Source organism: Rhamphochromis longiceps, linkage group LG19, assembly GCF_057381845.1.
Source record: "Rhamphochromis longiceps isolate RC_006_pf linkage group LG19, R_longiceps_female_GT1.1, whole genome shotgun sequence".
NCBI lineage: Eukaryota > Metazoa > Chordata > Actinopteri > Cichliformes > Cichlidae > Rhamphochromis > Rhamphochromis longiceps.
The window spans coordinates 33,108,667-33,248,405 of NC_140575.1; the positions used below are offsets into that span (position 1 = coordinate 33,108,667).

The 139,739-nt window shown below is 40.8% G+C and overlaps 12 protein-coding genes across 20 annotated transcripts; 4 read left to right on the forward strand and 8 right to left on the reverse strand.

Moving 5' to 3' along the window:
* Positions 1-4,954: 4,954 nt before the first annotated feature.
* On the reverse strand, positions 4,955-19,811 carry mthfd1b (methylenetetrahydrofolate dehydrogenase (NADP+ dependent) 1b). Its single transcript, XM_085390935.1, has 27 exons — positions 19,654-19,811; positions 17,747-17,831; positions 17,445-17,504; positions 17,281-17,334; positions 16,742-16,878; positions 15,559-15,659; positions 15,312-15,448; positions 14,821-14,932; positions 14,612-14,739; positions 14,403-14,500; positions 14,114-14,287; positions 11,852-11,988; positions 11,704-11,750; positions 11,508-11,615; positions 11,334-11,408; positions 11,144-11,246; positions 10,970-11,046; positions 10,673-10,813; positions 10,510-10,578; positions 10,214-10,325; positions 9,902-10,041; positions 9,236-9,277; positions 8,941-9,041; positions 8,644-8,821; positions 8,437-8,544; positions 8,146-8,298; positions 4,955-5,688 (listed from the first exon to the last, which is right to left on the reverse strand). The coding sequence occupies exons 1-27, from the start codon at positions 19,689-19,691 to the stop codon at positions 5,599-5,601; spliced, it is 2,805 nt and encodes a 934-aa protein (XP_085247061.1). The 5' UTR covers positions 19,692-19,811; the 3' UTR covers positions 4,955-5,598.
* Positions 19,812-20,516: 705 nt separating this feature from the next.
* On the forward strand, positions 20,517-24,067 carry dorip1 (dopamine receptor interacting protein 1). The gene is made up of 5 exons (XM_085390936.1): positions 20,517-20,829; positions 21,104-21,628; positions 21,883-21,972; positions 22,062-22,196; positions 22,592-24,067. The coding sequence occupies exons 1-5, from the start codon at positions 20,744-20,746 to the stop codon at positions 22,773-22,775; spliced, it is 1,020 nt and encodes a 339-aa protein (XP_085247062.1). The 5' UTR covers positions 20,517-20,743; the 3' UTR covers positions 22,776-24,067.
* An 81-nt stretch (positions 24,068-24,148) lies between these two features.
* klhl28 (kelch like family member 28) lies at positions 24,149-31,656 on the reverse strand. Its single transcript, XM_085391849.1, has 6 exons — positions 31,519-31,656; positions 30,387-30,647; positions 29,663-30,300; positions 29,104-29,547; positions 27,778-27,986; positions 24,149-27,667 (listed from the first exon to the last, which is right to left on the reverse strand). Exons 2-6 carry the CDS (start codon positions 30,645-30,647, stop codon positions 27,504-27,506), a joined length of 1,716 nt encoding a protein of 571 aa, XP_085247975.1. The 5' UTR covers positions 31,519-31,656; the 3' UTR covers positions 24,149-27,503.
* A 1,749-nt stretch (positions 31,657-33,405) lies between these two features.
* LOC146647222 (TOG array regulator of axonemal microtubules protein 1-like) lies at positions 33,406-51,009 on the forward strand. Its single transcript, XM_085390889.1, has 23 exons — positions 33,406-33,708; positions 34,247-35,429; positions 37,564-37,624; positions 40,149-40,277; positions 40,444-40,707; positions 40,825-41,102; positions 41,243-41,463; positions 42,078-42,178; positions 42,280-42,444; positions 42,552-42,620; positions 43,546-43,709; positions 44,161-44,323; positions 45,864-46,091; positions 46,488-46,611; positions 46,709-46,814; positions 47,094-47,329; positions 47,440-47,598; positions 48,003-48,129; positions 48,226-48,341; positions 48,455-48,638; positions 48,759-48,978; positions 49,066-49,152; positions 49,243-51,009. Exons 2-23 carry the CDS (start codon positions 34,395-34,397, stop codon positions 49,494-49,496), a joined length of 4,491 nt encoding a protein of 1,496 aa, XP_085247015.1. The 5' UTR covers positions 33,406-33,708; positions 34,247-34,394; the 3' UTR covers positions 49,497-51,009.
* ccdc28b (coiled-coil domain containing 28B) lies at positions 50,900-56,600 on the reverse strand. 3 transcript variants are annotated; one of them, XM_085390892.1, is made up of 6 exons: positions 56,309-56,600; positions 54,950-55,251; positions 54,473-54,642; positions 54,021-54,236; positions 52,378-52,400; positions 50,900-52,251 (listed from the first exon to the last, which is right to left on the reverse strand). In XM_085390892.1, the coding sequence occupies exons 2-4, from the start codon at positions 55,183-55,185 to the stop codon at positions 54,037-54,039; spliced, it is 606 nt and encodes a 201-aa protein (XP_085247018.1). In that variant the 5' UTR covers positions 55,186-55,251; positions 56,309-56,600; the 3' UTR covers positions 50,900-52,251; positions 52,378-52,400; positions 54,021-54,036. The 3 variants fall into 3 exon arrangements, with proteins under 3 accessions (XP_085247018.1, XP_085247017.1, XP_085247016.1); XM_085390891.1 differs by having other exon boundaries at positions 54,082-54,236; positions 56,325-56,594; XM_085390890.1 differs by having other exon boundaries at positions 54,082-54,236; positions 56,309-56,586.
* A 1,336-nt stretch (positions 56,601-57,936) lies between these two features.
* Positions 57,937-62,479, reverse strand: tmem39b (transmembrane protein 39B). 2 transcript variants are annotated; one of them, XM_085392151.1, is made up of 9 exons: positions 62,299-62,479; positions 61,522-61,719; positions 61,207-61,426; positions 60,982-61,065; positions 60,450-60,604; positions 58,901-59,234; positions 58,629-58,816; positions 58,412-58,532; positions 57,937-58,316 (listed from the first exon to the last, which is right to left on the reverse strand). In XM_085392151.1, the coding sequence occupies exons 2-9, from the start codon at positions 61,650-61,652 to the stop codon at positions 58,083-58,085; spliced, it is 1,467 nt and encodes a 488-aa protein (XP_085248277.1). In that variant the 5' UTR covers positions 61,653-61,719; positions 62,299-62,479; the 3' UTR covers positions 57,937-58,082. The 2 variants fall into 2 exon arrangements, with proteins under 2 accessions (XP_085248277.1, XP_085248276.1); XM_085392150.1 differs by having other exon boundaries at positions 61,207-61,429; positions 62,299-62,478.
* Positions 62,480-64,781: 2,302 nt separating this feature from the next.
* Positions 64,782-69,754, reverse strand: LOC146647225 (KH domain-containing, RNA-binding, signal transduction-associated protein 1-like). 3 transcript variants are annotated; one of them, XR_014908753.1, is made up of 11 exons: positions 69,439-69,754; positions 68,858-68,985; positions 68,567-68,683; positions 68,333-68,479; positions 68,095-68,219; positions 67,592-67,859; positions 67,428-67,504; positions 67,238-67,302; positions 66,952-67,128; positions 65,048-65,111; positions 64,782-64,968 (listed from the first exon to the last, which is right to left on the reverse strand). XR_014908753.1 is itself a non-coding variant. In XM_085391131.1 (9 exons), the coding sequence occupies exons 1-9, from the start codon at positions 69,602-69,604 to the stop codon at positions 67,019-67,021; spliced, it is 1,203 nt and encodes a 400-aa protein (XP_085247257.1). In that variant the 5' UTR covers positions 69,605-69,754; the 3' UTR covers positions 66,113-67,018. The 3 variants fall into 3 exon arrangements, 1 of the variants encoding a protein (XP_085247257.1); XR_014908754.1 differs by having other exon boundaries at positions 64,782-64,971; XM_085391131.1 differs by lacking the exons at positions 64,782-64,968; positions 65,048-65,111 and having other exon boundaries at positions 66,113-67,128.
* Positions 69,636-79,050, reverse strand: tslig1 (tRNA splicing ligase complex subunit 1). Its single transcript, XM_085391136.1, has 7 exons — positions 78,692-79,050; positions 74,452-74,476; positions 74,240-74,361; positions 74,036-74,118; positions 72,284-72,336; positions 72,050-72,086; positions 69,636-71,932 (listed from the first exon to the last, which is right to left on the reverse strand). The coding sequence occupies exons 1-7, from the start codon at positions 78,771-78,773 to the stop codon at positions 71,846-71,848; spliced, it is 489 nt and encodes a 162-aa protein (XP_085247262.1). The 5' UTR covers positions 78,774-79,050; the 3' UTR covers positions 69,636-71,845.
* Positions 79,051-79,195: 145 nt separating this feature from the next.
* LOC146647227 (histone-binding protein RBBP4) lies at positions 79,196-85,454 on the forward strand. The gene is made up of 11 exons (XM_085391130.1): positions 79,196-79,353; positions 79,770-79,917; positions 80,008-80,153; positions 82,361-82,534; positions 82,639-82,754; positions 82,884-83,044; positions 83,140-83,266; positions 83,346-83,423; positions 83,959-84,093; positions 84,637-84,747; positions 84,882-85,454. Exons 1-11 carry the CDS (start codon positions 79,338-79,340, stop codon positions 84,942-84,944), a joined length of 1,275 nt encoding a protein of 424 aa, XP_085247256.1. The 5' UTR covers positions 79,196-79,337; the 3' UTR covers positions 84,945-85,454.
* On the reverse strand, positions 85,444-88,758 carry LOC146647228 (syncoilin-like). Of its 3 annotated transcripts, XM_085391135.1 has the most exons (5): positions 87,709-87,863; positions 86,996-87,477; positions 86,221-86,631; positions 86,027-86,151; positions 85,444-85,946 (listed from the first exon to the last, which is right to left on the reverse strand). In XM_085391135.1, exons 2-5 carry the CDS (start codon positions 87,467-87,469, stop codon positions 85,907-85,909), a joined length of 1,050 nt encoding a protein of 349 aa, XP_085247261.1. In that variant the 5' UTR covers positions 87,470-87,477; positions 87,709-87,863; the 3' UTR covers positions 85,444-85,906. The 3 variants fall into 3 exon arrangements, with proteins under 3 accessions (XP_085247261.1, XP_085247259.1, XP_085247258.1); XM_085391133.1 differs by lacking the exon at positions 87,709-87,863 and adding an exon at positions 88,649-88,758 and having other exon boundaries at positions 85,444-86,151; XM_085391132.1 differs by having other exon boundaries at positions 85,444-86,151.
* A 77-nt stretch (positions 88,759-88,835) lies between these two features.
* LOC146647229 (uncharacterized) lies at positions 88,836-121,033 on the forward strand. 2 transcript variants are annotated; one of them, XM_085391128.1, is made up of 8 exons: positions 88,836-89,095; positions 99,778-100,093; positions 114,403-114,546; positions 114,655-114,698; positions 114,802-114,937; positions 115,062-115,172; positions 115,918-119,730; positions 120,281-121,033. In XM_085391128.1, exons 2-8 carry the CDS (start codon positions 99,799-99,801, stop codon positions 120,334-120,336), a joined length of 4,599 nt encoding a protein of 1,532 aa, XP_085247254.1. In that variant the 5' UTR covers positions 88,836-89,095; positions 99,778-99,798; the 3' UTR covers positions 120,337-121,033. The 2 variants fall into 2 exon arrangements, with proteins under 2 accessions (XP_085247254.1, XP_085247255.1); XM_085391129.1 differs by lacking the exon at positions 88,836-89,095 and adding an exon at positions 90,657-91,013.
* Positions 121,034-122,292: 1,259 nt separating this feature from the next.
* Positions 122,293-125,406, reverse strand: LOC146647230 (uncharacterized). The gene is made up of 8 exons (XM_085391517.1): positions 124,900-125,406; positions 124,708-124,820; positions 124,516-124,622; positions 124,246-124,420; positions 123,990-124,104; positions 123,836-123,915; positions 123,661-123,749; positions 122,293-123,075 (listed from the first exon to the last, which is right to left on the reverse strand). Exons 1-8 carry the CDS (start codon positions 125,386-125,388, stop codon positions 122,450-122,452), a joined length of 1,794 nt encoding a protein of 597 aa, XP_085247643.1. The 5' UTR covers positions 125,389-125,406; the 3' UTR covers positions 122,293-122,449.
* Between the last annotated feature and the right edge of the window lie 14,333 nt (positions 125,407-139,739).

Sequence of the window (139,739 nt, forward strand, 5' to 3'; positions counted from 1 at the left end):
CTATAAAAAGCAGAAATAGTATGATTAAGCATAAATACTACATTTAGTAGAAATACTATGTTTTAGCACAAATCCTATAAAAAGCAGAAATACTATAATTTAGCAGAAATACCATATTAAGCACAAATCATATAAAAAGCAGAAATACTATATTAAGCACAAATTCTATAAAAATCAGAAATACTATATTAAGCACAAATCCTATTAAAAGCAGAAATACTATATTAAGCATAAATCTTATGAAATAGCAGAAACAGTATGATTTAGCACAATAGTAATAAGTTAAACAGAAAAATTGGAAAAGCAAAATGGACAGCTGAAAAAATGCTGAACATGCTGAGGGTCCCTCAAATATACTTGTTAAATGAAAAAATCAGCATAAAAATGCACAGGGAGAGAGAAGTAAGTTTCTAGGTCAGCCTGGGAGCTGCTGAATTTGAATCCACCAATCAGAGAGCCTGTGTACTTTTTCCCGCCAAAACAGGTGCATCTTTTTACACACGCAGCAGAGAGAGGCACAGGATTATTGCAGCCTATTTCTCATAGTGAGGACTCCCCTCAAACAAATGACCATAATTTCTAAACCGTAGGGGCTAGAGCGGTCATTCTTACACCGTTTTGTTCAGAAGAGATAGGGGAATCTTCCAGTGTTTACAATTTATCATTAAAATATGAATTATTAAAGATATTTGACTTCTAATGCACCATAACTGAGTAGAGCGAAGCAAAAACTGCCTTGACTTGCCCTCAAACAACGCTTTGTAACTCGAAATCTATTTGGAGTATCGATATCATTCTTTCACCGTAAGAGACAGCAGGCTTTGGTGAACAGTCATGGAAATTTTCAGGTCTCTGTGGAAATCCAAAAAAAAGTTATGACGAGAGAAAAAAGTGGTTCATTTCCAGAGTTTTAAATCTGAAGAAATCTGAGCGAAGGACAAATTTCCTACCCTCAAACAAGTCCAACTCATTTCAGAACGGTAATAGGTGAGAAAGAAATTCTTGAATTGTGAGCGTCAGGGGTGTCTGAAGATATTCGGGGACAAGCCTCATGTCTTAAAGTCGCTTCGTTAAGGAGATATGACGATTCGAATATGCCTCTCATTACAGAAATCCAGCGATGATTTTGAACAAGCTCTCCATTGACTTTATATGGAGAGTTTTGAGACCTTGTGTTGGTCTGAGGAGATTTGCAAAAATTCTATAAATCCCACAACAATGATAGTGACATTTTCTGAAAGCCAGCAAAAATACCTACGTTTTGATGTATAATTTGTGGAAGTTGAGTGAAAATTGAGCAAGTAGTAAGAAGTTGTTCGGACATGAAGTGAAAATTGCAAAACCTTCAGTGGCACACTGGAAGCCAAGAGCATAGCAACCATAACAACGCATGTATTTTGTGAAAAATCACAATTTTGCAACTCAAAACTTTAAGAGGCATAAAAGTAAAACAGTAGAAGATTTGAAAAAGCTGAATCATACCTGAATAGCCCAATAATTTGTGAACATTTTAAAATTTGAATGGTTGTTCTAGGTGAAAATATGAGGAAGTAGTTAAGTTTCAAAAACAAGCAAAATTTAGCAGAATTGCAGAAGTTTCCCATTCATTTCAATGGGACAAATTAAAGGAAAAAAGCTTAATATTTTAAAAAGTATAATAGTTAAAAATAGCAAAAATCGTAGCAGGAATTAGCAAAAATAGCAGAATAGTTTAAAATTTGAACGGTGAAAATCGGCTGAAAATTGTGGAAGTAGTTTAACGGCGAAAAGTGTACGGAAGCAACTAGAATAATAATAATAAAGAATAAAGAGAAACAGGAACTCAATAGTGTGGATGCTTAAAGCATCCACACAATAAAGTATAAAGAATAAAGAGAAACAGGAACTCAATAGTGTGGATGCTTAAAGCATCCACACAATAATAATAAAGATTAGAAGAACAATACTGTGAATGCTTTTCAAGCATTCACACTAATAATAAAGATTAGAAGAACAATACTGTGAATGCTTTTCAAGCATTCACACTAATAATGGTGCTCTATAAGGTTATGTATGCCACTAGAGTACCACTTTAATTTGCATGGGTGTCTTCAGTGGTTCCTGATCTGATTTAAAAGTTTCATATTTTAGTCATTAACATGATCTAATAGTGAAATTTCATGTTTCCTGGCCAAGAAATATTTCAACAAACAACCAGTAATAAGGCATTTTGTTTTTCCACAACACAAACATCACAGGTACACACGTTTAACTGCTTTTCACATCGCAGCAACTATATGCATCGAGGCATTTAAACTTGCTCCAATGAAGTGCTTACGTTTAAGCTGAGGATCAAGATGTGATTTAAGTGATTTTGAATGTGACACAGAGTGTTACACAATGTGTGCCAGAGAATAGTCCAAATACAGAATAAATAAGGAGTGATCAAAAGTTGAAAATGACTTCTTCAAGCTTCAAGACAACAGCAAATCAGAAGACACTCGTTTCAACTGAAGCACTGTTTACAGAAGAGCCTCTCTGAATGCGCAACATGTCAAACCTACTGCAGCAGCCCATTTGGTTTTGGTTTTTAGGTCTTAGCATTGCTTTAAAGAATTATGGACAAAATGTGGCCCAAGTGCTAGAACTGATCATTTTAATCTGTCCCAAAGTGTCCTGAAAGTAAAATTTAAAAAAGAAAGAAAAACATCATAAGAGGCAATATTTTACTAAGCATTCTGGAAGTGAATGATTGCAACGGTTGTGTGCTGCTCTTTTACTCACAGTGTGGTTCCCTGATTACCTCCACAGTATTGCAAAACCTGTCAATCCTTGTGGAAAGTGCATCAAAGAGTTGCTGCAAGAAACATCACTGTGAATTGTTGACATTGAAATCAACATGGACAGCACAAAGCTGTGTTCGTCCATTTTTATCGTCTACCATTTGTGCTCAAAAACCTCCATTAGAGACATCTATGAATCAATTATCCAGAACAGCGACATCGTTAGCAACAATGTCTCCTGCGTGAAATAAAATTTTGCTTCCCATTCATGGCTGTGTTATTATCTGCAGCACTGCAATGAGTCACATGTTGAATGACGCAGTTCCCTCTACTATGCTTCATTGTTTGTGTATAATAGTTGACATTTTCTTACTCATTGTGCTATTCTTAGCATGGCAGTAGTTCTCCGGGGAATGAGATTATCTGACATCATCCAAATAAATTCTCTTAAGATCCTCGTTTTTTTATATCTAGGGTTGATTAATATCTTCACTTGTTTTTTTGCTCTTTATTCCTAATCTCTTAGCAGTCTCTTACCACACTTTCTTGGTGTTAGGTTTTGTATTGTTGATTGTCATTTATGCTTAGAAATATTTACTTATGTATGCTTAGAGTTTTATAATTAGTTGCAGATTGGTAGAGGTTTGATCCTTGATAGTCTGCAAGCTTTGTGTGCATTAGAGAGCACTCTGGGAGCACGAGAGAGGTCGTACCTTGTCTTATTGTCTTACGGTAGGATTAACGTAGCTACGTCTGTTCTAGTCTAAGTGCTCTTTGTTTAGATGAACTGCTGGACTTCCTCACCGTGTTATCTAGGGTGAACCATCTAGGGTGAGGGGGAGACTACCCTCTTCCTGACCAAGGATGTTTGCTTTTGTGCTTTCATGTTATATGACCCTTTGATCAGCAGGACCCCCCCCCCCCCCCACACACACACACACACAGTACTCTTTGTGTGTATGTAGACATCATATGTTAATGACCCTATGCATATTCATGTAGGCACAATAAAAGGAGTGTTATGGGGAACCTGGCTGAGAGTCTGACGGAGGTCAAGTGGTGGAACGACACTTGGCTCCAGGCAGGTCTCCCTCATGCATGAGTAACAAGAAGAACTTTGCCTACTTGGTGTTCAATGCTTTTGCTGTGTAATTATATTGTCTTCAACGTTCCAGCGACGATAGGTTTGTAGGTTCAAGCTACAAACCTATCACTTGGCATGGGTTTTGCTGTTATTAGCTACAACATGTTCCTCTGCAGTCTTACAAATTCCTCCAATATCCTCCTGGAATACTGACTTTACCTCCAATTCATTTACATGACTTTAAACTGGAATATTGAAGAAATACAAAGTTTTCACAGTGTTCTGTGCAGTCCTTTAAAATGTTAAGTGCACCCTTACTGCTTCCCTAGGAATAAAGAGGGGGAGTAGTAGCCAAGAGCTGCTAATTGAACTGATTAAGTGATTATCTGTAACTATGATAATACTCTATAAAGGCAGACGTTTTTGCAGTTTGCTGATCTAGAGAATGCAGGTGTGTGTTAGCTCAGTGCTACAATGTTCCCAGGAGTGGATCTACTAACAAATTCAGCCCAACGTCAGACTCAGGGAACCTAAGAGCGACATCTCAAATCTGCAGGCCTCATATGGCCATAACAGTACGTACTGGTTATTTGGAAGGGTAGCCTGGAGAATGTCTATTCTATTAAAAAAAATTAAAAATCATGGCAGCACTTTGCAAAGATGTACCTTAACAAGGCACAGGAGTGTTGCAATAATGTCCTTAAGAAAGACAAGAAAGTTTGGTCATAATGGAAAACTTGTTGTTGGCAGAAACCAAATACAGCATATCAGCACGGTGGTGGAGGGCTCATGATTTGGGTTGGTTCTGATAGCATTGCTGTTTTTGGTTTTACAAACTGTTCCCACAAAGTTGGGAGCATAAAATTCTGATGATGATAATGACTGCTTTGCTTTGTACTTGAATGCAGCCGCTTGGCCATGGAAACCCATTCCATGAAGCTCTCTACACACTGTTGCTGCGCTAATCTTTAGGCTACATGAAGTTTAGAGGTCTGTAACAATTGACTCTGCAGAAAGTTGGCAACTTCTGTACACTATGCTCCTCAGGATCTGCGTGTTTAAGGCAGAAAATAACTAAACTCTGGAAAAAAAAAAATGAACATGCAGCTTTGTTTTAAAAGCCTTTATTTCACAGATATGAGGAAATCACTGCTTTTACAATGACATGGCCAGTGAGCTTCACAGCAATGATGGCGACTTTTCAAAAAATGTTACCGAGTGTTAGTTAAAACAAAGACAGAGAAAGGAGACATTATAAATGCAATTAGATGGGATTAAACAAATTATAATTTTGTTTTAGGGCAGCATTTCTTGTTAAGACTTACTTATGTAATAAAACCTTTATCCGAAGGGCACAGCTTGTTAAAGACTGAACTGAAGGAAATGCCTCTGGTGTGGTGCTCACAAAATATACACAAGTAGTTAGTAAATACAGTCTGGGCAATCTGAGATGTGAAATGTGCATGTTCAGTCAGCAATATAACGGAACAACACGTGCCTGATAGCAGGGAGAAAGACTGTCCTGATCTATCATCAGCAGCTTTACAGACATCAGTGTTAATATGAGAAACAACAAAAACAGCAGTTGGTTCTTCTTCACATTTCTTTGGCGCTCAGAGGACTGATGGGTTAATGTCTACACATTAAGAATGAAACAGTTATGATCTGCTGATGATGCACTCTGCTGCATGGCTTTATGTCTTAACTATGTTTCGTACCATCAAAGGGTGAGAGGACCTGTTTTTTTTTCTCTCAGAAGAGTCCATTGACCTGTTCGGTCTCGGGGTCCAGGTCGATGTCATAGAAACAAGGCCGAGTGGGGAGGCCAGGGATGGTGGGCATCTAGGATCAACCAAAAGAGAAAGAATGGAGCTTTAGTTTTATTGATTTTTTTTTTTTTTTTTAAACCTGCCCTTCAACAACTTTTAATTGCCAACTCCAAATCTGAAAACAATGTTAGTGTAGCATGCCCCATTTTCTTTTTAGTTATGATGTTCCAAGTATCCAAGGATAACTAGATTGACTGGCTAGAAACGTCAGTGACATAAGTTTGAATACGATTGCAGATCTGAAGTCAGAGTAAGAAACTAGACTAAGAGCTTCTCTGAATGTCCCAGTAATAAACAAAACATTTTTTTGTCGAGCAGTGTGATCAATGATGACCTGGTTAAACGATTGAAGTCAGTTACCAAACAAAGGTGTTTATATTGTTCGCAGTTCACATTTTTTGTTGTGTTTTTTTATTAATCATATTGTTACTTCCTAATAAAAGCCTCTGGGTGAGAATATTTGGTGGAAAAAACAAGGGATGGACCAATCTGATATACGGTATCGGTATCAGTCCGATCCGGACTTAAGATTACTGGATCGGATATCGGGGGGAAATAGAAAATGTAACCCGATCCATTAATTATCACAAAAGCACCTTGCAAAACTTGCTACATGGCGCAACCCAGGTAGTGACCTTAACAAGTCGAAGCAGTATGCGTCACGTGATAGAGCGGCTGTTGCGTGCGAGACCTGTCGGCGGTCTGGAGTTACTTTACACTGAAAGCATCAGGAGCCTCGCTGCATGCTGCCAAACCAGCATTTCATCTCCGAGCAAGCTATCCCAGAGAAGTGAATTAAGTGTGTAAGTTCATCTCTGAATGTTTGTAAAGCATCCCTACATTAAGGTTAACAACCGGTATACGGAGCTCGGACGTCTATGCGCTTTCAATCTGACTGTACAATGGATAGACTCAAGTTTAACTTTGGAAAAAGAAAACTGTGTTGCACGCTAAACAGATCCGTGGTTCAAAAGAAATGAACTAAAAAACAAACAAAAAAACCACCTTTTTTTATACTTGTGTTAAGTGTTTTATATAAATTACACAGAATTCAGTCTCAGCTTAAATGTGATAAAAACAGCTTACACTGACATCCATCTTGACAAAAGATGAGTGTCATGAAGCCGTGTTTGCATTTATTTGCACTGCTTTCCACTCTGGATGTCTATTTATATAAAGCTTTAAGTATAAAAGGGTCCATTTTACAACTTTTTTAGTTATTGAATATAAACATTATTTTGTGCTGATATTGCACTTCTTTTTTTCAGAACCAAAGGGTTTTTGAAATCTGCATAAAATTGCATTTTCTTATTACTTTTTGAGAAGGGTTTCCTACTTCACAGTAGCTTCATAGGAAAAAAAAACTGTGAGAAACTATCTGTATAAATGAACTGTATGCAGCAGGAATACAGGTTGCACCGGTTTACTATAACACTGAATGCACGCATGTTGCAAACACACACAAACATTTTCTACTTGAAATGCAAGGGATGGTAGATCCCGCTTTTCAAAATAGGTATCTGAGTATCTCGGTTCAATCTGCTGAATTATGTCAAATTAATCCCAGTGGAGCTTTCAATGCTTTTTCTTCTTACCATTTCCACAAGGAGGCTAACAGCATTTTTGTTAGTTATTATTATTTTGTTAATTATTCCATGATGCAGCTAATAATAAAACATGTGGGTGTAGAAAAGGCTTCATCTAGATCCGGTTAGAGATGGGATGAAACTACAGAAGGAAGTCTTGATGCATGCTCAATCGTCCAGGTAAGTAAATCCCAAAAAGTTGATTCTGTTCATCTGGATGTGGCATTTATAGTGGGAGAGAAAATTACGTCACTCATCCAAGTGACTTCTTCAGTCTGACCTGACTGCAGGTTTCCCCAACTTTATAAACCATGCATTTGCATAATGACTGTAACTAGCACCACTGACGAACAGTGGGTTGTGAGGTCATTTCCACTGGAGTAAATTTGGTTATCCCAGCTGGACATTTGTCAAAGCTAGGTAGGCACCTAAAGAAAGCTCCAGCAGATCTAGAAGAGAAGGACAACTGTTGCCTAAGTAAAAACCCTACGTGTCAGGAGTATCAGAACAGTTGAGATGCATTTTCTCTAAACACAGTGCCTCTGCGGCTTTTAGACGCCAAAACACGCTGCACCAAAAATGAATCCACCCCAAGGATCAGGTACCCCGACACAAACAGAGTAATGTAGTGTACACTGTGCCAGGAGGATTGCCAGGATTTATACATCAGGGAAACCAAACAACCTCTGGCTAAGAGGATGGCACAACACAGAAGAGCTAACTCGTCAGACCAGGACTCTGCAGTCTATTTAGACCTGCAGGCCAGTGGACACTCTTTCAATGATGAGGATGTAACATCCTGGACAGGGAGCAACTGAAAACGTCCAGATGAACAGAATCAACTTTTTGGGGTGCAGAAAGAAGGGAAATGAATTAGAGCTTACTGTGCCAACCAACGGGAACAGAAAGCCAGCGCCCACACTGGCTCTGATGTCTCTGATTGGCAGGATGAATCCTTTGGGCACACCTTTCTTTTCTGCTTCATGTGACAGTGACAGGTGGGTCTTTGCCATGCAAACTGGAAGATTCGCAAATCCCTGAAGGAGAGGCAAAAAAGAAGGATCTTTACAAAGGTTTATTCTCTCTGCTCTGTTTAATTGTATTGATCTCAACTGACAGCAGACGCCAACAAACAGGCCTGACAGGACAGGAAACAACAGCTGAGGGATGTTCACCTGCTTGGTGTAGAGCGCCACCTTGTGTTGGGCCTCAGGCAGAAGCTCAATATCATCTGCTCCATAGATCTTCTGAGCAATTATTCGAATCTTATCAGCAATAGGAAGCTAAAGTGGAATCAAAGATAGATATTTTAAGTCATAAATAAGCAGATCATGTGTTGGTTTAAAAGAGTGACTGGTGAAAATTAAGTACGGAGCCCTTACGTCCAAATCATACAGGAACTTGAAGTTGCTGGGGGCGCTAGAGGCCTTCTGGACGGCCTCGCCAAGTGCCACAGCACCAGCGCCACCCTCGGCCCAGTGAGAGCATCGCACAGCATCAAATGCTCCTGCAGATTTAGCCAAGGTGCACACCAAGTCCAGCTCAGCCTCCGTGTCTGTCCTGCACAACAAATGAATGAACAAAAAAAAAACAAAAAAAAAACATGCTTTTCACATATGTGCACATTCTTATATATGTTATTCTATTATTCTTTTTTTAAATTACCATCCATCACTTACTTGAAAGCATTCACTGCTACCACCACAGGCACACCAAAGTGCTTTGCATTTTCGATCTGCTTCCTCATGTTGTTGCAACCCTTCTCCAGCAGATTAAAGTTCTACATAGAGGTACACAAACACATTCAGTAAAAGGTTATGCAAAGCTTTAAAGGTTGAAAAGCTTGCATCAAATGTGATTAACAAAGTAGGCAGACGTGGCTCAAGCATTCTGCACAAACTAATAAATAAACAATGTTATCAAAAGCACCTTAGAAGAATATTATCACTGTTTTGGCACATTCTTTTCCATTACCTCTTCCACGTATTCCTTAGGCAGTGGCATCCCAGCAGTGACCTAAACAAAAGAGACAAGAGAAATGTGAAATGTTTTAGTTAATTCAATAAATCCTCAAATTGTAATCAGCAGTGACTATTGTAATCCTCCATGTGTTTTATTCTTAATGATTACTAAGGTGCTTAATTTAAAGATTAAACATAATTTTGTGGACAATTGTGCTGAAATTGTCTTCCGGAAATGGAAAATTGTGAACATTTAAAATTGTAGACAAGTGAAAATGCTCTGGTGGGGCTTTTTTTCTTTTAAAATAAATTTGTTTAAAGTGGGTTTAAAGGCTTGATCTCATCATACACACATTGTTACAGTAGTGGATTCTCATATTGAACGTTCCCCATTTTGTGCACAAGTAATCGTCTATTAGCCAACAGCTCCCAATTCGCACTGTGCTAAATGCCCCATTTCAACTCTTGGCTCTATAAGATCTCAAAGAGAGGGGCTCTCTCTCTCTCTCACTTGGTATTCTCGGGCATAACTCTGGCAATGAACACCCACCCATGTTCTGCTAAAATCTTCTATTTACGAGGAGCAGCCAAACGCAATAAAGGGGGAATTGAGCTAACACAGCTCGTCTCACAGAGTGAATGAACTGAGGAGTGGCACCAGGGCCAGGAGGAAACTTACTGTTGGTCCTCCTCCATGCATCTTTAGAGCTCGGATGGTCGCCACCAACACCACAACATGAGGCCTCAGGCCCGAGTAGCGGCACTTGATGTTGAAGAACTTCTCCATGCCGATGTCAGCACCAAAGCCAGCTTCTGTCACTGTTGCACATAAGTGACACAAGCAGGAAAGTATATCAGAACCCAAGCCATCAGGACTACTGACTACTATTATCCACTGACATTACATGGACTCCATGACTTTTACAATTAACATCTACAATATAAGCTAACCCTGTTAAAAAAAAGCTCAAACTGATTCTATTCAGCTTACCTACAAAGCCCTCAGGTCCAACCAGCTTCAAAGCAATTTTATCAGCCAGGATTGATGAGTTTCCGTGGGCAATGTTGGCAAAGGGGCCAGCATGAACAAACACAGGAGTCCCCTGTGGATCCAAATTACTCACATGAATTATTACAAAACTATTAATGCAAGTAAAAAAAAAAAAAAACTAACAGCAGTTTGATAAACAACAATATCAAACGACCTGAACTACACAGAAATGCTTTTAACGTGGTCATGCTGCATAGGAGCTGCATGGATTAGCATGGGCACCGTGTTTCACCCACCTCCAACGTCTGCATCAGGTTTGGCTTGATGGCATCTTTCATCAGCACAGTCAGAGCGCCACTCACGCCCTACAGAGAAAAATCCATCACTTTCATGAATATCATTATCACAGCACTTACGCTGCATGACGTCATGTCACAGCGGAGGGTTTACGACACTCACCAGATCCTCGGTGGTGATGGGATCTCCCCTCCGACTGGTGGCTACGACCATCTTAGCCAGGCGCTGCCGCATATCCTCCAGGCTGCTGGTGAGGGCGAGCACCGCCATGATTTCGCTGGCCACAGTGATGTCAAACTGGGCCTGGAGGACACAACAGTCCAGTCATGCAAAGCAGCACTAAAACTAAGTTTATTAAACCAACTTTCCCTCAAAGGTTCAACTGCTTTCTGTATATTTCATGATGCTTTATGATACCATGAAAGAAATTTGCCACCTTTAGAGAATAATCAACTTTACCTCTCTTGTGTATCCCTTTTCAGTGGGCGACTGGCCGATAGTGATCTTCCTCAGGAATCGATCATTGGTATCCAGCACTGAAGTGAAACAGAAGGACATCATAAGTATTTGTATAAGACGCACAATACACTCACAGCAGACCTGCTGAGGCGGAGACCTCTGTGCTGTTCATACCTCTCTGCCAGGTAACAGAGCTTGGGTCGATGTCCAGGCGGGCAAAGCGGTTGATCTCCTCCTCAGTGAGAGCAGAGGGCTCCGTCTTCTGTATTCCCAGTTTCTAAACCAAAGAAGAAAACCTCGGTGTCAGAAGTGACCTGTGCACATCTAAATCAAAGCTTACACGTGCTGCAACTTGATCATTTACTTTGAGTCTGTTGATCTGGATCGGGGAGAACGTCCTCTCTCCTCCACTGAGTGGCACCAAACGGTTATACAGAGCCTAGATATTCACAGGCAGAGATGGATTATAGTGGTGACTCATTAGATAAGTTAGAGGAAGTGTACTTTTTATACACCAATGACAGAAATGAGAACCCACCTTATCAGATTGTGTTGCTTCATGGAATATGCGGGCATCGACAGCAGCAGCCACCAAGTTATTGGCAGCTGTGATGGCATGAATGTCACCGGTGAGATGGAGATTAAACTGAAAAATCAAAATAATCAATTAAATATTTTGCTTTCTTTGAACTTTTAGGAAAAAAAAGCACAGTGTCAGAAAAGTGATGCTGTACCTCTTCCATTGGAATAACTTGAGAATATCCACCTCCTGCAGCACCGCCTGCAAACAAAAGGATAAAGAAATAAATAAAACATACATGAATATGTCCCTGTAGTAAACATGGGCAACATCTCCTGAGTTTACACTCTTTCGAAACTCACCTTTAATGCCGAATGTGGGTCCCTGAGAAGGCTGTCGGACACAAGCAAACACATTGAGCTTCATGTGAGCACCCATGGCTTGTGCCAGACCGATGGTTGTGGTGCTCTTACCTTCACCCAGAGGCGTGGGAGTAATGCTGCAAACATAAAATCTTGTCAACATGTTTGCCCAAAGCCCTCAAAGGCAAAATATAGTGTTCTCTTTGACAAATAGCTTCATCTCAGTCACTTTAAGCGTTTTTTTTTTTTTGTTGTTGTTTTTTTGGTTGGTTGGTTGATTTTTTTTTTTACATTTGCAAAAATATAACAAAAACTTTCATGACCATACGATGGGAGTTTTATGAGTGGATTCTGCAGACCACCATTGCAAATACAAAGGTGTCTTAATTGACATGTGTAGTTAAATTAGGGTCATACTGCCTCACTGCGCCATCTTGTGGCATGAAATGGTATTACATAAACATCAAACCTAGCCTGAGTTGAGTTCAACTTGAGCAGGGGTCCGTTCTTCGTACCGCGCTAAGTAAGTTAGCTGGATTTGATTGTTGACCATTTCGCGTGATCTTGGATCGTTCGGTTCTCCGAAGCTCATCCGGGACTTGCTGTCATAGCAACGGATCCGTAAGCGTAAACCTGCTCGGGAGCAGGCTTACTTTATGTAAACAGGATTAGATCGCAGCCACTCAGGTATGTCCGCTTCATCTATACGAAAGCAACAGCGATATTTTACCACTGTGTTACCATAAATACATATTATCAGTGTAACTAAAGATAATGCAGCATTTGATCCTTTTATTGATGTCACACAGATACATACAGGTCATTTCCTTAAAAAAGGGAAATGTACTATTAACATTCTATTTCATGTATTTGATTATTTCAGCTGTAATTCATATTTCAGAGTAGTAATAGTAAATTACTTCATGTAATCAAGATGAGAGACCACGGCTATAAAAGCGAAGGTGGATTTGGGAAGTCTGTCGCAGCCATGTCCTGTCCGTATACGCGAGCCACCCATTGCGGAAGGTGCAAGATTGATAAGGAGAGTCCTCAGAATTCAGCGTATATTGCAGGATAGACAGGATCCTTTAGCTCAGCGCGACAGTGTGCTCATAGAGAGATATCGATTTTCCCGTGAGGGTATTATTTACTTAACCAACTTGTTGACGAGGGGGTGCAGGACCACCACCTGTCTTTTTTTGCTCTGCCCTTTTCTTGGTTGCTGTTATAAACAAACAGATTATTTCAGGGTCTCTTTCCAAGAGACTAAAAGCAATATAAGTGATAAATATTACCATTCTGTAGAATATTCTTATATTTCACTTTTACTTGTTCCCATGTTCTAGTGGGTCCTGTTGTGGCTCTAATGTGAAAGGGGATATAATATAACAATATAATATAATGTAATATAATATTGGATAATATAATGTAATATAATAAATCTACCCTGCCGCCTACTGGTGTTGGCCAGAGGGGCCGATGGTGCGATATGGCAGCCTCGCTTCTGTCAGTCTGCCCCAGGGCAGCTGTGGCTACAACCGTAGCTGCCTCCACCAGTGTGTGAATGTGAGAGTGAATGAATAGTGGCATTGTAAAGCGCTTTGGGTGCCTTGAAAAGCGCTATATAAATCCAATCCATTATTATTATTAAATTACTTACGAGTTTAATTTGTCAGCAACTTCCTGCCAGCCCTCTCTCCTTGCTTTTGCAGCCTTTGCAGTGTTCCCTTGCGTTTTAATTAAACTCTGAAACTCCTGAAATCCCTCACTCAAGAGTTCTTGCTCTGCTGCCGAAAAATACTGAGCGCTCTCCTTTGACATTTTCGCCGACCAATCAAAGGGTTGCCGATCAATGTTTCTACTCTCGATGCGTAGCCCCTGTTAAGCCACCCAGTGATCTCACATTACTTCATCCAGCTGTACTAATCGTCAACAACAGGTGTGTTCGGAGAACCGGAATAGCGAGCTCAAAGTTGGCGCGATGATTTGATCTTGGATGTAGTAAGCGAGGCACGAAGAACGGACCCCAGATCTCTCTTAAAGTGATTTTTAGGACAACAAGCCAAAAAATCTGTGTTGAGAAATGTTAAGAAAGTGTTTCTCTCTTAACATTCTGCTGATAGCTTTAGTTAACTTGGGGATTTTTGAACTACAGATGTAAACAGTCTGCCAATTTGAATAACTTCTACTTCCACAAACTGAGAACTTCTGTATCTTGAAATAAGATTTTGTCTACAGTCTGCAGACTTTTATTTAACATACCCAGTGACCACTACATATTTTCCATCTGGCAGGGACTGAAGGCGCTTGATGATAGTCAGCTGGACCTTTGCCTTAGTCTTGCCATAGAGCTCTACTTCATCAGAAAACAATCCCACTTCTCTGGCCAGACTGTCAATGGACTTGGCTGCGCAGGAGCGAGAAATCACTATGTCACTGTGGGATAACAAAAGGGAAAAAGAAAATTAGCTTCTTCAGCAAGACAGCGAGGATTGGGCTTCTGCATCAAGTTAATGAACAGCATGGTTATGATTATGATAAGGAGGCAAACCTTGGCACTGGCTTTCGGAGATTGAGTCTGGTGTAAGAAATGTTCCACTTTCCTGCCTGATGGCTCTCCAGGAAGCGCTTTGCACTCAGCACGGTGTTCTAAACAAGTAAACGTGATAAGAAAACAAAAGAAAGAAAAGTTTGAGAAAAAAAAAAAATCAAACTCTTAATTAAACTTGATCAACTCTCAGGTGTCCGAATGGGCCTTACCGCCATCAGCATGGCCACAGTCATAGGTCCCACTCCACCAGGCACAGGGGTGATGAAGCCGGCCTGTTCTTTGGCTGATTGAAAATGGACGTCGCCCACAACACGCTTTCCGCTGGATTTAGTCTCATCTGAAAAAGAGACTCCAGTTGACCCATGCATCTGCTGATTATCTCAAAAGGAAATACAATGCACCATGACCGCATTAATACCTATAACGTGGTTGATGCCACAGTCAATGACCACTGCTCCTTTCTTGATCCACTCTCCTTTTACCATCTCTGCTTTTCCGATACCAACAACCAGGATGTCTGCTCTACCCACCTAGACAGAAACAGGGAGGGATAAACGATGAATGTTTATAAATGAAGAAACTGGATTTTAAGCAATGATGCTAGAGGAATAAATAAGGGAACACGTGAATTAGTGTTTATACTGCAGGCAGTAGAGATCTGTAGTTCCTATGATGTCATAAACTGTTAAGTTAGAATAATTGGGGCAGTTAACAGACTAAAATATTTAATTAGGCTCCTCATATAACAAGTTGTGAAAAAGTTTCATTTGCCAGCTAAGATCAAATGAGAACGTCAGTATTAAGAATCGGCTGCTTCAAACAGCTGCTCTTTATCTGCCTACTGTGCTGTTGTTTATACCTCTGTGTGTCTCAAAAAAGCCTAATGACACTTGTGTTTCTCTGTGTTACCTCTGCGGCAAGATCGACGGTTTTAGAGTGGCAGGTGGTGACGGTGGCGTGATTCCACAGCAGCAAATCATGCATGGGTGCGCCCACAATCTTACTGCGCCCAATCACGACCGCTCTCTTCCCTGCCACAGAAACGCCTGTAGAGAAGCGTCATAAACAGATTGTTGTTACTTTTGATATATTTACACATTGTAACATCATTGTAACTGACTGCAGTTTTTTCAGGGTTATTAGAGATTTTGTTTACCCGTCTGTTTGATTAACTCCATGCAGCCATTTGGCGTGCAGGGGATGAGGCAGTTGCCCAGATCCCCACGGGACAGCTTCCCCGCATTTATGCTGGTCAGTCTGTAAACACACAAGAATGTACAAATCACTGTAACCTGAAGATACCCATCAATCTGAAAGCTTTTTAAAGGTACAGTGTGTAAAATATCACTGCTATACTACAGTGTATACTATAGCTACGGTGGCCACTGTAGGACAAACAACTGTGGACAAACTTTTCCTCTGCAGCGAGTTGTTAGTTTGCGGTTTCCCTCAGCTCTAAATATGTGCTATTTAATCAAGAAGAGGCTGTAAAACTTTGTGAAAGGAGTTCGATACAAGTCAATAAGGCTCAGTGAGGCGAGCTGTTGGGGTTGCAACACTGCTGTCTGCTGCTGTTAGTGAAACTTTCTCTGAAGACTGAACATTGTTGCATTCAAACTATCATACGATGTGAGAACGTAATCACACCGTTTACCAGAGGGAAAGTGGAATTTTTAAGATAATCAAACCTACCTTAGTTGGCATAATGTTCGTTTGTGCTTAGCTGTTTTTGCTTAGCTGTCTCGTTGTCAACTGTCCGGAGACAGGAGTGTCACATGTGTAATCTGCTGAGAATAAGTATTCCTAACACTATCGGGAATAAATAAGAATTTTATAAACCTCTGCATGTTTTACAGGCCTGACATCTGTTCAGGAGATGAGGCGTGAGGTGAATAAGAAGAGGATGACATTTTATCCAAAGGGTTTGTCTTGCAGCTTTCTGTTTTGTTGGGTGGAGGGGACCCCTTCGCAGATCATATAAAATAGGTATGATACTTCATATCTTGGGTTTGAAGGTACAGACAATAAAAATTTGCCTCCATGGCACATGAACATCTCCGCTTTTCGTGTAGTTCGTGTGTAGCCTATAACCACATACGTAAGACGAGATTAGACAGAACCACATTGACCATCTCAGCCACTGTATTCATGATGGTGGGACAACCAATCTCTTTAATGTATTTTTAAAGGCTTAAATCTAAGTTTATTACAATGCATCTGCTTGTTGGACAAATTTAATTACTGTTTATGAGCACAACAGTTATTTTGTTTCTGTAAACTAAAAAAAGTACTTGCTGTAACTCTGAAATGATCACACTTTTCTGTGTTGCTGTTCTTACCCATCTACGTCCTTCTCTGGGGCCACGGAGTTCGTGACCTTCTCTGTGTCGATTTCATGGACTGAATCTAAAGGCAGCTGAACGATGAGGCCGTGGACAGAAGAGTTCTTGTTCACCTCTGTGATACTGTGAAGAATCTGAAAGCAGGTAGGAAGCCTTAAAACCCTTTATTGCTTTCAGGCTTGTCATGTACTGCATTCCCGCACAGCCCCTGTATTGCTAAATCAAGAAAAGCCTGAAAGCTCAAATTTCACCCATATGTCTCTGTGCTGAAAATCTGTCAATTATTGTGAGTTTTAAGCACTCAAAGACTTTAGTGAACACAACAAAAAAAATTTATGCGATTCTTTCGACAATTTGTTTTTGCTTCAAGAAACCATGTGACCTATGCATGCTTCCTATTGGAACACTAGGAAATAGTATGGCAGGAACAACTACTCCCCCAGGTGTCCATAAATAGTCTAATCCTGGAGTTGCTGTGCAGGTGTGTGCAACCCGACAACTAAATAAACAAGCCTCCAGTAATGATTCTAACTCACCTCCTCCTCTGTTGCGGTCGCGGGAAGTCTCAAATGCATTGCATTTATTCCAATCTGCACACAAAAATGCAGCTTAGGGATAGAGCTGTGGCTCATTGAAACAATATGCAGTGTACACACGCGGTGCAAAAATCCCTTCAGTATCAAAAAATTATTTTCTTTACCTCTGCTGCTGCTTTGAGCTTCATGCTGATGTACAGATTTGAATCATCGCGGTCTCCAACCTGAAAGACACATACTGCTTATCCCCCTGCATATTTCTATGACAGAACAGGAACTATGTCACACAGACAAAGCACCAGCATAAATGTCAGAATCCTCATTGTGCCACTGCACACAGATACCCTGACCCTTACCTGCCAGGTGCTCTCTCTAACGAAAGGCCAAATGAAAGCATGGGTAGAAATGTTTTTAGGGGAAAAAGGCTTTTAGCCTCCAACCACAAAGAATTCCATCATAAACTTACCTGTAAAACCACTAGACCAGGCCTGAAGTTGGGATTCTTAAGTTTCAACTGCTCGACATCCTTCTTCAGACGCTCCCTCACCTGCCTGAGAAAACAAAATACAGCCAATTTAATTTGTGCAATAACACAAAAAAAGAGTTAGCAGTATCATGTGACCCAATCTGTACCGTTTAATTAAAACAGTGACAAATTTATGCACCAGATCACCAGATTATTATTAAATTATTATTAAATTAAATTTATTATTAAATTTATTATTAAATGATTATTATTAAATTTATGCACCAGATCAATGCCATCTGATGATCTCATTGTGAGTCATTTTCCAAACTCAAACTATCATTCCGGACAATCACTCAGAAAAGCGTGCTTATCTTCAGTTGTTGTCTTCATTTTATCTTTATTGATTTAATGTTCTGGAGACTAGAAAACAGGGCACTATTTTTTGCGTAGAGAAGAGATAAGCCAGAACAGATAAAGGTTGAATACAATCAGCTGAACCAATCAAAGACAAGCGAGAAAACAGTGATTGCGTTAACTGAACTTTGTGGTCATTGCTTTTGTGTCTAAACCCAAAATCCTGATTGCACACAAAAGTGTTTGGTTTAACATATTGTGGATGCAAATGAAACAAAGAAAAGAACCCAAAGTTCTAAAGAAAGTAGGTAACAGATGTGCATCATGTGAGCTGTAACAGGAGTGGTGATGAAATACATTTTGGCACTGATTTGAGACACAGTTCAACTAAACTTAGTCTCAAGAGAAACTCCTTAACCTTAAGATTTATGTACCCCCCCCCCCCCCCCTTTTTTTTTCTCAAGATGCAATAATGTGTGCAGAAAATGTTTTCCAAAAATATAGCACAAATTATATACAATATGCATATAAAACAGGGTAATTAAATGTTACTTAGGTACAGTATTTTGCATATGACCTTGTTTGCTTTTTATTTATCTACCAGCAGAGTGACCCTGGGGATCTTTCCAGTAATTAGAAAAGGCAATCACAACACTGAGTATTGTACCATAACAGATCTTTATCTCAACAGTGACTGGTACAAGTTTTCCTCATTAAACAACCAGGGCTCATATTCCTACAAACACAGGTCATTCATACCGTGTGCAGTCAAGCATGTCAGCTTCTGTCGAACTTTGGAGATAATGAATAAAGATGACCCATGGGGAGAGCGGCTCTGTGGCTCTTTGTATTGCATAATATAATCGACTAATAACTACTGTGAGGCGGTCTTAACAAGATACAGGCCGCTATATCTTGTGACAAGCACATGCAGCTAGATGTCTTTTGTGTTACTGTTAGAAAGATTTTGCCTTTTTGCCGTTTTTCCACTCATTCTCATTACTTGGATCTGGTCAAAGTTTTTCGATTTAAAAAAATTATAATAATTTTAAAAAAGGGTTTGCCTGGAATATCTGACTGTATTTTTCTTCTTCAAATTAGGTCAGTGAACCAATAGGACAAAGATCAGAGCACAACGCCACAGCTTCTTACATAACACCCCAGGATTTGCAATGATGCATTCAGAAGTTATGAATGACCAAACCTAACCAGTTAAGAAAGTGAATTACTCAGATTTCCGCTGAATTTAGAGTCAACGCATATGCACGGTAAACAGTCTCTGCGGCCCGATGCGACTGATTTAACAGTAAAACTGTTGATTATACTAAGTTATGAAATCACTTCACGGCGTCAGACTGCTTACTTCATATATATAAGATTGCACTTAAAATCCTCAGAGGATGCACAGCGTTTGAGTAAGATCAGACACCACCAGCTGTTAAGTTACTGTAACTTTGCTAGTTAGCTTCTTTAGCCAGTCACATGTTTCACAACGCTGATTACATTCACATGCTACCTATGCTTTCGTAAAGGTAATGTTTGATACTTACGCTGAAACCTCTTTACCGCTTATGATCTGAGCTGGCATCTTTCCCTGGGATGGTCTCTGCTCTTCTGGTGACGGTAGTAGCTGGTCTGCACGCTCACTGACTTGTAAGTAGAGGAGCGTGGCTCGCAAGTGGTAATAACTACTTCCAAAAAGTTTCTTCAAAGTGAGTCGGGAAACGACGGTAACAGCGCAGACTCCGTCCACAAACCAACCCTACGGTGGAATATCAGCGTATTAACTTTCAGGAATAGAACAACGTAGTTTTTTTTTTTTTAACTTTATTTATCACATTTTAGACATACAGTCAAGTAAAACAGGGATCACATAAAAGATGACATTGTGGTAGTACAATGAAGAACAGAAAGAGTGATAAGGACAGTGAGACAAAAGTGAGTACAAAAAATAAAATAAATTAAGGGGAACATAAATAAACAAAAGTTTGCAAGAGCCAAAATCAAGTTAGCAGTTTCAATCGGTTACAGATGTTAACAGTCTTGAGAGCCTTAGTGTTTTTTGATGAGGAGATTGTCCTTATATATTGTGCAAGTTCCATTTTTAATACAAGAAGTTCAGGCTTTCTGCCGAGGACTTTGCTTTTGTGTATATGAAATTTTGCCAAAAATAAAACCAAATTTATAAAGAAGAAAGCATCATTGTCCTTGTCTTTAAAATTATAATAGCCAAAGATAACTAGAACAACGTAGTTCAACGTAGAATATTCGCTCGGCCTACCTAAATGGGCGGTGCTCGTGACAGCCAATCATATATCATCTTAAACGTGCTAGAATATATTGACCAATAGCACTTCTAGCTGTGCTCTAACGCTCACGGTGAAGTCGGGGGCGGGGGCTGTGCAAAACTGGGGTGTAATAACGTGGAGAATCAGGAGAGGGCAGCACTGTATGTACACAGAGCTTAGATTATCATTACAAAGCTAACAGCAACTGTTTATATAGGTCAGACTTGACGTCTACTACAATTTTCGATTCACAGTAAGGTGTCTTCGTTTACTAGAAGGTGCGAGACAAATACCACAACTTATATTTCTGGCTTTGAGGTCCGACGTGAGAAATGAGGAAATACGGAGAGGAATGGAGAGTAGATTCTGTGTTTTGAACGACACTGAGGACCTCAAAACACGAATTTCAAACACTGAGAACAATCAACACTTCGAAAGGTAAGCTTATATATTGTAGGTGATGGTTTGTTATCATTTGTTGGGCTCCGACTAGTCCCTGGAGGGTAACAGTGCTTTACTTGCCAATTGCGTGGTTTGTTTTTGCTATCGCAGGATTTTTGACCTACATTTGCACAGCGTCAGTTTTTCGAAATGAAACAGCTCAAATCCACCGGGGCGATACATTTAACCTCGTCCTGTGTTAAAACGCATTTGTCTGAACTTTTGCTGGTTGGTTGGTGTGTGTATTTATTTATTTAATTATTTGTTTTAGGTCCAAGACGCTTTTTGAAGAAATACGTGCCTCCATAAACAACAACGACGAGGAGGACCGCTCCTTCTGGAGGCCTGTGCTCCCTTGGGGAGGCGTTTTTACCATCAAGGCAGGACGGAAAGCCATATCATGCACGCCTCTGTACGTGGAAATCCAGCTCAAAAACACCTGCACCATCGATGGCTTCCTCATGATTCTTTATGTGATTCTGCGGGACAACCAGGGCTTTCGCAGGGAGCTGGCTGTCTTCCTGGGCAAGCAGTTTGTGGAGCATTTCCTCTACCTGATGGACTCCTGTGACTACACCACGGTGAAGATGCTGTGGATCTGGGACAGAATGTCTAAAAGGCAATATCGCTCTGAGATCCACCAGGCAGCCCTGGAGATCGACCTGTTTGGCAACGAGCACCAAAACTTTACAGAGAACCTGGAAAACCTCATGTCCACCACGCAGGAGAGCCTGTGCACCAGCTGGAGCTGTCCAGCCCGCTTCCAGGATTGCCTCAAAAGTACCATCAACATCAGGTAAACTGTATTTACCTACTATTCAAGTGTTTTGTTAAGACACAGTTGCTGGCTTTTTACCCAAAATATTTGTTTTTTTCCCCCAGTATTTGATGTTTAAGTGCCCTTCAGCAGACCTCAGCTGTGCATTGTCTTATGCCAAAGTTGGCAGAAAGAATTGCAATCAAGTGTTGTGACGTGTTTGTGAGTGGATTGTTGTTACATTATATTTTTCACATTTCTAAGAATTTCACTCTGACCCTTTTCCCTCTCAGTCCTCCTCACGAGCTTCCTCACAGAGACCCAATTCAGTCAGCTGTGGATGAGTTCTTCTGCCCCAAGCTCCTGCTCTGCTGTGAAATTGGGTGAGACACGGCAGGATCTTCATCATCGTCGTCTTTTTCAGCGCTGTGTTGTTGTACTTCCTTGACAATTTTTTATTTATTTTAAACAGATGTGATGGTCTAAGGGAATTCTCCCAGAGGATTTTCTGCCATGGCCCGCCACCCTTTGTTATCCTCAACATGCAGCAGTGGAAGTCAGAGGAGCTGTCGTATGTCCCTTACCATCTGGCTCTCTGTCAGCACAGGTATGAATCAGAGGTGGATATATCTACAGTAGGTTCTGCATTGCTGTTCATTCAAACGATGTGCCAGTGTAGCCTTCATGTTGCTCAGGTGGAGCCCGGCCTCCTAATGCTTTTACATCTGCTGAGCCAGAGGCCTGTGCACAGTCATCATAGCTGAATTAATGGAACTTTATTTATGATGCAGGATGGTCATTAAAATTAAAAATGTCCGATAACTATCCTGTCTGATCAGTGATTAAATTTTAAATGTCATTTGGATCTTCTCCACTGCACTGTTGTGCTGCCTGTCTTTATTTGTTGGGATTTCTTTCATTGGAAATCAAAAGAGCAGCAAAAATATCTGGAAAAATCTACTTTCCAGTATGGAGAACAATAAATGTTTTTCTTACCTGCAGGTACACACTTGAGGGTGCCACACTGTTCAACAAGGAGGAGCATCACTACTCTGCAGCCTTCCAGATAGACGGTTGCTGGATGCACTATGACGGTCTGAGGAACGATAATCTGATCTTGTTACACAAGCCCCCAGAGCTCCTGCTGCTGTCCTCTCTGGTCTATGTCCGCACCTCTGACAAGTGAACTCATAGTTTCTCAGGTGGACATAGAGTACAGATGAGCCAAAGTCTCAGCACATGCCAGAGTGATTGCATTCATCCAGTTTTTTGTTGTTACATTACCACAATGTTGTTCTTTTCTTACTGCATTGCTATAAGTTTTAATTCCTGTCCTGGGTTAGCTTCCTCAATTCAGCTGAATGCTTGGTTAAAGCTGACAGTGCAAAATGGAAATGACATCTTTTTGGGCACGCTTGGAATCCAAGAATATAATGGACTATAATAGTCCAGGGTTGAGATTTATAAACAATCATACGAGTCAGTACTGAATTTCATATACATGTGCAGTGACCATCGGCATAAGAGATTAGTAGGTAAAACTGCTCTGTAGAAATTTCTGTTTGGAGTTGATACTGACACAAGTTTTCAGTACAAGTATAAAAAGTATTGGTTTTTTTTTTTACCTCCATGGTTGATTTACAAAACTCTCCTGCCGGCCGTGCATGCAGCGATGCAGACCTCTCAGCTGTTGTGCATCTGTTTGGCAGTGCTTTTCCATAATAACCACTGGTTAGTACTTAGCACAAGCATAATGACACAGAGGGTGCAATTGAATCAAACTTGGTCATTATGCCAAAGAAAATATACAATCTGCTAATGTACACACAGTTTTTCCTGTCTTCATAGTTCCAAAGGTCTGTGTACAATTCCCAAGTCCTCTCTGGTTCCTGCACTGATCAGATCCATTTCATTCCCAACGCAGACACACCAGTGCACAAACATAAATGTAAGCCCCCTTGCTACAGGGATTCAACGCAGTACTGTAATTTAAGCTTATGTTTATGCATTTCAGTCCTTTCCTAAAATTAAACTGGTGCTTCCCCCCCCCACACTTACACTGTGGGGTGAGGAAAAACTACTAAGTCCCCGCCTACCAGGTGAACAAGTTAAGGTTTAAATTTGAGGTAAGCATTTGCCAAAACAGGTGAAAATATAAAATTATGCCAATTTAGAAGTAATCTGAAATTACACTACAAGCTGGCCTAGAAATCCATTCAGGCCACATGCATAAACCGATGAATAAAAGTCAGACATTTCACAGCTTGTTCAGCACACAGCAGTCTCAAAATGTTACGTTAGTGTTTTGTTCGGTTCAAGTCAAAGCATTACTGTTGTCACACAGTGCCTCTCTCAAGGAAAGTTTAACATGAATCCAGTTGAGAGTTAATTCTTGGATCAAGATTTTAAGTTGTTTTTTTTCCCTGTTTGTTTATATGCTGACACTGTCTTTACAATACAAATACAGATATTTTTGAAACCTTGCCTATGGCTCCAGTTTATCATCCTTTTTCACGTGCATGCCAGGAAGAGATGCAGAAAAAGCAGGCAGTACCTTTTTAAGGCAGGCATTTATTTTAAACTGGGTACAGCTGCACCACATAAACAGACTTAAATGTATGTAAAATGTCTTCAGTCAAACATGAGAAAATGTGAAAAGCTACTGTTTTTAAACACCTAATGTTATCTTGTACTTCCAGTATTAATCCACAGGATATAAAATTCAAGATCATCACCTTACTCCAGACACACAAGGAAATGTAAAAAGAAGCAGAGTGGTCATTTTGGCTAACATTGACATCAGTTTCATAGGATTTCACCCCCCTCCCCCTCCCAGACATAAACAGAGTGGTAGGCCACTGCAGAACATGTGTTAGTCATCCATCTGCTTTCTTTGTACAAGCACTTTGGTGAGAGTGGTGGCAAAACATGACATTAATTTAGGCCATAATTTAAAGAGAAAGAAAAAAAAAAAAAAAAAAAAGGCATACATCTGTTCTTTTTTTGCAGATTCACGTTTCCAGATTTTCATCAGCCTCTCTCCAACCTTAAAATAGTTAGTATACACATCAGAAATGGCAACATATGTACATAACAGTGACAAGATGAATCGTGGCAGCGGCGACGGCGCACAATTACGCCTGCGTGATTCTGTGCCGTGGCTGCAGTGCTAAAGTGACAAACACTACTACAACAGACCAAAAAAAAACAAGAATTTAGAGAACAAACAAAAAAATTAAATACAAAATTAATAGTTGTGCCGTTTTGAAATAAAGTGTACAGACATACAAATTAAGTTGTGTGTTACTTTTCAAATAAATCAGAAATTCAAAGTACTTGACTTTGATGGGGAAAAAAAAGAAACAAATCAATGTCAAACCGCGATTCTCACATGTGACACTGACCAGTTTGCACGGCAAATGTCATTTAACTTCTCATCTTACAGATTTAGTTTAGAGTAAACAAGGGCAAGGTGAAAGAACACACCTATGTAGTGTTTACGAGACTTATAAGTGCTGAACTGCAGGAAAAAAATTCATCTAAATTGAACCAAATAAACACATGCTTTGTGCAAAATGAACCAGCATGCACAACAAAAATGACAACATAGGATGACTGGTTGGTTTAGACAATGTCAAGCTACAGTCTGATGTTTCATTTGGACATCACCAGCCAACAGTGTGATCTGACAGACATGCTATGTGGGGGTTCTCTTACACCAACATTAGATGCCTTGGCCTTATTCTATTTTTTTTCTCTTCTTTTTAAAGAGACAAACAACAAAACATAATTTAACCCACGAAAGGAAACAAGTCTTATTGCAGTATCTAAATGCCATTAGCTTAAATCAAAACATATATAGAAATTACAATATGTATCAAATAGTTTGGTAAGTGCAATGCAGAGCTTGGTTAAAGTTCCCACTTATGTGCAAACATTAGTCCACAAAGCAACGCAAAAAACCCACAACCAACAACCCATGCCTTGAACATAAAACAAGTGACTTAAGACGCATCACTACCTGGCCGTCTGCTAATCGAGTGTCCCCTCTATTGCTGTGCAGTCACTCGAGCCCAGTCGCACGCTTTGAACTCTCTCCCAGGCCTGGTGACAGCAACAACATGGCCAGAGCTGGCAAGCACAGCCCTTGGTGCCTTATCATCCACCTCCATATATAACCACATGGAAGAATGCAGGGAAAATATTTAAAAATGTGGCACAAGGGAAGATGTTGCGTAGGACCGTTTCCTTTTCAAACTTTTTGCCGTTTCACACCAATCTGTGAAAATATTACTTAAAACCTAAGCTTGCAAGCAAGACCTGGCCACGTGTAGACATGTTTTTAGAGGAGGATTAACTAGCACAGAAATTTCTGACCCAATCACAAATAAAATAGTGTTCAAAGCCAAGAGAGGATACCAGCTACAGATAGTTGACAAAGGATGCTCACATCCTGCAACTGGACCAATAATGGAGAAAGTGTAACATTTTAAAAAAAAAAAAGTTTGAAGTATTTGAGAGAAAGAAAAGAAAAGAAAAAAAAAAGAAAAAAAAGAAAAGAAATGTAATCATGCCAATCTTCTCGCCTTTGGGGACTATGCAGGTAGAAGTTTGCAGTTGTTGGCCCACAGGCTTCCCTTTTAGTAGCTTTAGGGGCCACTTGCATTTTCTCCAATTAAATTCATACGATAGCAAATAACTATCACCAGTTACACAGCAGAGGCCTAACAGAGTTTGACATTAACTGGATGAAGCAACGCAGACAAACAGCTAAATCCTGAATCCTAAATATAGCACCAGTTAGTATTGTATACAGACCAAAAAAGGTGAAAAGAAGGCCAAGGTCAGTTTCAACTATTGTGAACAGTAGCAAGTGCATGATCTGACCTTAGACCGATGCAACAGAGGAGAGAATATGAGACCCTTTTTTTTTTTTTTTTAACTTTTTGTTTTGCGTTTTTAAATGGCTCAGAGGATGAAGCAGAGACTAGTGGTGAACACTTTAAGGAAAATTCACCTCTACAGTGGCTGTGGGAATCAAACTGTACACACATTAGTGAGCCAGTGCAGAAAAACATTTACAGGCAATGCACTAGAGGATATATTTATATCTATATATTTCATTTAGACCATTTACAAGAGAAAGGCAGCCCTTTTTTGAGAAAATATAAATATTCCAACTTTTCTATTTTTTGTCAAGCACTGATGTGGATGCAGAATTATCCTGCGTTGCTGAGCCCAAGCATCAGTTCTGCACGCAGACATGTGACAAAACAAAACAGTTCTATCTGACATGCACATACCCCCTGGACCATACACACAGACATACACACTATATGGCCAATAACCACATAGTCATCAAATGCACAAGCAAACTGCAGTGTTCTAGGAAATTTGAACACACAGCTCTGGTTGCAGCAGAAAAATTCCTAAACAAAACAAAACAAAAAATTTAGCACAATTAAGGACGTGAAGCACAACATAAAACTGTCTGCAAACTTGACGAAGAATTTTGTAACGTAAATAAGCAGATTCCACAATCCTCTGAGACATAGCTCGAAGTCCTCATTGTGGTCCAGCAGCAATAGAGCATTCATCTCAGTTTTCCAGTGACAGTCATCCAAACACCATCCACCTTCCTCCGTTATCTCCAGAACCTTCCAGCTCTTCCTCATCCCTGCAGCACGGACTGCAGTCCCCCTTCTAGCCAGCCAGCTAGCCCGGTACACCCATCCACTCAGAAATGCTCTGATGTTAACGAAAATGTGCAGGCAAGCTCATCTGCACCTGGAGGATGAATGTGGGGAAGGAGGAGGAGAGCCAAAAAAATAAAATAATAAAATAATAAAAAGAGAGAGAAAGTCTTCTTTGTGTCTAAGGTAATTTATTGGGTCCTAGCTGGCTGGGCCATGGGTCAAAGGGCAGTCAGACCAAAGTTACAACGGCAGTACATCATGCCACTGGAGTCCAACCAGCTGTCTGAGATGGGATCATAACGCTGAACGGTGTTCAGGTAGGATGACCCAGAGTGACCTCCTACCACATAGAGGTAGTTGTCCACAATGGCAGAGCCCACACCTGGAAGACAACAATACCACAAACATCTCTCATTATAGGCTTTGTGTTATTTTCTGGATCCAACCATCACAATAGAGTCACTCATTTTGAATTTAAAACTCAAAACTCACCAGTTCTGGGTTCGTTCATTGGTCGGCACGCCGTCCACTGGTTTTGATGTGGATCGTACCGCTCGATGCTGGACAGGTGCGACACTCCGTTGTGTCCACCCACCACAAATATAAATCCAAGCATCACACCTACTCCGAAGTTGATCCTCTTATCTGCCATGGGGGCTACCATTTCCCAGGCATCCTTGCTAGGGTCATACCGCTCCACGCTGTGTACAGTAGACGCAGCACAGTTATCAAAACACAAAGGTTAAAACGCTCCAACTCACCCGCTACTTGCAATACCTAGCTTTGCTTCCAGCTGTGCCTTCACTTTGAGATATTTATGGCAATATCCACAATGACCAGTCTTTGCAGACCTAAAGGTGAGCTCACATTACACATCTGGTGTAAGAATGCCTCCTCCATCTCCTGTTCCCCTTCTACTAAAGCCTAAATGACAGTTCAGAGAACCTTTGTTCAGCTTTGAATGGGAGCTATTGCTCAGTCAAACAGAGGCACTGCTGCATTGTATTTATTTTTTCCACCACCACTGTTATAGCTGTGTGCTGAGAAATTTTGTTAAGTAATGTAAACACAATGGGGCTCTTTCTATGCATGCGAGCTTCACAATGCATAATGACTGAGCAATTTTCTTTTAATCGTACAGGGAAAAAAAGAAAACAAGTTAGATGGTCATATCAAACACACCAATTTGAACTTGTAATGAGGGAGCGATGAATTCCTGAGAGCCACTGGAACATTGGCAAACTAAGCCATATAAGCCACGGGGGAAAGCGGGGGGGGGGGGGGGGGGAAGAAGAAGAAAAATGTCCCCACAGATTCTGTCCAAACACATTTTCCTGAGGGGTTTTGGGAGTCAAGGAAACAAGCAACAAGAGCGCTGCTCTCTAGTGACCTCAGCAATACAGCAACACATTTAACAACCAATTCTGTTATGGCTATCCAGCACTTATTAACAAGCTCCTGGTCTTTTTCTCAGCTAGACTCGATATCCTTCACTTCATTGCCACTTCTAATAAATAATTAACATAACCCTGAGAGGAAAGAACCCCCCCCCCCAAAAAAACAAAAAACAAACACACAACAACAACAACATTTTAGGAATTCTTAAAGTCCTAACCTGTTTCGTTAAAGACCGTTTTAAACTAAAGATAGTAGTGGGGGGGGGTACAATTTTATGTCACACGCATCTATACAAAGCATTATTTGACTGCTAAATAAATTGGAAAGTCATTTAAAATTGCCTGGTCCAAGTATTTAATGGTCACTTGGAGACAACATGCACTTACAGCATATATACACAACTACTCTAAGTAAGATTACCTGTTCATATGTGCTGGGCCATAGCCTCCAATAGCATACACCATCCCATCTAGGACAGCGGTGGCAAAGCAGCTGCGAGACTTCGTCATGGGTGCCACAGGCTGCCACTCCTTCAGCTTCGAGACATACTTCTCCACAGACTGGAGGTAATACTGGCCGTCATAGCCTCCCAGGGCATACAGCTCTCCGGCCAGGACCACTACACCGAGAGTGCTGCGACACTCTGCCATACGCTCCACTGAAGACCACGTGTTGGTTTCGGGGTCCCAGCTTTCGACTGTGCTCTCGTGCCTCCGATAGCTAATGCCCTGCCTCATATGTGTGGCGATGCCTCCCACAACATAAACTTTGTGGTCCAGCACCGCCACTCCAAATTCATATCTGGGTACACTGAGAGGGGCCAGTCCTATCCATGAATCCGTCTGAGGGAAATACATTTCCGTGCTGAAAGACAAGGAAAAAACAAAACACTAAGACACTTTAAAAAAAAAAATTTAAGTTTAGAAAGTTGCTTTTATACAAATGCATCCAATTGTAATCTACAAGTCACTAGCATTACCTTTCCAATGTGGCAAACAGTCCAGCCTTGCCTCCTACTGCAAGCAGCACCTTTGGGGCACACCTGGGTCGTGCAGACAACACAGTCTGATAGGACAGCCGGTGTTCAGGCATAAAGTGATATTTGAGGGCCTCATTGAGCAGATGCTTGCAGGCGTGGTCATCTCGTATAAGATGGTTGGCTTCATATAGGCGAGTGAGGAATTTGACGCTGAGCAGCGGAAGGCGAACACAGTGCAGCAGTTGAGCCAGATGCTGCTGTCTCTCAGTTACATCATATTTGATCCATGATTCGAGGGCATAAAATACAGTCTCCTCTGTGACTACCTTAAGGCAATCATTGGACACAATTTCATCCAACTCGGCTCTCGTCAGTTCAAAAAACTCCTCCGTTTGACAGACTTCCTCAAAGTTCTCACAGATGAACTTCGTTGCAGCCAAGCACAGGTCATGACAGCCGTAAGTCTCTGCAAAGCGGGAAATGCCTATACAGTTTCCAGCGTCCAGCTGGCTCTCTAAGAAGGAACAACACTCCTTAAGTACAAGCTTAACCTGGAGTAAGTTGGCAGCGGGGAGCAAAGATTCCACTGTCTCCTGGGAGATAAACACCGTCCCGGTATAAGCATACTCCACTATAGCCTAGAAGCAAAGACAGCACAAGTGTTACAATAAACATGCTACAGCAGTTAATCACTGTGGCTAGCAAGTGTTGGATAGAAGCATACCTGCAAGGCAGCTTCATCAATGCACTGGAACTCCACCTCAGAGGTCTCCTTTTCTGACAGGTTACCCGTAAACATGGCCTTGAAATAAGGACTGATGCTGGCCAGCACTACTTTGTGGGCATGGATCTTGGCATCACCCACACGCAGCACAATGTCACATAGTTCGTGATCCTGCCGCAAGAGCTGGAGGCCTTGCAGCAGCTCCTCTGAGTGAGGCCGTGTCAGACTTGCAAACATATAGGACTGGTCCTGCTGGTCCATCTGAGAGCAGCAAATCACAGATCAGTGTAATGTTTTGAGAAGAGTCATAAAGTCAGTGATGTTTTCCAAAGATAGGCCGGTCAGCTAATAGAAGTCCTGGACGTTATCCAAGTGCCATACGGCTCTGACACTACAAGCCTGAAAAGTCACACTTTCTGGCTTGGGTAACGTGACGTAATAACAGCACGCGTTAAGTAAACAGGCCTGGGCAGTATGATGCAGTCAGACATTATTTCCCCCGAACCAAGTATTGCATTAGTTGTTCTAACCAGTTTTGTTAGCAGATTACTGCGAGTTAAGCTAAATATGCATGGTCTTTATTAAGAAACAACGCAGCGTAAAGTCATCTACACGTATTAGCTAAAAACAACACACATTCTAGATTGCCCTAAAACCAGGAGGCTAAATGTGAGCACTCTGTATCCAAGCTTTGGCACAACGAGTCACAACAACACATCAGTTTGTTAACTGGGGCCTTGATTTCTGAACGCAGGACTTGGCCAGATTAAAAATCGCTAGCTACCTCTTAGCTTAAAATAAGCACACAGCTAATACGGTAGCCAGTACTGTAAAGCTCACCAGCAGCTTAGCAGTTTGCATAAACACATTTGCACGAACATCACACGCACAACGCTCATGTGTGCACTGTACTGTCAGTATATTATTTTTCCACGCCAACAAATACAGAGAGCTGATATTGCCGTTTCCCTGCGCTGCAGTCACCGCAGGTTAGCTGCTAAAAATAAACACGGTTCCTGTGGCTAGCTGTATCATTGATTGATATACAGTAACATGGCTGACAGATACAAAACGTGACGTTGTAGCCAGGATTTAGATAACATTTAGCATCGTCAGATTAAGAAAAGCAAACCTGTAGTTTACAGCCCGTCTGGCGTGCCGCTGTAATGACCGATTTTGCAGTGGCGACGACAGCGAAGCCCGGGCGGCTATCAAGAAAACAACCTGCAACCTAGCCACAAAGCTACAGACGAGCTCTTATTATAACCAGCTACCAGGGCAGCACACCCACTTCCGGTGATTTTCAAAATAAAACGATATTTGCCGTTATTTAATTCACTGAATGGTTAAGAACCAAATCAATGACAATGCTCGTTATTGAGTTTAACCGTATTCTACTTGGTGTTCTTTATTTTACTTATTTCCTCCTTTATTTTACTCATTACTTTTATTTTCAAAAAATTCCTCTCTGCAATTGTGCTCTCCGCTTATCCGAGCAACGTAAATTGCATTGTACTGATCGATTGCTTTATAGTTTGAAAAAGAAAATGTGTTTCACAATTCAAAAAAGAACTATTTACAAGAAATGAACACATTTTTAGTCCAATACAAACCTACTGTGTTATGTGGCAGCATTGCAGGCATATGTTTTACTTGAATGTGGGAGGGGAGAGGAAAGGAAAGTGCAAAATGTAGGCACCAGGTATCATCGTGACACTACCACTCACATGATATATTGCTGCTAAGTAAGCACACATAATTTACCCTTTTGTTCTCTTGTGTTGGGAAGACAATGTATGTTTTTTTAAAGGAATCATGTGCCCTTTAGCTCAACGTTGTTACTAAAGATGACTACCAAGAAGAAGCTTACTTGGTTTTTACGAGTTTTTGAGAAATAAAATATCCTTGTATCAGACCTCTTCATGAATTGTATTGTAACTTCTGTGTGTGTGTGCAAGGGGCCAGAGAAGAGGAGGAAAGGGTGTTGGCTGCTGACTAAGTTCACAACATGATGTGTTTTTCTATGTGGAATATTTATCTTTGCCAAAAGACAAAAAACAAACAAAAAAAGTGCCAGGACCAGTGATTGTATACACTCTCAATTCATATTTCTATTTTGGGATTTGATTAAAAAAATATTTGGAAGAATGCTGTTTTATTGCAAAGACTTGTGAGCTTAACAGCAAGTTTTTTTCTTATTAAAATGAAATATACATAAAGTCACAATTTAAAAACACTAGAAATACAGCCCAGAGCCCTGACAATTTTCCACTGATTAGTTTTTTTAAGGTACAAGATAATATCAGAAAAACTTAAGATGATAGCTTTTTAAAGCTACCTTATATAATAATCTATTTGTTATTATGTTATTAATAATCTGTGTAGTCTAGTTTATACCAGTGCCTCGCCATTTATCAGTTCATGATAGATTTGCATAACAATAACGTCGACTCACCAGCAGTTATAACTGACATGTTATGGGGCATAAAATAGTCCATATTTAGAATAAAGAAACTTCTATACATTTTCATTTTAGTTTAGTTTAAATTTTTGTGAATACAAAAAAAATGAAATAGTAAACATTCTTTTACACAGTGATAAATAAATACCAAGAAAAGAAAGTATACCTGTAATATGTGTGAATGTGTGTGTGCGTGTGTGTTTTAGTGTTCAACAAAGAGACCAGAAAATAACTGGATAAATAACTTAAAATGTTATTTTAGAGTTACATTTTATGCCAACATGGGTGTGTGCTATATGTAACACAATGCAGCACTTTATATTCATGCCATAACGTATTGTTTAATTTTTAAATTTTATTTACATAAATATGGACATTAAACTTTTGTCAGGAAGTTACATAACTCCAAAACGTGCTGAATATATACAGTGAAGAAAACTAGATGTAAAATACTTTGATTTTCCCGCATCACATAATCACATTTATAATCACCGTCTATTTTGAGTCTTAACCTCAGATTCCTTGTAACGTCTCAGTCTGGGCTGCAGCTCCGTGACGACGATGCCGCCTGGAGGAGCCTGGTGCTCGCGTCTCCATGGAAGCACTCAGTTAGTTTGCGACATGTATTCGCCATTTTGCAGCTTCGGTGTGTGAAGTAACGGGGTGGGAGGGGGGCTCTTCTCGAGGTGAATACCTCTGTAGCTTCCAAACATTCAACACTCCAGACGTCAGCTAAAACAGCCAGGGAAATGTCTGCACTTAGAGAACTGTAGCGTCCGCAGTATGTCATGGAAATTTGGACGACGAAATATCACACAGGGTCGCCCAGCGTTGCCGAAGAGGACCGGGAGAAAATGCAAGGTCTGTTTTCTTGCTGTTTTTCTAACTTTGCTAGCCCAGCCACACAGAGCATACAACGGCGGAAAAAAATAGCGGAGCAGCGAGTTAGCTTAGCACCATTTCAGTGGTGTTGTAGTAAGCTAAGATTCTCTGTAGCTTCGCTAATTAGGCTGCTTAGCGGTAACGTGTGATCAACGTTTAATTGTAAGTCAATTGAAGGCATTACTTTGTAGCAAATAACAGGCTAAAGCTCCAATCGACACACTTCCAAAGCCTAACTAGTTATTTAAAAAAGCAGAAATAATGTAACATACAAACGTAAAGGTTGTCGTAACCATTTTTGTGGTAACTACGTTTCCAAGAGCCACAAGTGGTTGTGTTCCTTCGCCCTTATCTACCGTATCATGGTGATCGATCTGGAGCACTAGGAGACTCTCGCTAAAAACATACACCGTTATGTTGCTCTGCCTTGCTAAATATTTTAATGCGGTGTTACAGGAACCGCTAAGCCCTTTCTTGACTGTTAATTCTCTATATTCTCTATATTTTGCATTCACAGCTTGACAAACGGGACTGTGGTTTTTCCATCATCAACCACTCAGGATGAAAGCACCAAGTAAAGAGGAGGAGCATTACTGTCCTTGCAGGATTGTGTTTGCTTCCTTGGATTCTAAAATTTGACCAAATCCACCAAAAGAGTACCAATAATGATACCTGGATTGATCACCCAGGAGTTACAGGAGCAGCTTCTGGATGTGAAGAATTACCAGAATCGCACAAATGGGGTGGAGGAGCTCAAACACATCCTCTCAGAAGTGGACATTAAGTCAGTCCCTTCTGCTGGCATTGAGGCGTTTATAAATTTTCTCCCGCGACTTCTCGACGATAGTAATTTTAAGGTGTTTTCTGGCACCTTGCAAGTTTTAAACTTGTTAATTCGGAAGCTAGATACAGCTGTAGACAAATATTTCAAACATATAGTCTTAGTCGCCCTAAAGGCTTTAGGGGATACTCGCACTGTCACCAGGAATGAATACCTGAATGTGTTTCGACAGCTGATGAAAACTATTCCACCCCAGCAAGTATTGGATCTTGTAATTGGCCACTTGAAACACAAGAATTCCAGGGTTCGGGAAGATGTCCTTAACATCATTATGGCAGCTATGCTCACTCATCCTAGGAAAGATTTCAGCATCCCCAAGCTTTGCTTTGAGGTTGCGCCATACCTGGCAGACAGCAAAAGGAGGGTCCGACATGCCGCCCTCGAGCTGTTTGCTGTTTTTGACCATTGCCTTGATGCACGGAGAAAGCCGTCTCTCATGGAAGCTGTTGACATGGTTGAACTGAATGAGGATGCAGAAGGTCTGATGGCAGCTGTACAGGCAAGACGAGCAAGGCACATACTTCCAAAACTCTCCTCGGAAGGTATAGTGGAGTACGGCTTGGTGGTGCCCAAATCGGGCCAGCGGTGCTCACCACAGTATGGTTCTGGAGCTGATTTAGACTGGGTGTTGAATGGAGGGCGGATAAGTAGTGCCAGGAGCCACAGAACAGAACCAGACTGTGACAGATTATATGGCTATGGCAGCTTAGGCTCCCTCACCGATGACCTTCCACTTCAAAGGAGGATTGTCAGCGCGGGCAAAGGAAAGAACAAACTACCCTGGGAGATGTCGAGCTTCTCGTCCACTGAGAATGACCAACAGCAATGCAGTACACCCAACGGAAAGTGCACTGAACAGGTGGAGCTCATCAACACTGGGGATAATCTCAATAATCTTTTATGATAATTATGCCATTTGGATAACTTGCAATGATTTAGCATCTGTTTTTAAATACCTGTTTGCTTTTTCTCTCTCACCATGTCAAAATAAGACATAGTTTAGAGGAATTATCTGGTTTATCGCCAGTTAATTTTCCCCAATAACAGATGATTTTGACTCATATTAATGAAGCAAATTTCAGTTTTGCACATTAGGGCATGATTGCTCATCTGTTGACTGCCTAAACAAAGGAATATTTTTAATATTTTCCTTTAAACTACTGAGTATCAAAGCAGTTCATGTTGATTTCTCCCCCAATGAGCCAGTAACTGCAGTCACTACATGAAAGGAGTGGTTATTTTTGTCCTTGTTGTCTGTCTTATTTTACTCATGCTTAGCTTGCAGATAACATAAATGTTTGCATTATCAGAAACCAGTATTTTTTTAGTGAGATGAGTGATAACTAGAGGCAGCCTTCCAAAGATTTATAAGACATTTTAGAGGTGGCTTTTTCTTCAGAGACAGTTTTGAGGACAAAGCCTAAATATAGATATAGCTCTCATGATGCAGTATGTGATAAAGAGCAGCAGCAGAAAGGGTTTTGCTTCTGTGTGTCATTTTGTACGTTTTTTTTAATACATCCTTGCACACGTCTTCTTTTAGAACTGCCTTAACACCCCCCCCCCCCCCCCCCTTTTTTTTTTTGTTTTTTTGCTCTTTGAAGAAAATAATGTTTTCCAAGACTTGGAGTATGAAAATAGACTAAGATCGGTGAATTAATTTGGCTCTTAGTTCTTTATAACCACGGATAAATGGATAGACTCTCACTGGTACTATTCCTGTAGGAAATACAGTAGATGACTCATTTTTCCTGTATAGTGACACCATTGCTGCAAGGATGAGCGCCCAGTTTCAAGTACAAGTCTTGCGACAGTAGCTCTCAACCTGTTTGAAGGAAGGAAAGGAGAACATGTCATTTGTAACCTAACAAACTACAAGAACTTATTAAGCCATTACCAGCTTTATTTTAATAATCCCCTGGCTTTTTCTAAAATTAGTTATCAATTGACTGTGTTTTGTTCTGGGAACTAATATCCAGCTCAGAGCCTGTATTCGAGAAACCTTGCGTTTACAGCAGTGTCTGTTTCCCAGCAACCCCATTACCAGATAGCGCAGTTACTGAAATGATCGTGAAACATAATTGGTAATAACACAGAGTTATGCTTGCAAAACATGGCCTATTGCCTGCTCCACTGTTGATTGCAATCATGCCAAGTGCTCTGCTATGAGTGCTGATCAGATTATAGGCAGCGGAACTAATTTCAGCCTCACTGTTTTATCTGAGTGGTTGAAATACAAAAAAAACACACAAAAAACAAAGCAGTCTTTATTCATCTTTCTAAGGTTGCGTTGTGACCTTAAAACTTAAATGTGAACAGTGGACATCATACACCAAATTAAACTTTAGAGTAGCAGAAAGACCGTAAGCAGGATGTTTCCAGCTGACTAAATATCTCCTGCGTCCCTTTGTTGAGTGAATGACATTACATTGAGGTCCCCGTTATAGTTAGCCTTTGGACAAGGTTCATCATTTTTGTAATTTTTTTTCCCTCTCCAACCCACCACAGTGTATTTGAAATGAAGCAATCAAGTTGGCAGTGTAGACTTCATCCTTTAGGAATTACAAACATTTTTTTCCACAGTCATTTTAGCAGGATCAGAAATAACTGGACAGACTATAGTTATAAAAGGTTTAGCATGTCAGTGTCTGCTCAAAGCTTGGAACCTATGGACATCACTAAATGCTTTTCTCTGCAGGAGGAAAGCATTTAGTGATCTAGTGTGTGTCTGTGTTTTTGATGGAGTTATTTTTCAATTTCACACAAGGAAAAGCACAATGTGAAGTGGCAGAGTATGTGCGAGTCTCATAATTGGCCTAGAATTGCTAGAACTGTCAACTGTGGCTGAAAAAAGATGTGCTGAACTGTGAATGCTTCCCTGTTGAAACCCCAGAGATGATTATCAGACAGCAGCACTTGTTTTTATGACACTTGTTTTACCTTTTATACTTAATGTTTACCATTTAAAGAAATAATTGTACATTCTTTCACAGGGGTCAAATGGGGACACTCTTTCTTTGTCCAGGAAGCCAGAAACCTACATACCCAGTTTTAGTAAGTACCAAAACTTTCTTCTCTTTATATAATCTGACTGCATACCAGTCAGATTATACAGGGAGTGCAGAATTATTAGGCAAGTTGTATTTTTGAGGAATAATGTTATTATTGAACAACAACCATGTTCTCAATGAACCCAAAAAACTCATTAATATCAAAGCTGAATGTTTTTGGAAGTAGTTTTTAGTTTGTTTTTAGTTTTAGCTATTTTAGGGGGATATCTGTGTGTGCAGGTGACTATTACTGTGCATAATTATTAGGCAACTTAACAAAAAACAAATATATACCCATTTCAATTACTTATTTTTACCAGTGAAACCAATATAACATCTCCACATTCACAAATATACATTTCTGACATTCAAAAACAAAACAAAAACAAATCAGCGACCAATATAGCCACCTTTCTTTGCAAGGACACTCAAAAGCCTGCCATCCATGGATTCTGTCAGTGTTTTGATCTGTTCACCATCAACATTGCGTGCAGCAGCAACCACAGCCTCCCAGACACTGTTCAGAGAGGTGTACTGTTTTCCCTCCTTGTAAATCTCACATTTGATGATGGACCACAGGTTCTCAATGGGGTTCAGATCAGGTGAACAAGGAGGCCATGTCATTAGTTCTTCTTCTTTTATACCCTTTCTTGCCAGCCACGCTGTGGAGTACTTGGACGCGTGTGATGGAGCATTGTCCTGCATGAAAATCATGTTTTCTTGAAGGATGCAGACTTCTTCCTGTACCACTGCTTGAAGAAGGTGTCTTCCAGAAACTGGCAGTAGGACTGGGAGTTGAGCTTGACTCCATCCTCAACCCGAAAAGGCCCCACAAGCTCATCTTTGATGATACCAGCCCAAACCAGTACGTCACCTCCACCTTGCTGGCGTCTGAGTGGCACTGGAGCTCTCTGCCCTTTACCAATCCAGCCACGGGCCCATCCATCTGGCCCATCAAGACTCACTCTCATTTCATCAGTCCATAAAACCTTAGAAAAACCAGTCTTGAGATATTTCTTGGCCCAGTCTTGACGTTTCAGCTTGTGTGTCTTGTTCAGTGGTGGTCGTCTTTCAGCCTTTCTTACCTTGGCCATGTCTCTGAGTATTGCACACCTTGTGCTTTTGGGCACTCCAGTGATGTTGCAGCTCTGAAATATGGCCAAACTGGTGGCAAGTGGCATCTTGGCAGATGTACGCTTGACTTTTCTCAGTTCATGGGCAGTTATTTGGCGCCTTGGTTTTTCCACACGCTTCTTGCGACCCTGTTGACTATTTTGAATGAAACGCTTGATTGTTCGATGATCACGCTTCAGAAGCTTTGCAATTTTGAGACTGCTGCATCCCTCTGCAAGATATCTCACTATTTTTGACTTTTCTGAGCCTGTCAAGTCCTTCTTTTGACCCATTTTGCCAAAGGAAAGGACGTTGCCTAATAATTATGCACACCTGATATAGGGTGTTGATGTCATTAGACCACACCCCTTCTCATTACAGAGATGCACATCACCGAATATGCTTAATTGGTAGTAGGCTTTCGAGCCTATACAGCTTGGAGTAAGACAACATGCATGAAGAGGATGATGTGGACAAAATACTCATTTGCCTAATAATTCTGCACTCCCTGTATAAAATGAAAGCGTGTCGACATGACCAACACTTCTGCCAGATCCCAACAGAGACTGGAACAAAATGTCATGCTAATTCACTGTTGGTTAGTACGGCTATTGGTTGGTACAGCAGTCCCACAGAAAGGGGCATCGACAGCAGCTGTTCATTTAGTTTAAAAGCAGTTACTGACACTGAAAGAGAATGAAGGACCTGTGCTGTATTTTGAGCTGAAGCTTGGTTGGAACGTATCAAACTTACTTCAGCGGGTTAAAGGTAGCATGATAATTTTCAGGATGGACGCGGGCAGTAAAAATAGCAGCATCAAAGTTATTGTGGCTTGCTTTATTGTTGATTAAAGAGATTAGACTCATTTCCAATACTGCTGCACCATGTTTTTGTAAGGTAGGGACATGCTAGTGGTAATCCTAAAAAAAGGTAACAAGTTTGGACATGTGCCTGAAATATTGAAATGTAGTGACCTCTTTAACACCCAATACAAGTCAATAGTGTGTTTAGCTAAAACTTCCCACTCTTGCGTAACGTCACTGTGTAAATGTGCAGTTTCTATGGCAGCTGGTGCGGCTTACCTTTGCTCACAGGTGAGAGTGGAATCAAGCCGCAACTCTCCAGTCCAGAGTTTACCAGCTGAATGGAAAACACATTTATCAGTGATTTTTTTTTTTTTCCATTCCCTTTTTTTAACTTGCTTTTCATGTTTGTTTGTTTTCTGAGCTGTTCAGAAACTAAAACATCTTAGCTAAAGGATCGAATTCTCAAATTTTAAAAAAAACTTTATAGGACTTTGTTGATAAACCTTTTCATAATAGGCATTATTAGGGTTTTTTATTGCTGTCATTTTAGTAACTACTTTTTAGCGTTTCTGTTTTTAGTGAAAATGTGGAAATATACTTTGTGTCTAGGTTCAACGGAGCCCCGAAAACCCCAGGCCTCCCGAAGGAGGGAGTCTCCTGCGCATCTCAGGAGAAGTGGAAGCCTCAACTTAGAACCTGATATCTTTAAAACCACAAACTTCTCTGACCCAGATGTTGGTATGGAGTTATTTCAAAAATATTTTTACATTTAAAGTTCTTTTTATTGATTTATTTTGAATAAAATTTGAGTAAAATCTTGAAAGTACACTTAAAGTGGCATTAACCATTTAGTGTCCTTATACAGTTTTTCATGGGTCTGATGAGTGAATGTAATGTCTGACAGTGGCACCCAAAGGACGTCTGCTCTCGAGGAACCCCAGCGTTGAGCGAACATTTTCCCTCCCCTCAAACCCTACTACATCCAGCTCCTTTCTTCTTCCCTCATACCCACTGGCTACGCTCCCAGGGGGCTTGCTTACCCCAACCCCATCCCGCCGTCATGCAGACTCCTCCCTCTCTATGTCCAACACCTGGCCTAACAAGAAGGACAACAGCCCCCAACAGCGAGAAACCAGCCCCTGGAGAGAGACAGCGAGTGCTGCAAAAGGTAATCTAGTTGGAAAAAAGAGACTTCATTTCATATGTGTTTGTTTGTGATGCTGAAAATTTTTTTATTTATTTTTTACCTTTGTGGGGGGGTTTTCGGGTTACTATCCTGTCCCAGATGACTTCTCTAGCAGACGCTCTCCCAGACCTCTTTGTGCCTCCCTCATGAATTCTTCCACGTCATCATTCAGACGGGCACTGAGCAGTCCCAGAGGTACCTTCTCCGTCTCACCAGTAATCCCTCCAACAGAGCACATCCATTCCATTAATGGCCAGAGATCCAATGCCTCAGGAAGCCCTCTGAATCAGCAGTTAGAAAAGACCCTTAATGTGGACCCTGGTGGCCTCAGTGGTGTGGATGATCTTCAAGAAGATGATCCTCTGGACATGCAGGAGGTCAGCACAATTCTCTATTTTATATACTGGATGTTGTTTATAATCAGCCATCAAGAAGGGCCCTGCATGAACAGGCAGTTGAAGTAAAATGAAAAATCAAGCCTCTATGAGTTCCTATTAGCTTTGTAACTTGTCCACAGATGCTCAACTCCCTGCGCTCACTACGCAACAGCGCTGCCAAGAAGCGGGCCAAAGCGAGCCTTAGTAGTCCAGATCCAGACAGTCCTGACTCAGCTGTGAAGGTGGACTTGGGTCTAGACTCGCTGTCAAACACTTCTCCAGTGCTTACCAGCTCGACTAGTGAAAGTGGACTTTCTAGTCTGAGCTCAGTTGCAAACTCCAGCTTTAATGGCATGAAAAGGTAAAATATCCAGATTTTCTGCATTTGGCATGTATTGCTTATGATGTTGCCTCACATTTTCATGTAGTTTGACTGTGTTGGTCTGAAATTATGTTAATACACAAGATAAAAGTCACCTCCATATACTGCAAATACATACATAATTTAAAAAAAAAAGACAGTGGGACAGGGGTATAAAGTGGGAAGTATATTTGAAGCATCGGTTTTAACTGTTAGCCACATACTTATTCTTGGTGAACCCTTCTACTATAATCAAAATACCAACAAGGGAGCAGAATTAATTAAAAAAATGTATTTTACTTCATTTTTAAAATTTACAACGGAAAATAGAGCAAATACAACAAAAAAGCCATTAGTTATAGAGTGAAATCCAGAGACAAAAAAGTAACCGGTAAGATGTGAAGTGATCTTTTATATTAAATGTAACAGGGAGATGTTTGTTTATTAATAAAGATGACCTTGTGTTGGGATATGGGATATGTTGCCTGTTGTGTTTAATCATGTTGACAGTTTTAAGAAGCTCTGACTTTGTAGTCTTTAGGTGTTCTCTGATGATGTGTTGAATGGTAGGCAGTTTCTCATGATCACTTCTCACTTGTCACAACTGTCACCAGCCCTGGAAACTCTGCCTCTGCAGGAATGAAACCTCGCATTGCAAGAGTGCCTTCTGCAAAACTGAGGTCTTCTGTGTCCTCGGACTTCAGCAGCCTTCAAGGTAGTAAAGGAGAGAAAGGTTTTTCCCAGTTGATGCATTGCCGTGTGTCTTTTTTATATTATTTTATTTATTTACATTTTTGTTTTCTGTTTTTTCCCAAGTGTTGTCCCAGGGAGATGAATTCTCATCTAAGGTGGGTGTGGTTGGACAGAGAGTTACGTACTCCAATGGCATAATCAAAACTGCCGAAGAGAAAACGGTACCATCCCCTCCATTGGTCAGACCAGCTTTTCACGAATCTTTAAAAGCTCAGAAGCATCCCAAAGGTCAGCTAGCATCGATGAGAACAGAGTGCTATATTGGATATACCTTCTAATAGCATTTTGTGTGCTTAAATAATTAAATCTCATTATTTATCTCTTTTGATGTTCAGGATCCCATAGTCACAGCAGCAGTAGGAAATCACCAGGCACAGACATGTCTGAAGGAGTAGTTGGCAGAGGTAAGTATGTCTATGAAGGTTCTCAGTCATCCAGGTCATCGTAGTCAAAGGAGCTTGCAAAAAAAGGCGTCTGGACTTCTTTAAGTTACTTGAAGACGTTTCACCTCTCATCCGAGAAGCTTCTTCAGTTCTAAGGTCAAATGGTGGAGAGTCCCAGATATAAACCTAGTGGGAGTTTCCCCCCACAGAGGGACAAAAGGACCCCCTGATGATCCTCTAATCGCCTGAGCCAAGGTGTAAAACTGGGTGTGGGTCACAATCAGCCAGAGTATCGGGTGAGTTTAACACCCACTCACATCCTGGGCCATCTGATCTCAGGAATTCGCATGATAAGGTGGGGCCAGGTTTCACAATGAACTCATCCGAAACTCTGGCTGATTGGGACCCACACCCAGTTTTACACCTTGGCTCAGGCGATTAGAGGATCATCAGGGGGTCCTTTTGTCCCCCTGTGGGGGGAAACTCCCACTAGGTTATATCTGGGACTCTCCACCATTTGACCTTAGAACTGAAGAAGCTTCTCGGATGAGAGGTGAAACGTCTTCAAGTAACTTAAAGAAGTCCAGACGCTTTTCTTTGCAAGCTCCTTTGACTTGGCAGAGGTAAGTTTCAGATCTGTAAAGGATACAAGTTATCATTTGATTGTCCAGGCTTTTGCTGTGTTACTAAGCTGATGTAGCTCAGTGCTGCTCTTGGTTTTTTTTTTTTTTTTTTTTTTTTTTTTTTAAATAAAGGACTCAACAACATATCTTTTATTTCTCCCATCCGTTTTTTTTTAAACTACACGTTTTCAACTAGCTATAAATTACAGCTGCTTTCTGGATGTATTTTTAAATAAAGCTTATAAATATAAACTTGCTTGTTCCTGCATGATCACAGTTAAACCGCTAAAAGATTAGTCATCTTATTCCCTCATGCTTATTAGGCATGCTTGGCACTGCAGTGTCCTCCAGCCATCCAGGAGTTCTCTTGCCACTTGAGCACTTATCGTTCAAACCCCCCACTGATCCCTCAGTGGGCATCCACAGCAACGCTGTGTCTGGCAGTCACCAAGACAGTGATATCATCCCACGTCCAGAAGAGGTTAAGGTTAGTCACACTCTGTTCAGCGGTGGATGAAGAGTGTTGCTATATATTACTGTGATGTTTAAATAGTAAATACTGATGCCATGTTTATATTGAATATACGATATAACATATGGCATCATTTACTTTGGGATTAATAAAGTATTCTTATTCTGATAATGTCAATGTTTTTTGTGCGTGTGTGTTTTGACTCTCTGCTTAATACACCCCTAATTAATTGTCAGAAGAGAGACAAAACACATTTTAAGTTAAAATGTTAATTTCAAATTAAACAAAAACTATATATCTATATTGTATATAAAAAAAAATAAAATAAAAAAAAAAGATAATATCAGAATCAACCATATGTAATGAAAACTTGGTATTGACACAGCTCCGTAGTTCATAATCTCAAGCTTCCGGTTAGCAGAATCTGACCCTGTGTGTGCTTTTGTTTTGTTTTCTGGTTGCGCAGGAGAGGATAAAAAATGCAAGATTTGGCCGGGATAAGAACAGGCTGGATCAACAAGATGGCCCGATAAGTCAAGGGCAGTATTCAACAGATCAGATTCGCTACCGTGTCAGGAAGATGCTGTCTGATTCACCAACAGAGGAAAATGGAGCATTAGTCATTAAAGGCAAGAGAAAGTTTTTGAAACTTATAAATCTCTGCTTTTTTATTTAAAAAAAATAAAAAGCACATTTCTCACAATAAGACCTTTTTTTTATTTTTTATTTTTTTTGGCTTAACATTTATCCCTCATCATAAATGCCTTTTATTTTGTATTTAACAAATGTGATGCATTTTTGTGACAGAAGATAGATTTAATTTTAACCTTTAATTTCTTTAAAATAAATAAATGTTATGGTTAAAAAAATCCATCTTTGCAGATAGCTTTAAGTATTTTATAACTATCTCATATAGCACTTTTCTTTATTAATCTATACACGTCAGCTTTGTGTCCGCTGCACCCTTGGGCATACTGAACTCACAAAACAACATAACTGTTTTGCACAATGGCCTAAGGAGTAAACAGCATGTGTTAGTGTTAATTTGCTCCACAGTCCGATCATCCCATCACATCCCCCTGTGGGATTTCAGATGACTGATGGCGCATCCCCAACAGGGCAAGGGGAGCAGAGAAGGTTAATGTGCAGCTGTTAGGGTGGAGGTATCCACCCAATGTAATGCAAAATGTGTGGCTCAACCACACAAAGCTCAGTGGAGCATGCCGGGAATTTCTTATTACCAACATAAAGAGATCTTTAAACATTGACATAAAACAACATAATTAAAGTGGACGGATGGCAGTTAAAGAGCTAAAACATCGTTGACTCATAAAGTTTGCCAACTGTACTGTTTTACCTTAGACCTGCAGTACAGACTCGTGCAGTCTGTTTTTACAAGTGCAAAATGTCTCACTTGCCTCTCTTCCACTCTTCATTGTTTCCTGCCCACACACAGCAGAGTTTCTCCATCAAAAACTCCTGGTGGGGAAAAATTATGATGATGATAAATGAGTGTCTTCAAGTGCCCACTCACAGTTAGCTCTAATTTAAACCAGCATCTTCTGTTTTCTCACATTGGATGATGACGGATCATTGTGGAGGCCACACACGCTTGCGCGCGCACACACACAAATTTCATAGCATGTAGAAGCCCAGGCATGTGCACAACAAAGTGTTTTGTTGAAAGTGTGAGTTATCTATAGACCTGTCACAGTATGAATCACAATAATGATATTATTACTTTAATGCACAAATTGGGAAAAGAACTAAAAACAATAACATGCATGTAGCACTTTTAACTCACTAGTGCTGTTGTTGTTGTTGTTGTTGTTGTTGTTTTTTAAATGACATTAAGAAGTTTTCCCAGGATTCATTTTATTCTCAGTCCAGAAGAGAGCGCTCTCTCAAAGCTAGTGTACGAGGGGTACTACTTGTTCTCTCACACGAGGGACACACTTAACTAGTTTAGATGTTTTTAATAATAAAGAAGAAAAAAAGCCTTTTGCTCAGCAGTGCTGCTTTCAACCACTAATGTAGGTGGTAAGTTTCCTGTGTGCCTGAATTACAGAAGCCTGTCACTTTAACAGATTTGTTATGTTATATTTTGCATGTGTAAAAAGTTCAAATTTTTGTGTCTGGTGATTCAAACGTTATTCTTCTCTGTTGCAGATCTGCATATGAACGGCAGCACAGTGACATCTAAAGCAGACCCTGTCTCTGATGAGTCTCTTGTCACCAGTCCTGACACTCCCCAAGGACCCCAAAGCCCAATTAAGTGCTTCACTCCACCCCACCAGCCCAGCCCCCCTACAGTTCCACCCAACCCTAAAAATGTGTCCCGTCTTAGGAGGGCACCTAGCCTGAGCAGAACCCGTCCTTCACTGTCCCACAGTTCAGGTGAGTTGATCTTAAAAACCTTTTACTACATGCTGCATAATCTTTGTTGCACACAGAAAGTTATTGTCCCTGTTTAACGACACTCAGTAACATTATAATGATACAAACCATTGCTATAACAGGCCTTTGTTTATAGAAAATGTTGGAACATTAATTAATTAAACCTCTGGGACCATCAGAGAATGGGTGAATAAGATGTTTGCTCTGGGTAATGTGCTTCAATACTTTGTTTTGACAACCTGCTGTTAATGCACCGACACACACACACACACACACACACACACACACACACACACACACACACACACACACACACAGAGCGCTTGTTTTCAGCCTGATTGAGATGTAACATGAGACTGAATCTGTGTGTTGTGTGGTGTTTAATGGGCCATTTAGATGAGCTGTCCCCTGGCAGTTTGGGGCACAGGAAAAATCTCTCAGATCCTGCAGAGCTGTGTCCGTTTTCCAAACCCGAGCTGGCGCTGGTGCAAAGCTTCAATCTGCTGAACTCTGAAGACTGGTGAGAAATAATCAATCCATCATCCTTAAGCATCTCTTTCAATGTGGACCACAGAGTAAAATTATTACCCTTTGTGCGTTGTTATTTTCGAATGTAGGGAGAAGAAGATTGAAGGACTGACATTCCTGCGCTCTCTTGCACACTATCACTCAGATACACTTCAGGCTCGGCTTCATGATGTTTGCCTATCTCTCATTCAAGAGGTAATATCATTTTTTAATAACAATCCCACTTAATTTTCGGAATCTATGCATGGCGGTGTTTGACTCTGCTGTTCCAGTTTTGCAATTCTATTTAATTTCTCTGTGTCTTAATAGTTTTGCTTCATAATTATATATAGTCTCAGCTATAATTGCTTGACATTTTGCTAAATTCCCATTGTAGATTTTTTTTTTTTTGGTCAAATAGATATCTTGAATATGTAATCAGTGCTCATTTACTCTTCTTATACCTTAAGCACTAATATTGTTAATCTTATTTAGGTGAAGAACCTGCGGTCGGGTGTGTCCAGGGTTGCCGTGTGTACCCTGGGTGACCTGTACACACACCTTCAGCGAGCGATGGACCAGGAGCTAGAGGGGACAGTTAAAGCTTTACTGCAGAAGGCTGGGGAGAGTAATGCCTTCATTAGGCAGGATGTAGATGCAGCACTGGATTGCATGGTGCAGCACTGCACCCCTACTCGAAGCATCAATGCTTTACTTACTGGAGGACTCAGGTTAGATTACACACAGGACAGCTCTTTGTTGTTTGTTTGCTTCTTCTCTGTTTGGATCACTACATAATTTAAGCTTTGATTGCTGAATTGATTTCCTCCTCTGCTGATAGTCACCTTAATGCAGTAGTGAGGAAATGTATGGCTCAACATCTGGCTAATTTGGTTGAGAAGGTTGGTGCTGCACGTCTCCTTTCTGGGGCTAAAGATCTCACTGACAGAATTTTACCTGCCGTGGTCAAACTCGCACAAGACTCCTCACAAGAAGTTAGGTATGTAAAAAAACAACAAAAAAACTTTCATATTAATTCATTTAATTTTTGTGTTTTAACTTCTTTACAACTTGTTCATATTTGCTTGAACGGTGAGATTATATTTTTATGTATTGCCAATGAAAAGCATTCAGCAATAACAGATAACAGTCAGAAAATGTCAAATTTGAGACATTTTAAAAGTCTTTAGACCATCAAAAGGATATAGTACAATCCAAATCTACTTTTGGTTTTGCTGGAATTGATTTGTTATTGTTGACACTATTTCTTTTGGTGTCACTGTACTGTAATTACCTTGCATTTCATTAAAATATGTTTAGAAATGCTTTTCTGTTGCTTTTGGACTGCAAATCCAAAGTGCCACTTTAACAAATGAGATAATATTACACCTTCTCCCCTCAAAGGTACTTTGGCCGTCGAATGCTGCTGTCCCTGTCTTCCCACCCAGAATTTGAAAAGATCCTGGAGAAATACATCCCTACGAAAGACCTGCAGACTGTCAGAGACACCATCTTCACTCTAAAGACAAAGGTACTGTTTCTTTCTGTTTATGTTTACAGGAAAATTGGTATTTTGGCTGGAAGTTAAATATAGGCATCTAACTCTGAGATTGTTGGGGGGGGTTAGGGTCTTGGTGAGATGCCTCAAGATACTCAGTCAGCCCGAGGCAGACGTTCCCTCCCGGGCAGCGGTACAGTCAGAGCCTCATCGCTCAACAGAGAGCCACTCAACCAGACCAACAGGTGGGTGTAGATATCAACCAATGCACCAGAGTAGCCCATTAAGGAAAATTTATTTTTCACAAATGTGTAATACATATGGAAAACACGTGAATTGTGATGCATTTTATATACAGGGAGTCTCACAGCCATTACAGCTGTAGATCTCAGACACAGAGTTTTGCAGACAAGACTGAGTACATCAAGCAGATCTCGGATCTGCTGGCTTCAAAGGACTTCAGAGAGAGGATCAAAGGCATCGACCAGCTAGTGGCTGACTGCCAAAACAACCCAAACATGGTTATCAACAGTATATTCCCGGTTAGTAATTTATTTATTTTTTTTCTCCAAATCAATTTAGCATGTCTTTATGTACATTGTGGTCTTTTCATTATAATGACAAAGTGTTTATCCTTCACTTTCTGATCTCCCTAATTCTAGGTGTTTGATGCCTTCAGAGCCAGGCTGCAGGAGTCCAACAGCAAGGTCAACTTGTATGCCCTGGAGTCTTTACAGAAAATCATCCACTTGTTAAAGGACAAGCTGTCCCAAGTGGTCAACATCCTGGTCCCAGCAATCGTGGACAATCACCTCAACTCAAAGAGCAATGCCATCTGCTCTGCTGCTATTGGAGCTATTAATGCACTCATCTTAAATATAGGTACTTACTTTGAGCATTAAAATAGAGGAGAAAGTTTTGGTTAAAAAAATTGCTTTAATTTGACTTCCATTTTTTTGCCTGCTACAGACAACATACTTCTCCTTCAGCCTTTTTGCGCCAAGGCTCAGTTTTTAAGCGGGAAGGCAAAGGTGAACCTTATCGAAAAGGTCGCAGGTATGTCTGGTGTCCTAGTTCGGCACTGTAATCAGCTTCTGCTTTGATGTATCTAAATGCAGTGTATTGCTTCTTATCTTCTATATTTAGATCTTGTGACAGAGCTCTACCCTCGTAAGCCCCAGATGGTCGAGCAGAAAGTGCTGCCCTTGCTCTGGCACCTCTTGGGCACCTCTACCCACAGCGGCACCATTCATGGCCGGGGCGGCAGCGTAAGGGGTGCTACCGCCAACCTGTGCCAAGCCCTTTATGCCCAGATGGGGCCAAGCCTGAGCGAGTGTGCCGCCTCCCAGCCTGCCAATGTCCATGAAAGTCTAAATGATATCCTGAGGACCTTATCGTAAGGTAAAGCAGGCTCCAAACAGAACCAAATGTCGAAAGAGGGACAGCATTAAAACTGATCTTACTTGAAGATGTTGCATTATCATTTCTTATAGTGCCTGCACTTTTATATAAACATAGAGAAAGTCCTTAAGAAGTTGGAGCTCTTATTCTTATCTCAGTGAGATTCCGTCTGGTACAGAAGCATGGATGGCTGTAACATAATGGCATCAGGTCTTTCACATGTCCAACCTGCTCTCTTTGCACTTTGAAAGTAGCTCATTGTCGTTGTTTTGTTTTTGTTTTTCCATAAACTCTACATGTACTGTAGACCAGCGGTCTCCAACCTGTTTTGCGCCACGGACCGGTTTATGCCCGACAATATTTTCACGGACCGGCCTTTAAGGTGTCGCGGATAAATACAACAAAATAAAACTAGTACCGGTACCGAAAAAAAGAGAATTTATTCATAACACACGTGAAAAGACCCAGGAAAACCGAGTTAACGATAAAAACGATAACAAAATAACGCTGAAAACCGATAAAAACCCTGAAAACCAAACATTTCACACCTGAGCCTCAACTCTCGCGGCCCGGTACCAAACGACTCACGGACCGGTACCGGTCCGAGGCCCGGGGGTTGGGGACCGCTGCTGTAGACAAATCAGAGACACTATTGCAGAATGTAAAATTAAAATGCACAAAAAGAAGAGGAAGAACACAGGGACCTGAAAGTTGTATATTTTTGCTGTTTCATCAGATGTGATGTGATATTTTTAAAATATCTTTATGTAGTTGGAGATTTTTGAACTGAGATTAACAAGCATAGTACAAAAATACTTTTGTACAGCTCAAATGTGTATTTGCACAGTATTAGCTTATTCTATATGTTTGCTGTATGACGGTACAGTTATAATTTATCTCTTGTGTAATGGTTTAAAAGTCATATATAATGTGCTGAGTTGGTACTATGTCTCTTTTTGCATGACCAAAATTTACTGGCAGATCAAAACTGTTGATTTATGTGTACGTGGACTTGTAGAGGAAGGTTGGTCTCGAACTCTGAGAAGGAAAAAATTTTACCTCTTCATTTGCCTGAGAAATAGTCACAGCCCAGGTCTGATATTGTCTCAGTATAGTGCCAGTCTTCAAGTAGCCTTTTAACTCATCTATTGTTAAATTATAACTGAACTTGTTTGTGAACAAGAGCAAGAAGATATATGAATAAACTGTTTTATTTCTGTAAAACCAACTTCAGCGTGCGTCATTCAAAGACTGAAAATGGGGTGGAAGGATTAACTCGCTAATCACAAACATGGATCATTTTAAAAATTGAAAGATGACTTCTGTCCATTAAACACACATTATTAATCTTAGGTAATCTAATATAGCTTTATTAATAGGCGGAGTTACTGGAAACACAAGCTTCAGGTGTTCTTTTTTAATTCCTTATGCTTCATTCATGACATTCTTAGTAAAAGCTAACCATAACTAGCCTTCTGATGACTACACTTCATTTGTAAAAAACAAAACAAATGTCTGGCTGTGAAGAATCCTTGAAAGAGGACTGATCAAAGGCTTGAAAAGAGGTAGGCTTAGCACACGATTTTGGGGGGAAAAAAACAAAAAAGGGGGGAGCGTTGCTTCAAAAATGCTCTCATGTTTAACAGTGAACACTAATATCTCTGTAATTCTATGGTCATGATTAAACATGACATCCAAAGTACACTCTTGGGTTTGTAATTTAATAAAACACAAATCATAATCACCGAACCTTTATATCAAAGTAGCTGCCATTTTGAAATAGCACTGTTTAGAAATGTATGCTAGCTGCAAAACACTACGCATGTGCGGTCCTTGTAAGACTGAACAAGCTACTGTTTGACCTTCATTTAATGGTACGTGATTTTCTAGCATTTCAGCAGCAGGGTGAACTAGCTTGTGCTTGGAGGGATGCTGCTACTGTTGTTTTACGGTAATTTTATTTTTTTTAAAGAAAAAAAACCTAAAGGTAATCCTGTCCAATACAGCAACTAAACTGCACATAATTCAAACTTGATATCAGCAATATACACAGAAAATAAACATTTAGTTTTCCACGTCCAGTGTTTTCCAATAGCAAACCTTTAGCAAAGATATAAAAATGAGGGAGTGCTTTCAGAATAAGAGCAAAACTCCCTTTAAACTTCAGAGCTAGCCACAGTGGTGCTGTCAAAAGGGCCGAATGCGTTTGCTACTTGAATGTGCAGATTCCTTACCTTTGCTTATGGATGCATACAGTTAGATGGAATATGTCACAGATTAGGCATATACATACAACAAAAGAAACAGTATAAATATTTCGAAGTCTCGTTAAATGTGCTTTTTGGCATGAAAAAAAACAGAGCCAATGAGTTCACTCACCTGGATTGACTTCTTTCTTAAAATTATGTAACTAAAAACTAAAGCCAAGGGAAAGTTAACATACAGGATATTCTCACAGATTCCTGATCAGTTAACCATCAAGTTCCTTTTGTGTTATGAATGAGAGCGGTTCATGATTTTGACAGTGTTCAGTTAATGCTCTGCTGCTCTCGAGTCCTTGCTTTGTTCCCTCAGCTTCACTGACCAAATGGAAAAAACGAGCCCCTCCTCCCGTTGATCTTTCCATCCTGTTACTAAGGCAGCTGGATCGATTCCACGTTAGACGAGTGTGTGGTTGCCATCCCGAACACCTCATTCTGTCAGGGACCAGATGTCTTGGGCAGGTCCTGATTCTCAGCCAAGTGGAGCTTTTGTCTGAACGTGCACACATTAAGGATTCACCACAGAAGGACTGAAAACACATTCAAATCCAGCATCCGCTCCTGGACTGTCGGGGCAATTCCCATAAACAAATATGCATTTGAGCTAAGAAAAGGATACATTGAGGTGCTGAGCTCTTCAAGCTGCAGAAACAAAGGAGCAAACAGGAGAGAGGGTTATTGAAAACAAAGCCAAAAATAGAAAGTGAAGCGCTAGTACCTGGCAGTAATCTCACTGTGGGATCATGTTACATAACAGCCTGTGCATTTCAGATCAATATTTGAGTTACGCTCTCATCATCGACTGCAGTGTTTCCAGAAGCAAACGTTAAGCTTCGATACAAAGTAAAGTTGCTTCATAGCCCATCTGCTCTGAGGCCCAATTATCCACTCTGGCTTCAGCTAGAAGCCAGAGTATTCCTGGCAGCAGTGTCTGTAAATGAGTTGAAGGGTTTTTCTCACCTCAGTCACAGAGCACTGCAGCTTCCCGCAGTGAGCATAGCGTGGGTAACTACAGTAGGAGCCACACAACAAACTAACAATAGAAACTGTCAAGACATCCTTAGATGGCACATCACTGTACGAGAGCTTTTTTTTTCCCTTTTTAAACGAGCCAACAGTTCAGCAAAACTGAATTTCATGTGGAAAATTATAGTAACAGGATTTAAATTCATTGGTTTGTCCAAATAAAAAAAATTCACATTTTCCTTCAGTCTATAGTACCGTTTATCAAAAGGTTTTTGTTTGTTTGAGATGCCCAATTGTGGAGATATTAGCTCTACAAACCTTCCCTTTCGTCACAGCCTTCTCATGTGGGAGGAAAAAAAAAAACAAAAAGCATCTGAATGTCTCCCTCCAGAAATCATATCGCTCAAAAAAAAAGAAAAACACACTATAAAATGTACAGCCACCTAACATTACAGCTCAACTAAGGAGTACAAGCCTTGACACCATTTTATGGAGCTTTATGGTGAGATTTGAAACCCAGTTATTATCATCAGGTTAAGTCTTTCTGTTCCCAAGCACAGCCAAACAGTTATCAACATACACATAACTAAGTTTCTTACCAAAGCACAATTGGAAATCCTAACATCCATCAGCATGTCCACAGGAAAAATAGATACTAACCAATGAAAACAGGAGCCTCTGAGGAAATATGTAAATAAATGTAAATGAAGGAGTAAGAAAGTATCTTCCCAGGTGTGCCTGGGAAAAGACAAACTTAACTCTGTGAATACTGGGAGTTAAATCACACTTCAGGATAACATAAAATAGTGCCATTCACATCCTGTGGGCGTCGGCTCTGCCAGCTGATTGGTCTGTACACCTGACCCGATGAGGGAAAAATCAAACGGGACAATGTTAGACTAGTTAGGTAACACAGATTAATGCAAGTCTATTAGCAGGAACCACAGCTGTTGCGTGGAAGACTTGTGTAATCTCCATTCACTCCAGTGGACCTTGTTTTGGGTTTTTTTTAAAGGGTAAGAAGGTAAAAAAGTAGTCTGTATGTTATCAGCACACAATGAAACTGCTTGAAGGGTTTTATGATCCAGTGAATTCTGAAACCTGGCATGACCCCGAATTAACGGCTCTGGCCAACTAGCCAACCCAGTGAGATCACATTCTGTACAGGCACAAGATGGTGCTACATGTGCTCTAAAACCTTTAAACACTTATTTCTTAAATCCAGCTCTACAGATGGTGTTAAATCTATAGCGGTTTTTCAGAGTAGAGCTCCGTGATGTAAACTAGCCTTAATACCTGTACATGTGGTGTTTCATGTCCACTTTAAAAAGCTGCTGCCACTGGGATTCATGCTTACGTTGCAGAGCAGGTGTTCCAGGTTGTGGTCGGAGGCACATTTCCTCTGGTCCTCGGAAAGCTCCTCCACATGGCTGTCAAGGCTGAAGTGCAGTCGTGCCAGCTTTTCCTGCATCTCCCGCACGTGTTCGAGCTGCTCAAAGGAGCATACTTTACCTGGAAATCAGACAGGTTAAACCAGACCTGAATCTGATGGCGCAGTGTGTCTTGTCTTGTGATTACATCAAAGTCAAAAGTATTTCCATGGCAGCAGAGGCGTTAAAAAATAGCACAGCGTGTATTTGATTTCAGCCTGATTCATGTAACACAGCCACTTTTCACTCGCCTTTATTTTCAGCCAGTAACAGAATACTCTCCTGGGGGGGGGGGGGCATCTTATCAGGTTACCTTACCAAAAGCTTGCAGTTTGCCTGAGTGGAAGTCATTGAGGAGGTTGAGTAGGCCTCCCTCCATCTCTCTCACATCTGAGACATCTGTGAGGAAGGAGTGCTGCAGGGGGGACGACTGGATTACTTTACTGGGCCCTGCTGGCTGGGGGGCCCTGGGCTTCTCCCTGTGGGGTCTGACAGGAAAAACAACAAGATAACATTGCAACTATTTATTTTTGTTAACATATGACAACATTTAAAAAACAAGCAAAACAAAAACAACACCCGGACGAACCAAATCTGTATCCTGCTGTATCATCAAATGCAGGTGAAACACAGCGTTGTCTTAGTGAGTTATTTTATTGCTGGTCTTGGAGGAAAACCTGATGCATTAAACCATTTCTTTCTTATTTTGACTGTGAAACACCATTATCCCTGAACATACACATGCTGTCTGCCCCACAAAGCGGTGCAGTCCTGGTAGGTCATTAAGACACAAACCTGGTGATCTTTGGTGGAGCAACGACCGCTGCGAACACGTCTTTGGGCTGTCCCGGTGCGCCTATGGACCTTTTATACTTGCCCCTGTTCTTGGGGGAGGGAGGCTGCGGCAGGCCGAGGGAGAAGGTGGCACTTTTGCTGGCAGGCAGGACGGAGAGCTTGCGGGGGTTGATGGGCGGTGGAGGCGGTTGGGGGAGGGACACTTTTGGGCTTCGCTTCTTGCGCTTGTCTTCCATTGTTATTTACTTAGTTCTATTAGGAGAAGCTCCCTGAGGTGCAGCCTGGCTGGTGTGCAGGAAGTCCTGAAACGACAACGGTAGGAAGTTTGAAAAGCAGCAGCCTGTGGAGGATTGTCATTGTGCCAAAATTAGTGCTGCAGCCCAGAATGCTCCCCTCTGCATGTTTAGGGAAGCTTTAACTGGCTTAACAGCATCCCCAGGTGATTACAGTAAAATCCAAAACAAACAGTTCCTCCACTATTTATAATTTGATAAGAAATATATAGGCACATATTTCCTGTATAGGATTTATTCGATAGATAATTAATGGTTTTGCTTCCTTGGTGTTTAAAAAAAAAAAAAGGTGAAACTGGAGACTTTGAAGATATTGAAAGTGGAATAAGGTTAGGAAAATATGTGTGAACTAAACTGGATGGCGTACATTTTTTAACTAAACCTAACTAACTAAACTAAGCCTGCGTGAGTGATGAAGAAATCAAGGAACGCACTTTAACAAGGAAATGTACTCTATTGCACCAAGAGCCTATAAAACAATACGCTATCATCCGAAATAAACATAACTTTTATACAAAAGGCTCAATGAAAGTCTGTGTTCTCCATTCTTGTGGCGCGTTATGGACTAACACTGTGCGATAAAGACATTAAAGGCCATTAGAATTTAATGCGTCAGTCAATACATGCATTCAGTCTAAATATTTTATGAATTATGATTTTTACAGAGGCGCATTAGCATTAAAAGACACGAGCTCGTGTCGGTTTTCAGCGTCGTGAAACTGTTACAGCAGTGTCCGTGTTTGTCGTTGCTTAGTTACATTTTATGGTGGTCTTGCCTTGGATTTATCGCGCTCTCTCATTACAATGAATGCAATCTCTGTTGTGACAGCAGTTATCTGGTGAACACTGCGCCAGCCTCTGTTCAAAGTAGGAGCCAAAGATGGCCACTACGGTAATACACAATGGCAACTTTCTGCGCTGAAATTCTGCTTTTAGCGGGAGAATTATTCTCCCGAGTAAAGAACAATTAAGCGGACTGCGGGTCGCTGCGCCACCGGGTTCAGTTCCGTGAAAGGATACGCGTAAAGGGAACGCATCATCTGCTGATGACACAAATAAGACTTACCGAATCAATTACGCACCAGAGAGCAACGCCGACAGGGCGCCGGCTCGCATTTCTCCTCCTAGGATTTAAAAGTCCACTTCATATGAATCCTGATGTTAAAAAGAAATGTAATACAGTGGAACGATCCGTACAGCCCCGGTGTTTTTACCGATGAAAGGTAAAGAGCGTCGATGCCGCGCTTGGCTCGTGCGGAGCTCAGCTGTCGTTTTTATTCCTTCTTAAAGGGCCAGTCCACCCGGCCGTGCGCCACGGGGGGAGGAGCGACTGTTCACGCAGGTTACTGACTGGCAGGATGCTGCTGTGCACCGCCTGAGGATGGCTCTTTGTAAACATCCTACTTACTGCTCCATTAAGGCTCCGAGGGTGCTACAGAACAAGGCCACACGGGGACGCCAGTGTTCATCTTTTGCTAACACCACTGACGTGTTGCAGTGTCAGTATATGCAGGATGTAAGCAAGGAATTTCCACGCTTTTTTGACTTTCCCTGTGGCCATGGGCGTGGGGTTTTGATGGATGGGATGGGAGTTTGATCCGTTGGGGGAGGGGGGATTTTGTGCTTTTTTTTTCTCCTCAGTTTACAGATGAGGAGAATTTTTAGCCTTTGTATGAAAAGTATTATTATTTCTTTCCCAACGGATGTTAAACACAACAAGAATTTGTGAAGATAGCTTGTCCACACACCTCACTTTCATTTTAGATGCAAACTAGCAACATGACTGAGAAAAAAAAAAGCTTATAAGTTGACCTGAATTTCAGGCAGAAGTAATGTCCTTATGCTGGACCTTTTTTCTTGTTGTCACTCCAAGCTGCCTGTGTGTGCAGAACCAGAGGAAAGGATGCAGGATGTGGTATGCGTCTGTTTGTTAACAAAAAGATTCGGTTGTTGTATGAATGCAATGCAATGTTTCTCTTACTGCTCAGTAAATTAAACTGACAATGCCACAAAATAGGGAAATGTGGGATCTTGCAACAGAAGAAGCACGATGGCATTGGGACATCTCAGCCTGAGCTCAACCAGCTGGAACATACAGGCCAAACAGTACTATGCAAAAAGCTCAAGCCACCATCATTTCTTTTTATTTTGCTCCCAAGGATTCACACTTTCCCCCAAAAAAATTTAAAAGTGGCATTGAGCAATAATTCTCCAGTTTTTTTGGAAGTCTTTAAAAGCTTTTCTTTGGACATTAGCTGCTTCTTCACTCATTTTCAATCCAGTTCTTGTGTCTTACTATTTTCAAAGGAATGGTGTTTTGGTTTCTAAGCTACTTAGAAAAGGCCATTGTTAAGGAAGGAAAACTGCAAAATTAAACAAGAACTGGACTGAAAATCAGTGGAAACAGGTCTTATGGACCTGTGAATCAGTGTTTCTATTTTCTAAAAAGAGAAGAAACTGTAGTTTTTAAATTCTAAAATTAATGCTTGGAGTCTGGCGAACACCAAGGCATCAAACGGCAAATGAATCCTTCATTTTTAAATCAATCCCAAAAGAAAAAGCATGTAGGATGATTCCACTCCTGCATGGAGTTCCCATTATGAAGGAATCCACAGGGACGGCTATTCATCATTATTACTTGTAAAGAAATTTTGTAAGCAGCGTGGACTGAGAATAAAACAGAATCCAACAAGGTTTAAAGTAATACAAAAATATTTATTTTTATTATGGCAGGTCAGAACAAAAATGTGACACAAAAATGCCGTTTGTAGAAAAAATACAGAGATCTTAGGCTTGTTTATCTTGTTCCAAACGTGAGTGAGACGAACAATAACTTAAGTCTAACTAACTTTGTGGTCTGATGAGTTGTTTGAGTACGAGTATGCCTTTCCAAGAACTATTCTGTCTCTGAGGAGCTTGAAGAAGGCGTAGTAGTTGCTGAAGAGAATCAGGGCCAGCGATATCGTCTGATGCCACTTTTCTGAGCATATCAACGAGTAGAGCTGGTAGAATATCATGGCACCTTCGAGGATGATGAGTATGTTCAATATTCGTAAAGGCTTGTTGAAGAAGAACTAGAGTAAGAAAGAGGATCAGTATGAGCACAGCTCTGTAAAGGATCTGATACCAGTTCTGGTTCTACAAGACCTCTTCATTTAGGTATACTCACATAGAAGCGATAATGGGAAACATCTGATGGGACTGCAACATTATAGTGGCCCATGGCCTTATATACATTCTTATTATGTTTTACCAGGACTCCCTGTGGCCACATGTACTCTTCGGTCCATCTGTGTACAAAAAAAAACAGGTAAAAGTTAGCTTTAAATCTGACTAAAATTAGTCTGACTGAACATAAAATGCAATAAACTAAAAGCAGTGCATACATGTGTTGGAGGACGTTGGAGCAGAGTGAGGGATCTACTTTTTGCCAGCACCCGAGGTGGGCTGCAGCTTTGTGAAGCAGGTCACAATATCGAGGGGGCAGCAAATGCCTCATGAGGATGACTGAGGTACTGACTGACACCAAGATGAAGAGCTCACAAGACCATCGCTTATCCACATACTGGGTACTCTGAAGGCAAATATGCAGAAACTTTGAGAAAAGCTCATAAATCATATTGAATTAAAGTTGCAGTGAAGTCCAACAGTTTCCTACCTTGACAAACCACACGGGTACAAATGCCACATAGTAAGCACTGAGCATTGAGCTGACCAACACCTCCTTCATCCTCCAGTTAAAATCCATCTTCAGGTACTCCACCTCCTTGCGGATTAGGTCAGGGGATAGACAGCAGGCGTGAGTGGGCATGGCCTGGACACCATACAGCTGGCTGGTGTGCTGCTTCCATGTCTCCTTGAGCACAGTCAGATAATCCCTGCCCCGGCCAACGCCGCCAACCTCTTTGGAGCCAATGCTGGTGATGGGTGAGAGCGGAACTGCTCGTCGGAAGTCACAGCTCAGTCGGAACAAGGGAATATACATCCCAAATCTGTGGGGGTGGGAGGGGCTACAGTTAATTTCTACAGATCATAGCAAGACTACAGCTGGGGTTGTAGTAGAAGAGTAAAGAGCATAAACTGAGAGTCACAGATCTTTGTCATATTAGTTCAGAGTCCAATGATACCACATATGGTTTAATATTGCATATGACACACCATCTGCACATATTCTTGCTAGCTCATTTTCCTAGAGCCACCAATGGAAAAATATTTCCACAGGACATGTCAACATATTTAAACGCAGGACCTGCATAGTATGCTCATAATGATTCCTTAGATCAGGGGTGTCAAACTCCAGGCATTGAGGGCCGGTGTCCTGCAGGTTTTAGATCTCACCCTGAGTCAACACACCTGAATCAACTGATTAGTTCATTACCAGGCCTCTGGAGAACTTCAAGACATGTTGAGGAGGTCATTTAGCCATTTAAATCAGCTGTGGTGGATCAAGGACACATCTAAAACCTGCAGGACACCGGCCCTCGAGGCCTGAAGTTCGACACCTGCGATTTAGATGATTCCTTTCAAAAAAAATAAATAAATAAAAATAAAAACCCACAGTCATGAATCAAGATTTGACCCATAGTATACCAAAGGCTCTGTAATCAAGCACTCTGAGGTTCACCAAACAGAACTTGATCTGCCTCTTGAAATGACATGCAAACAAGCCACGCTATCAAATATGAAAGAGAATAGGAGCTACTTCACTGTAACTGGATTTCTTTATTTAAATATTAATGTGCAGCAAACCAAAGCTGTGTTTTAAGTAGGGCACCAAACAGAGCATGGAAACAAGATGTGAATGTTCACTGGCATAATGTGGTTCACACAACTTTTAAGAGAGGGCAAAAGTTGTGTATACTACAAAAGCTAGTTTTAGTCCAAATGCTTCATATCTATAAGTTAACGACATGTGAAACGTTAGAAGGAGCAAACATAGCTCAAAACAAGTTATTTGCACTGAAAATTCCTTCTGGCGTTTGTGGCCTGTTAATCAGGGGTTAATGTGGGCGGGAACAGTGGTTAAAAAGCAGATGGCTGAATCTACTAAGAGCAGTAACCTTCAGAGCCAACAGCCATGTAGGTCAGCTGATCACAGCACAAAGAAAACAAATGAAGCCACATTAAAACATAACAACTGTTCAATCAGTGTGAGAAAGACAACAAGGATTCAGTAAAATAAGGAAGCCTTGATATACTATACTTACGGGTAGCAGAGGAAGAGCAGGCTGAGGACAGAATAGGTTCTGAAGAGGTAAATGAGAGAGCGGCACAGGCTCCAACCTGTCAGCGTTAGCACTGCGAACCGCGCCATCACTAAAAAGATCGAGTGAGGGAAAGAGAGTTTCCCACTCTGTGACGCCTGAGGCAGAGGAGAAGAGAACAGTCAAATCTTTCACAGCAGGACATGATCAAAGATGTCTGAGAAACCAAGCACAGAAAAATTGAATCCATTAAAATTCTTAAATTTTTAAAAGTGTGCTTCAGGCATGTATCTGAAGATACTGTTTTACTACAAGAAGAATCTTTAAAAGGGAAAATCATTAAACTGAAGTGGAGCTGCGTGCAGACTGATTTCTTTCTTACGTCTCTGTTTCATCTGGCCTTTTCAGCTGGAAATTTCCTTATAAGTATGAAAAAAAAAAAGAACGGGGTACAGTCTTTCTGCATGAGGTGTTTTTGAGAGCCTTGGATTAATAAAAAGTAAAGTGACACAAAAGCCAATAACTGAATTCTTACCTCTTTAACAATGGCTGCGATTAACCTCCTTGCTAGTATGATGATGGTGAACACCAGCATGTTATAATCAATAAGATGGAAGTTCTGTAAAAACATAGATTTTTGCTCCCATGAGATTTTCCACATATTCTGTATAAACTGTGCCTACTGGCCTACACAGAGGTTGATCAACAAAGCAATTGCTGAAACATTCTTTGTCAAAACACTGAACACCCAAGTGCTCACCAGTGATGTGTGTGAGGGAGGGTGAGATGCAGGGTACCACCACACAGTCTTGTAGATGTTGACATAGTGCACAAAGAGCGCAATGAGGTGGCAGAAGAAAAGATGGAGCTCGAACAGCACATTTTGATCCATGGACAACTCTGGGATCTTGCAGTGTTTCAGAGGAACCACAGTCTGGGCCGCGAGAGGAGGACTGGACATGCACGTCCCTGGGCTGTTCCTGCTGACAGATCAGATGGCACAGAAGTTCCTGAAGAGGCCACGGAGGAGGCACACACAGACAGATCGGGCGCAGTGTGTCAGAGTTTGACCTACCTAGTGCGAGATCTCACCCCTGTGACCGGGGAGCTGGTTGTGTGATTTCCATTGCCAACTGAGCCTGAATCGCTGCTTAACGGAGGTCTGCAGTACGTGGTACGATTCGCTCCTCTCCTTCCACCAGCCATTGTGGACACACCCACGGCACACCTCTTTCAATTGTTTTGGTGATATGTCCTCTCCGTGTTTTTGTACCTGTTCGTACAAATGCAGCAGGCGAGAGGATTCATATAGAATATCTGGCCAATACTAAATATTTATTGTGACTTAAACCAGTCTGTAGTATCTATCTATCATGAAAGACACACTGTACTGCCTTAAAACGAGTTAAGTTGACATTGTGAATGGCTTAAATAATAAAACGAGGCGTGCACAGAGCCCAAACAAACAGCAAGGAGACCCCTCTGCAACATGAAGATCTGACATCCAGTGAATCATAAATATGCATGACAAAGGAGTTTTCACCAGCTGCAAAAGCATCCCTCGCTCTAAAGTGCAAGTTTTTGCGGAAGCTGATATTAAAAGCTAAGCTAAATAGCTACACCATTTGCTTCACTCGCGGGTGAAATTTGTTTAGAAAACCGTGTGTGTTAGAGATACAGGGCTGCAAGGCGAACACAACGTGGAGCTACACAATGAGGCACGGACCTCAGTCTGTCCGCCAAGAGCATGCATGACTAAATATCAAGACTGAGGCCTAGGCTAGCAGTAGCTTTGACTAGCTAGGTAGCTTCTAACCCACCAAACAGGCTAGACAAGGAAATGTACGCTTACCAGTGTCTGATGTCTGAGTCAGATGCTGCTCTGTAGCAGAGATAATGAACTAAACACAATAAATTTTTAGAATATTTATTGAAATAATGGCGTGTATGTCACTGACAGCAGCAGAAACACTCATTGTTGATGTGAAACTAGCCGTAGACAGACGGCGGAGCGGATATGTTAGCGAGCTGTGGGAGGAGAGTCATTTAAAGGGATATTCCACTCATATTTAACCAAGAAAGAAAAGAAAGGCGTTTTTATCGATTAAAATGACGATTTAACACAGGGGTATAAGACTCATTTCAGTTCATGTTTCAGATACACGGAGTCTAAAATGTTCTAATAGTCTACTCTGAAAAACATCCTCCATATATAATTGTTGCTCCTTTACTGTAAAGACATTTTCTTTTAATGTACGATAAATCTTTTTTTGTTTGTTTGTTTGTTTTTCTTTTACATATTTCAGTAATTCTATCTTGATTTTTCCACTGAACATTTTCTGAGCTGTTTTGCACCTTTTGAAAAGCCTCTCTAATGTTTCCTTATACTTGGTAGTGTACGATCACAGGTTTCTCTATATAATTTTTACGTATTAACTATGTAAATATTATCTAACATTTCCCTACGTATTATTATATATAAATAAATTCTAAAATGAATTAATAAATAATACAATTCTTATACAATATATATAGTACGCACAAACTATAATATAGATATGTATATAGAGTATAACAACTTTAGATAAATTGTATTAAAAATACAATTATTACTGTAATTAATACTCTAACCTTTAATCATAAAAAAATGTTAAGGCACAGAATATTTCCTATTTTCTACTGTCACCTACCTTAAAAACATTTTTAAGTGAATTTGTATATTACACAATTAAGAAATGGCAAGTTTTTCGTGTTTTGATGTAGTACAAAACTACTTATTTACTTTGGTGTAGGATGCCATGCTGTAGACAATGACTCTGTCAGTAAGAAGGCTGTAAAACCAATGAAAATACATCAGATTTTATGCCTTGATGTTACAGTTTTCACATTTCTCTGTGTCATTCAGTTGGCTGGACTGGAGTCTTTGGTGCTCTGGTTCTGATCCGTAATCAAGGAGGTGTTGTATGAGATGCAGTGTGGTTTATCACTGTATATTTGCACAATTTGCTGTATGTTTTTTATTTATTCAATTATTTATTAACATTTTACAGTTTTGAAATTTCTTAGTAGCTGGCCACAAGATGAATACTTTCCAGTGAACAGTTTCTCTTCTTTGTATGTTTTTCTTGACTAATAATTTACATCACAGTCCATTGTGAAAAAAATTAAATGTTAATTTTACCTTTATTGATGTACTTGTACCATTTATGGTTTAGTGTACTTTTCTTACTTTTCTTAATTTTAAAGAGCCCTCTAATTATATTAATAACCTGAACACGTCATAGACACCTCAGCTTCACTACTGGAACTTCAACATTATGCACTCCGTACTGTACAGTAATGCCACTGCTTTGCACATGTCTCAACTCTGTATATTTTTATATATTTTATTTATTGTTTACTCTATTTAATTTGTAAAATATGTGTACACACACACACGTAGAAAAATATTTAGTATACACATCCAGAAATGCATATACTATTATATATTGTACATATATTTATTAGTTTCAGATGTAGCCATTCTTGTATTTTGCTTGTTTACATTATTGTATTTTGCACAACTCTGTTGCTTGTGAAGCTCGCACACAAGAATTTCACTCACGTGTGCTGTACCAATGTACCTGCACATGTGATGTGACAATAAAAGTGATTTGATTTGAACCTTTCTATAAAAGAAAAGAAACCCAGCGTTGCCGTAAAACTCACACTCACAGTGTGCGGTTCCTTCTTCAGTAGTTGTAGGGCAAAGGTTGCTGATGCAAAGTATGGGAAAACACCAGAAATGTACTCCCTTCTGCGCAGTTTTTTGCAGAGCTATGCTAAGCCATCCAGCGGGCTACACTGGACCACTTAGTTGGCCATTTCTAGCCTGCGAGCCATATCTTTAACTTCCCTGTTTCTGCACAGGATAATAAAAGTAACCTTTGTACAGATCAGTCTGCAATAACTGTAATGCATCTCTGTATAATTTTATAGCTTGCTTGGCCAAAAATCTAAATTAACAGACTACTTTTCCACAGTTACTGGTGCCCTGCCAAACAAAAACCTCATTACAACTCATGTGTAGATGGATGTTAAATTAGATCTTGCAAGAAAAATCTCAGTCTTGCACATACATGTTTAGAAAAGTGTGTCCAATATCCAAAGATTAAATTCTCATAATTAAAAAAGGGACAAAAATGAATGGCTTTCACTTTAAAAATAGTTTTATTGATTTACTTCATGAGATAATGACAAACATCCTGTCAGCTCATTAACATCAAAGAATAATAAGGCACCATCAATAGAAATGTCATTTTTTGTTCTTTTATTGTTAAATAAAAATGCAGTTAAAAAAAAAAAAAAAAAAAAAAGAGTAAAATCTGTACAGATTCAAGAACGAGCATTCATTTAATGCCCGTACACCCATCAATGCTAAAGCAATCTTACACAAAAGTCAAGCTCTCTCTCACTCCCTGAGAGACGCCTCAGTCTCAGAGACACTGCAAGGCCTCTGCCCTTTCCAGGAACGTCAATGGACCTGCTAACGACAGAAAGGAGAACTTAATCAGACGTAACAACAAAGCCAACACTTATGTGGCAATTTCCATTCAACTGACCTTAAAAGGTCTGCCAACGCCGGAGTTCAATATATCAACTGCACCTACGCAGTTCTCAGACAACCTAAGAGGAGAAAACTAAATGAGATCTGGAACTCAGAAGTGCCAACACTCAAACACAGCAGGTAAAAACCATGCAAACTAATTTCATATTAAAAGTATCATGCAACTCAAGCATTTTTTTTCCCTTTCGTCTCCACCAATGAGTTTTACGGCTTTGAGAGTGCTACTAGTAATTTTCATTTAATCTACAATCTATAGAATTATCAAGATGGTAATAAGTATTAGGTGAAATGAATGGGCAATTCTCGTTTTGTTTCTTTTTAACATTTGAGCAAGAGTTGCATCAACACCATATTGTTTTATGCGGCTTATTTGGCCTGGAATGGACTACTAATAGCATAATTTTGTAATTAAAAATATGTTTTGGATGTTTTGGATGACTTGCATTACTTGGATGTTTTGCACAGAAAAAAAAAAAAATTCTAAAATGAGTGTTGGGGTTAGTTTTACCTTCTTGTGGCGATCTTTAGGCTTTTAGAATCCTCTCCCTCTGCGATTTTTTTCTTTTATAAAAACCAGCCAGCATGACTTTGCATCAAAGTCAAGTAAGATCCCTGCAAGCTTGATTTGAAATACTGTTGAAATTCGGTTATTTCAAGCGGCTGAAGATGCACGGCTCTCTTGAGAGCTTGAAGAGATGCACTAACTAAAGGTTAAATGACAATACATGTTCAAGCACTAATATCACTTTCAAGTCAAACATGTATTTGGCAGCACATTACCTCAAGGAACGATGAGCTTTATTTAATTTCAGTTCCCCCCCCTTTTTTTAAGGTGTCATTACAAGTGGCATTTAGATAAAATTTTGAAGACAGGCGAAGAGGATAGACTTCTTGTAGAAAAAACCAAACCCAAAACAAAAAACCAAACACTGCTTTGGAATTTTAAAAATCAAAGTTGACGTGTATACATACAGCTTATTCAGCATTGTTGAAAACCACTGAGGACCATTTTCACAAACTGGAGATAATCCTTTGGTACAACAAAGGCAAAAATACCATGTTTAGGTTGATTAAAAAGAAACTAGAAACTTTATTGAAACACGCACTGCAGAAAGACATTGTTTTTTTGGGGATGTGTTTAGTTACCTATTTAGTCAAAAGGTACACAAGCATTAAGCATTTTGGAGACGGCACGACTTAAGCATACACAGTTTTCCTAAGGTTATATACAAAAAGACCGAGTTGGCTGTAGTCTTACGTACACAGTAAGTTATTAATCCTTCAAGCTTTACAAGAATTAGTCGATCAGCGATGATTTTGCAAGTAATAGAGCGACTTTTCATAAAATACCAATTGTAAAAGGGTGGCAGAAAATAAAGGCCTTTATTCTTTGTCAAATGGATTTCTACAGTTATATTTTGTTTATTTGCTCTTTGGGAGTAGAGTCACATAACTAGATTTGTAATCCAATATAAACAAATAAGACCGTTTTAATCAAAATGGTTCTATTTGAGTTTGCAACTAAATCTGTTTAAGTTATTATAAATTTACAAATGGAGTCATTATGAATAATTTCTGTCCAGTCATGAAGGACTTTTTTTTACAAAACAAATGCAGCCTATGTGAGAAAATTTTAATCGCCACAATCACAGTTTGTGCAGGAACAAAAATATTTACCATCAAATATCTAACAAAAAAACGAAACTAAAAAAGTCATTTTGTTAGTTCTGTTTATGTCACTAAGACCTTAACTACGCAACTGAAACAAACAATAGGGAGAAAAATGTTGCTCCTCTGGCACTAGGATACATCCAACAAAATGTCCTAGGTTTTAAAAATAAAAAGAGAAAAGAATGTTTTAAATAAAACCATTAACAAGGGAAACGAGAGGGAAATTACTTTTGTAAAGTCAAGTGTGAGTTACAATCGGAGACAGTTGCCACTGCAACTCTCTACCAGTAGTTGTTCAGTATCTTGGGTAAGGATGCTCTCTGTACGATCCCTTCGCCTGCCTAGATGGAGGGGCCTTGCCTCCAGCCCCGGCACCGGACCACGAGTTGTCCCAATCATCTTGAGCTACAAGAAGTCACAGAAAAGCAGAGGAAACCAAAAAAAGGATGCAAATATCAGCTAAGTCTGAAAGCAATAAAGCAAAAATAAAGATACGTGTGATTTAAAGACTTACCATAACCGGCCTCATATGATGGATCCTGGGCTTCACCGTGTCCATAATCATAATACTCTGTATCCCTGGGGGCACATCACCAACAAGGGTTAAGAAGGTATACTTAAATTATACCTAAATTAAAAATGTTATTTAAAACAACAAAAACACACATTAAAGAGACATGTTACATAAATTAAACTTGACTTACGCAGGGGCAGAAGGCTGGCTATAATAATTATCATATCCCTCATATGCCGGCTCTGCATAAGAGTCATCATATGCAGGCTAGACAGAAAGAAAAGAGGCAACATCATGAATCTGCGCCATTCCCATTCATGCCAAAAATGCTGTCAAATAGGATTCAGCACTTACATAATCCTCATAAGCATCAGGCTTTGACCCTGTTGCTGAAGGTGGAACCTGGTGTTGCTGGTGAGACAAGGCTGCCGAGGGGAGCATCCTGGGAGCCCCTGCTGCAGGCGGTCTGGAGCGAGGAGCAGAGCCTCCTCTAGTAGGAGCAGAAGGAGGTCCACCCCGACCAGACGGAGCACCTCTTGGTGCACCACCTCGCCCCGGTGCTCCGCGTGGAGCCCCACCGCGCATCGCTCCCCGAGGAGCCCCACGTGGCATTCCTCGGCCCCTGTTAAATCAGAACCATTAACCTACTTAGCCAAACCAGATGCAAAAAACGGACTCCACGTTAGTGTTCTGCAGATACATTTTAGTTTACTGAGAAACATTTGTAATTTTAAGTTTGTGTGAATCTTACATCTGCAACAAGCACATATTCAACCCGTTAAGGCATTCTTTTCAGGTAAGTGTGTTACCAGACAACATGTATTGTAGTACACTATGTCACAGATTCCAGCGCATACCTTGGTCCTCCAGCACCAGGTGGTCCACCTCTGCCCCTTCCTAGAGGACCACCTCGCCCCCTCGAACCATCCTGGGATCCATTCAGGAACAGTGGATCCATGTATGGATCGTGCTCACCAGGTTCCTGTTCATGTGGCAACAGACAAACATGCATACCATTACTGCAGAGCAGTGAGGAATCAGTGGATCTGTTAGAAAGTTTGATTCTTGCATCAAGATGTCTCTCCGCACACATACCGGGATAAGGAACTTCTTCACCTCCTCCATGGCGTGAGCCATGCGCAGGTACGCTTCTGGTATGGGTGCCGTCACCTCGATGAACACATGCAGTTCCATGGCGAGGTGAGCATATTTAGCCTCACCCCCCTTTCTAAATTCTTCCTCCTAAAAACAATGAGCGCACAAAACTAATATAGCCAGAGGAGTGATGCAGGGCAATAAGACAGAAGCAAAGGAAACCGTTAGACAAACCTTGTTCTTGTCCCTCATGGAACCTTTACCCAGAACTGAAATCTTTGCTCCGGTGTCCTCTTGCAGCCTCTTGATTGTGCTACCCTGAGGTCCCAAAAGCTTTCCCACAAAGTTGACCTGCAACAAATTCATAATTCACGTCAGCACCTCAGAGACACCCCTCTTCCCCAAAAGGGGAAAAAAAAACTAATTAAGTAGAGTGTGAGAAATCAGTACAATTAATAATCTGTTAGATCAGCTGATTGAATCGCCTAGGTGGTTAGGGCGCTATGTAAATGGGAAAAGACATACCCTAGGGTACTGCTTAGTGGGAATGAGGACACGCTCCTTGAGCTTCAGATTCTTGGTCGCAAACAGGTCCAGGTATGTTTCCTTCTCAGGCTCTTTCTTGGTTTCACCTTTCTGGATCCTCTCAATCTCTGCAGGAATTAAACACGATTAAAAAGCTGACATTCATGAACAAATGCATTTCAAATAATAGACGAAAGCTATTTTTTTCAGATGATATGGGTTACGATTCCCTGCGTCATCCGAAGATGAAACGGCAGGTAAAGCTTTGCATGCATTTGGGTTGTAGTTAGCAAATAGTCGCCTCGAAATCGCAGCTGTTCGTCGTTAAGTATCGGTGTTAGCTGATGAGTAAACACGATTAAAATCCCATCAGAACCGTTGAGAGCAAGTGATTTAATTACACAGCTTCAAATACACACTGGACAACGACCTGACCCACATCGCTAACAACCACGTGCTTAATGCGCCATTGTTCAGGCCTCTCGACTCGGCTAAGAAGGGACAAAAAAAAAAAAAACAGGCCCCGACTCGAGCTAACTAGCCCGGGTTAGCCTTTATGTTAAAGCAAATAGCGACATTACCTGCAGATATGAGTTTCATTGCATGCGTGAACGATGAATCCAGGCTATCCTTTTCCGCCAGGAGCTCCGGGAGGTACTTAGTGTCTTCCATTTTGATCTTATTCTCTGCTGGGCTTGACTCTACGGCGGGCTCTATGTTGCTCTTATTAGCATTCGCTTGACTCATAACGCACGAACGAAGCTCGGCTCAGTTCGTCAAGCTTCTCCCCTTTAAAACGAAAATGCAACAAGGAAAACGGTGTAGTTAGTAAAGGGCCCACCGGCGTCTTCTCCGCTGCAAGTCGTCGCACTCTTCCTCAGCAGACAAAGGAGGGTGGATGGCGCAGCTGCATTTCAGTGAGGGGGAGGAGGGAACCCGGAAGGCGACCGTGACGTCACTGCAAGAAGCTCCAGAGCCCTGATTACCTGCTGTTACAGCACTGTGCCAAAGTCAGAGCAAACCTTGTTTTATTGTCTGTTTTTTCATTTATTTGAGGGGATTTCTTTTAAGGTACTTTACCCAAACGTTGTGCCTATTTCTTTACTTGATTTTATGGAAAATTCCAAAGAAACCACGGTTGACAGGGATAAAACAAGGAGCTTTTATCGCAAACTTGATACTTCCCAGCACGGTGTGGAGTGTGCTCTGAAAAAACTTTGAGGAAAATCGAGGACAAAAAAAAGGGTAGTATTTAAGGCTAAACAGCCATCTACAGCAGATGAATGGTATATGAAAGCAATGTCCTTAAGAAACAGCGAGGGGAATCCAGCATAGACCTGACACAGGACCTGAGAGATGCATTTTAGTTCGCAGAAGCCTCAAAGCCTGGTCTCAGTGGTAGAGTGGCCATAAGAAACCATTCTCAAGGAAGGGAAACATGGAGAAAAGGGCTGAGGCATGCCAAATTACATGAGACCTGCACAGTGGTAGCATGTTTTACTGATGATCTGATCAGAGAACAGAACAAAAAAAAAAAAGCATCCATCAACCAAAGAAGAGCTTTGAATGTCCTTCAAGAAGCAGGAAATTGTAGTCTGACAAAATCAACCAGCACAAAACACAAATGATCTTTGGGTTCTTTAATCTGAGTTTTAAAATTAGTATTCAGATGACAAAAATAAAGAAACTTGAAAATAAATTAGTTCAGACAGTTCTCACAAGCATACAGCAAACACCACTACACACCATTTACCCACATCTACAATAGTCTGGATTATGATATAAGTTATTGTAAAATGTCAAACCAAAGTTTTGAAATTCAATACATACAAACTGTCCAGTGCATCAGTCCAGAACATCATCAAAACAGACCACACGGGTTTTCAAAGGCCAGCTCCGTTTACAAACAAATAATAATATAATTTGTAATGATTTAAGCTCTCAACTATCAGCTCACACATCACACATGAATGAGTCAGTTCAGGTTGAATTTTCGGAGGTGCTTGGTGGGCACTGCAGCAAGAAGAAGCTATAATATCAATGCAGATAATGTTCTTTCTCAGTTATCTGAAGCACTACAGGATATACAACATCCCGTTTTAACACTCTATTCTGTTTTGCCTGGTATTTGTATTTAGTCAATGACCAAAACAGTTCTCTTATACATAGAATACTGCTGCCTGTACTTTCCGTTATTCATACAGGCAGATTCCTGGTATTATACCGCTTTGTCTGAGATATCTATTGAAAACAAGCTTTGGACGTGTCTTAGAAAAGCTTTGTTCAGTTACTCTCTGGAAACAAGACAAGCCCAGGCATGAATATCCTGATGTCTAATGCAGGGAAGTGTTTTGTAGAATACGCTCATCTTACATTTGATGTATGAACAGGTTTAAACAGTTCAAAAAGTAGACGCAGTGTACATTTGGAATATTTTGCTGTGTTGAACTCAGTAAGTTGTGCATATTTTTTCCAATTTGATATTCTTTGCTAAAATATGGTGATAAATGATGACCTTTTTGCACTTCTGTCCTATTTAATCGCAACACTTCTATAAAATACTTAAAACTGAGATTTTAAGTTGAAAAACAGGTGACTCAATTGTATGTCAAAGGTAAACATTTGCTTATTTATTTATTTACAATGAGATATAATGCATCAACACACCTTCAAAACCATCACACATAAGAGTAATAATCTCCTAAAATTAAAATTTGAGCTTAAATTTGGTAATTGTGACTTCAGGTGCACAGTTCAAATTCAGTGTATTCCCTCCAAATAATTGATATCCCTCACAAGTCTCATTTAAATGTAAGGCTAATTTTACAATTCTTTTTTAAATTTAAATAAAGAGTTGAGCTTACATGCCCCAAAAAAGACAGTACTAATCAAAAATCAGTGCGCTGAATTAAAAGGCCACTTAAACTGGTCATGTAGACTTCCCACTTTTACTGAACCATTGAGTGTGAGCTTCTTCTCGCAGTTGTATCAGATATCAATGATGGCAAATATTTCTGGTTTTTCTTTATCGTGGATTTGCATTGCTGAATATGTGATGGCTTTCACCTCAGTTCCCTAGAAGGACAACAAATGACATAAGTTACTGTAGTTGCATTGTAGTTTTGTAGCATTAGTTATTCATTTTATGTATTTCTTCTAATGAGTGTCATTTTACTTCTTTGTCTGGCTTACCTGTGGGTGCTTTTCCAGAGAAAATTCTTCGCCCCACCTTTCATAAACCAAAGAAAAATAAAGCAAAGAAAGTAAATTAAAACTTTTTTGCATGTCCTGATCAAGTTTGACCTTTGCCTTAAAAACAAATTACAAAGTTGTTCCACATTAGCTCGGGTTTGAATTGTACGTAATACTTTTTTAAAATAAATATCAAGATAACTTCAGTGTTACTGAGGAGGACCCCAAACTTACCCAATGGAGCGAATCTTGAAACGCATTCTGTCAATATGTAAAACTTTGACCTCCTGATGAACAGATATGACAAAATTGTTAGCACTTCATAAATGTAGCAACTTCATAACTGTAATGTAAATAAGGAACAGTAGCAAAATTACTTGCAGCCTATTATATTTAGAGATGGTGATTATATTAAAAAAAGAAGGGAAAAAAAGATAATATTACCAGTTGTTTTGGGTAAGTTCATCACCACATTTAAAACTAAACAATCATGATCTGATTTAAGTGCAGAGTTTCAGCTTTAATATTAAGGAGTTTAACCAAAGTACAACATTAGGAATTACAGACATTTTTATCCACAGTCTTCCATTATCAGAGGCTCAAATGTAATTGGATAAACTAAAATAAAATAAAATTGCTGCTTGTTTGTGGGTCTCTCTGCCTTCAATTTTATATTCAGTAACTGAAAAGCATGCTCAGCTGGTTACTGACGTGGCCATTGAAGAATATCCCATTTCTGTTTCCTTAAGAAACTCAATTTGCACTGTGAAACGCAGAGTCTGAGCAAGGTGTACGGCCCTGTACACTAAAAATTCATCCAGCTGTTTCTATCAGCAGCCACACCACCAGTACTAACTAGAGGCCCAGTTGAACTGGCAGTCCTACATGCTCATGCCATAACATCGCCTCAACTATGTTTGACAGATGATGTGGCATCTGTGTGATCATGAGCTGTTTCAGTCTGTCTCCTTACTTTTGTGAGCAGGCTCTTTGTTTTCTTTTATGTTCTGATCTGATGTCCTTGTTGCTGAGTGTAACCAGTGGTTTCCACCTTGCTGTAAATCCTCTGTTTCCATTCATGAAGTTGTCTTTTGATTGCAGACCTTGACAATGGCACGCCTACCTCCTCGACAGTGTTCTTCTCTATGTGTTGTGAAGTGGTTTTACTTAATCCAAGAAAGATTTCTTCAATCATCAACTTTAGTTGTCTTCTGTGGTCTTTCAAGGCTTTTGATGTTGCTGAGCTGGCCAGATGATTCATTCATTATTTTACAGAATGACCACATTGTTGATTTGACCACTTAAAGTTTTTTTCCATTTCCTTTTTAGGTTGTTTTTTTTTTTTTTTCCAGACTAAGATGGCTTCCTTCACATGCGTCGACCACTCTTTGGACCTCACATTGAGAGCTCCAGTAAAAAGCTATAAAATGCAAAAATAAACTTATATAATCAAATCCAGACCATTGTAGTCATTTTGTCTTGAAGTAATCAGGAAGAAGGCCTCAACAGACCACGAAACAGCTTGGAAGTCAATTGTCCAATTACTTTGGAGAATCTGAAAATAAGCGACTGTGTATATAATTCTTGAATAGTGATGCCGTATTTCTGCTAAACCCTTGAATTAAAACTAAAGTTGCTTCGGGGAGTGTATAGAGGCAAAATGACAAAAACAGGGTCAAAATGCTTATGGATCTGTTTCATTGGGCCTATAAAAATGTGGCTTGACATAGAATTTGGAGATGGTTAAGATAGCAATACATGTTGCTTTCTGTCCTGCTTTCATAGAAATGTATGAAGTCTATATTATTTTTCCGTGTCAAGGAAAGATTTTATACTTACCCATTTAAGTCATAATTTATATCAAAACCGATCTATTTTATAAAGGCTCAGGTCTCAAATGCTTTTGCAAACAAAAACAGATATGCAATCAATGTAAATAAGTTTAAAGTACATGTTAAGTAATACACAAGTGACCAAGATACTCACCCTGGGAATAAAGAAAAGATCTGCACTAAACTTGTATAACCAATCATCTAGGAAGTGGAAGAGAAGCGACTCCATGTCTTCACCTTTTAGGAACAAAAACATACACACAGACTTTAGCTGATCTGCTCTGCAAACAGCCAGACTGAGACAGGTAGAAAGTAGGTACAACTGGAGTCGGTTGAAATCTTGGTGACAGACTCTCACCCTCCGACTCCACTTCAACTGTATCTATCGGTTCCACCGTCTCTGTGTCCGTCATGTAGCCGAACATGCCCATGGCACACTGCTCAAAGGCTTCCTCCAAAGAGTCTCCCCAAGAGTGAATTCTTGGAAAAGAAAAAAGAAGGGTTTTTTTTTGTTAAAAACTAAGAAAAAAACAGAGGAACATGGTTTTACTATACCAAAAAGGTACTCACTGTACATCTGCTGTGTGATCCAGGTCTGAAACGATTTAAAAAAAAAAAAAAAAGAGGCGATATCATGAGTTGACTGAATTAAAGTCCTAAGAAAGTCTTGCCAGTGGCAGCAATCCTGAAATGTCTCTAGGTACTTATTTGAGCATTTATTTTGAAGAACTTAATTAACTTTTTTTTTTTTTTTAGGTAGCTCTTTAAAACTACAGAATTAGACCCATGATGGAGCCTTGAGGTACACCGCAAGTTTGTATTTGTATGTACCTTTATTTTGAACATGTTAAAATAGTATAACAACAACAGTTGTAAAAAGAGACAACAAAAGAAAAACAAGAGATTGGTGTAAAACTTGATGGGTTTGTAGCCTCAAGATTAGTTTTCTTGACATGACATGAAGAACGCATAATTGCATCTTTAAAGTAGACTGGCAACCTCCATACAACTCTGACATAGAAGAACTGGGTGGCTCACTATTGTGCACATTAGTTCTCAGGGCCATATTTCAGGAAGCCGGTTTAGAAAACTCAGAGTGAAAAACGATACTCAGGGTTGAGTAACCCCGAACTGTCCAACTCGGAATATTCGGTTTCAGAAAGGCTGATAACAATTAGTTCAGTCAACGCGGAGTTGCTTTAACCCCAAGTTAAGCGCGCGCACGAGGATACATAAAGCCCTGATTAGTGGAGCACAGATTAAGCGAGTCACCATGGAGACGGAGGGAAAGAAGGCGCGGTCAATGTATCTTACAGTGCTTGAGGCCGAAATTCTGATGGCAGCATATGCTGATAACATGCAAATTCCGCGGAAAAAAAGTAACGCAGCCTCAGCTGCAAAAGAAAGGGAGCATGCATGGCAAAACATAGCCGACAGAGTCAATGCGTGAGTGTTAATTTAAACATTGATCTAGGGATTTCCACCCATTTAACACGTTATTTTATTATATTTTATTTTATTTTTTATTTTATACATTTGATTTTGTGATGTGATTTGAGGGCAGGTGCAACCCAACAGGCCCCAAACGTTCCTGGCAGCAAGTAAAAATGAAATATAAAAATATAGTCCAAACAGGTAAGGTGTAATTGTATTATGAGCCATAGTGCTTGGTCTGTTTGTCCGATGTAAATCAATTGCAGTTAGAGGCTACATTAATTTTCTTTCTGTAAGCACTTATTGAAATTATCTGAGCACATTACAAGTACATATTTGCTTACTCTGTATGCTCAAATGTGACCCGTTATAGCCAACAGAAAAAAAGCGGAGGCCCGAAAAACAGGTGGGGGTCCTCCACCACCACCACTCACAGAGGCTGAGCAGTTGGCTTCCACATTTGTGATAATGTTGGCAGCATCACATATGATCTTCACAGTGCAGAGAACACAAATTAGCATCCATTACTATAATGAAATAATTTGTTAGTTTGAAATGCTACAGGGAACTATGTACCTGTACATTAATGCTGTGGAAAGACTTCCTGTTCACATAGTCTCCTTCATTTACTGAAGGAGCAATGATTGGAATGTGAGTGCCATCTATACAGCCAATCACGCCTGGGAACCGTGAAAATAAATGTAAAATTTAAGTAGTAGTTCAAGTATCACCACATCATGAATTAAGTTTCGTTCATCCTGATACCTGCAATTTTGTGGCATCCCTCTTTGATGAATCTTGTGGGTCTATGACCGGGGAACACCACAGACGAGTGCAGGAGACGTTTCAGTGCAACTGTAACATTCCTGACTGATGTAAGTATCAAGCGCTGTAAGTATTTTACAGCGCTTGAGGCCGAAATTCTGATGGCAGCACATCAGAATTTCGGCCTCAAGCGCTGTAAAATACATTGACCGCGCCTTCTTTCCCTCCGTCTCCATGGTGACTCGCTTAATCTGTGCTCCACACAGCAAATTCAAAAGTGTTAAATGTTTCGGTGTTAATAGTCTTCTTGCAAAAGTAGAGTTAATTTTACTCTAAGCAGAGTCACATTCTTTTAATGTAACTCTGAGGTGTAAAATGATAGTAGTTAAAATCGAGTGTTAAAAATGAGTGTTTCTCTGTCAAATCTGGAGGTGTTACAATGGAAACATTAACTCTTGACCTCCTAACTCTGAACTCCTACAGGGGCTATGACACCAACAGAGTAAATTCACAGACTCCGCCCCCAGCACGGCTCCAATCGAAGCTGAAGCGAAGCCGTTTCAGAACATTTTGCTCTACATATTTGAGTTGTTTGCCATGCTTGGTAAGTCATTTTTTCAAAGATTGTTTCAATTATTATTATTAGCTTTTACTTCTGTGGCTCTTTGGAGTTGAGACAAAGCTGTGTGAAAGGCATTAGCCATGTTGCTCGCTGATAGCATAATATTCTGTTTTAGCTAGCTGAAAGGTATTGTTTGCGGGCAAATACCACAGCCTTGAAAAAAAGCTTGCATGTGAATTTTCAGTCAAACTTTTGGTCAAATACACCTAAAACAATGTGTAGAATGTGAAATGTTGGTATAATGGTGCTGCTTGAAGCCTGAAAACGATCGCCCATAAAAAAAAAACAACGAGCAAACAGCAGTAGCAGACGTCCTGACTCGATTCTACGTTAGCATTTAGATCCCTCCAGAGTTTTGTGCACACGGTTTAGGTAAAAATGAAAAAGGTTGAGGTTTTACATTTAGTTCAGTATTACCTGTTGCCTGTGTCCTTGGCTTTTGGGAAAATACTTTACACCAGTAATGGCTCAAAAAGGATTCCTTTTTTTTTTTTTTTTTTTTAACTGTGCTGCAATTGTTTACTGGATTATTTGTGCCATTAATTAGTGTCAACTAATTTTTATTCAATCTCCGCACAGGATATGCTTGTGAAGATGGAATATGGGGGAGAGCAGAAGTGCGTTGAAGTTCCACAGAGGGATGAATGAAGGACATGCATATTGTATTGAAGAAATAAATGATGAGAATGCTGTTATTTGCATTTACCATGTCAGACCTTTTGATAAACAAAATTCTAATGAAAGTGAGAACATGTATACTGTTACATCTTTCAGAAAATGTTTTGAAATTGTGGTGCACAGTTCAGAATAAATGTTTTTCAAAAACCATTGCATCTTTTTAGTAAATGTTTATTTCCAAAATAAACTTCTAGAAGTTCAGAACAGTAAAATTCCCGCTTTTTAGAATGAATTAGAAGATAACTCTTACGTAGTTAAACTAAAATACTCTTTGAGAGTTAATATATAAACTCTTAACACCAAGTGTTAAATTATCAACTCCAGACAGATTTGGTGTTTAACACCAAATCAGAGTTAACGTACCAACTCTCCAAAAAGAGTTAAATTAACACTCTCTGGTGTGGACCCATATAGACACTTTAATAGTGTTGAAATCAAATCCGACAGTGTTAATTTGGACATGCTGGATTTGCTGTAATCAGGGCTTTATGTATCCTCGTGCGCGCGCTTAACTTGGGGTTAAAGCAACTCCGCGTTGATTGAACTAATTGTTATCAGCCTTTCTGAAACCGAATATTCCGAGTTGGACAGTTCGGGGTTACTCAACCCTGAGTATCATTTTTAACTCTGAGTTTTCTAAACCGGCTTCCTGAAATAGGGCCCAGGAGACATAAATAGGAAGTTGGCAAACCTGCTTTTTTGTTTATAATTGGCCACATTTGTTGGTGATCAGTTAATCAGGTGCATTTGATTAACAGCACCTACCTCCTGCTTACCTGAAAGAGTAAGGTTGTACTACATTTTTCACAGGACTGTATAGTTTCGTGAAAAATAAAATCTCTTTCACACAAATGTAAAAAAACTGGACATATTAAAGATCTTTTTTGAATTTGAATTTTGAGACAAAATTTAACACGAACAATCCTTTTAGCTCACTGAAATCAAAATTAAACTAGACTTTCTGTGACGTTGTTTTGATAAATCAAGTAATGGTAAAGGAACTATTGGCATTGGAAGTCGGAGTTTTCATTTCCCACGTGGAATTTTCAACTGGAACTCAAAGTACGATCGGGAAGAAAAATCAGGATTTGTTTTTCGCCTTGAGAACACAGTTTGTTTGTTTATTTTTCGTTCAAAAGCACCGCTCCCACACGTTTATGAACAGAGCCCAGTTATAGTCGGGGTGATTGTTGGTGGTGACATGAGGGGGCGGTCCAGCTTAAAATATTGACAACTCGGAAATTTAGACTTCCATTGAAACCAGCATCGTGGTTGGTGCTCCGACTTTAAGTATCATAACTTCGCACTTACATTCATATTTCTTGTTGATCGGCGGGTATTTGGATTTGACAGCTTCCTGTGCTTCTGTCAAGTCTAACACACGATCGTCCATTGTAGATCGAAGCTTGTTGAAAAAGGCAGACGTTTATCTAGACCATGTCCGTGTGTTCTTCTTGAATTTCCGGGCAGGCTTGACTCACCGTACTACTTCCGTGAAAGACGAAGAACACTTATTTTTTTCTTCGCTCTCTTTTTTCATTGTTACACAATGGATATATTAACAGAAATAATTAAACAAATAATAAATTGTAAAAATTACTAGCAATAGGAACCTCTAGAGAGTTTATAGAGCATATACGCGTATGTATATGTTATAGAGCTAGTCCTTGCAAAACAGGGCATTCAGCTGTCATGAAAAATGGCCAACTTATTCAAAACGGCCTAAATACTACCTATTATTAGTAGTATCGTTATCGTTTGCAAATACCGGAAGTTACTTTTTTTGGCACAGCACCGGATGTGTCGTGTAACGACTTCCTGTCGGTTTTGTCGTCGACTATGATTGGCTAGGCGCGTTCTATGGAGTTGGCGCCATTGCGAGTCGTCGTGCTGTCTTCTGAGCGCTCTCCCTAAAAATTACTTATTTTGTCATTAGTAACGGTATTATAACCACGCAATGGCTGATAAAGACGGTAAGGACGTCTACGTTTTTTAACGAGAACGTTATTTATGTGTGTGTGCTGTCGAGAGTGACAGAAAATGCGAATCAGGATGTAGCGGTGGTGGTTGGCGCGCCAGCCAGCATCACCTTTCATTGTTAGAAAGCACTCAGCTAGCTGTTAGCTGATGTTAGCATTAGCTGCTAACGCGCCGGTGAAAAGGGTTTTAAACCAGTGCAGTCAGATATACTGCCCCACTATAATAATCTTCAGAAAGACTGTATTATTTATTTACATGGGCGACAGCTGCTCTAGCATTGTGTGCTACTGTTACTTTATTGATAAAATCAGCTAAAACGCTAGGAAGGAAAAGATTTCCTCAAGTAGCTGCTGCATATGTTTGTAAATTTGACTATAACGTAGCTTTGTGTTAAATGTTACTGTTGCAGCGGCTTTTGATGACGCTGTGGAGGAAAGGGTGATCAACGAGGAGTATAAGATTTGGAAGAAGAACACCCCTTTCCTCTATGATCTGGTCATGACCCATGCTCTGGAGTGGCCAAGCCTCACTGCTCAATGGCTCCCAGATGTCACCAGGTAAATGGGAGTTGTGCAACACCTTTTCAGGCTCCAAGTCACAACAAGATACTGTAGCAGATATGTAAATATCATGCGATATGTCCACAGACCAGAGGGAAAGGACTACAGTGTGCACAGGCTGGTTCTGGGGACCCATACTTCTGATGAGCAGAATCACCTCGTAATTGCCAGCGTTCAACTGCCGAATGATGATGCGCAGTTTGATGCTTCACACTATGACAGCGAGAAAGGAGGTGAGAGCATAAAAAGTCCACTGAGAACCTATGTTACAAGAGCACCACCAGTAAGAGGTCATAGAATAACTTATAGTTTCCTAGTGTTCTCAAGGGATCTTTACATGCAAAACATGGAAATAACACTTATAAATAGACTAATTCACATGCCTAAGCTGGTTTTGGATGATATTGATTTAATCGATCTAATCCAACTTTAGCACAGTAATACTAGTACACTTCCACCAGAAAATGTTGTTAGACCTGGTGAATGCAGAGGGTTTGGAGGACATTTCAGTAGTCTTTTAATTCTGCACATTGTTAATGTAGCGCTATCCAACTCCTATATAGCTTATTGATAATTGTGTGATGGTGCAGAAAGAACAACATTGTTGGCTATGGGCAACTCTGCTCACAAGAGGAAGGAAAAGGAAATAACGTATGTAACAGCATGAATCAAATTTAACCTCATTCAACGAAGCAAGGGCAATAGTGAATGTCAGCTGAACAAGTAGAATAGTAGGTTACGTACTTTTTAAATCGCTTTTTTAAAGTTCTGTAATATGTTTATTAAACATTTTATTAAGAGCAAAACTGGTTAACAGGAACATTGGGCATAAATGACACACTACGTAACTTAAGGGTTGCATTTTTTGTCTAAAAAAATACATAAAAATTAGGGCTGAACGATTATGGAAAATAATCTAATTGCGATTTTTTGCCCCAATATTGCGATTGCGATGCGATATGCGATTATTTTTTAAGGTCTTTGTCTTCTGTATTATTAAACAAAGACAAGCAATACATCATATAGTATGGCCAATACTATATTACATTAATTTTAAACTGTTCTTTCCTGGAAGACAGACCTCTGTTATGATGACATGAGGTGATGCATGAATTGATGACTGACATTTTTATTTAACTTCTTCAATCACAACAGTATATTTGAACATACACAATAGTTTATTTTTAGCTTACAAACATCTGAGCATAAAGTGCTGACAAGGAACCCTGGTGTAAACATTAAAATGAAAGTCAGTACAATGTGCAGATCGCAGAAATATACATAAAAAAAATCAGTGGCTTTACCACACTCAGTTTTTCGACATCTGTGAACTACTAGACAGTCATTCAATTAAAAAATAATATTAAATAAATAAAACTAATAAATAAAAAATACACACATCTTACTGATCTCTGCAGTCAGTAACATTACACATAAAGTGCAAACATAATAGCAATTGTATAAACACACACACAAACACGCCTTTAAAATTTAAAGGCGTGAAATTGGACGGTCTAGCCTTCTGATTAGCGTCACCGCTGTCTCGGTGGAGTTTAATAAACTCGGTCGTCTGCTTCTTGCTATCTAAAATATAACCAGACACTGGTGTAAATTCTCGACTGTCTCATACTTCTGTTTAATAAGTTTTCTGTTTGACGTTTAGTCAGCTGTGTGAAAACCAAGGAGGAACCCACCCGGGGGATTAATAAAGTTTTATTTTATCTAATCTAATAACTTTAATCTCAGCCAAACCGATTTACTCACGAACAAACAAAACACTGAAAAAAGCCCAACAATAACATTTTTAGGTTGTCTAAGTGACTTATATATTACGTTTAACCCGAGCAGCGAAACTCCGCGGTGATCTGAAAATGATGTGCCGGGAGTTGTGCCGTTCTCGGCCGCATCAGTAACCCTCGAGCTCCCGGCTAGCTGTCGAGCTGGTGGGTAGCAGACGCCTCTGAAAACGTCGAAGCACTTTTGCAAATATGCGATATCTTGATAAACCGAGCAGATATTTGATGTTTACACAACTACTTTCTCGCCTGAAAATATGTTAAAAGTTTATTTTGTGACCCAGAAAGATTAGTATGAGTAATTTTAAAACTTAGTAGCGGCCGCCATTGCTGGAAACTGGAGTTTGGCTGGGCCGCGCTATGAATTCTGGGATATGGTAGTAATTTGGACAGCCTTCGGCACGTCGCTGTGACGTAATCGGTCTACAAATGCGGCCTCAGGAGGATGCAGCCCATGAATTTGGACATGTCCAGAGTATAATCGCAGCCTTTGCGGTTAGAAAATTGCACTTGATCATGTCGCGATATTATCGCAAATGCGATATATCGTTCAGCCCTAATAAAAATCCCTGGTGCATAGGTCACCCTAAAACCTGCTTCATGGAATGGAAGAGCTTCATGTATCTGTTGTCTTTTTATTTCAGAGTTTGGAGGTTTTGGATCTGTTAGTGGGAAAATAGAGATTGAGATCAAGATCAACCATGAAGGAGAAGTGAACAGAGCCCGATACATGCCTCAGAATCCTTGCATCATTGCCACCAAGACCCCCACCAGTGATGTGCTAGTCTTTGATTACACAAAGCACCCCTCCAAGCCGGGTAGGTTTGCAGAAAGAACACTTTTTCTTGCATAACTGCATATCATGTGTCGCTACATTTGAAGCTCTACAGGCTTTTTAACACTGACATTATTTCTGTTAAAGACCCTTCTGGAGAATGCACCCCAGATCTCCGTCTGAGGGGCCACCAGAAGGAGGGCTATGGCCTCTCATGGAACCCAAACCTTAGTGGCTGTCTCCTTAGTGCTTCTGATGACCACGTAAGAAACCTGTCTTGACATGCCTGCCTTATTCTTGTTAAAATGATTTTTTGTCTTCTATCACATTACAAATCATTTGTTACTTCTTTTTTTTCTTTCTTTTTTAACATTCGTCTGTGCTCTCTGCAGACTATATGCCTGTGGGATATCAGCACAGTTCCCAAAGAGGGGAAGATTGTGGATGCCAAGACTATCTTCACAGGCCACACTGCTGTGGTGGAGGACGTCTCATGGCATCTTCTCCACGAATCGCTCTTTGGATCTGTGGCAGATGACCAGAAACTCATGATGTAAGCAGCCTCAGCGATGACTCATTAAAAACAAAGTTGTTGTTCAGTTTCACATTTCTTCCTGACACTGGTGCTTTTGTCTGTTTTTGGAACAGTTGGGACACGCGGTCCAACAACACCTCCAAGCCCAGCCATGCAGTGGACGCCCACACTGCTGAGGTCAACTGCCTGTCTTTCAATCCTTACAGCGAGTTCATTCTTGCCACTGGCTCTGCAGATAAGGTGAGGTGTCTTTCTTTCAGACAGTTACAGTGAAATAGCATCTTGATGCTGTACTGAATTGGCCTCCTTTTACTTGCAGACTGTGGCTCTTTGGGACTTGAGGAACCTGAAGCTGAAGCTTCACTCGTTTGAATCCCACAAGGACGAGATCTTCCAGGTAAGAAGTGAACTTCCTCGCAAATAAATCTGTAGTTGTTGTTGTGCAAACTTCGGCTTGAATGTTTCAGCTCACTAACTGCATTGTGGAGTGAGGCTATTTAGGCTGAAATATGTCTCTGGTGAATAACTAGCTTTTGGCTACAAAAGATGAAATGCAATTGCTATTTATGGTATAATTAAGTTAACAAAAAGATAAACTGTCAGGAAGTTGTTTGCTGTTACAGTTGCATACAAAGTCAATACAATGAGGTGAACTGGTGGAAAACAGTGTTGTCTGATGCAGGAGTTAAAATTTTTCAACTTTGGGAAAAACATTTTTGAGAAAAAGGATTGTAGGACTTTGTAGTAACTTGTGAAAATATGTGATGGTGAATTGTTTAAAGCTTTTGGTTGTACACTTGCTTGTACCCTTGGAATTTAGGGTTGAATATTTAATTCTTTGTATAGATATAATATTTACAATTATATTCACCAAAGTACTGCAAGGGGGGACTTAATTGCAGAGGTTTCATATCCACATCTTTTTCCAACAGGTTCAGTGGTCTCCTCATAACGAAACCATCCTGGCCTCCAGCGGCACCGACAGGCGGCTCAACGTCTGGGACCTCAGTAAGATTGGAGAGGAGCAGTCACCAGAGGATGCTGAGGATGGCCCTCCTGAGCTGCTGGTGAGTTGTGACAATGAGCGGTGGTGATGATGCAGTTTTTCTCAACAAAATGAGCATATTTGTGGTGACGTCAGAGGCTCTATGCACCCACACTCTCCAGTAAGAGTCTTGTCCAGCAGATGGATTATAGCTCCACCAATGCATGGACTGCAGCTGGTGATGATAATCATTGTTCTGCTCAGCAGCCTGAGAAATGTCTACTGGCACACGAACTTCTCCACCTGCTGCAGTTTGTAGTTAGTGTAGTGACCCTGCAGCTTGCAGCGGCTCTGTAGAGCAGTACAAGGACTACTGTCACCAAATGCAATCCATGACAATAGAGTTGGAGTCCAGCAAGCTACATGATTTTTCTAGAGAGGCAGTGGTCACTGCCTTAACAGTGACTTTGTTGGTCTGTTAGTAAGGTACCACCACACTGGAAGAGCATGCCTAAGTCTTTGTGTAGGAAATACTGTAATCTTGCTTTCAAACATTGGCTTTGTTTTATTTTTTAAGCTAAATCTCGATCATTGTGCTAAATCTTTCTGCTTCATTTCGTTTCAGTTCATCCACGGAGGACACACAGCTAAGATCTCAGACTTCTCTTGGAACCCCAACGAGCCGTGGGTCATCTGTTCAGTATCAGAGGACAACATCATGCAAGTGTGGCAGATGGTAAAGGCTTTGTAAAGAAAACTCGATCAGTTACAACACAGCGAGGATTTGAATAGTAAAGTGCATTTATTATTATAACATAGAAGAGCAGTTACATTAAAAATCTTTTATTTTTTTGGCAATTATATCTGCAGGCTGAAAATATCTACAATGACGAGGACCCAGAAGGTGCCGCAGATTCAGAAGTCCAGGCATGAGTCCGGTCTCCACGTGTCTTCTTCTTTTGACCTGCTCATTAAAAATGGATCCGTTTACCAGCACTGGGTGAAAAAGCAGTCTTTTTAAAATACATTTTGAGCAGCAGTGTTTTGTAGAAAATAAAAGAATAAAATGCTGCCATGTCATCACGTGACATGTTTAAGAAAAGGTCTCTAATGATCAGGTTTTTAGATCTTTTTAGTTTTTCGAACTGAAATCTGACTCGTGATGAAACCACAGACATGTTTATGATCACCTAAGTGTGCATTTTGTTGGTTTTATTTCTTCCATCTTGGTTAGTTGAGCAGAAACATTTCTGTGGAAGATCCATTTTTAAATGTTATTGTACATACTGTAGGTTGATCCTTTTAATTTGCCTGGTATTTGTAGTATGAAATTCCCCCAAATTGTGTTGTCACTTGTATGTGTTTTGTTTTTCTCTCTGCATTTTCTCTGCATCTGATCTTTTGTGTACTTAAGTATATTCATATAAAATTATTTACAGTAAAGCTGTTTGCTTTGTTTTCTTGGCACAACATTTTAGATGTTAAGTTGGATGTGAGCGAGTAACAAGACGCTTGCATTAAGTAGACCGCATTTTCAAACATGTAATGGGGTGGCTGTAGCTCACCCATTACATGAGCAGGTCATCCACTGATCGGAAGGTTGGTGGTTCGATTCCTGGCTTCCCCTAGCCTACATGCCAAATATCCTTGGGCAAGATACTAACCCCAAATTGCTCTCCGATCCATCGGAGTATGAATGTGTGTGAATGTTAGCTATATGAAGCACTTAGAAAGATGTGCTTGTGCAAATGGGTGTGAATGGGTGAATGCACAAGCTGGGTAAAGTGCTTTGAGTGCTCAGATGAGTAGAAAAGCGCTATAAAAGAACCAGTCCATTTACCATAATGTCAGCGTTGTGATTTGGTCTCATGTCTTATGTCTCGGGAAATTGAAACTTATGACTCTTCCTCTGTAATGTCACTGAGTTCACAGCCCCTATAAGAAAATAAGTTTATTATTCATTTATTATCTTGACTTTTACTAAGTTAAAGCAGAAATGATTGGGATAAACCCACCTCAGAAATGTCAGCTCTGCTAAAAGGCCATCTTTAAGATCTTCCAAGCCTTTCTTCGATTTTCTCTGAACCTCAAACTCCACTTCTAGTTCTCTCAGAGTCTTTCTTAGTTTCTCCACAGTCTTCTGCATAAAATAAAAACATACTGTCATCTAGTTTTACTGAACATCTGTTCTATCCAACCTCTCTTGTACCTTATGTTGTGCAGTGCTCTCCTGCCGCTCTGTCTCCAAAAGAGTGATCCTCTGTTCCAGACATGATCTCTGCACCTCCAGCCTCTGTATCTCCTCTCTCAGAGGCTTCAGCCCGGCTCTCAGGTCCACTGCCTGCTCCCTGGTTTTTCTCAAAGCTTCCTCCCCAACCTGCCTTCTCTTCAGCAGAACCATGAGGCGAGGCTCGTACCAGCCTTCCAACATCTTCACACTGCCACTGAGCCTTCGCTGCAGTCTGATGGAGGCCTGGCGACACTGGCTGATGTCACTCATGGCCCTGGGCCTGCAAGGCTTAGTGGCCTGATCACGGAGGGAATTGAGCTGGTTCTGGTGGGCGTTTTCCAGCTGCACCAACTCCTGGGTCAGACTTTGAATTTGAGCCTTGAGTTCTTCCTATGAAGAGATGTAAAATAAGAATGAAAAGTATTACATTTGATAATGGAGGCTATTTTTATCTGTGGGTAAAAACATTCAACAAATAAAAGGATCCCATATAGCAAGAGAGTGGAAATGGAAACTACCCAGTAGCTTAGTTGGGTACATGAATTTATCTGATTGCTAATTTCTCTATAGGGTGCAAACAGTAGCTAGAACTAAAACAACAAGAACTCATACTCATGATACTCAAATAACTGAAAATCAAACCATAAACAAGCTGCAGCCATGATGACCCCAAGTTTTATATGATGTTGCTATACTAAGCAAACCTACACTACAGAAGTAAATCATCATTAAATGTAAAGCCTGTGGTTTCTACCTGAGTAACAGCAGACTGAGCCACCTCGTACTCCTGCTCGGCTAGCTTCACCTGGCTCTGGATGCAGTCTCTGGTTGTGGTGAACAGTTTCCTCTTTACCTGTTGCACATCCTCACAAACCGTAACATAATCCAGCTGAGCCAGAGCGAGAAGCTTGCGTGTTCCCTCCAGCTTCGCTCTCAGGTGCCCCACAACTTGCAGCATAGGTTCCTGCAGAACCAGAAGCTCCTGTATCAGCACATCTCTTTGCCTCTCTAGATGGGATACTCGCTGTATGCAGTACTCAAAGAGTTCACCCAAGCTCTCCATGTCCACCTGTTCCGAGCGTAGAATAGGATCTTGAGCAAATCTACCTAGTGTTTCAGAGTCTGTGCGGTTGCTCGGTGAGATATCTTCAGAAAATCTCAGTTGCACATGTGAGTCATCAGTAGATAACATGAAGTTCCCATCCTGTACTGAGCTTTGATCATCCATGAGAGAATCTAAGAAAACAAGGCGAGAGCCATTAAAAACAACACCTGGTAAGACTGTGGTTTTCAAAACACTTATTCCTTTACAGATTGTTAAGAGGAATGAACTGTAAAGGCAAACACATCAATCATTCTGATAGCTGTTAAAGTTGAGAGGCCTGTCCTAAAGCTTCACACTACAGAACCTTTCAACCTGTCAAATAATTAAAGAAACAGCTTTTATTAACATAGATGTGTACTTACGTTAACTGGCAGTCCGACTAAATGTTCAGGCAGTTACTGTGTTAGCACGGTTTTCTGTCTGCAGTGTCTGTCTCCAGGAAAACGGAGGCACACTTTGTGTTTATTAATAACACTGAAGGCCTGGGAGAAACTCTATCTAAGACTCCCTCATGGGCTCACAAACTGTGTCAGTGCTGGAAGCAGACTCAGTGTGCTCTGGATGTGGCAGTTAGCGCATGTCCGGACCAGCCCGGGTGCCACAGAGAGCTATATTTACCCTTCTTCACAACCTGTTTCAATGTGTGTTTAAGAAGGTAGTGACATCATGGTGGAAAGCTGAGCTGAGCAATAACTTTCCACAAGTGTACCCCAGACTACCTTACAGGCAAAGGTGTCGACATTAGCAGGACCATGCATGCTTTTCAATTAATATCTTCCTCCAGGACTCAGCTCAGATGACCAAGTTTGCATGGTTTATGTAACAGTATTTGTTTGAGGTGTTTTGCATACTGCCTATCACACTCCTCGCAGACAAGTGGAAACAAACACACACTCAGACATGTGAATATGGATTTAATGAAGGAGGTGATCGGAAAGATGTGAACATCTTTAAGTAATAAGGTATATTTTTTATTATATAATATTATTAAAATACAAAATTTCATGCTAGTAACTTTGGATATTTTCAAGGCTATCCAAAAGGTTAAAGAAGGACAAAGAACATTTTCTTTTTGTATTATTACAGTATTACAGTGCAAAAGTCTTGAGACACCCGTCGTTTCTTTATGTTTTGCTGGGAACGTGTGCAAACATACATGCGTGTGTACAGCTCTAACGAGCTTGAAAGTCAACATTTGGTGTGACCACCTCTATTCACCACGCAAGCTTTTATCTACAGTTTCTTTAAGTAGTCTTCATGAATAAAAAAATGCAGACGTAAATACCTGAAACGTAAACTAACCGTGGGAAAATTAAGTTCCAGTTTCTCCCCAGTCTGCTCCATGCTATTAGCTCGTTATTCCTCGTTCCACCGCTAGATGTCGCCAAATCAACGGCCGCAGACCCGCGCGCTCACCTGAGTGTGCCCAGCCTCCGTCAGGTGGGACCTCGGGTCGACTGCGGCGCGACTTTTCTCGGTAGTCCCACATTTTGCTTCAGTGAAGCGTCCGCAGACAAACGACGCTGACAGCAGAGGACACGCTCTCCTGGCACCTTAAACGCGAGGGCTGAAGCCGGGCGTGCAAACACATCCAGGCTGCAGTTGTTTCCTGAAGTTGAACTTTTCACGGAAATGCTTCACCTGGAGTTTTCCTTCGGGCGCTGAAAGTTTGGAGTTGGAGAACGAGGGCGAAGCAGGGCGACGCTTCAAATGGAGAGCGGCTAAATCAGTCTTTAAAGTTTCGTTACGGTACGTCTGACACTTCTTTTTTATCTGTCCAACTTAAGCGTCAGATTAATGGCTACCTTATTGTGTTGGCATTATTTTTATTTATTTATTTATTTTTTGTTGGAATTCCTGCTGGGAAAGTCCCTCGAAACTGAGCTGTGGCGTGAATTTTAGGAGAAAGGGTTTAATATTCCTGCGTAGGGAAAAAACAAACAGATAAGGATCAATATGATTGACTGGCTTTTGAAGGCGTGAAGAAAGTAGGTTTAGAAGTGAAGCTGTTATATCAGCACGATTTTTCTTCTTCTTCCTAATGCAGGTTTTTAATTATGGGCAACATAAGTACGGTAATTTTAGCCCAGAAGTAAAGAAAAATAGTCCATACATGTCAGAACCAGGGATCTCAAGTCTGTTAAAATAAAGTTTGGTTCAAATTGCAACTCCATGGCTAGATGTTGAGTATAGACATGTATAGAAAAACAAGGTGTGGGAGAGTTGCTTCTCAGCTAAGGGATCCTATACAGAGGTAATCTAAGACCTGTAGTGCTTCTCTTAGCTATGGAGCTCGTGACAATGAAGGGTATTGTGTTGGGTCCAGTCACTGATCCAGTAGCACACTTTTTACGGCATAGTCCCCTGACACTTCTTTTAATAAATGGCAGTTAACACGCACTTGATAACCCACTGCTTGCTGATTAACCCGAGGGAGATAACACGACCACCTTAGGACTCCCTCTCCCTTTCCCCCTTTTGGCTGTCTGCTGCAGCAGCATCTGCTGGACTTTGGTCTGGAATGAGCTTCCAATAATCAAAACTTCTCTGAAAAACCAATCAGCACTTTCAGTTGTTTGGGTTGTTTTTTTTTAGCTGCAGGTTTAGCTGTTATACCTTTCTAATAGGTGAGGCTGAGACTGAGCCATTTGTTTAAAAAGGGTGTGTCACATACTGGTGCTCCTTCTTGGCCAGCCTGCCATGCTTGGGCTTGTACCCATTACAGGTGCGTTGTGTAAGCACTTTTGGATGCATGGCGGAACCCGGTAGAAACCCGTGATTTGGGGAGGGGAGCAGATGTTAAGGCAGAGATGAGATGACAAAAGGCAAGGATGTGAGGAGATGGCCGGGATGAAGATTACACTGGGAGCTAAGGGGTGTAAGTGCACTCGGATCTTGGGTAAGCAGACAGGTAGGTGCAGCTGTTCAGCTGTGTGCTGACTGAGATCAGTGGAGGAAAGGGGAGAGCTGGCGGTCAAGAACGGCAACAAGAGGAGCAATCGAATGTTGCAAGAGACAAAATGCGCACGAGTGTGTGTGATCACCGAGTGACTGATTTCTGTGTGTCATGCAGGCCTGCAGAGAACGGAAATGCCTGACTGATGAGTGGAAGAAAGCAGGCCATTAATCAGAGAGATTAACTGATGATTAAGTTAATCAATGAGCTCTTATCAAGAGATGAAAAATCCAATCAGTGGCTGTTAGCCGGCCATCCAAGTCATCATGATTTACTCAATTTGGGACTGAGGCTGTTTACTTTAGTGTCTTTCTGAGGCTTCACATAAGTTGTGCTCTAAGCTCTTTCAAGTGTTTTTATTCCCACACTTGCCAGTGCCAAGCAACTGTCAGACGGAGTGAGCTTTAAACTGAAAGGATATTGTTTTGACTTGGGCTGAGCGGAGACACAAAGATGCCAGGATGTATTTTTAAACCTCGCTCTCCAGCTGTGTTTGCCTTTTCTGTGAGCTGGTCACTGCTGCTGCACAGCAGTTTCTTTTTATCTGCGTCTGACCTGTCAGTCCAGAGGTCTTTAAACTCTGCAGAGACTGCAGTCCAGACTTAGACCCCCAGCAACCCCTGGAGGCAAAGCAAACGAGACTTTGTCGCAACTCGCCAACTTTCCAGACTTTTTGTTTTCTCTTTAAATCCAGCTTTTGCATTGAAAAAGGTAAGCACTGGCATTCACACCTTACCTCTAGTTAAGATTATCATTTAATAGATATCACTTTGCTGTTGCCCACCTACAGTACCTCCATTTGCAATCTGCCCTGTTTCCATAGAAGTTAAAATATTGCATAAACACAGGGAACAACAATCTGGGCCAGCGCACACAACCACACATTATAATGTTATCTCAAAATGACTTCCATGCGCCAGCCATTATCCATTTGTCTTTCATGGCGCTGTCTCCTAGAAGGCCACTGCATGGGGTGAAAAAAAGGGGAATAGATGGAGGGGGTGAGGAGGTGTGTGTGTTTGATGCTGGGGGGGGGATGAAAGCAGGATTGGAAAGAAGAGTTCCTCTGTCGGTAATTATAAATCTCTCAGGAATGCAGCTGCTGTTCTTACCAGACAAGCTGCTGCATGGCTACAGCGCCCTTGCAGCATGCCAAGTTGCATTTCCTTCCACAGATCTGTCTCTCTTTCTCGCACACACATGCACGCATACGTGCACGGACCATCTGTAACCGCCTTTAACCTCATAGCATTTTGGTTCATTTGTGTCATTATTGCCTTGCGGCGTTATTGTGTTTATTTGTATGACAGTTTCCTGAAACCGTCCCCTTTTTGGAGCAAACAGAAGAACCACAAAGATGTCACCTTTCAGCTCAAAAGATTGCATCTATGACATGTGTCTTCATGCTCCAGGTCCTGGGTTGAAAGTTCTGCTAGACATTTGGAGCCATTATGTATTCAAAAATGTTTCTATTGAGTCTAAACCGAAAGAGGAGGTCGCTTCCTTTATGGTGGGTGTATGGTGAATGGTTTCCTCGAGATTCCCTCGGCCCATAAAACGTGTCTCATTTCACCGGCTGTCCCTGGTTTCAGTTGTGAAAACCGCCTTGAGATGTAGGAATTAAGTATTTCCAGTTTGTCTCTTATAGTGGCCACATCATCCATCACAGCAGCAGCGTTACTTGCACATCAAGTGTTTGCATGAATATGCTGAGTTCTAGTTCAGGCAAGGCAGCTTAAGTCTTAGCAGCACTCTTCTTTGTTTGATAATGCCCAAAGAAGACAGCCAACGCCCTGACAGATGCCTGCAGGTGCTGAACAGTAACACCAGTTTTCTCACTGCTAAACACTTGCTATTTAGCTACAGAATGGCTCTAAGTGTGAAAACTGATATTTTCCAAACTGGCTGTTACTGTAAACAACTTTCTGGTCTTTGAAAGAAGACTGGAACAGATCCAAAGCGCTCCTCCTCTCTCTAAAGGAGAATGAGCTTGTTGGTCTATTATGTTTCCTCTTCCTATGGTGACTAAACCATTTGCAGCCCGATCTTAACCTTGCTTGCTGCCAGCAAGGTTAAGATCGTGCCATGTGAAACCAACAGGTCAGGCATTAGATGTGAATGGCCTTCTGGTTAAACTGAGCCAGTCCTAGTTCAAACAAAGGTGGCTGTCTGTATCATTGCCACACCCTCTTGGCTTTGCCTTATCCCTGTGAGGCAGCAGAGTCTGCTCCATCAGCTTCCCTGTATGACTCACTGGAGTCAAAAGTTACACTTCCCCTAGCCCCCTCCTCCCCTCATCCCCCTTGCAACTACTTGTGAAATTCCTATTGCTCATATTTACGTGATAAGACTCCAGTTTAAAGGGAGTGTTGTGCGAAGTCGCTGTAATGCACAGATGGCTGTTGAAGTCAAAAAAGACAACAGTGATAGTTGTATTTGTGATACTCCACTTTGGCTCTGATCTGCTGAGGGTGTGTGCGCTTAACTTTAGTGTTTTGTTTTTTATTCCTGCCACAGCTAGCTTTCCGTCTTTTTTCTCTCCACGCTGGTTTGTCAAGGGAAGATGTTTGAAAGCTCTGTGGGGTATTATCCTTAATTTGTAACCACAGTTGCCTCAGGCAAGGCTGGTGTCATTGCTTTATGTTGCTGTAACTTAGCTGACCTGCCTGTTTAAATGTGGACACGAGACCTGGATTTGTTCTGGAATTCAATTTCCTGAGCTGGCTTTGACTGTTTAACCACAACATTGAAACCCACCTTCCTGATATCATTTAGGTCTCCCTCATGCCCACACTACAGCTCTTTATTCTAGGGGACATGGACAACTTTGGTCCTTGTGGGGTGGGGCCTTTGTGGATCAGGCTTGTTGCAGCATATCCCGAACAGACACAGAGAAGGAAGAGCATGGAAGTCGGGGTCAGTACCTTGTACTGTGTTGTTAGGCAGGTTTTTCTTTAGCTAGGACAGTGAGGGGTACAGATTTCAGAGGTGGCTGTTTATATCAATGATACACCCTCTTGTCTTTTCCTTGTCGTGATGAGGCAGTAGACAGTAAGGAGACAGTGAGGAGGACTGGACAGGCTGCAGCAAGATTTTCTTTTCAAATCAACCAGATGAGCTATTACAGTGGGAAACATTGCCATGCTGGGAGTTCTGCTGACACTGGGGAGTGCCATTGCCATGGAGTTGTGTACTTGATCTGCAGTAATGTTTGGATGGGTGGGACTGTGTAGCACCAAAGTGGTCAAAAACTACAAAATAAACAAAGAAATTCCATAAAATGCAGCAAAAACAATATACTGTTAGGAATAAAAGTAGTCTTTAATTAGATTGATCTGTAAAATGACTGCGTATTTATTTACCTTTGAACATATGTAGACACTTGTGTATCTACTTTTTCTATTTAATTGTCTATTTATAAATTTAACTTTGTATGTACTTGGACATGAATAATGGTTTTTTTTCTTTTATATTTCTGCTTCATTATGCAAATGAAGAATGATATTCAAAGTTTGTCATGAGGTCAGCTTTAACAACAACATTACAAAATAGTTAAAAAAAAATCAACAAATTACATGGGAAAGTAAATTTTAACCAAAGATAAACAAAAGCTTATTTAAACAAACTTATGTCCTTTTGAATAATTTCTCATATACTATTTGGTGCGTTAAATTGCATATTAGTTATGTATGTACTTCAGCCGCCACTGGTTTTAACATTGCGGCCAAATGGCGTATACTGTAGCGGTCGGTAGTCCATAATCAATAAATCGTCTTTCCAGATATGCTCAGTCTATTTGTCAAGAGTGTGTAAACTATTATCAGCTCCTGTTTACTTCATGCTGGTGTGTACACACTGCTGTCAATGTCAGTCGCTCTGTAGGTATTGACACACCACGTTGAGGTTTGCTGCGTTAGAGAAGTATCTCCTGTCCAACGCAAAGCTTGACGTCTTTTGTAAAGGATAAGTAAACAGCGTGTTGGAACACATGCCTGCTCTGGCAGGCTGGGGTTGGGTTTAAAAACCACAGCAGGTTTTGCGTGCGCACGCGCTCGTTTATGTGTGTGTGTCAGAGAGAGAGCGAGACGTGTAGAAAGGGCACACAGCTGTTTTTGTTTGTAAATCAGCTTATGTCTTGATTGTGATCTTTTCTGAATATATTATACACACACATGTGCTGTGTCACTACAAATCCTCCCAAATGCTCCGATTTTAGATTCTTTTGAGCCCTGAGTTTGTGTGTCAACTGTAACAAAGGTTTGGTGTTTAGTAATTGCTGGGGCAATAAAGCAGCTCTGTAATTAGCATTTTGATGCTTTATTTTGAAAAGTAATGGTGTGTTTAAAACTTATTTGCTAGAGAAAGAATTGTGATAGGAATTTTTAAAGTCTAAATAACCATTTAGTAAATTTCCTGATGAAAGAAAGAAAGAAACGGTTACTTTTTTTTTTTTTTTTTTTTTAAAGGAAACTCCACTGTGTACGTCACCAAATTAGATTTGTTTGTAAAATGAAAAATTGCAGGTTGCAATTGTGGCATGAGTCAACTCTTTGTGACCAGACTGCACAGACAGTGATCAGCTGGGTGGTCTCGTCTACATCCTAGACTTCTTAGTATTGCTCTGCTCCCTCTGAGGTGGAAGTAACACGAGAAGTTGTTGCACTCACTTCTTCTCCCATGAGAGGCGTCTTGATTATTGGCGGCTGAAGCCAATGCAGATGCATGGATGTTAGTCATGCCCTAATGACTGTAATTTGGAGCAGGAGAAACACAGGGCTTAGTGCGGGGAGAGGCCTTGTACTTTTCTCTGAAAAGGATGGATACCCTTTCTTTTTTACTAGCCTTTCACTGCAGCTCACTCCTCATGGGGCACCGGCTACACACACACACACACACACACTGGCACTTTGTCATTTCAGATGTGCGGCAGTGGATAACAAGTTCAGCTTGTCCAGATTAAGATAAACTCCTTCAAAAACACCCACATTATGTATAATGTTTAGAAAAGCTTTGAAGCTCTTCAAGTATTCATCTTAAGCCTCTCAGACTGAACTGCATACTTCAGGCATGAGTTCGGGTGCAAACTTCTTTCTGGTGAGGCCAGAAACTAAATTAATTCTGTTCTTTCTTCCATATAAGCGGCATTGTTTGGACTCAAATATCTCTGCAAGGACTGGCTTCATCAAGGATGAGTGCTGCCATCCAGATACTGCAAGTTGGAAGTGACGTCACTCTTGAGTTAGCACGTTCCAGAAAAAGCTAGGAAAAACAGGATTTGTTTGGGTTCTTAGCGAGGTAAAGTCATTCAGGTAGTACTAGAAATACAGCATAATATTTTCATGGACAGAACCTGATCAGTGATCTGCATAAAAAGACACATCATCTTTTAATTCAAGATTTAAAAAACAAGCAAAGAAACAAACTAAAAAAAATCAAAAATACTGTTTACATTCAGTGCTTCCATCTTCGATTGCCAGCTTGGGGTTGGTTGGTCTGCTCCAACTTTCTGAGTGTTTGAGTTCAGTGGGCATTCTACAAAACATTTCCGGATGGGAACTCGGAATTTCTGAGCTCCAGTGACATTTTTGTGTCCTTCAGGATAAATCAGTGGACTTGAAAAATATCACCAGGTCAGAATTTAAACTGTTCATGGAAATACTTACAAAACACCCTGAGGGGTGTTCAAACATGGCCAGGCTTTCTTTCCATTAGCTGGTTTGACAAAACCTAAAGTCCTAATCGGAGGCAACAGATATCATGACAGCGGTTATCAACCTTTTCTGTTTAGACTGGCTTTCCGCTTCTCAGGCTCCGTGCACGGTCACATAGAAAGGTGTGTTACACACGTCACATGACTCTTCTTCCACATTAAATAATCCCTATGAGTGTCACATACTCACAGTTAAAGTTAGATAAGGATAAAGTGGTGATATAAATGGGTGAAAAAACATAGATAGAAAACCACAACCGCAAAATTCCACACTGTTGCAATGAATGCATGACGTCAATGCTACAGGAAAACACTAATTTTGGGTTATAATGTACCGAGGCACAGACTGCCAAAATAAGTTATATTTTTAACCATCCATATTGTTCTGTTTATCCAGTCTGGGGTTGTGTGAGGCAGGTATCTGTCCAAGCTGTCATAGAGTGAGAGGCAGGGTACGCCCTGGACAGGTCGCTAATCTATCACAGGGCACACACACATAGAGAGAAAACTATTCACGCAGCCAATTTGGAATCGCCAATTAACCTAACCACATGCATGTCTTTGGAGTGTGGGAGGAAGCCGGAATTCCTGGAGAGGACTCAGGCAGACACGGAGAGAACATCCAAACTGCACACAGAAAGGCCCCAGACTACATCTAAACCTAGGGCTGGTATGCTAACCACTGCACCACTATGATGGCCGGTATATTTGCTATTTATAATGTTGTTTATTTCTAATGTGACAGCTGCACATTAGAACTACGAAACGGAAAACCTAATATATTTAAACATTAAAGGTTACTGTCCCACAGCCTCATAAAAGAGACATGCATATCGCTTTAGTTTGTGGCAGATCCAAGGGAAATAATTTTTTTTCTAAGTGGGAAATGCCACGATTGGGTTCTAATCTGTGCTCTAGAAGCTGCAATTCCAGCAGTGCATCTTCTACTTAGATTCAAAAGCAGCCACAGTTGATGCAAGTCTGAAGTCACATTGGAGCTAATTTCAGTCTTAGTGCAACTACAGCAGGAGGAGCATGACGCCCCCCCCCCCCCCCCCCTTTTTTTTTCTTTTTTTTTTTTTTTTGTAATATAAAAGTAATGACCATGGGATGGTCAAAAGGGATTGGGATGCAGACCTTAAGACCTTGATCCACATGTTAGATGTTTTTTTTAACTTCTGGGATTACTTCCCAGTTGGTGTTTAACACTCCAAACTGGCACCAACCTTAAGATTATATTAGTTTGAGTCAGGTGTAAAATGATGTTATATATTCCTTGTGTCATTTTCTTTACTCATGAGAATCCTACTTTGTCAAGATTTGACCCAAGACTAAAGAAAATGTTACTTAATAAACAGAATGTCAAACATCTGGTTTTAAAAGTGCACATCTGCTTAAATATCTTCCACATGATGCACCCAGACCAGAGTCGTCTCACTTCCCTGTTGCAGTTTTGATAATGAGAGGCTGTTTTGGAAAAAGTCCCATTTGTAAATCCTCAGAGAACACGACTTTGGGTTTGTGTGGTTTAGTTTCATGTCTCACCAACTTAAGGTTCAAAGTCTTTCTAGAAACATGTTTGGCTGTGTTACTCACACGTTACTTAAATCTTTTTGGAAAAAGCAGCACAGCAGCCAAAGAAACAACTTATGCCTGAACTTTGTCGACTGCACCGGGGGATTCATAATTTACTCGCTCAGACTCAACTCCCACCTTCCCTAATTCTTTGTCTGCTTACAAGCTCCTGTCATCTTAAGAGTTTGTCCCTATTTTCAGACTATGATTTGGACATAAGCATCTAATAAAACCGCAGCTGGAAAAAGTCCAGTGTAAGCTTACAGATCCCCAGGAGCAGGGCTGGGAAATCTGCCTCAGAGTAGCGAAGTTTAACAAGGTGACGGGCGGAGGAAGGAAGCAAAGCGATGAGCTCATTCAGCGGGTGATGAATAAAACAATAGTAAAGGAAAACAATGAGGGATGACAATAAAGTGCGTGAATGGACACACTCACTGGTTGCTGTTAATTTTGTGTCTTTTTGCTCTTCTTAGCGTGCTGCTGTGCCTGTATGTATGCAGTGCGTGAGCTTACGGGTGTGGCTTTGTGAATTATGACTCCACGTTATGGAATGAAGGGAGCGGTGCCAGTTCTTTCTTTGTAGAGCTGAAGTTTGGTTTAGAGGCTGGAGGGGGTCTGTGTAGGATAGAGTGTGCTGGCCGAATGAGCAGTGACCACGGAGACACACAAACACAAACACAGGAGGAGTGGTCTGAGTAAAATAGACTTTGCTACCAGGGATACATGTTGGATATATTTGTAGTCGTTTTTAGGTTTTGCTGCCCAGAGTTGTGCCTCTGTGCTTATGAAGAGTTTAAAATTTTCTGTTGTCTGTGTGGTTGTTTGTTGCTTTGGATCTACGTTAGCCACCAACAACGTAGCAATTGTTCTCCCTGGTAATCATTACATCATAAAATCAAGCTATTGTAAATACATAATTAAGCAGCTGAACCAATGATGCAAATAAATGCAAGGCTAAAAGTCCATCCATCCTATTATCATGAATGTCATATTTTTACAAGTGCACCGAGGGACCCTATTTAACTTTGACCACTGACCACTAAGTAGAAATTTGTGGCAAAGGTCAAGGACACTAAAGGCCTCACATAACATCATTTTCATTCCAACGTTTGCCACAAACATGATTTTAACTTGATGAATTGATGACATTATTTATCTCTGAGGTCAAAGGTGAAAGGTCAGCTACGTTATGAAATGATAGCTCATCATTAGCTAGTGCCATAACAGAGGGGCCAGTGCTCATCTTGAAGCTGTGGTTACAGTATAAATGTTCTGATGTCATGGTTGCAACTTTGTGCTGACCAAGTTTAGATGCACCTAATTCCTTCCTTCAAAGTCTTGCCTGCTTGTGTTGCATGAACCTGGATAGAAATGGATTCAAACTGTAGCTTGTCTGGTCGGTGCAGGCAAAGGCGTTAATTCTAGATTTGTAGTGTCAAGCTTTTCCGAAAGCATTACCGCAAGCTTTAACTTGAAATTTAAACAACACACATGTGGAAGTATATGACAATAAGGGATATTTATCTTTTGATTTTTCAGGAAATCAAACTAAGAAAGTACACTTATTGTAAGAACACTGAATTTTGGAATTTCTTGAGTTAAAGGGTTTCTATGCTGAACCCAACTTTCTGTTATGCAGTAAGTTGAGTTTTCTTAATGACAGGGCAGCTCTGACAAGTAGTAAAGGTAACATTTTGTCAACTTTTCATTCAAAACTCACTGTGACTGATTTATCACCTTAAGTAGGCCTCTACTTGGGATTGGGAAGCGTATCTGTAACCGGAAGGTCGCCGGTTCGATCCCCGGGCTCTCTGCCCTGGTCATTGTGTCCTTGGGCAAGACACTTTACCCTGCCGCCTACTGGTGTGGGCCAGAGGGGCGCGATATGGCAGCCTCGCTTCTGTCAGTCTGCCCCAGGGCAGCTGTAGCTACAACCGTAGCTGCCTCCACCAGTGTGTGAATGTGAGAGTGAATGAATAGTGGAATTGTAAAGCACTTTGGGTGCCTTGAAAAGTGCTATATAAATCCAATCCATTATTATTATTACTCTCTGCAAGCTGATTGTTACTGTGATTGGGGAAAAACAGTGGGAGAGAGTTTTCAGGTCTTTCATTTATTCTCTCTTCTTGAGTGCTGGTGCATGTGTTGCTTGGATGAGAACTAAAATGTAATATCTTTCCTGTTTCTCAGGGTGCTCCAGTGTGAGGTGGGATGTCAAACCGTGACTCACTGGGGTTTGGGGACCTGCTTCCCCAGGACGTGGTCAACATTTTTGCTCACGAGAAGCACAGCAAAAAGGGGCGGAAGAAGCGCACTCGTTCCCTGGGTCGCGCTTTGGGCTGGCTGAAGGGTAAGAGGAGGAAGAATCTCAGCCTGAATGAGAAGAACCCCGGGCTGGGTCCTGCTCTGGACCTGGCTTTGGATGGGCACTCTGCTGGGAATCAGGGTGGACACAAGGGAGGACAGAAGTCTGGAAGGCAGGCTCATCTGCAGGGCAACAGCCATGGTAAAATCCCACATGGTCTCATTTTATGAACTATTTTAATTATCAGTCTAAACATTGTTTAATTTTAAGTTTCCCATTGTGTTTTATACTTTTTATTTCATATTATTTCACCTTAGAACTCAGAGTTTTTTCTTGTCCATAAACATATAAATTACGTATAGCTCAGTTTTCAGTAAGACAGTCTGTAGTTTCTCTTCTACTGCATCTTAATTTAAGCAGGTTAGTCACAATTTTGGACATCTAACCATCCTTCATAAAGTCTATTCTTGCACTGCAAATTATAACATAAGGTACCTTTGACAGACATGCAAATCCAAAACATAAATCATGCTTATTGTTGTGCTGATAAATTCCCCGTCTCCATTGAGGCCGTGCCAGTTGATCTACATTTTGTACTGACATGAATCAGCCAAACATGTACCTGTCAGGAAGGAATGACTCTTAAAATGTAAAGTCACCCAGACTAAGTACATTACGACAAGGTGAAGTGATTTGTTGTTGCACCAGTTTAGAGCATTATGTTCTTTTAATGTGTCATCTGTGATGGATAAAGACAAAGTCCTGGGAACCAGCTTGATATCCTGCGTATCGGTTCCCAGGTATGTTTGCTTGCTTTCTGAAGGGATGTTTAAACAGACTGACTTACTCCTCGCCTTCTGACCTTCAGCACACTTTGTTTGCTGTGAAGAAATCTGTCCATCCTGTTCTGTGACTCCATTGCTTGCTTACCTTGTCTTCAGGTTACATGGGAGCACTGTGGCACACTTTCAAACAGGACAGACTCTAAGCGGATAGTGGGGTTTAATCTCACAGTCACCAGCTTCAGTAAAGGCAGTACAGAAGATCTCTTAAAGGGGACCTTTTTTGCTTTTCTTTAATTTTCTATCATCTTTGTAGTATGCACTGTTAAAATGGTGAATGCGCATATTAAACAGAGCCCAAGCCTGAAATAATGAGGACATGTGCAAGTGATCCTAGTAAACAAAAGCTAAACAACAACCCCGCCTATCTGCTGTCAAGGCATTCAGTTTGTGAGAGGCAGCCAGTCAGAAGATAGCCTCCCCCTTGGATGACTGCTAGGGGTAACACTTGTTTCTCTTTTTTGAACTGAGTGGCTTCTTTCATATTTTAGGCCTTCCCAAACAAAATGACTGGGTGTGTGTCAGAAATTAGTGAGGTTGATCTCTGCCTTACTAAAGCTACCCTTGGAGAAATCATGTCATCAAACCAGGTGTCAAAACTCGTCATTAAAGCTACAAAGGAGATCGTCAGACGTCGTCTTTATGGGGGGAAAGTGCTGAAATGGCTTCATTCTCGTGCCATTTGTTCTAGTAGAATCCATGACTAAAAGTATGGAGCTGGGAATGAGCACACTAGGTCTCCTTTAAGCTGAGCTGTACTCTGCAGATCTTGTTGCAGCTTGCAGAGGTGCAGCAATATACCAGTCCTGTTTTTTTTCTCTGTGAACACTATTGTCTTCAGCATAGTCTGGTGGGAACAGTGGGTGCTAACGTTAGTTTTATACCCTGATTAATCACACCTATATGCAGTCAGACCTGAAACGCGAAAACATTCCACAAACAAGCGGAACCTTGTTTTAGTGAGACTGCTTATGCTAAAACCATGAAAGTACAAATGGTGTTTCATTTGCTCAGGGCTGTTTAACGTGTCTTTGTCTGGCAGTGCTTATGCAGTCTTGCCTAATTAGTTTACGACAGAGGAGGTTCCTCTTGTTTCTTGTAGTTGGACCTGTAATCTCGGTGCAATGGTGAGAGGGATCGGGGATTTCCATAAGATCCAGACCCCTTCAGTCTGACATCGTCTAACTATACCCAAAACATTAGACGAATATGTATAGACTTGTTTTCAGTCACATCTGTGGATTCGGGAGATCATAAATGAATGCATGCATAAAGACGTCAGTACATTTTGTTACTGCGTCACACAATCTTTGCACTTTGTTGAGCCACTCGTGTTAGGTCCCAGCAGTTTTTGTTTAAAAAGTAAATTCTAAAGTGAGATAAGGCATTTCTGCTCTGCCAAGGTTGGCATAGAGGCTGACTCCCACACTGGGCATGGGTCAAGAATGTCTCCACTACACTTCTGAATACACACACTCGACTAGAGATGCATAAAACCACTACTTTTTGGATTTTTTTTTTAAAAAAAGAAGAAAGTTGGACGGACATTATTGTGAAAGCAATCTCAGAAAATGTTTTTAATGGTATAAATTTAGCCTAAAGGTTGCATAAATTTATCTTTGGAAAGCCAGGGTTCTTAACTGTTAACTGTGATTCATGTGCCAGGTATAGATGTATGCTGCTATTGAGCCCTTAGCAATGAACATGGCGTGTGTATGCCGTGCCGATTGTTGGTGCTGGCAACAACCGCTGCAAGCTTCTCAGCAGACGCTTCCTCAGATTAGAGAAGGAGCTCAGCGTTCCCAAAACGCATCCAGAGGAGGTTTATTACGGAAGCAAGATGTGGTGCAATGTAACACATTTGCCCAGAAAATTTAATACCACCAGCTGAGCCCCTGATGATGATCTGTGTTGATGCCAGAGGGGCCTCCTGCCCAATAAATGCCTGGTATGGCAGGCATTGTGCCAGTTAATTAAAAGCCATGCCAGGACTGTTACAGTGAGGGAGGAACAAGGTGTTCTGCTTTTTCTGATCTCTCCATGAATACTGTTTCTTTCTGCACTGAAACACTGTACACATACAGGTCAGAGGATATGAGACAAGAGTGTAGGGATGCCTATCAGAGCACAATACCTTCTGTTAATAAAAGAGAATGTGACAATTTTTGGCGTTGGCGACAGGCACAATGTAGCTTGAGTGCCAGTGCATTTTTTTTAATTAGATATTGTCACCTTAAAGGTACAGTCAGTAATGTTTTGAGGTTATTTAATAGAAAAGAAGGATACCTGTATTCATAAATATAAACAGAATAGGGTGTAATTACATCTCGCAACAAACTAAGGCATTCTAATAAACTTATAATTTGTCTTTTAAAAATAAATAGGAGTTGGTTTGTGGTGTAAGGAAGTCACGATGTTCCTTCTTCATATTTGAATACAGTGTTTGAGAAGGACCTCTCCTTTTAGACTAGAGGTGTTTTACGTATGTGGCTAGAGACCAGCCACATACATGCTGTAGTTGTGTTTGTGTGCCGTCATGGGAAGTTTAAAAATGTGCCTGCACCTTCTGACTCAGGGCATCAAGGGCTATACCTATGTTTTATTGCCAGAGCATAGGTTACCTTAACCAAAGAAGTGAAAATGCAAAAAGGCAAAAGACAACACCACTGGCATCCTAAAAATCCTCTTTCTCCTCAACTCAAGCCTTGTCTTCTGAACTGGAGTTAGGCCTCTAACGCACAAACGTGCACAAACATGCTTATTTTACCCAATATTGTTGCAGTTATTTAATGTCAGCAGATCAGAAAAGAGCCGGCTAAAAAACAACAGCTGGTTATAATCTAACATTATACCAGCTAATATTAGTCTCGAGTGTCCCACTTCCCCAATGATAAACAGTTTAATTACATTCTGAAGACTTTATGCTGTGTCCCAGATACTGCAACTTGGATGTTGGAGCATTTTTCAGAAAAAGTGAGGAAAAGCAGGATTTGTTTTGTGATTCATGTATCACTAGCAAATTTTTTTTTTTGCATTTAAAACAATTGCATCATGTTCATGTATAGAATATGATCAGTGCTCTGTGTATAGCTTATTTGGTGATTCATAAATACACAACAGTGGCCGTACAGATAAAAAGTACTGTTTGTGTTCAGTGCTGTAATCTTTGATTGCTAATTCAGGTTTGGTGGGGCTGCTCCGACCTTCCAAGTGGGAAATCTGAGTTGAGAAGGCTTCCGAGACTTACATTTTGACTGGGAACTTGGAAATTTCAACTTCCAGCTTATTCGGCCATGCAGCAAATGGTAACTAATAGATGCTAATAGTAGCGAACAGTGGCAAACAAAGTAGTGCTACTGACAATTCAGTAAATCCTCAACAGTCATCTTAGTATGTTTCATGTGTGGTGAAACATTTTACATACTGTAACTTTAAGTTTTAGAAAGAAGTTGATGGTCTTTTCCTGCAACATTTAGACATTTTATGTGCCAAACCATTATCAGTGTGGGAAGTACCTGTTGACCGTCAACCTCACAGCTTAAAGACCTTAAAAGCTCTTCTGCTCATCTCTAGTGACTGATACCACAGGATACCTTCAGAGGTCTGGAACAATGGTCAGATGTAGTAGTAGCCATGATAATGCATTAGTTAGCGCTATCACCTTAAAAGAAGGCGGTTCCGTGTTTGAATGTCCTGCTTGGGTCTTTCTGTATGGAGTCTGCATGAATGGATGGTAAAAATGTAACTTGTAGTCCAAAGCATTTTGAGTGTTGTGTAACAAAAAGGTGCTGTGTGAAAATGTGAGGACATTTACTTCTAGTGATGTGATGAATGCCAGTTCATTCTCCCAGTCCTGACAACAGCTATGTTGGGGTACACAATATTGTTGAGTTGTCTGTCCATATGTGTAAACTGTATGCCCGTCCCATTCTCAAATCAAATCAAATCAAATCACTTTTATTGTCACATCACATGTGCAGGTACATTGGTACAGCACATGTGAGTGAAATTCTTGTGAATTTTGAAGCAGGCTGGGACTACAGACAGAGAGAGGGAAAGGTTGAAGATGTGCGTGAACACTCCAGCCAGCTGAGCCGCGCATGACTTGAGGACGCGGCCGGGAATCCCGTCTGGACCAGTAGCTTTGCGTGCGTTCACCTTCCTGAAGCACTTCCGCACATCCTCCTCAGACACAGTGTGCGCACTGACATCATCCGCGGTGCGCACACTGTCCGGTCTCATGGTGTTCGCTTCTATTCTCATTAACATATCTTTTGAACTACTGGTAGACTTGGACTCAAGAACGACCTGATTAGAATTTAGTGGTTGAAAGGTAAAGGTAACATAAACTTTATATCAAGTATAGTCAAATCTAGATTGGTTATCAGACGCAAACAACCACAAGGCTATTTTAAGCCCAGACACACTATAGGGACTGTTCAAATGATAAAATGCCTTTATTCCAGCATGTGTTTGAAATGATCAATGTAGGGCGTCGTTAGGGCCATTTTAGCAGTAGCTTACACGCTGTTTTGCGGTACACTAATGATTTGAAATGGACGGGAAATTCTTTATCAATGTGCCTGTTGGTTATAAAATGAGGAAATAATAAATCCTCAAATTAATGTGAGGGGAAAAATAGGAGGTGGGGAAAAGGAAGGGAATGGAACAAATGGAGAGAGGAGTTGAAAACAGGATAGACATAAATGATCGAAAGGACAAGCTACAGTGTTATCGCCAAGTTGAGGTCAGCCAAGTTCTTTCTGTATAAACATAGGATCTACTCCACATACTCACAAATTACCCCACCCATAACTAAGCCAATGGATTTGGTACAATATCTATATCTTATTCCTGATAATAATCACAGAAAACTAGGAATCTTCAAGACTGGGGTATTTAGTTGTTGCTCCGATGTAGAGGAGCTCTTTCAGCGTAGTAGTTGTTTATCAGCCACATAAACTGTATTAATCACCTCACATGGTTTTATAATTTTGATATTTTGAAAACTGTCAAAACTAGTCAAAAGAGTTTTAAGCTATTGTTATTAAAATTCAAGCACAAAATTCTGTTCAGGGTAAATCAGAATTGTATACTGATTGCATAATACGAAAAACATTGAGCAATACCAAGCCTTATTAATATGTTTTTGTATTGAAGTGATACTGCATGTCTTAAGCTTGCTAAGAATCCAAACCAACTAACCTGCTGGTTGGATAATCAGTTTACTTTTCAGTTTCACTTGATCACAGGTTGATCTAGATTCCTGGTCCAAAGTTTGCATTGGTTTACTTTCTGATTTGCTGAGTTGATAAAGTCTAGTCTCTGAGGCCTTACACTCTTATAAACTCATCAATTGTTCATTGTCTTTTCTGATAACTTCTGCCTGATTCATCTCGAGACCAGTGGGCAGAGGATATCTGTCTTTGAAAGTTGATTCACCTCGATTAGTTGAATGACTTAAATGGCAATTTGGGTCTTTGTTTACATGTCTGTGAGTGATTTATGTCTCTGTCATGCTCTCAGTTTACCCAGTCCTGTGTCAAAACCAGACAGGCGTCTCTTACGCAACTATATCAAGCTCTGTCTTCTCTTAAAAATGGCCTTTTAAAGGAATCCCTGTGTTTTTTTAAATGGAAACAAGGTTGTTTAAGGATAATTAGGTCACACAGCCCTAATAAGGTACGCTCACCTGTTTGCTCTGAACACTCCCGCAGAGATTCCTCACATTCCTGAGCTTTAAGATATCTCTCTAAGGAAGCTAGAAATAGGGAGCCCTTTGTGTGTGAGCTTGTGTTTAGTTTTCATGCAAGGTTCAGATCCTATGAGCCATTTAATGAGACTTCCTTTGTTTAATATTTAGTTCTAGAGGCTGCTTGGGAGAAGCAGAACTAAATCGTTGTGACACAAGTGCTGATATTTGCTCTTAAAATGCTCTATAACAAAGAACAGAGACTTTGGCACTGCGGCACGACACAATAACAGTGAAGGGCAGGAGAACAGGTTTGAAAAAACTGACTTATGATAGAGTTTCACTTTCTTCCTCTCATGGTGGGAAGTCAGTAACTGCTTTTTGCACATCGTTGCCTCAGGGAAATATAAATCTCTAAAAGATGCTTTCGTTCTCTAGCGCCTTTGTGAAAAGGTGCCTTTTGATTGGAGCAGGGATGATGTCATTTTCTGTGATACTTTCAGGAAATTGCCTAAAAATCGTCTTTGGGCTGAAAACGACTTGATAAATGAACTGTCCAAATCTGTTGTGAATGTGGGTGAAAACCAAGTTGACGCTGACGCTGTGGGAACGTCAGCGTTGGTGGACTTGACGACGTGTAAACAGTTGCGCACGCCATTATCTATAATGACAGGGCTTTAGTAGGATTTGATTTCAGCAGATGAAGTGTCACCACACCCAGGTAGCCCATGTGATCATATTTAGTTCGCTCAAGTGTTGAGAACGTTTTAATAAGTGCCAGTTTGCCCTCTAGTTCCAGTCTGAATAACGTGCTTGGGTTTCATTTCATCAAGTTTATTCTCTGCACTCTTCTAATGTTTGGTGTCATTGTTACCAAACTAAAGCAAGGCGACCAACAGTAACATTATTTCTGATATCTTTGCATTGTTTCATTGTCAAGATATGCAGACATGTCAGTGTGGCATGGCACCAGCTATTGCTATTGTCACGAAAGGAAAATGTTTGCCAGCACACTGCGGCTGGTCTACAGAGAGACTGATAACTGTGTGCTTGGAAAGGTCCGTGAGTCACCACTCGTGACTTTTGTAGTTAAATCGAGACATTTTGGAGCGACGTTAGGTAGCAGACACTTGTGACATCCTTAATAAAGATAACTGTGTTGGGGCAGCAAATTTTGCCAAACATGCGCACTATTAATAATGTGGTTTTTCCATGAGAGTGTGCTGTTCTTTCTGGATGAATTCAGAATTCAGGGACTGCACCTCTCATAAGTGTATAACGCAGGTACCTGCCCAGTTTATGTCAACAGAAACTGTTGTTTCAGTTCCCAGAGGTGTCAATTTGTTTATCCTGAAGATATGTTATTAATGTTAAACATGAGGTTGGGATAGCAGCTCTGTGCAGCTGATCTTTGGTACCTTTTAGATACAAAGCAGGCTCAAATACTAGCTAATCAGACCAGACCAGGTTGTCACATAAGGGGAACACAAATACTAACAAGCCATTCGAGGGACTGCAGTATTTGGTGCGAGGCTGATTACATTTTTAATCCCTGATGTTTATGAGAATTCCAAAGTTCAGGCAGTGTTCATACGGAATTTGCTGTCTTAGTACTGGACATGGCACATTTAAACCTTTACCTTCTGGTCTACTAGAGAAAGACTGTGGACTTTATCCTGTGGGGAACAACAAGCTATTACCACCAGATTATTGATGATTCATGGCGTAATTGCTGGAAATTTCTGTTTTGTCCAGAGTGGTGGATTCACCACCAGCACCAGACTACAATTGGAACCCATAAAATCCTAAAATCCTGTGCCCATTTTTGAAAAAAGTGGGGGGAAAAAAATAGAAAAAGCGAAAATCACAAACGTGCCAAGTTTGCCTGTAATACATCCAAAATATTCTGCCTATTTCTAGCATCTACTTGTTGTACTAATACTATTAAGGCTTTTTATTTTCTCAACACTTTTAATTGATTTGTATTCACATATGAATCTCAGTTAAGCTTGTGCTTTCATCAAACAGGCTCTAGCAGGCCTGAATACTTTCCATTTTATTCTACGTTTTAATGAGATTTTAATTTGTTGCTTATGGCTAAATCTATTCATAAAGACCTTTTGTTTTCTTTTGTTATGTGGCTGACAGTGAGTTTTCTGTGCTGTGGGGGAGGTTCAGGATGTAAACGGATGTGGTGACATTGACTGTGGCGTTAAAAAGTAACTGACCTGCCAACTCCCCCCTCCAAAAACCCCCAAAAGACAATCTACTGTTGTGAAACCATTAATGGATTTTCTGAGTTATTTGATACATCTGGTCTTTGTCTTGCATACCGATTGTGGTGCAGCACTCAGTGCCACATGATGCAGGTATATCTGTTACCTACATTGCGGTCCTTGTCACAGCACCTTTCGTGCTTCCTTTTCTTTCACCTCCGACGTTTATGTTTAATTCACAAAAAACCACCTGCGTGAAAAGAGAGTATGCAGGCAGACCGGGATGCTTTGAGATGTGCTTCCAGCGGATCGAGGCTACATGTATCGTCCTTGAGTTAAAGGGTGAACTTTCAGCTCTTTCCCACTGTCAGTTGGGTTTGTGTTGATTAGAGAAGCTTAAGCACCTGGCAGACAGCACCCTCAGAGCTGGCGGTTCAAAACAAGAGAGAGGGGCAAGTTAGGGCAGGGAGGAGAGGTGTGTGTGTGTGTGTGTGTGTGTGTGTGTGTGTGTGTGTGTGTGTGTGGGGTAGGTATTTGCATCTGTCTGATTCCCATGAAACGGTTCTAGGAAGAGTTGCATCAGCGCTGGATTGTGTCAGTATGTGTGTGGCGCTCTGTCTGCTATGCAGCCAATCTAGGCTAAAAAGGACAGTAGTTTGGATAACATGACCTAAAACTGAGTATCTAAATAAGGTTTGTTGAAAATATAAAACCAAAATCAAAATATTTCCTGCTCCCTGTTTTCATTCTTGGACTCAAACATAACTTCACTTTCAACCATAAGATAAGCATGAAATCCTCATCTTATTGATTTCAGTCAATCCTCTCATTCATCTACTGTCCAAAGCTCAACTCCAACCTCAGCAACCTTGGTACCTAGGAGCAATTTAAGAGGAAGGAAAACCATACTGGAGAGGACATACTTCAAAGCATATGAGGAGTGAAGCTGCTGGTTACAAAGGGGCACAGGACAAAGCATCTGCCAAGACATTATCTTTGCCCTTAATGTGCTGGATATCCAAATTGTAAGGCTGCAAAAAGAGAGCCCACCGCATGAGCCTCTGATTTGGGTTCTGCAATGTGTTCAAGGAAGTGAGAGGGTTATGGTCAGAAAATACCTCAATTGGCCGAGCAGAATCTAAATATACCCTAAAATGCTGCAAGGCCAAGACTAATGCCAAAGCTTCCTTTTCAATGACCGAATAATTCAGCTGATGGGAGTTGAACTTCTTGGAATAGAAACTAACTGGATGTTCAGTACCTTGCTTGTCAGCTTGGACTAGAACGGCACCTGCACCAATGTGGCTTGCGTCCACGTACAGCTTGAAGGGCTGATCCAGACGAGGGGCTAAAAGCACAGGTTCAGAGCACAGTAAAGCTTTTACATCCCAAAAAGCTTGCTGGCATGCTGCAGACCAAATAAACTTTACTTTGGCCTTCAACAAATCAGTCAGAGGAGCAACCACTGTTGAGAAGTTACCACGGTGTAAGGCCCAGCAAACCGTGCCTGGAACGGTGACCCTGCAATCGGCAGTAAAGCCAAAACCCAGTCACCCGCACTAAACTGCTGCTCTTCAGAACGCCGGCCATAAAAATATTTCATCTTGACCTGAGCCTTTTCAAGGTTCTGTTTGGCCAACTGACCTGCCACATATAGTCTGTGCCGAAAACCATTAACATAATCTATCAAGTTCACTGGTGGTTCACCTGACAACCACTTATCGCACAGCACTGTCAACGGTCCCTGAACTTTGTGGCCAAAGACCAAGTCATTTGGGCTAAACCCAGTACTCTCCTGGCACACTTCTCGCGCTGCCAGCAGAAGCCACGGTAAACCTTCCTCCCAGTCACTCCTCATTTCGGTGCAATAGGCACGTAACAAGGACTTCAGTGTTTGATGGAAGCGCTCTAAAGCACCTTGGCTCTGTGGATGATAAGGAGAGGCTTTATTATGTACAATATTCAACAGCTTAAGAACTTGTGCAAATAGATGTGACGAAAAGTTTGATCCCTGGTCACTCTGAATAATCTTCGGTATGCCAAATATAGAAATAAACTGTGTCAAAGCCTTCACCACAGACTTGGCTGTGATGGTACGCAGCGGATATGCAGCAGGATAACGCGTAACCTGGCACATTACAGTCAACAGATACTCCGAACCAGATTTTGATCTAGGAAGAGGGCCCTCACAGTCAATGATCAAATGTTCAAATGGGTTACTCACAGCAGGGATGGGACAAAGTGGAGCAGGTTTAATAGACTGATTTGGCTTACCTACAATTTGGCAAGTATGGCAGGTCTTAATGTAAGCTGAAACATCACGCTTAAGACGTGGCCAAAAGAAGTAGCGCAAGATGTAATTATAAGTCTTCGTCACTCCCAAATGCCCAGATTTGTCATGAGAACAATTCAACACCTCGTCACGGTATTTAGTTGGAACCACAATCTGGACAACTGGACTTCCAACACAGTCCAACCCTTGCGGAATCCACCTACGGACTAGTACATCCTTCTGCAGAAAATAACCAGAGGCCGCACTTCTAGCGTCATCACTAGGTTGCACTTTGTGAAACAGCTCAGTCAGTGAAGCATCAGCACGCTGTGCGTGAATTAACTCTTGCTGGGAAACTGACAAATGTTCAGGAACAATCAAATCTGGTTCAACCTGACACTCTTCTGCTTGAGTTACAGGCTCTGCATCCCTTTTAGCTGCAGCCCTCGTAACAGCACAAGCTGCAAAGTCAGAAAAACCCAGCCCACTGGCCGTCACAGGTGTCATTTGACAAAAGAGCCACAAGGACCTTCCAATCTTCCTATAATTTCAATCTTCTAAGGAGGAATTGGACTCCATAATAAGACTCTTCGGACTGGATCAGAGGAAGAGTAGCAAGCAGAGTGAAGAGTAAAAATATCCATGAACGTTCAGTGACACTGCAAGTGAAGCTGAAGACTTTCACCTGTATTCTAGTGAAAAGTCAGCATCGATTCACTGACATGGTTCTAGACCATAGAAAACCAAATCTAAGACGTAAAAATCAGTTTAGGGTGGGGGATGTATGTAACGCCAACACTACCAGTCCATTAGTACACAATCCTGCTCAATCCAGCTGTGACAGATGGTATCTTTAATATGCCAGTGATTAATATGGACTCTGTTAAAATGTGACTGCCAAACTGGTGATACTATAAGTCATTATTACCGTGCAGTTATTCTCAACCGTAACTCCTGGTTTTTCCGTGTAAGTCTGTACTCTAACGGTAAAAAGATAAAGCATTATACTAAGTTGACTTTACTACTTTACACACAAGCGTATCAGCTTTTCGTTGTATTGAGCAGCCAGTTCTGGTAAGTCAGCGGTATGTTTTTACTCGTTTGTATATGCTGGTTCCACATGTGATTCGTTTCTTTTCTTGTAACACTCACTCTGTAGGATTCAGACCATGGGAGCGTTTTCCATTTGTTCAGCTGTCATGTGCTCTATGTCATGTGTGTGCAGCGCACCAGGGAAGTGATAAATAAAAAAAAGTAAATTTAGAAAAATAAAATGAAGGGAAGGAATGAAGAAAGAACAGTCTTGTCGACAAAAATGGGACGCTGTAACAGCTTGCTTGAAAAGTATTTGGTGGCCCTCTGGATAGCAGCACTTAAAGTTAACTAGGGAGGCCTTGTGCCATTCTCTGTATTCAGGCTGCATAGTAACAAATTATTGTAGTGTTTTCTGGAAACAATGGGGAGTATTTTTCACATGGGTAACCATGTGCTCTGGAGCTGCAGGCCTGTACTAAACATGTTTTTAATCTTGTTTCAGGAATAGTCATTTCAATTCACTTACACCCCCTTGTGGCAAAATAATAATTTTTTTATATAAACAATTTAGTGTAGTAGATTAAGCATTCACCTAACAAGCAGAATATCCACGGTTTGATCCCAGAGGCCAGACGGATCCTTTTGGAGTTGTGCTGGGAAGGACGTATATTTAAAAAAAAAAAAAAAAGAATATATAAATTTTTAAAATGCCAATTTAATAAAAAAGTAATTTATAAGGCAGCTTTATAGTGTCTATTCTAATGAAGTCTGAGGAAGTATAGAAATGTTGACCATGTTATTAGAGTTCTGTAATGAAATTGTATATTTTAACAAAGACGTGGTGTGTTGTTTACTGAAGACATGCCTGTTTGACCTCAAATCCCTGACAACAGCACTCTTTGCATTAATGTTTACATGTTTGATTTCTGCATCTTGACTGACCAATCCTGGGCGAGCTAGTCTGCAGACGGGGCACGATAGTGGGATGGTATCTTACTGAGCACTGACAGGGGGGTGACATAGAGGAAGAGGGATGGCAGGAATTAGGCTGCTGAGGATTAGTGTCTGAGCTCTGATTGTCCATTGGTTGAAGAGACATTCTCTGCTCGGCGAGGACCTGAACTGACAATAACAAGCACCATATTCATGCTGTCGTGATCTTTCCGGGATTTATATATTTTTTGACTGGATCGTCTTTTTGGGTGTTTTTATGTGGTTTAACTTTATAACTTGGACATACTTTTAGTCAACTTTTTGAAGACATAAGAAAGATCATGGTGGTGCTTCTGACTAATAACGCCAATAATTTTTACTGCTTTCCTACAGTTTCCAAGAGAAGAGGTGAGTGAGAGCAGCATAGGTTTGATCTTATTGGTTGAAGATCCAAACTAATTGGTCCTACCCAGGTTGTGTTTACTATAAATGACCACACAGGCTCGATCAGCTGCCTTGCTTATGGCAGTCAATAAAGAAATTAAAGTCTGGTCATTATAAACCATAAAAACCACTGTTGAGCTATAATATTTACTTTGCAGATATATAAAATGCTGTGATTTTTTTTCTCCTACAGTAGTTACAAATACTTCTCATAATAAGAAAAATATTAAAAAAAGAACAGCTAGAATTTCAATTTTGCACATTAGGATTTCCTTAACAGTGTATATATACTGCTGTTACAGAAGAGGAAGGTAAGAATTAGCTTTAACTGTTAAGCACGTGGTTAATTCCAGCATGGTCTTACAGTGAGAGTGCTAGGAGGACAGGTAGCTAAAAGTAGGGCAGCTACTGCTGTTACATAAAACTTTCGTAGAAGGCTGCTAGTCCAACAATCCCAGACTGTGCCATGGAGGCATGAGAGCACTGCAGGTATTACATGACATGTCAAATGGGTGTTATGTTTAATTATGTTTAGTTCTTATTGGATTCACGAAGAAAATATGTTGCTCTTTTAAATGTAAAGACTCATTAACTTTAATTTTATATAACGGTCTTATGAATAGGTTACTCGGGTTTTTGTTATTCTTGAGTTTCACACATGACTGAAAGTAATGCTTAACTTTGGATTGGATCCATCGTTTGAGATGCCATAGCAGTTTAATTAGTGTCCTTCGTACTGTCTCTTTAAATGATGCTTAAACTGGGAAAAAACACCAGGCATATGTTGCTGCAGGCAGATTTTTGATCTGATAATCCCATGTTGAGGATCACTGTGTCTAATCCTGCATGAGAAGAACTGGAGTTCGGTCTATTCATTTCACACTCATGTGTTAACCCTCAAACATCTTTACTGTTCCTGTGCTTAAATATCCCTGACAGTCACCTAAATGCTAACCCCCTGTCCATATGGCCCCATCATTTACAGTTACAGTAACACAGAGCTTTGAGTTGATCTGGCCTGATCTCCTCTCCCTATCTTTTTTTTTTTTTTTTTTTTTTTTTTTTTTTTTTTAAAGCTGCCCTAAAGCTAGATGACGATGAAAAGACCCCGGCACCCCCGTTGTTCCAGGAGAATGTGTTCATTGAGTCCAGCAGGCCTAAGTACCTGGAGGACCTTCACACTGAGGCTCTGCAAGGACTGAAAATGATGCAGGAGGAAGGTATAAAACCAACTACTGATATACCCAGTACATGTTTGTTCTTCCCTAGATTTTGACACTTAATTAAAAAGTCTCATTATCAATCGAAAAATGTTCTTGTCTTTTCAGAAACCAATAATGGAGTGGAATACCAGGACAGCGTAAGCACAATTGTAAGTTACACATTATATACAGATTCTTGTGCTTTCTAATATCACAAATGATTTGTTAAAACTTTTATTAATGTAATATAAGTAATCTTTCTGTTTTTGCTAGTCGACAATGACGGCTCAAACAGATGGAGAAAGTGCTGGGTTTATGACGGACAGCACGATTCCTGATACGTCTTCTGTTGCCTCTGTGCAATCGTCAGTGTCCACTAGATCCTCCCGCTCTGGACTCACCAGACAAGGTAAATTAACCACAAGCCAAAACACTATTTATATCCACTCTTTGTCATTATGCAATGCGCTTTGACATGCTTGCATAAAACATTTAATTGACGACATGTGGATAAACATTTATTCGCTCTACAGGTTCAACATTCAGACCTTTGAACTCTGGGAAAAAGTCAGAAAAGACCAGGACCAGAAGACGCCACAGGAAGACTGTTGTGGGTATCCCACATCATGTTCAGAGAGAGCTGGGTATGCAGTGACTTTTTTGAACTGTATGAACTGTTGGGTCTGTCTAGCACAGGCCCACCGCTGGAACGAGACAATTAAAAAACACAGCAAAAGCATTGAACACCAAGTAGGCAAAGTTCTTCTTGTTACTCATGCATGAGGGAGACCTGCCTGGAGCCAAGTGTCGTTCCACCACTTGACCTCCGTCAGACTCTCAGCCAGGTTCCCCATAGCACTCCTTTTATTGTGGTTACATGAATATGCATAGGGTCATTAACATATAACATCTTACATAGGTATACATGTGAACAAAGAATACTGTGTGTGGGTGGGTGGGGGTGGGTGGGTGGGGAGAGTGGTCAGAGTGTGACCCCATAAATGACTTCTCTAAACCTGCTGGTCTGGAAGTCCAGCAGTTCATCTAAACAAAAGGCACTTGGACTAAAACAGATATAGCCACGTTTATCCTACCATAAAACAAGGTACGACCTCTTCCCATGCTCCCAGGATGTAGGTGTGCGAATGCACACCAAGCCTTTGTAGCCTGCTAAAGATCACACATCCTGTCACTACACAATTGATTATACACCTCTAAGCATATATGGTTAAATATTTCTAAGCATAAATGACAATCAACAATACAAAACCTAACATGAACTATTCAAGACTGCTACAGTATCTAAGATGTTTATGTTGCAGATTCAAAGAAAGACAATTAGTGCATAACTAGCTATGTTAATTCTGAAAGGTTGTGCTGTTGTTTTAGGTCTGGACAGAGTTGACTGGACACTGAATCCAAAGTTAGATGAGGAACAGCTTTTTAATGGCGAGACTAATCTCAGTCCAACTACAGATGGGCAACAGATGGAATCACAGTCTGAAAAAGGAGCCAGTATTAATGTTCCAGGCATAAGCATCCAGCCTCTCAACAAGAAAAATGTCAAGCAGCTCGGTGCTACCCATGCTGCTCATAGAGATGATCTCGCCCTGCTGCACCGCCTGCGTCCCGCCTTGGAAGACGATCAGAGGCCTCGATCTTTAGCTGTACCCTGGTTGACCACTTCCTCCAGCCTTCAACAGGAGCTCCCCAGCCCCGTCATGTCCATGTCACCCCAGGCTGCTTACATGTCCAAAATCATTCCCAATGCCATTTTGCCACCCGCAATCGATGTGGTGGAGATCAGCCGTGGGCGTAGTCGGAACAGTGTCCGCACTGTCAGCAAAAGCAGCCTGATGCTCTCCAGCCCAGCTCCGTCCCGTGCTTCTTCTAGAGCATCTTCAGTGAGAACCTATTCCTCCAAATCGTCCACCATCACCTCGGCCTCTCGCAACAATCCTCCAAATCTGTCTGACACGTCGTGCTGGAGTAATTCTGACTCGTCCGAGACATTGGTATCTGACTCTTCAACCATCTCCAACAGCAGCACCCCAAAGCAAAAGAGAAATGGCAATGCTTCTGCTAAAGAGGACAAAGTTGATGCTCACTCCTCTATAAGCAAGGCCTCCAGCTCCAATGGCAGGGTGATCGTCAGGGGAGATGAGGTTAAGAAAGACGGACAGTTTGTGCGTAGCCTCTCTGTTACTAAGCCAAAAAGGGCCCCTCCTCCTCCAAGCCGCTCCTATTCCCTCCACAGTAAAATGAAGCGCCAGCCCCGTTATCCAGCAGAGATTAGGGTCCTGCCAGGAGAAAATTCTCTCCACAGCAATTCAGCCCCAAGTGAGGAAAGTGACCAAAACCAATCTGACTCTCATCCCTCCAAGACTCTGGACAGCCCTGGCTACAATGCTGACACCAGTTCTCTGGATGATTCAATGGGCTCTTCGTCAGTCGGTCCCTTTAGAACTCAGCTGCAGGCAATCAAAAGATCGAAAGATGCTTCACAAGAGAAGCGGGAACTGCTTGAGGAGAATAAGCTAAACAATGTCAGTGGCAACTCCAGCCAAGATGGCACATCCCCACAGCTCACTAAACAAGCTAACGGTTCATCTCCAAAGCATAAGAACAGCATTTTAGCAAAGCTTCAAAAAGTATTTGCTGGATCCTCTTCAATTAAGTCAGAGTCATCTAAATATAATAAGTGCACTGAGGAACATAAAGCTGATTCAAAAGACACTGTCAGTCCCTCTGTACAGGCCTTGATAGAACTTTTCAATATCCCTCCACCACCTAAAATCCATGCACCTCCACCTCCTCCACCTGAGGTATGGTCCCATAGTTTGCGTTCATGTGAGCTGATCCTGGGACCCCCAGCCCCTGGCAAGACTTATGCTATTGCAAAGAAGAACCCGAAGGACCGGAGACAACAGAGGCAGTCTCCGGCAGCTGCTGAGGAGTTGGCTAAGAGCTTGGCAGTAGAAAGAAAGCACAAAAATCCATCAGTGACGACAGAGTCTGTTAATGGATCCCTACATGTGCTAGAATTGAAGAAAGTTCAAGAAAGTGGGATTTTGAATGCAGAGATTTGCAAAGATAGCAATGAAAGACTGGCTCAGAATGTAGATTTGAATGGACGTGGTAAAGATGAGAAAGGGAGAGTAAGTGATATGTTGAATGGAATGTTAATGAAGGCTGTAGAGAGACGAGAAGAAAGACTTGCAGCAATAAAAGAAGAAGCAGCTAATAAAACAACCGGCCAAGCTACAGAGGTAAAGACTAACACTGATAGAGCACCTGCCATTTCATTAATTCACATTTCCCCAGCGCTATCTCCTCCTCTGGTGCAACGTGTTTCCCAGCCCCTCCCCAGACAGACCACAGAAATCAATTCCATTACATCAGTAAAAGTTGTATCCCCCGAATCTTCCTGGCCCCCTCCACCACCACCAACATCAGGTAGCCCCAGTGGGCCAGATGAAATAGATTTTCCTCTTCCTCCACCTCCACTGTTTGGTGATGATTCACCCATTATACCTGTTCAGGTTCCACCAAAGTCCTCCCTCAGGAGTGACTCCTCTTGCACGACTGCATCGGTTATATCAGTAGTGAAAAAGGACATCATTAAGGTGATCATGGAGCCTGAACTTCACAAGTCCAGTACATCTCAGGGGGTAGCGCCTTCTCCCTTAAATATCCCTCCTCCCCCACCATATACAGCACCCCCTCCACCACTTACAGAGGTTCTGCCTACTGCAACTGATAAGGCATCTCTGACACTTTCTCCACCACCACCTGTAGAGTTTGGTCCTGTAATACCAAAAAAGCTACCTTCACCCGTGGTTCAAGATGTGCCCCCACCTGTTAAAGACATCTCCTCTACCTTATTAACATTAGTATCTCCTTCACCAGCTAAAGTCGTCTCACCTCCTGTAGTTGTTGAGGTCTCACATCTGCCACCCAAAGAGGTGTCTGCTCCGTCCTCTGAAGAGGTTACGTCTCCTCCTTCTCAAGAAAATATGTCTAATATCTCTGAAGAGGCTGAATCTATCAGCAAGCTCACTCCACCACAAAGTATTCCACCTGCACCACCCCTGCCAACACAGCCAGAATCATCAGAGCAGAAGATTGAGCTTCTACAAGAGGTCTCCTTTGAACCTGAAGCTAACACAGTTTCATCTAACAGTGTTCTTATCCCCCCTCAGAATATTCCCCCTCCACCTCCCACAGAGCTTCTCCCACAATCTCAGGTAGTAGCCCCAAAAACTGATGTTCTGACAACAAAGGAGGCCTCACCTTCACCTCCATCTGAAGTATCAATACCACCACCATCACCACCTGAAACATCTTCACCAGAAAAGACTCAAGTATTTGCTCCTTCTGAACCTGTAAACATTCCTGTACCTCCACCTTTACCAGTTCAGGGGCATGCCAGCATTAAGGAGCAGCCTATTCCTTTAAGCACAGAGAATAAAACCCAAGAGCAGACTTCTACCCCAGTTGTGCAAGAAGAACCTATGCCCATTGTCACCCCTTCCCTCCTGCAGATGGTCAAATTGCGGTCAGTCAGCAGCAGCCCTGAGCCCCCCAAAGCTGAAGAGCAGCAACCACAGGCTGAGGTCACAAGCAGCAATCAGTTCCCATCCTCATCTGCTAATGGTGAGGCTCCTCAGAAGCCCATCAGAAAATCTCTAATCATGACCTCTTCTACACCCATTCCTCCACCGGAAACAGACCCTTCGCAACCAACTGTGCCCAAGTCCCAAGCTGACGTGGTTCCTCCTTCATCTTTGTCCATAGCCACCTCCCCTACGAAAAAGGCTTATTCTGCCATGAACACTACCCGTTCCATGAACCTACAGGAAGCCATCCGCATGAGGACAGCAGCCAGATCTCAACAAAGTCCAGCGTCTCGCCTCAGCTTGCAGCCTCCAACGTCACCACTGGACCTCCACAAGTCCCCCAGCAGCACTGCAAGCTTTATCTTCTCCAAGAGCAACAGGAATGTTGTGACTGAGACCAAGCCAATGCTGGTGGCCAAGGAAGATGTACAGAAGGTGATCAGTGAAGCAGAGTCTATGAATAAGGGAGCCAAGGTGCCACCACCTGTTGCAAAGAAACCCAAAACAAGGGGCAGCGAGGTTGAGACGAGTGGAGATGTGGACCAAACTGCAAGACAGGAAGCGCAGCAGGAAAGTATCAAAGGTAATGTATATCAGCCCCGATTTTTTAAAAAGGCATGCAACACATGACAAATAGAAAGAGAGTGACCAGATGTGGCGCATGTCGTGCACATAAAGATCATGAGTGGGTGTGAAAAGCCCCCAAAACAAAAAAAAGACAGTACAGATAAAGAAACGGGTCAAACGCAATGCAAATTTTAAGCCTTTTTACTCAGTTTAGTGATCAGCGCTTCACATGCTGTTTCCCAGCAGTTTCTCATATTAACTTTATGCTATAGCTTAGCCACATGCTATGCTAACATTTGCTAAGCAGTGGGCAATAAACATACTACAGCAGATCCGTTGATGGTAATGTGGGTAAAGTATTTAACAGACCAACAAATAATAGTTTTTCAGGGGGAAATGTATGTTTTGAGATTATAATGCCCAGCCATTGAGTACTTGAGATGTTTTCCCAGTTTGCACCAAACAGCTAACACTGCCATCTACTTGCCTAAATAGCTAAAATATTTTTTTCTGTACAATTCTTTTGGATGTAGACAAACCAACTCTGTGTACATTTCCAACTTTAGATGCTGCAGAGAAAACAAATGGAACAGCTGGTACTGTTGAAGGAGGGTCGTCATAAACATGATTATAAAGACTGAAGGAGACCTCTGCAACTGGATATGGATGGATGAGATGCTTCACTCAGAAACTGCCTTTTTTTAAGGTTTTGGAGTTGTTTGAATTTAATGGTGTGGGTCCTAATTTTCTTGAGAGCTCATTTTGCATTTTATAAAGAGATGTATATTTTCTTTACCAGAGGGTCTTTGTCGTCCTCTAGTCTCAAATAGTGATTGTACCACTTATGTCCTGCTGAATCAATCCTTTAGTCAGTACTTGGAACAATGGGACTTTTGGGCACTCATCTGTAAATATAGCAGCATTATGTTTATTTAACATATCCAGTAATGGTGGATTTCTTCTACAGAGTTATGTTCTGTATCTTTTCCAAAAGTTTCCACACTAATTGTATTTGTTCCAAATACTATTAATTATCTTAAGTTATTTTTTCTGTCACATTTAGAGGATGACCTCTACAGACAGAAAGTCTTCTTTGCCATGTTTGCTAAAGAATGACATAATAAAACAGTCTGTTGCGTAGCTCTACAAGCATGCAAATTTATATTTTAGATCCCACACACAGACACGTCACACACTAGAATGATTATAGTGCACATTTTCTGCTGCTTTTTAGTTACAGATAATGGAGGCAATGCCTTTCTTCCCAGTTATGGCTTAAACTGTGGGATATTTCTGTATTGAACTATAATATATTTCAAACTGGTTTTTCAGACAACTGTAAGAATCACCATTTATAAAGAAAAATTAAAGATTCATCGATAAACTAAAATACTGTGTTGCCCATCTTTTTTTTCCTTGCATTGTTTTACTTCAGGGTCAACTGTTTAGACATTCTACCCTTAGGGCGATCGTGGCTCAAGAGTTGGGAGTTCGCCTTGTAATCGGAAGGTTGCCGGTTCGAGCCCCGGCTTGGACAGTCTCGGTCGTTGTGTCCTTGGGCAAGACACTTCACCCGTTGCCTACTGGTGGTGGTCAGAGGGCCCGGTGGCGCCAGTGTCCGGCAGCCTCGCCTCTGTCAGTGCGCCCCAGGGTGGCTGTGGCTACAACGTAGCTTGCCATCACCAGTGTGTAAATGGGTGGATGACTGGATATGTAAAGCGCTTTGAGGTCCTTAGGGACTAGTAAAGCGCTATATAAATACAGGCCATTTACCATTTCACAAAAATGTAAAGGAACACTTTGAAAACACATCAAATCTTACTGAGGGAAAAATGCTGCTGGATATCTACATTGATATGTACTGGGCAATAAGAACAAAAGGATACCGCCTCATTTAAAAGAATTGAAAATTTAACTACAGTAGGTTGAATTTAAAGAAATGCTTAAAATCAGAGTGAAAATTATGCAGCAGGCTGGTCCATTTTGCCAAAATTTCATTGCAGCAACTCATAATGGACACTTAGTAGTTTGTATGCACGTCATCACAGATGGACCCACTGTTTCAGCGTAGGTTCTGGCAGTGGGTCCAAGGACTTCATCGTGATACCTAATGGCAGTCAGGGTGCTGTTGCCTAGCCTGTAGAGGTGCAGCTAATGGTCCTGCTGGTAGGTTAAGGACCGATGGAATGTCAGTGCTCTTGAGACTGTGCTGGGACACAGCAAACCTGGCAATAGCACATATTGATGTGCTCTCCTGGAGGAGTTGTACATCCTGTGCAGCCTCTGTAGGGCCCTGGTATTTCCTCGTGGTACCTCTAGTGACACAGAGCCTAGTGAAACAAGACAAAGATGAGGGGGGGAAAAAAAAAAAAAAAAATTTTCAGTGGCCTCCACCTGTAAAACTATCCACATTTTGGAGGTTGTCCTATTGTTGCCCCTCTAGTGCACCTGCTATTAATTTCAAAGCAGCTGAGCCTCTCTGCTACTCAGTTAAACTTCAGTACCCCAGAACTTTAACCGACCTGATGCTGTTCTCTGATTAAGAAGTGCTCCTTTCATTTTTCTGTGCAGTGTACGTTCCTAAAATGGAAACAGTTTTTAAATGAAACAATGTTTGTTGTGTGAAGTCATGAATGACAAGAGTCAGTTGATTTCATTTTCACATTTTATTGAAATGAGTCAGACTACGCAGAGCTCCAGTCTTAAGGCAGTATACTTGATTAATTGATCAAACACTACCTCCAAAAAAAATACCATGTCATCTCCCCGCTATCTTCTGCATCTGCTGTCCTGCTGTCATTCTTCAACTGCACCTCGTATGACGTCAACCCCTTCTCCTCAACCTCCACCTCCTTCCCTCCATGTGTCCCGTTTCCTCCCTCATCTCTAGAATCAGGTGGCTGTACATCAATCTTCGACAGTGGCAACTGCTCCAAGTGACTAATCCTTTCACTTTCCTTCTGATTCAGATCGTTCGCTTGCTCTACATTATAAACTTCATTTTCACTTCTCTCATCTGAATCCTTTTTTTCATACGGTGACTCCTCCTCCCTCAACTTATCTAAACGCTTCACCTCAGATTCATTCCACTTGCCCTTTAAGGCCCTCTCCCCAAAACCAAAATCATCTAAATTAAGTCCCGTCATCGCTTCAAATGCAATTCCACTTTCTTCTTCACCATCATCATTATACTTTACTGCTTTTCCCAAGAACCTGTCCCGGCTGTGCGTCTCATTACTGTAACGATTTGTGGTCCTCTGTTGTTTTCTTATGCTGTCCAGAGGGAGGCTGACTGGTAGAAACTGGTCCTTTGCTGTGTACGACTGATCCGACACCAGTAATGACCCACTGCTGGCAGAACCTTACAAACAACAACAAAAAGTAATTTTAATTTTTTAACTGACTAACAGATTTAATGTTCGTATACAATTGGATGTTTTACAGTTTTCCATGACTGTATATTCGATTTTTGAATACACAGTTAAGTCCATACATTTATTTGGACAATGACACATTTGTAATTTTACCTTGCTACACCATCATAGTGGGGTTTTAAACACATGTATATATAAAAAACTATTTAAATTGTACACTTTCAGCTGTAATTTTAATCATTTAACAAAAGTATTGTATCAGCTAGTTAGGATTTAAAGCTTGAAGTTATATTTGGTAGCTGTTCACTGGAACTCAAAAAATGAAATCCAGAGGTGTCAGCGGCAGAACATTAAGTGAATCCCCTGCCAGGCCTTCTCAATCACCAACTGCAAACGATTTGTATCCAATTAATTAAGAAAAACATCTTTATATTTCAAATTATATTCGTTTGTCATCTTTGAGCCTCTGAAAATTGACAGCTATGTGTAAAAATGTCTGCAATTCCCAAACAGTCGATGCAAAATGCTGAATATCTTAAATTAAAAGGTATAATAATGAGATTGTTACAGACCTTCCATCATAGCCCTCCGGGGCTTAGGAGTCACACACCGGGACTCACAACATTCACATATGGAGTCATCACCAGTAAGCGCCCTCCACCTGTTATAGCATATGTATTAACAGTCCCCCTGGAAACAGCTGGGAAATCTACAGTTCTGTTGGTATATCATCCTATTATTCCTCACCTGTTGCCCCTGTACGTGCAGGATTTGTGCACAGGACTTGGATCCTCTGACGTGACAAACAACCTGCAGTAGATACTGACCTAAAACAGAAACGGGATTATGCCACAGTGCTTAGCTGTGTAAACTGAGAGAATCATAGATGGTCTACTCTCACCTCAGTGTTTGGATCAGCAGTAAACTGGAAAGCCAACACGGAAAGTCTCACAGTCCTATCTGTCTGGGAAACAAACTCAGAGGTCCCCAGGTCTCCCTTGCTGTCCAGCATACAGCTGCAAACATCAATGACAACAATATGGAGTAAAAACCCAAAAATTTAAATATGTAGCTTTTTCTAAATCTCACATTCGTCACAGATTCACTCTTTTTCTCCACATTTAGTTTAATCAGGTCACTCTATCCACACTACATACCCAAAGTTGTCTATGATGGAGTACTTCAGGGACGATCTAGAGCCACTAGATGGAGCTGCATAGCAGCTACGTATGTAGAGTTTTCCTCCAGCAGGCAGATGAGGAGCAGAAACCTGGATATGAACCTTTTGCCCAAGCTGGTAGACCCGAGTGGTGACCGGTCTACTCCATGAATCTACAAATGTGAAACACGTTGAATGTGAAACACAAGTACCCAGCTGTTTAGGATCTGCCAAAGTCTGTTCTGCTGCATAATGCAGACACCCATACCATCCATCAGGGTAATCTGGTAGTCCGTGTGACGACTTTTCAGCCTTTTACGGAAAACAACTGTTTCCCAGGTTGGTTGGACAGCCAGTTGGTGCACATGATGGTTCCTGTGGAGGGCAGACGATTTGGAAGCTTTCAACACTGACTAAGTGTTCGCACACCTTCTGTATAAAGCAAACCAACATGCCTAACCTTGGGTAGCGGCATTCAATATCTACATCCACCCGGTGCGCTCTGCTTGGAAATCGTTTTGGCGACGGCTCATAATGGAGCACGAATTTATAAACCAGATAACCGGGGGGCATCTGTCAGGAAAGGTCAGAAAGTGTCAATACAAGATGACAGATGCAGCGAGAGAGGGATTGAGCACCACCCATAGCTTACCTCACGTACGCCATCACAGGCGGTCAGTGGATACGAGAAAAGAAGGTCGCCGTATGGTCTAAGAAGCCCGTTGCTTTTACAACTGCTGCCTAACAACAGTTCCTCTGCTTCTGCGCCCAGACCGTAGAAAGCTGGTTTGATCCTGACGACAAAGTCAGATGTGGAGCAGGTTACAGAGACGTCCGGGAGGTAAGCAAAGTCTGACTGGATCTTTGCCTCGGGTTTCCCTGGTCGCATGGGTCCAAGTGTCACAGGTGCTGAAGCGGAATAGGACCTTCGGTAACCCAGCTGAGGCTCTGGAGGTGTGTCGGCAGGTAGCCTCTGGTTGGATTCTCTGTCTTCAGCTAATGGAAGTTTGATTTTCGGAGCGCCCAGTTTGAAAACCACTTTCCTTCTCGTAAGCGGAGAGTCATACGTGTCCGCCGCAGAGCTTAGAAGGCCAAGTGATAAAACGCTCCACAAAATAAAGGGATACCACTTTGTTTTCATCGCAACAGACGGACAGCGGTCTATCACTCCTTCTCTTTAATGCACGCGTAGAAACGTCGCCGTCACGGCTGAAAGCAATTAGATGCGATGAACCAGAACTATTTGGTCGATTTAAGCCCCTAAAATAAACCAATTCAATTCAATTCAATTTTATTTATATAGCGCCAAATCACAACGTAAGTCGCCTCAAGGCGCTTCATAGATACAGAGAAAAACCCAACAATCATATGACCCCCTATGAGCAAGTGTCACTGTCACTAGGTACCCTGGGGATCATCCAGAAACTGTGACACATCTTTTTTGGTACTGTTCTTTTACACAGAGATTCTGGAAGGAATTTAGCAGGTTTGTTATTGTCTATATTTTAAGGGAGTTTTCTTTACGATGGGAAAATGTTTTATTCTGTTTCTTTAAGTTCCCCAAGAAGTATGAGAAATGTTTTTTTATGATAAATTTGTTAATACTTTTAGCTAAATTTTTTATCCATAAATGTAAGTTTACTAACAAAACACCATATTTCTGTCATTATTTTAAGGATGTGGAAATGTACATACAATCAATATCAGACTCCACCAACAAAAAGGCTCTCAAAACAATTTATGTATGTGAATTTTTGCGTGTATTCTTATAATTGTTACCTTTTTCTTTTACCCCTGGCTTTGTGTGTTCATGTTCTGTTGTTTTGTATACTTCATCTGTTCGTATGTTGTATACTCATTGTTTGTTAAATAAAGTTTATATATATAAAAAAAAAAAAAACTGTCACTACTGTCACTGTCACTACCCGATCCGTAGTTATGGGTCAGAGTATCTGTTAAGATGTTAAGAATAACAAGTATATCTTAAAATGTTTGCAATAATGAAGCATTTCAGTACAATGTAGACAAAAACGAAAAATAAAAGAAAGTTACGGATCAGGACTCGCCGATCCTTACTGCGCATGTGTAAAGTCTGACCGTACAAATCGGGTCTGTCACTGTTGTCACTTTTTATTTTTTATTTTTTTAATTAAACTTTATTTACAAACAACAGTTTAACATACAAGGCACCATCATTAATCCGATTATGTTACATCCTCGGTTGAGCATTATAGCAAAACAAACAAACAAACAAAACGAACAAAAAAACCCCCAAAAACAACAATAATAAGCACAAAGTTAAAAGAGTTAGCACAAAAATAAAGAACAGTCATTGAAGGATTCGAACCAAAGGCAAAAACTAACGTGCAAAAAAAGGGCAGTCGTGATTATAAAATAGGGAGTTTTTTTTTTTTTTTTTTTTTTAACATAGGTTAAACTCTTTAAATAAAACAACAAGTTTATGGGCTTTCTTGTTATTCACAAGTTTCAGCGATTTAGCCCAGAGTCTAAAGTCATTCAGCCATCTGTTTATACATGGTTTAGCTTTAAAGTATCTGCATTTGTGAATAAAAAATTTTCCCATTAACAAAATCGTCCTAATCAACAGGTCAAAATCTGCATTCTCAGCAAGTATTCCAAATTTTATTACTGTCACCGTCAAATGTGGTAACTGAATTCTCCTGGACTGTAGCCAGCTCCACATGTCAGTCCAGAAGGAGTGCACTGATTCACAGTTGAAAAACAAGTGATCCAGACTTTCAATATCATTTTCACAAAATGTGCAGGCGTTCACATCTAAATTAAATTTCCGTCTTAAGAATTCATTGGTTGGATAAACCTCATTAATGATTTTAAAGTGAACCTCTTTTGCTTTAGGGGAAAGAGGAAGTGAAATATACTTTTTTCTTATCGCCTTAACCTCCATGGTCTCAAATTCTTTAAGGATATAATTTCTTTTAACCGGATTAGGGAAAATTTCGTTTATCAAAATATTCCTGATCACTTTGTTTGTAAACCTGCTGTCACCAAATTCAACTCCAGCTATGCAGAGCTGCCTCAGTCCAGGAGAAATTTTAGAGTGCACAATATCTTCTTTTATCATTGATCTCAAAGGGACTGGAATGGCTTTCACTAGGGATTTATATCTCTTAACAGTACATCTTACATCAAATTTCTCACAAAACGTCTCATGCTTTAATAAGACCCCATTATCATCCATAAAATGAGCTACAGCCCAAATCCCTTTAGATCTCCATTCATCCACGTACACAGATTTCCTACACAAACGGATATACCTGTTGTTCCATATAGGGGTATTGTGAGGAGTAAAGTTATGTTTGTAGATTAATTTCCAGTAGAGAAGGACCTGCTGATGGAAAGCTGAGAGTTTAACAGGTAACGAACTGCAATCAAAGTCACAACGTAACAAAAAGTCTATTCCACCCATTTTGCCAAAAATCACACTGGGAATAATGTTCCAAAAGGAATTTTTGTTCCTAATGAAAGATCTTAACCATTTCAATTTTAGTACACCATTCATAACATCAAAGTCAATGGCATTAGCCCCACCCTCTTCATAATTCTTAATCATATCATTTTTCTTTATATAATGACATTTGTTCCTCCATATGAACCTAAAATTAAGATTATTTATAGATTTAATTAGTTTTGGAGATATGGGCAGAGAAAAGGCTGGATAGATTAGTCTGGATAGACTGTCCATTTTGGTTAGCAAAATTCTCCCAAACAGAGTTATGTCCCTTTGCAGCCACCTGTTTAAAATAGACTTACACTTTTCTATATTGGTACAGATATTCTTATTTTCAGTTGATGTCTTATCCTTGCAAATTACAATGCCCAGATACTTAACCTCTTTTTTAATCTGTATATTATCTATTGCTTGCAGGGTACACTCATGCAGAGCTAGAATTTCGCATTTATTAATATTCAGCTGTAGGCCAGAAGCTTTGGAGAAATGGTTGATCGCCTGTAAGGCTAAAGGAATCTGGTCTTCATTTTTTAGAAACAGGGTGGTATCATCTGCGAGCTGACTGATTATTATCTGTTCACCCATCACAGTTAACCCCTCAATGTGACTGTTTTTAATCAAAATAGACAACAGCTCAGCAACCATGATGAACAGAAGTGGTGAGCTGCTACATCCCTGCCTTATCCCTCTATTAACCTCAAACCTTGAACATGTACCATGTTCTAGCAAAACAGAGCTGTTAATGTCATTATATAGCATCTCTATAACATTGACAAATTCCTCTCCAAAACCAAAAGACTGCAGAGTTTTTAATATGAACGTATGTTCAACTGAGTCAAAAGCTTTGTAAAAATCCAAGAACAGGATGTATCCTCTCTCTTGGATTAATTCACTGTATTCAAGGAGATCCAAGACCAGCCTAATATTGTTATGAATTAGTCTTCCTTTCAAAAAACCTGATTGTGTTTCACTGATGATGTTTGAGATGCCTTTCTTTAGCCTCTCAGCTACAGCTCCAGACAGGATCTTATAGTCAGTGTTTAGTAAGGTGATGGGTCTTAAATTGTCTAAAATTATTTTATCCTTGCCCGATTTAGGAATCAGGGTTATCAACCCTTGTTTCATGCTCGGCATCAGTTCTCTTTTCTCTATCGATTCCTTTAATGCATCAAACAATAAAGTTCTTAGGTCCTTCCAGAAGAATTGATAAAAATTAGTAGTGAGTCCATCTGTCCCTGGGGACTTGTTTAATGCCATTTTCATGACCACCAAATCCAGTTCCTCAATTTTAAACTCTGAATCACACAGATCTTTGAAAGGCTTGTCAATACATGGGATGAGATTATGAATCTTATCAAAGAAACTATCAGAATCAGCTGCTGAATATTCTGAGGAGTACAATTTGGAATAAAAAGTGAAGACTTCCTTTTCAATCTTTCTGAAATCTTTACATTCAGTCCCATTTATCAACAAGCTTGAGATTAGATTTCTCTGCTGTCTACACTTTTCCAGCTTACTAAAATATGAAGAGTTCTTTTCACCTGCCTCAATCCACTTGGCTCTCGATCTTATAAAGGCACCATGGGCTTTCTCTAGGTAAAGATCGTCCAATTTAGATTGTAACTCCATCAATTTATTCTTCTCTTGCACGTTTAGTTTTTCTTTACTACAGCACTGAGTTATTTCACAAAGTAAATTACTTTCATATTCCCGTTTTTCCCTGTTCAGTTCTTTGCAGAATTTTATAGTGAATTCTCTGATTTTGAATTTAACAAATTCCCATTTCTGTATATTACCCACTACTGAGTCATCATTTTTTATATCTATAATTATATGTCTAATTTTATCACAAAACTTGTCCTTATTTAAAAGGCTGGCATTAAATTTCCAATATCCTCTGCTACTACGTTTCGTCCTTGTTGGTTCTAAGACAAGATCAATGAAACAGTGATCAGAAAGGGGTGCTTTGGAGATTTTAGATTGTGAAGTACACCTCAAAATGTCATCGCTCACTAACCAATAATCAAGTCTTGACCTGCTTTCTCCATTAGGTTTAAACCAAGAATAATTCTTAACTCCAGGATTCAAACTTCTCCAAATGTCTGTAAAATTATTATCACTAGAAAAGTTCTCAATAATGTTATTCTGTTGCCTCCTTCCTAAGCGAGGAGGCCATCTGTCCATCCATTCATCTGGTGTCATGTTCCAGTCTCCTCCTACTAGGATGTAATCTGTGGGGTACATAACTTTAAACTCTGAAATAACATTTGTTAGATTTTCCAATAGACTTTTATTTTGACCCTCATTATTATGTCCATAAAGATTTGTAACAATTAGAAATATACCTTCGCTCTTCAAGACTGCAGTTAACCAATGACCCTCACTATCAGCTTTATATGTTATAATCTCCCCTGGGAACTTATTAAAACAAATCGCCACACCTCCAGATCTGTTAGATCCATGACTGAAAAGAATCTTGTCTCCCCACTGATTAGCCCAAAAGGTAGCATCAGCATTCACAGAGTGAGTTTCTTGTAAAAACAGACAATGACATTTTTGCCCCTTGCAAAATAAAAAAAGTGCCTTTCTCTTAACAATTTCCTTCAAACCCCGAACGTTTGTCACTGTTGTCACTGTCACTACCCGATCCGTACCGGAAACCCGATCGGTACCCCGCATGCGCAAATCTTACGTCACTTCCTCTCTTTGCCAACATTGCGACATTCAATATATTTGAATGATACGGTTAGCGCCCAGTTAGCTCCTAGCATTTCTCAACAGCTCTGCCTCCTTTTCGACTGCCCGGGACATTTAAACAATGGATAATCCGTATACAAAGAAATTCATGCTTTTCTCCTCAACAGAGAGCGTCCCCCGATTGAGCAACAGTGCCGTAAAATAAGAAGAATGGCGCCTAATTACAGAGTTAATAATGCAGACTTTGTAATATCTCACGTGTAGATTCATCAGCCAGATGAAGTGTTTACTGACAATTGACAGTGATAGTGCACATCATCATCACTATTCCAACAATCCTCTCCTCACAGACAAGCATAAACACACTCGACTATCACTAAATCAGATTTAACACACGTTTGTAATGACGCTAATTCAGTTTACAATAGGGTTTATTCGCTCGGTCAGCAGGTGGCGGTATCCTCGTACACTGGGGAGTAAACTGCCATTAAACGAACAGAAGAAGAAAAAAAACCATCTGCACATGCGCGGTACGGATCGGGTAGACCCGATTTGTACGGTCAGACTTTACACATGCGCAGTAAGGATCGGAGAGTCCTGATCCGTAACTTTCTTTTTATTTTTCGTTTTTGTCTACATTGTACTGAAATGCTTCATTATTGCAAACATTTTAAGATATACTTGTTATTCTTAACATCTTAACAGATACTCTGACCCATAACTGGGGAGGCACCAAGATGGCGGCTTGAACAGTCGTGTTTTTTCAGGAGCTCCGAAAGACCGCAAAATTTACTAAGTAACTTTATTCTCTTTCCACTTGAACTATAATTATGGATGCCCAAAAGGTTATTAAGAATGCAAAGCTGCAATTTGTGCCGTCAAACCCCAATGTTAAGACGTCGTCGCATGCTAAAGTCAGTGACCATGGCTATGCTAGCACTGAAGCTGCCAACGTGGGCTTAAACAAGCGAGAACGGGGAACAGACTCGGCGTCGCCAACTCCTTCAAAACAACCGCCAGAGGAGAAAAGAACAAAATCTTCAGAGAAGGAAGATGATATCTCCAATAAAACTATTTTTGAAGCCATTATGGGACTTGACAAAAAATTTGAAGCACAACTGGAGGATATCAAGGAACAAAACAGACAAAGTGCAGCTATGGTTGCCAGCTTGGCTAAGGCTGTAGAGTTTAATGCTGCAGAGATAGTTGATTGCAAACTGAAAGTTGTTAAACTGGCAAATGCGAATGAACAGCTGCTTAAAGAAAATGAAGACTTGAAAAGAAGAGTGAGAGAACAGGAGCGCTACCGAATGAGGTGGTGCCTAAAACTGAAAGGGGTGAAGGAAGACAAAGATGAAAACATTAGAGTGAAGGTTTTGCAAACGCTTCAGAAGATTGCCCCTGACTTGAACTTAGAAGAGGCCGTTGATATTGTCCACCGCTTAGGGAAACGAGTTGATGGCAGAAACAGAAACATCATTATTCTATTCACACAGAGGCGAATTAAAGAAGAATTGTGGAGGCGCACCAAAGACTCTTCAACCTGCAAGCAAGAAGGCATCAGCTTCGCGGAGATGTTGCCGCAGGAGGACATACAAGATCGACAGCGCCTATGGCCTCTGGTGGAGGAAGCAAGACGTGCGGGTAAACGAGCCTACTGTCGTGGTCCACATGCCTTCATTGATGGACGCAAAGTTGAGGAAAGACAGGAGAACTAAAAATGACAAAAACTGAGATAGTAGAAACTTGTTCGCGGTCTGAGGAGCTCAGCATTTAGTACTTTTTTTTTTTTCTTTTTCTCACGTGGTGAGTGATATTCTGTCTATAGTTCATGTTGAATGTTAACATTTGTTTTGGTTCTTTAAATGTTAGGGGTTTAAGAGAATCTGTTAAAAGAAAAGCCTTATTTTTGTACTGCAAAGGTGAAAACTCAAACTGTATTTTTCTACAAGAGACTCATTCATCTGATAGTGATGTATCTTTTTGGTCAAACCAATGGGGTAGCAAAATCCTGTTTAGCCATGGCTCAACGAGGTCGGGGGGTGTAGCAATTTTATTCAATAACTTTCCCGGGGATCTTGTAATACAACGGACTGACTTGAATGGTCATTGGTTGATTGCTGTAATGAGAGTTGAAAGTTTGTTTTTCATTTTAGTCAACGTTTATGGATATAACAATGAAAGTCAGAATAAAATTATGTTAGAAGATATAACTTCAAATATTTTTGAACTTAAAGATCGATACCCTACAGAATACATTTTAATGGGTGGTGATTGGAATATGACTCCTGATGAATGGACTGATAGATGGCCCTCAAGGACAGGTAGACCACAAAAAAATAACCTAATTATAGATTTTTTTTGATAAATAACAACTTGACAGATATTTGGAGAGGAAAGAAATCCAGAAATTAAGAGCTTTTCCTGGTTTAAACCAAATGGAGCTTGTAAATCTAGAATAGACTATTGGCTAGGAAGTGACATCATTCTTAGCTACACCGTAAAAGTTGTAATGTCAAATGCACCTCTATCTGATCATTGCTTTATTGAACTGTGCTTAGAATCGGAAATTAGACAATCAAATAAAAGAACTTATTGGAAGTTCAATGCCAAACTTTTACAAAATGAAGACTACTGCAACATAGTCAAAAAAATTATAAAAGATATTATGGCTGATCATCTACACTCAACAAAAATATAAACGCAACACCTTTGTTACTGCTCCCATTCCCCATGGGATGGACGTAGAGACCTAAAATTCATTCCAGATACACAATATAACCATCCCTCCCAAACAGTGGTCACAAATCAGTCCAAATGTGTGGTAGTAGAGCTGGGCGATATGAGATTTTTTCATATCACGATATGTTTTTTTCATTTCAGGCGATAACGATATCTATCACGATATAAGCCAAATAACTATAGTTGTAAGATTTAAATGTGCCGTTGCTCACAAGTAAAATGTGAAATAATCAGCAGCTTGTTTTTAAATATTTATTTCCCATAATAAGTTCAACAGGGTAGATGTACTTAAGGAACATGAGACTTTTTCAGATAAATAAAGGCAAATATTGCAAACTACACAAAAGACAGCCGCTAAAGCGTTTAAGTTTCAAAATAGAACAAATGAAACAGACTAAATTGTCAATTCCACTTAGAAACAAAATATTAATTCTAAAAATAAATCTTAGTTTGTTTTACAGAAGAACAGACAAAACTGACTAACTTTTGTCAGTATCAAATAAACTGAGAACTAAAAGGAAATTCTCAATCTCTCCTTGTTGTATAGCTTAGCTTTTCAAACAGTTTTAACAGTTACTTTAGTCTGACAAAAGCCGAATGACGAATTAGCGCTTCCAGTCAGAGACTGAGGCTACGTCCACACGTACACGGGTATTTTTGAAAACTGAGATTTTCCGTTTTCGTTTTAAAAAATAATCCCGTCCACACATAAAGGCAGAAATGAAGGAAAACGCTGCTATGAACACGCCAAAGCAGCAGGTGGCGCTAGATTCCTAACCGTGCAGAAATGTTGGCCAATCAGAAGTCTAGAAGCCTCGGTGGGAAAAAGTAAACAAAGCTGGGGCATAGAAGCAGAACAGAGTTGTATGTGTGGAGGGACAGTAACTGTGTGTATATGTAAGCATTTAAACACTGCAGAGAGTAGAATTAACAGTATTGTAGAAATTCATTTCACCGAAACAATAACGTGGCGCACAGTGTGACGCATGCACCAGTTTATTGTATTTCTAGACTTGCTTTCGGCACAATTTACAGTGCACGCTACTCTGTTTTTTGTCAGACTTGAAATAGCTGAAATACCTTCAAACTACGGAACTTCTATGGCTCTTCCGTTCGACAATCTCTCCGGCATTGGAAACATCATCTGTTTTCTCTTCGGTCACGCTCGGTTGATTTTTCTAGTCGGCACACTCATTTCCTCCATTATGCGCTGGCTCCATTACCCGCTGGCTGCTTCCCAAACAAACACACGTGCGGCTTGGCACTTGTGCTGTACGTAACAAGTCACGCGACGTGACGCTGCGGCTGTGATTGGTTCGGCTCTGCGCTACTATCGAGTAAAAGTTATATCGCGATACATATCGTTATCGTTCTATCGCCCAGCTCTATGTGGTAGTGGGCACATCTGCTATATTGAGATAATCCATCCCACCTCACAGGTGTGCCACATCAGGATGCTGATCTGACATCATGAGTAGTGCACAGGTGTACCTCAGACTGCCCACAACAAAAGGCCACCCTGGAATGTGCAGTTTTGTCTCACAGCAAAATGCCACAGATGCCACAAGCAATGAGGGAGCGTGCAATTGGCATGCTGACAGCAGGAATGTCAACCAGATCTGTCGCCCATGCATTGAATGTTCATTTCTCAACCATAAGCCGTCTCCACAGGCGTTTCAGAGAATATGGCAGCACATCCAACCGGCCTCACAACCGCAGACCTCGTGTAACCACACCAGCCCAGGACCTCCACATCCAGCAGGTTCACCTCCAAGATCGTCTGAGACCAGCCACCCAGACAGCTGCTGGAACAATTGGTTTGCACAACCAAACAATTTCTGCACAAACTGTCAGAAACCGTCTCAGGGACGCTCAACTGCATGCCCGTCGTCCTCATCGGGGTCTTGACCTGACTCCAGCTCGTCGCCGTAACAGACTTGTGTGGGCAAATGCTCACGTTCGATGGCGTCTGGCACGTTGGAGAGGTGTGCGCTTCACGGATGAATCATGGTTCACATTGTTCAGGGCAGATGGCAGCTGAGAATGTCCCAGTTCTTGCATGGCCAGCATACTCACCGGACATGTCACCCATTGAGCATGTTCGGGATGTGCTTGACCGGCGTATACGACAGCGTGTACCAGTTCCCACGAATATCCAACAACCTCGCACAGCCATTGAAGTGGAGTGGACCAACATTCCACAGGCCACAATTGACAATCTGATAGACTCCATGCGACGATGTGTTGCACTGCATGAGGCAAATGGTGGTCACACCAGATACTGACCGGTTCTGGGTCCCCAGACCCCCAATAGCGCAAAAAACTGTACATTCCAGGGTGGCCTTTTGTTGTGAGCAGTCTGAGGTACACCTGTGCACTACTCATGATGTCAGATCAGCATCCTGATGTGGCACACCTGTGAGGTGGGATGGATTATCTCAATATAGCAGATGTGCCCACTACCACACATTTGGACTGATTTGTGACCACTGTTTGGGAGGGATGGTTATATTGTGTATCTGGAATGAATTTTAGGTCTCTACGTCCATCCCATGGGGAATGGGAGCAGTAACAAAGGTGTTGCGTTTATATTTTTGTTGAGTGTAATTGTAGGATATATCAATAAATGGGAATTCATTAAATTCAAAATTAGAGAATTTAGTATTCAATTCAGTAAAAACACAAGTCAAAAGCAAAGAGAATATGAATGTAAATTATTCCAAGAAATTACTTATTGCTGTAGTAAAGATGATCTAAATACCCAAGAAAGGAGTAAACTTATGGAGTTTCAAACTAAATTAGATCAGCTCTACCTAAATAAAGCAGAAGGAGCTTTTGTGCGTTCACGGGCCAAGTGGATTGAGGAGGGGGAAAGAAATTCTTCATATTTTTTTAATTTAGAAAAGAGCAGACAGAAAAGAAATTCTATATCTTCTCTGTTAATTGATGGCATTGAATGTGACGACCCTAAAATTTTGGAGAATGAAACTTATACATTCTATTCCAATTTATACTCCTCACAGTTCTCCCAAGCAGATTGTGATGTCTTTTTTGATCAAATAGATAATCTGATCCCTAAAATTGATGAATCATTTAAGGAATTATGTGAATCTGACTTCAGAATTGAAGAGTTAGATGCATCTGTTAAGAAAATGGCACTTAATAAATCCCCTGGTCCAGATGGGTTTACAGTTAATTTCTTCCAATTTTTTTGGGAAGACTTACGGGAAATTTTATTCAAAGCTATACTGGCCAGTATTGAAAAGGGAGAATTGATGTCTAGCATGAAACAAGGATTAATTACATTAATTCCTAAACCAAACAAAGATAAACGACAATTGGATAACTTAAGGCCCATAACTTTATTAAATACAGATTATAAAATTTTCTCTAGCTCAGTTGCAACAAGGCTCAAACAAGGGGTTTCAAGTATAATTAGTGAGACACAATCAGGGTTTCTGAAAGACAGGAACATTCATAATAATATCAGATTGGTTTTAGACTTACTGGACTACAATGATCTAATTAGTGATGACAGTTTTATTCTTTTCTTGGACTTTTATAAAGCTTTCGATTCAGTAGAACATCCTTTTATTTTAGAAACACTAACTCGATTTGGATTTGGGGATAAATTTAGGAAGATAATAGATATACTGTATAATGATATAAATAGCTCTGTGTCATTGGGCTATGGCACTGGTAAAAGATTTGGCGTCAAAAGAGGAATTAGGCAAGGGTGTGGAAGCTCTCCGTTGTTGTTCATAATGGTTGTGGAGATGCTCGCAATTCTAATTAAAAACAGCAGTGTTGCCGGAATTGAGATTATGGATAATTCTTTAATAATTAGTCAACTTGCGGATGACACTACTCTTTTCTTAAAAAATGAACATCAGATTCCCCTGGTAAAACAAATAATCACTACATTCTCAAAAGCTTCAGGCTTAAAGTTAAATTTAAATAAATGTGAATTATTGGCATTAAAGGAGTGTAATTCACAATTACTGTACGATATAAAGGTGAAGAAGGAGGTAAAATATTTGGGCATCACAATTTCAAAATGTCTGTGAAGGTTCTCAGTCATCCAGGTCATCGTAGTCAAAGGAGCTTGCAAAGAAAAGCGTCTGGCGTTCTTTAAGTTGCTTGAAGACGTTTCACCTCTCATCCGAGAAGCTTCTTCAGTTCTGAAGAACTGAAGAAGCTTCTTCAGTCACTGTCAATTGTCAGTAAACACTTAATCTGGCTGATGAATCTTCATGTGACATATTAAGTCAGTTTTATTAAGTCTGTAATCAAGTGCCATTCTTCTTATTTTACGGCACTGTTGCTCAATCGGGGGACGCTCTCTGTTGAGGAGAAAAGCATGAATTTCTTTGTATACGGGTTATCCATTGTTTAAATGTCCCGGGCAGTCGAAAAGGAGGCAGAGCTGTTGAGAAATGCTAGGAGCTAACTGGGCGCTAACCGTATCATTCAAATATATTGAATGTCGCAATGTTGGCAAAGAGAGGAAGTGACGTAAGATTTGCGCATGCGGGGTACGGATCGGGTTTCCGGTACGGATCGGGTAGTGACAGCATGGTCCGACTTTGCACATGCGCAGTGAGGATCGGGAGTCCCGATCTGTCACTATCTTTTTATTTTTTTGTTTTTGTCTACATTATATTAAATGTTTCATTATCGGAAACATTTTAAGAGATACTTGTTATTCTTAACATCTTAACAGATACTCTGACCTGTAACTATCGTAAAATGCTTCGACCGGAAGTAGACACCTTTCTCGCATGCGGGGTACCGATCGGGTTTCCGGTACGGATCGGGTAGTGACAAGCACTTTGGCAACAGTGGGAAGGAAAAACTCCCTTTTAACAGGAAGAAAGCTCCGCCAGATCCAGGCTCAGGGAGGGGCGGCCATCTGCTGCGACCGGTTGGTTTGTGCTCACCTTTTTATGTGGGCCCACAGTAGTCAAGAAATCACCCGAGACGTCTGCCCGTCTGACCACTAAATCCGGTCTCAACCTCCGCCGACAACAAACACCTGAACCTCGTTCTACTGATCCTCAGTTGCCCGCATCCTCCACCAAATGCTGCGAGATCGAGCAACTTTAGACCAGACAACAAACGACGGAGGCTCCGGAAAAGTGCAATCAAACGATGAGTTTTATTATCACAGGAGAACAACCAATCGTCAGCATACGGATTGTTTTGCTCTGACAAGAATACATTGGGTTCTGGTTTTATAGGACAAAATATCACACCTACGTCAATACAGTTCAAAAATACATGGTGACAGACGGGCAAAAGTTCAACCCGTGCAGACAAGGGTACATCACGTACACTTCTAATAACCATAAACCGACATATAACTTCCCTTTTCTACATTACTTGCCTTTTAGGGTAATAACTTCAGGTCTTAGCATCTCTGAGAGCTAATAATGGACCCTCGTCATTGATCACTAAGTAGAGTACTTTGCAGCCAGTCTCTTAGGCCTTCGCTCAGACCTGCTACTAGACTAATATGTGTATCGTAAGCGTGCATGCAATTAACCTGCTATGTTCTCATCTCCCCTCAGCATGTATCATCTGGACACTCTCACCAGTGAAGCTTAAAACCTTCTAGAATGGAACATCAACTCTAACCAAGCACATTTATGCATTGTGTATAGAATGAACTCAACCTGTAAAAATAGAAAGGTCAATGTGATGACAGACATATTCAATGCAATTTTATAAACCCTGCAGGAAATATTACTGATAAATGATACTGTGAAACATGTTATTAATACATTCTTCATAAGGCAAATTATATGATAGCAATAAAAGAATCTCTGAATCCCAACAGGTGAGAGAAGGAAGACAGGATAAAAGACATGCTGTGGAAGAGAGACAGAGGTTAATAACAGATATGATTCAATGCAGAGAGGTCTGTTAATACATAGTGAGCGAGAAAGGTGACTGGAAAGGAAAAACTCAATGCATCATGGGAATCCCCCGGCAGCCTATGTCTATTGCAGCATAACTAAGGGAGGATTCAGGGTCACCTGGTCCAGCCCTAACTATATGCTTTAGCAAAAAGGAAAGTTTTAAGCCTAATCTTGAAAGTAGAGATAGTGTCTGTCTCCCGAATCCAAACTTGAAGCTGGTTCCACAGAAGAGGGGCCTGAAAACTGAAGGCTCTGCCTCCCATTCTACTTTTAAATACTCTAGGAACAACAAGTAGGCCTTCAGAGCGAGAGCGAAGTGCTCTAATAGGGTGATATGGTACTACAAGGTCATTAAGATAAGATGGGGCCTGATTATTTAAGACCTTGTATGTGAGGAGCAGGATTTTGAATTCAATTCTGGACTTAACAGGAAGCCAATGAAGGGAAGCCAAAACAGGAGAAATCTGCTCTCTCTTTCTAGTCCCTGTCAGGACTCTTGCTGCAGCATTTTGGATTAGCTGAAGGCTTTTCAGTGAGTTTTTTGGACATCCTGATAATAATGAATTACAGTAATCCAGCCTGGAAGTAATAAATGCATGAACTAGTTTTTCAGTGTCACTCTGAGACAGGATATTTCTAATT

Coding starts and splice junctions, on each gene's coding strand:
- mthfd1b (XM_085390935.1), bottom strand. CDS start 19,691: ATGCCAGCTCAGATCATAAGCGGTAAAGAGGTTTCAGC. Junction 11,409..11,507: donor AAGCAACACAATCTGATAAG/GTGGGTTCTCAT, acceptor GTGAATATCTAG/GCTCTGTATAACCGTTTGGT. Junction 8,545..8,643: donor AGTTCCTGTATGATTTGGAC/GTAAGGGCTCCG, acceptor ATTCCACTTTAG/CTTCCTATTGCTGATAAGAT.
- dorip1 (XM_085390936.1), top strand. CDS start 20,744: ATGGAGAGTAGATTCTGTGTTTTGAACGACACTGAGGACCTCAAAACA. Junction 20,830..21,103: donor AACAATCAACACTTCGAAAG/GTAAGCTTATAT, acceptor TATTTGTTTTAG/GTCCAAGACGCTTTTTGAAG. Junction 21,629..21,882: donor AAAAGTACCATCAACATCAG/GTAAACTGTATT, acceptor TTTCCCTCTCAG/TCCTCCTCACGAGCTTCCTC.
- klhl28 (XM_085391849.1), bottom strand. CDS start 30,647: ATGGACCAGCAGGACCAGTCCTATATGTTTGCAAGTCTGACACGGCCT. Junction 30,301..30,386: donor TTGATGAAGCTGCCTTGCAG/GTATGCTTCTAT, acceptor CTTTGCTTCTAG/GCTATAGTGGAGTATGCTTA. Junction 29,548..29,662: donor CTGTTTGCCACATTGGAAAG/GTAATGCTAGTG, acceptor CTTGTCTTTCAG/CACGGAAATGTATTTCCCTC.
- LOC146647222 (XM_085390889.1), top strand. CDS start 34,395: ATGATACCTGGATTGATCACCCAGGAGTTACAGGAGCAGCTTCTGGAT. Junction 43,710..44,160: donor CACGTCCAGAAGAGGTTAAG/GTTAGTCACACT, acceptor CTGGTTGCGCAG/GAGAGGATAAAAAATGCAAG. Junction 46,612..46,708: donor CTGCTGAACTCTGAAGACTG/GTGAGAAATAAT, acceptor TTTCGAATGTAG/GGAGAAGAAGATTGAAGGAC.
- ccdc28b (XM_085390891.1), bottom strand. CDS start 55,185: ATGGAAGACAAGCGCAAGAAGCGAAGCCCAAAAGTGTCCCTCCCCCAA. Junction 54,237..54,472: donor AGGCAAACTGCAAGCTTTTG/GTAAGGTAACCT, acceptor TCTGATTTCCAG/GTAAAGTATGCTCCTTTGAG. Junction 52,252..52,377: donor GAAGAGCTCAGCACCTCAAT/GTATCCTTTTCT, acceptor GTGCACGTTCAG/ACAAAAGCTCCACTTGGCTG.
- tmem39b (XM_085392150.1), bottom strand. CDS start 61,652: ATGGCTGGTGGAAGGAGAGGAGCGAATCGTACCACGTACTGCAGACCT. Junction 61,430..61,521: donor GGGGTGAGATCTCGCACTAG/GTAGGTCAAACT, acceptor CTGATCTGTCAG/CAGGAACAGCCCAGGGACGT. Junction 61,066..61,206: donor CTCCCTCACACACATCACTG/GTGAGCACTTGG, acceptor ATGTTTTTACAG/AACTTCCATCTTATTGATTA.
- LOC146647225 (XM_085391131.1), bottom strand. CDS start 69,604: ATGAGTCAAGCGAATGCTAATAAGAGCAACATAGAGCCCGCCGTAGAG. Junction 68,480..68,566: donor CCATGAGGGACAAGAACAAG/GTTTGTCTAACG, acceptor CATTGTTTTTAG/GAGGAAGAATTTAGAAAGGG. Junction 68,220..68,332: donor TGAAGAAGTTCCTTATCCCG/GTATGTGTGCGG, acceptor CCACATGAACAG/GAACCTGGTGAGCACGATCC.
- tslig1 (XM_085391136.1), bottom strand. CDS start 78,773: ATGGACGATCGTGTGTTAGACTTGACAGAAGCACAGGAAGCTGTCAAA. Junction 74,477..78,691: donor GATCAACAAGAAATATGAAT/GTAAGTGCGAAG, acceptor AAATCGTTTCAG/ACCTGGATCACACAGCAGAT. Junction 71,933..72,049: donor CTCTGGAAAAGCACCCACAG/GTAAGCCAGACA, acceptor TTGTCCTTCTAG/GGAACTGAGGTGAAAGCCAT.
- LOC146647227 (XM_085391130.1), top strand. Junction 80,154..82,360: donor CTATGACAGCGAGAAAGGAG/GTGAGAGCATAA, acceptor TTTTTATTTCAG/AGTTTGGAGGTTTTGGATCT. Junction 84,094..84,636: donor ATGGCCCTCCTGAGCTGCTG/GTGAGTTGTGAC, acceptor ATTTCGTTTCAG/TTCATCCACGGAGGACACAC.
- LOC146647228 (XM_085391133.1), bottom strand. CDS start 87,469: ATGGATGATCAAAGCTCAGTACAGGATGGGAACTTCATGTTATCTACT. Junction 86,632..86,995: donor CTCAGTCTGCTGTTACTCAG/GTAGAAACCACA, acceptor ATCTCTTCATAG/GAAGAACTCAAGGCTCAAAT. Junction 86,152..86,220: donor AGAGCACTGCACAACATAAG/GTACAAGAGAGG, acceptor TATTTTATGCAG/AAGACTGTGGAGAAACTAAG.
- LOC146647229 (XM_085391128.1), top strand. CDS start 99,799: ATGTCAAACCGTGACTCACTGGGGTTTGGGGACCTGCTTCCCCAGGAC. Junction 114,938..115,061: donor CTCTGGACTCACCAGACAAG/GTAAATTAACCA, acceptor TTCGCTCTACAG/GTTCAACATTCAGACCTTTG. Junction 119,731..120,280: donor GCAGCAGGAAAGTATCAAAG/GTAATGTATATC, acceptor TTCCAACTTTAG/ATGCTGCAGAGAAAACAAAT.
- LOC146647230 (XM_085391517.1), bottom strand. CDS start 125,388: ATGAAAACAAAGTGGTATCCCTTTATTTTGTGGAGCGTTTTATCACTT. Junction 124,821..124,899: donor CCTGTGATGGCGTACGTGAG/GTAAGCTATGGG, acceptor CTTTCCTGACAG/ATGCCCCCCGGTTATCTGGT. Junction 124,105..124,245: donor TCCATCATAGACAACTTTGG/GTATGTAGTGTG, acceptor TGATGTTTGCAG/CTGTATGCTGGACAGCAAGG.